The 144,179-nt window shown below is 37.2% G+C and overlaps 1 protein-coding gene and 1 pseudogene across 27 annotated transcripts; one reads left to right on the top strand and one right to left on the bottom strand.

The window, feature by feature from the left end:
• Positions 1-38,843: 38,843 nt before the first annotated feature.
• Positions 38,844-103,506, top strand: LOC126947160 (deleted in azoospermia protein 3-like). 27 transcript variants are annotated; one of them, XM_050777835.1, is made up of 36 exons: positions 38,844-38,866; positions 44,461-44,607; positions 44,889-44,980; positions 45,536-45,587; positions 46,059-46,122; positions 46,211-46,350; positions 47,732-47,803; positions 48,549-48,599; positions 50,160-50,231; positions 57,435-57,581; positions 57,863-57,954; positions 58,510-58,561; positions 59,034-59,097; positions 59,186-59,325; positions 66,867-66,938; positions 67,677-67,727; positions 69,597-69,668; positions 70,405-70,455; positions 72,343-72,414; positions 73,149-73,199; positions 75,338-75,409; positions 76,141-76,191; positions 78,773-78,823; positions 80,636-80,707; positions 81,445-81,495; positions 83,312-83,383; positions 84,128-84,178; positions 86,017-86,088; positions 86,830-86,880; positions 88,695-88,766; positions 89,516-89,566; positions 91,122-91,193; positions 94,313-94,347; positions 95,872-95,943; positions 98,912-99,010; positions 102,578-103,506. In XM_050777835.1, the coding sequence occupies exons 1-35, from the start codon at positions 38,864-38,866 to the stop codon at positions 98,973-98,975; spliced, it is 2,466 nt and encodes an 821-aa protein (XP_050633792.1). In that variant the 5' UTR covers positions 38,844-38,863; the 3' UTR covers positions 98,976-99,010; positions 102,578-103,506. The 27 variants fall into 27 exon arrangements, with proteins under 27 accessions (XP_050633792.1, XP_050633794.1, XP_050633793.1 ...); XM_050777837.1 differs by lacking the exon at positions 78,773-78,823 and adding an exon at positions 77,967-77,999 and having other exon boundaries at positions 80,669-80,707; XM_050777836.1 differs by lacking the exon at positions 78,773-78,823.
• Positions 62,337-62,980, bottom strand: LOC126947112 (B-cell CLL/lymphoma 7 protein family member C-like; annotated as a pseudogene).
• Positions 103,507-144,179: the final 40,673 nt, after the last annotated feature.

Genomic DNA, 144,179 nt, shown 5'->3' with positions numbered 1-144,179 from the left:
CTAACATTGGCATGTTGTTTGTTACCATAGCATAATGTAGACCATCCTGACTGATACTGAATATTAGGAGTTTAGGGGGAGAGACTGAGGGGACTGAGTTTAGATGTAATGTCTCTCTATGGAACAAGAGGAAGGAATGTTTTACTCCATTAATAGAGGTGGAGGAAGAAAAGAAGAGTAGGAACACAGAAGTGAAGCCATGAAGGCAGGGGCCAAAGCTGTGCCATCTGTGGAAGATGGCATATGCTATCTATTTCTAAAACAATCATTATTGAAATAAGATGTTAGCTTATCCTTCACAGCAGATAGTCCATCAGCTTTTCTTGGGCAACAACAGATTATAACGAGAGATTGGTATTACCCAAGAAAACCCAAGGTCATTAAGAAGCTCTTCAAATTTGTAAAATGTTTAATTCTGATGTTAGATCTCATTTGTGAATGTAATTATTTTATTGATGAGGTCTTTCATTTTTATAATGAAAGGGTCGGAGCTCCCTAATTCCATCCCATGCCAGGGCCAGGGAAACACAGCTGCCCCCTTCATGCCCCTGCCAACTCCAAACCCGCAGGCCATTTGTTGGCTTCCATAGATCACAAGAGACACAAAAGCCCAAGTGGCTGAGAGCCTAGAAACTGGAATCAGGATACTGGGTTTGCCTCCTTCCTTGCCATTATCTTGCTGGGTAACTAAGTCAGTGAATTTCACTTTCCCATCTTTAAAATATAGAAACTGCTCTCTACCTATGAAGCATAGGTCTGTTATAAAGAATAAACGAATGACTGTATATAAATTGTCTGTATGTAGTAAGAGCTGCCCATCTAGTACTAAGTTCTCAATAAATGACACAATTACCTCTTTGAAGAATTGCTTTTTATGTGATACAGGATTTATATTTGCTAATGCAGGTAGGCTATACCATTTGTTTATTGTTGCTATGGGTTTTATCATGATATCTTTGTTATGAGGGACTATAGGGAATTAATTAATTGCAGAACCCATGTACTGAAAGTAACAGATCTTCTACTCTGAGTTAGAAATATTGATTGTCATTTTGATAACTCACTTTCCCCAAGTATTACCCTCCAATCCACATATTTCTTATATGGACCCATGTGACCTAGCATCTTCCTAACTGCCACTACCTTATGTCATACATGCTCACTCACATGCTGGGCTCAAGGCACATTGATGTGTCTAATAGTTGGCATTGTTCAAGCAATACCTGCTTCTTCCTAAGTACCTGCTTTGTTCTTCCATATTCTTCCATATTCTTCCTGTTCTATATTCTCTTCCATATTCTATCCTGTTCTTCCATATTCTCTTCCCTTGGCTAGCACCTGCATATCTTTCAGAATGCAGCTTTACTCCTCACTAGGTCTGACCAACACCAGAAACAGGGAAACTCCAAGCAATCAGGGTGCCCGGCCTGTTGCATGATCTGTGAGTCCAAACAGAAGCCCTACTTCCACAGCAGCTGACTAGCTTCTCCTTGAGGTCTTGCCCTTTGTCACCCCAAAATAGCATCCTTGCCCTTCCAGTGCCCCCTCTAGGGGCTTTTGTCTTCAGAGAGGACCACAGAGACTGTCTTACTAACAGTAATTCTCACCACAGCCACTAGTTCCTCTAGTGGACGCAGGAGCTCCTCACTGCTCTGATAAAGAAGTTGGTCACATCCTTTAAGACGGATGCTCCAGAGCAGTGGTCATCCAACTGCAGTCACCTGGAGGGCTTGTTAAAATACAAGTCACTGGGCCACAGCCCTAATTCAGTAAGCCTGCAGTGGGGCTTGGGATTCTGTACTTCTAACAAGTTCCCAGGTGATGCTTATGCTCCTGGCCTGGGATCACACTTCAAGAATGACGGCATTAGGGAAACAAGGCTGGGAAACCTTAGCATAGCACCCAGTTCTTCTGGCTCTTTCAGTTCTCTTAAGGATTTAAGACTGACACAGGCTGCTGTCCCTCTTTTGGCTCATGCTGTGTTCTCCTGTTCTTAACGGCTTTCCTGGAGCCTGTACCATCTGGGTCCTCTTCTGGTTCTCTAATGGTAGGTCCTGTGACCCTCCAGCTCCTGTTTTCTTTTCTCTTCTCCTACTCTCCATGATCAGTCCCTTGGAACCATGTCTGTTTTGCTTACTCTCGTATCCCCAGCATCTAAAACAGTGCCTGGCACAGAGTAAGCATGCAATCAATAAGTCCTAAATTGACCGAATGCCTTCAGAAGTATGTGGTTCTTACATCAGTCAGGAAAGACTAGGTTATGCTGCTAGAAAACAACTCCCAAATCTTAGTAGCTTTGGGAGGCTACTAAGATTTGGCAGGAGGCTCTTCTCCTCATTCCTGCTTCAGGACCCTGTCGGAGATGCCTGCACTATTTGGAACATTGCTGGCCATGACCGCAGATATAACAAGCATATAGAGAAGCTTGCTCTAGCTCCCAAATGCTTCCACCTGAAAAGGACACACACATTTGGCTCATATTTTATACTGAACCTCATCAGCTCTTCTACAAAACTGTTTCAGGAGCCTGCTTGGTAGTCCCCCTGCCTTCAGGCTCTGACCGTCCATGCCACAAAAGAATGGGAAGAGCAGGATTAATCTTCCTACACAAAGGACTTATGTCATCCTCAAAAGTTTCAATGTGTCTCTATTATCTCAAAAATCAAGTGACCTTCAAAGCCCTCCAGTTTCACTCCACTCTATCTTTCTTGCCACTTTTCTCACTTCATTGATTTCGTCAAGCTAAATGAAATGGCTAACAGTTCTCATTATACATTGTCCTAGCTCTGGCTGCTATCACAAAATTCCATAGACTAGGTGGTTTGAACAACAAGCATTTATTTCTCACAGCCTGGAGGCTACAAGTCTGAGATGAGAGGGCCAGCATGGTCAGGTTCTTGGTGAGGACCCTCCTCATGGTCCACAGATGCTCCCTTCTCACTGTATCTTCACACGGTGGAGACAGACTAATTTTGTGTCTTTTCCTTTTCTTATAAGGGCACTAATCCCATCATGAGGGCCCTACGCTCATAACCTGCTCTAAGCCTAATTACTTCCCAAGGTCCACCTCCAAATACTATTGCAATGCTTATTATCACATCAATATATGAATTTTGAGGAGACACAAACATTTAGTCCACAACACACACTGTCCATTCTTTCCAATTCCCAGACCTTACCTTTACCTGGAATATCTCTGAATTCCTTGGGTCAAGGAGTCACATATTTTTCAGATACCAAATCATCAGTGAAGGTTTTCAGTATAAGCCCATCATAAGTAACTTGTCTCTCTTTGTAATGACAATGAGGCTCAATCTGACTCTGTTCTAAGGTACTTGTGTGGCTAATGTTTATATATGTACTACTACCAGAATAAAAGCGGGATTTCTTTGCCTGGTGAGTAACAAAGGACTCTCCACAGAATGCAGGTTTTGATCAATAGGAGTTTTATTACTTTTTGAAAGTAAGGTGTGTACCAGCAGTGTTCTCCAAAGTAGTGTCTCCCAGAGTGAAAGTTTTATGGGGCAATGGAGAGGGGAGAGGGTGCATAATTGTATATATAGAAGGGGTCCTCAGGCCAGGTGAGGCCAAGTCAGGTAGATCACCTGAGGTCAGGTATTCAAGACCAGCCTGGCCAACATGGTAAAACCTCATCTGTACTAAAAGTACAAAAATTAGCCAGGCATGGTGGCAGGCAACTGTCTACTCAGGAAGCTGAGGCAGGAGAATTGCTTGAACCCAGAAGGTGGAGGTTGCATGAGCCAAGATCATGCCACTGCACTCCAGCCTGGGTGATACAGCGAGACTCCATCTCAACAAGAAAAAAAAAAAAGAAGAAAAGAAATGGTCCCCAGTGGCACAGATACTACGAGTCATCATGCCAGCATATAAGTCACACATTATGGTAATGAACTTACAGCTCCACCCTTGGGGGAGATTTCAGCATGGTCATGAGGAAAGTTCACTCAGGTTCATCTATAAGTTGCTGGAGTTGTCAGGAACCAGTTTCAGGCAACCAGATGATTGTATTCCACAAGGTGTTTGGATAAAAACAGGCAGTAGGGTAAGAGGCTGTAAAACAGACTGATTACTCAAGCTGGTTAAATTTCTATAATCCCTAGAGACCCTGCCTGTCTGCTTACAATATGTTACCCTGCAGGAGGTTGTAACTTCCTTCCTGGTAGTGTGAGGCTTCTTTCTCAGTACTGGTCAGTAGTGTTTTGCAGAGTAAGTTGCAGCTCTCTGTAGAGTCCACCACTGCCCCTAGTGTCTGGACCCAGGATTCTGAGAAGTTTGTTGCCCTCTGCACCACTTCTCCTTTTCTCATAGCAGATGACTTCAGAATGCTTTGAGAGATCTCCTTATTTTTTTCTAAAAAGAAGGATATCCATGACCACATCTACTCCCTGGAACTTTTTTCAACCTCTCAGTAAACCTTTCCTGTCAAGCAAGATACAGGTTCCTCTCCTCCTAGCCTGGATCACCCACTGTTTGTCTGCTTTGAATGGATATATTTCCAATTATCTACAGGACTAGGGGGCTAAGGTCCACTGAGTGGGAGCTCATGATGACTGTGGAGACTACTGGCTTTGGTTTGAATCCTAGCTTTCCAATCTAGAGAGGCTGTGATTCTGGGCAAATTCCTTAAGCTTGTTGAATCTCTAACATTCATCCGGATAATGCGGATATAAGGAAGCAAAAAAGAAATTTCTTTTACCCATCATAGGTTCTCCAGCTGAGGCCCTGTGAATTAGAGTGGCAAGAGAGAGAGTAACAAGGAAAAAAAGCCAGTTTATTAACATGTGCATTGGGCATGCATGTGGGAGCCTCCAGTGATAAGTAACCCAAAGGGGTGGTTAGGATTTGGGCTTCTGTATCATCTTAAGCTAGACAAAGGAAAAGGAGTTTGAGGCTTCAGGGCAGGAGAAACAAATATGACAAGGTGACCATGAAAAGTAGGGTAAACAATAGTTGTTTAATAAGGTTTGTAATGCAGATTTAAGTCAGTGCTTTCTCCATTGATAATAATTGTCAAGAGTCCTCCTCTTTTAGATAAGGTAGAAGAAGATAACTTTTTCAAATGGAAATTTCCTTTATAAATGTAAATTTCCCTTACAAGGGAAAAACTTGTGCCCTATTTTTAGAGGTTTTCCTGACTCTGCTGACTTTCAATGCTCAGTAGCTCAAAAACCCATGTGGCAAAGGGGCATATTCTGGGGTGGCATATTCTGGTATCCTTCAAGGATAATCATGCACCTGTCCCTCAGGCAGAATGGGAAAATAAATTAGATGTGCTTCATTTATTGTTTCCTTCAAAGTATATATCAATAAACTGTCACTATTATTCCAGTCTGTTTTGGTCACCCCTTGCTTTGTTCCTCCCCTTCCTGTCCTTTAACTATGGAACTGCCATCCATCCATCTCCTGCACCACAGCTCCATCTCCTCCTCCCCTACCCACATCCTATACCCTTCTCCTCTTGGCCTCCACTGTGTCCTCCTGAGGAAGGAAAGGGGCGGGTGGGGGAACTAGAATGAAATGGACAAGTTCCAGGGAAGCCTCATTTCAGACTCAGTTACTTCAATTTACTGCTTCTTTTGTCTGGAGAGCAGAGGGCTTTCATGTTTGATCTTACAGAGGGTGCTTTTCTGCTCCCCCAGTGCACACCTCATCCAATCATCACTCTTATGCAATGCCAGCTGCCACTAAGCAGCCAAGGTCCCCCAGCAGCTCAGCTCACTCCTGTGTCCCAGCCTGCTCACATTGTGTAGAAGCCCATAGGATTGAAGTGTATTCCTCTCACATGTCCAATGTGGACCAATCAAAACGTTAAGATTTTGCCTTGTTTTATTTCAGTGTACGATATTACAAATTTACTGTTTTCATTTTTCTCTCTGTCTCCCAGGCTTGAGTACAGTAGCATGATCTTGGCTCACTACAACCTCCACCTCCCAGCTTCAATAAATTATCCTGCCTTAGCCTCCAGAATAGCTGGGACTACAGGCGGCCATGACCACACCTAGCTAATTTTTTTTTGTATTTTTAGTAAAAATGGGGTTTTATCTTGTTGGTCAGGCTGGTCTCAAACTCCTGAACTCAAGTGATCCACCAGTCTCATCCTCCCAAAGTGCTGGGGTTACGCTGTGAGCCACCAGGCGTGGGCACCATATTATAGACTTTCTGCTCAAATACTGAACAGCAAAAAGGAAGGTCCCTAGAAAGTCCAAGCAAATATGTTAATGGACATATTTTAACAAATTCCTCATGTTTTTGGTCTGAGTTTAATGTGCTCAGGCTATGGGATCTCAAACAACTTTACCTCTGGGAGCCTGGGTTTCCTTCTCTACAAAAGAGGATAAGCCAGAAATGGTTCTCGGGTTTCTCCTACAGCCAACATTCTGGGAGTCTAGAGGTAGGTACAGATTTTATGAAATCTTCAAACCCAACTTCCCACGGGTGATTTTGGGTCAAGTCAAGACTATGATCCAATACCAAATATGCTAATTCCAGAGTCTCTTGACTCTATGCAGCTGATGTCCCTTGAAAGCACCAGTTATAATCAGTCAAAAATATCCAATAGCAAGGATATTAAGAATAATATCTAACACATGCCAGACAGGGAGCCAAGGCTTTTATCCACTAACCATGAATACTCAGCCCTAGAAAGCACTTTTACACAGGAGTAAGCAGAGGGGTCCATATTCTGCATGGATAGACATACAACCCTCCTTCACCCACACTCTGTAGAGGGCATGCTTTTTAGATCCAACTAACATCATCTGATCATATTGTATATATTGTATATTATATGCATATGTTGGGAATTGCTAATTTATTCTGTTAATATTCTGCTATTTCTGTTTATTAAACATCCATTTTTATTATAGATCCAGGGGGTACATGTGCAGATTTGTTACAAGAGTGTACTGTGTGATGCTATTTGGGCTTCTATAGATCCCCATCTCCAGATAGAGAACATAATACCCAATAGGAAGTTTTCCAGACCTTGCCACTCTTCCTCCCTCCTTTTGTAGTCCTCAGTGTCTATCGTTACCCATCTTTATGTTGATATGTACCCAAGATTTAGCTCCTAGTTATAAGTGAGAACATACAGTGTTTGTGTGTTAACCTGTTCTCAAGCTGCTGATAAAGACATACCCAAGACTGGATAATTTATAAATGAAGGAGACTTAATTGACTCACACTTCAGCATGGCTGGTCAGACCTCAGGAAACTTACAATCATGGCAGAAGGAAGCAAATGTGTCCTTCTTCATATAGAGGCAGGAAGAGAAGTGCTGAGCAAAAGTGGGGGAAACCCCTTATAAAATCATTGGATCTTCTGAGAACTCACTATCGTGAAAACAGCAAGTAATTAAAGTATTTTCCACCGGGTCCCTCCCATGACACATGGAGATTATGGCAACTACAACTCAAGATGAGATTTGGGTGGGGACACAACCAAACCTTATCTATTGGGTTTTGTATTTCTGCATTAATACACTTACGTTGATGGCCTCCAGCTGCATCCATGTTGCTACAAAGGACATAATATAATATTTTAAGGCTGTATAGTATTCCATGGTGTATATGTACCACATTTTCTTCATCCAGTCCTCTATTTATGGATACCTAGGTTGATTCCATGTCTCTGCTACTGTGATAGTGCTACAATGAACATATGAGTGCATGTGTGTTTTAGGTATGATTTATTTTCCTCTGGGTGTATACCCAGTGAAGGGATTGCTGATTAAAATGGTAGCTCCATTTTTAGTTTTTTAAGGAATCCCCAAACTGCTTTCCATAATGGCTGAATTAATTTATATTCCCAACAACAATGTATAACCTTTCCCTTTTCTCTGCAACCTCACCAATATCAGCATTTTTCGACTTTTTCAAAAGAGCCATTCTGATTGGTATGAGACGGTGTCTCATTACGGTTTTTATTTGTGTTACTTTGATGATTAGTGATGTGGAGCAATTTTTCATGTTTTTTTGTCACTCATGTATCTTCTTTTGAGAAGTGTCTGTTCATGTCCTTTGCCCACCTTAAATTAGGTTATTTTTTTTCTTGTTGATTTAAGTTTGTTATATTTATAGATACTAGTCCTTTGTTGGATACATGGTTTGCAGATATTGTCTCCCATTCCATAGCTTGTCTATTTACTCTGTTGATAAGTTTCTTTTGCTGCACAGAAAGTTTTTAGTTTAATTAGGTTCCACCTGTCAATTTTGGTTTTGTTGCAATTGCTTTTGAGGAATCTCTAAGTACTTTCCTAATCCAACAGAGATTTAACTAAGAGTCTGCCACCTTTTAAAGCCTGATAAGAGACATTTGCCATCTATTCTAGATCATAAGAACCTTGATCTCCACAATCTCTTTTTCTGAATCCAGACACTCTTTTCTATTGATTCCAGGTGTTTAGATAATAACGTAACTCTTTCAACCAATTGTCAATCAGAAAATCTTTGAATTCACCTATGAACTGTAAGCCCCTGCTTCCAGTTGCCCTGCTTTTCCAGACAGAACTAGTGCATACCTTACATGTAGTGATTGATGTCTTATGTATTCGTAAAACATATAAAACCAAGCTGTAACCCAACCACCTTGGGTACATGTTCTCAGGACCTCCCAGGATGGTGTCATGTGTCATAGTTCTCACACTTGACTCAGAATTATTATCTCCAAATATTTTATAGAGTTTGACTCTTTTCTTTCTTTCTTTTTTTTTTTTTTTTTTTGAGACAAAGTCTCACTTTGTTACCCAGGCTGGAGAGGCATGATCTCGGCTCACTGCAAGCTCGGCCTCCTGGTTTCACGCGATTCTCCTGCCTCAGCCTCCAGAGTAGCTGGGACTACAGGCACCCACCACGATTATTATCATTATTATTATTATTTGTATTTTTAGTAAAGACAGGGTTTCACTGTGTTAGCCAGGATGGTTTCAATCTCCTGACCTCGTGATCCACACGACTCGGCCTCCCAGAGTGCGGAGATTACAGGCGTGCCACCGCCCCCTACCGAGTTTGACTCTTTTTCACTGATACAAAGGTATGATCTAACAATAATTACCAAGGATGCAAACTCAGCAAGGACTGTCTGTTTAGACTCTTCTTGTTCTCTTGGTGTAGCATTTCTTCCTCCTGGGTATGGGGCAAGACCCCCTAGAATGAGGGTCTTCAAGGAAGAAGAAAGGAGAGGATTTTACTGCTTGCTTGCCGGGAGAGAGATTCTTGTTTCCATGACTCGCATTCTGGAAGAGGAATTCAGCTTTCTTTGACTTACCTTGTGGAGAAAAAGGAGCAAGAGACAGGAGGGCAAGAGAAGGTCAAAGAGATCTTGGTTCTGAGGCCTCGAAAGCTCCTTTAGTTCAAAATATTCAATATGCCAATGTTCCATACTTTTGGGTATTGTGTTCTGAACCCTAACATTATTATTATAAATTAGGCATAACTTTGGGGAACAAACTCTATGTAAAATAAGCAATCTATAGTTCACAGATATTAGAAGATCACATCAATTAATGTGTCTTATTTTAGAATAAGACACTGGACAACCTATACAAAGTACTTGGCTTTGATAGGGTTCAGGATATGCTACTCCAAAACATGGCACCTTGGACTTTTAAAAAACAGCAAAAACAGAAAAGGCACTCTCACTTTTCCCCTGCTCTTCTCCTCTGAAGCAGGTCACAAAACACTCAAGATGTGCCCTTTCTATACCCAGAGGAAAGGAACGTCTGTATGGGTTAAAATATGGGGTTGTGGAGACCAGTGCTCTGATTATGTAGAATAGATGTTACATGTCTCTTAGCAGGGCTTAAAAGATGCTAGATTCTTAGCTAAATCTTTCCGGGATCAAGAAAAGACCTGGAGAAGGGGGGATTTTCTGCAGAATGTAGTTTTTCCCCACAAGAGACAGCTTTGCAGGGCCATTGTTTAAAATATGTCAAAGGAATATATTTTGGGGTTAAATACTTTGATTTATTTCAGTCTCTGCTTTTTGTCATGTGATGCTGTGCTAGAATCATGTTGGAATCATGTATTAATGATGAATGCTGGTTAGCTGTGCCTGAATTCAAAAGGAGTTAGAGGAAGAAGGAGGGTATAATGAGGTACGTCCATGCCCCCTTTCCCATCATGGCCTGGACTAGTTTTTCAGGTTCATTTTAGACAGTTTTTGGCCAAACTGTCTACTCAGTTAGCTGGGCAGCTTAGTATGGTTTTGTTTTGGTTTATGCCTTTGTCCAATCACATTTCTATATGGCTGTCCATTCTTCATCAAATGTAACCATAAAAATAGTTTTCCTCGGTGTTTGGGTCTTCATTTCTGAAGACTCTCATGTCACATAAAACATTGATTAAATACATCTGTTATGCTTTTCTCTTGTTAACCTGTCTTTTGTTATAGGAATGTCTGCCATAACCCTTATGATCAGTAAGCGAAGGTATAACACCTTTTCATCCTATAATAATAGTCGCTAACATTTTTCACCACTTCTCATGTGCCAGACCCCCAACCTAACATATATGTATGGCCACATTCACTACCACAGTCATCCCACAAGACAGAGATGACCGGTGCTCCAATATATAGGGGGAAAAAAGAGGGCTCAGAGAGATTACACAATCTGCCTGAGTTCATAGACCTAGGAAGTATCAGGCCTGGGGTTAGATCACAGGGTTTGTTTGCTTCTAGAATCCATGCTGTTAACCACATAGCAGTTGGAGTTAAAGTGGCTGTATATGTAAAATCTTTGATTTAAAAAATAAGGAGTATTGGGGGCAGAGAGAGCAAAAGGAGCAAATCCATGGATCCAACAGGAAATCCAATAGGACCTAGTTTTTGCATCTGAAATCTTCCCTTAATTCCTCTGGAAACTGAAATTCTCAAGCCACAGGGAAGCAAAAGTATGAAATGTCCAGGAAGCCTTATTCAAGAACTTCACAGGGTAGGGGTGGGAAGCTTTGTGTCTCACCTCACACTTTCCTTTCTTCAAATTCATGTCATCTTTCCTGAACCCATATCATTCAGTCCCAACACTATCCTTTCTCCCTGCTTCAAAAACATCATCTGCCCTGTGGATAATTTTTATTGATACCCTATTCCCTTTGAGACTCTTGACTTACAGTAATGCATATTAAGAATTTATAAGCTTCCTTTCAAGACACCACAGGGACATTGCACAATTTTTTACATATTGCTTTGTCCCACTGGAAGAAAAACATAAGTGTACAATGGAATATAGCGAGTTAAAGGAAAGGTCTAAAGTGATAACAATTGATTTTCTGTGAAGTATTTTCTTAGAATGCCTTTTAGAGAACAGCAGGGGTCCTCCTACTTTCCAAGGTTCTCAGAACCATTTTTTCCTCTTATCTTGCTAGTAAAGGTGTCAAGTCACATGGGAGAGCTGTGGGGTTCAGCCCCAACCTTCATGATCTATTCCAGGAGGACAGCAGTTGTCTGAAACCAGCTCTAACAGCATATACCAGCAGCATTTAGTCAGACAATGTGGACATAATTACTGCCTTCAATCAAGTAGCCGGAGGGGGGGGGGGGGGGGGGGAAACAACCAATCAAAAGCCTTGTAATGTAGCTTCTTTATTAGGACAGGTTTCAGAGATGGCTGCTGCAGGAGAGAAGCCCCCTGGAGGATATAGCTTATGCCAGTAATGATTTCTGGATCGTCTCTTTAACAATTGAAAAGACACTGGGGAGAAATGTGACAAATGACTTTCTTCCTAAGAAAAGCCATTTGTTTTTGAAATTTTTAAGCTGAAGAAGCAATACTTTAGCATTTTCCAATGGACCCTTGAACAACACAGGGGTTAGGAGAGCCCAACTCCCACCCACTTGAAAATTTGTTTATCACATTGTTCTCCCTCAAAGACCTTACTAAGAGCCTACTGTTGACTAGAAGCCTTATTGGTAACAAACACAGTAATTAACACATTTTAATGTTATATGTATCATATAATGTATCCTTATATTAATAATAAATGAGAGAAAATAAAAATGTTAACTAAAAAATCCTAAGAAAAATATATTTACATACTTTTCATTAAGTGGAAGTCAACCATCTTTTTTCTGGTAATCTTCACAATGAGTAGGCAAAGGAGAGAAGGAAGAGGGAGGGTTGGTTTTGCTGCCTCAGTGGTCGCAGAAGTGAAGAGATGGAGGTGGTGGAAGGGGAAGCAGGAGAAGCAGGCACACTCGGTGTAGTTTCACGGAAGCTTATTGTAATTTCTGTCTGACTTTTTTGCTTTTTCATTTCTCTAAAAATGTTTCCATAGAGTACCAATACTTCTACTGTTTGCTTTAGTTTTAGTGCCCATACCATAGAAAGGTCATGTAATAAAAAAAGTTGAAAGCAATCTTGAACAATTGGAACCCTTCTGCCACATTGTCTAAGGTCAATTTGTTTTCTGGCTGGTATGGCTTGGATGTGTGTCCCCACAAAACCTCAGGTTGAATTGTAACCTCCGGTGTTGAAGGTAGAGCCTGGTGAGAGCTGTTTGAGTCATGGGGCAGATCCCTCGTGGCTTGGCACTGTCTTTGTGATAGTGAGTGAGTTCTCATGAGATCCAATCATTTCAAAGCATATGGCACCTCTCGGCCAGCTCTCTCTCTCTCTCACTTGCTCCTGCTTTCACCATGTGACATTCCTGTTCCCTTTTTACATTCTGCCATGATTGTATGCTTTCTAAGGCCTCCCTACCAGCTGACCAGCTCCCAGCACCATGCTTCCTATACAGCCTGCAGAACCATGACCAAACCTCTTTTCTTCATAAATTAACTGGTCTCCAGTATTTCTTTATAGCAATGCAAGAATGGCCTAACACAGAAAACTGGTACGGAGAGTGGGATATTGCTGTATATATATCAGAAAACGTGGAAATCGCTTTGGAACTGGTTAATGAGCAGAGGTTGGAAGAGTTCGTAGGGCTCAGAAACAGAGGGTGAGGGAAAGTTTGGAACATTTTAGAGACTGGTTAAATGGTTGTAAGCAAAATATTCAACCTCCCAGACTCCAGCAGTCTTCCCATTTCAGCCTCTCAAATAGGTGGGACTACAGGCATACACCACCATGCCTGGGTAATTTTTTCTATTTTTTTTATAGAGATGAGGTCTCACTGTGTTTGTGTTGCCATGGCTGGTAGCAAACTCCTGGGTTCAAGCACTTCTCCTGCCTCAGGATCTGAATGTGCTGGAATTACAGACAGGAGCCACTGCACGCATAGGTCCCACCTCTTAATGTGGTAGCATTCGAGATTAAATTTCAACATGAATTTGAAGGGGACACAAACATCCAATCCATAGTGTCTCTGAAGACACAAAGATACAGAGACAAATCTGAACAAACAGGCTTTGCTAAAATCCCTCCAGTTTATTGTGACTTAGGGCATATTCTTGTCCTCCAGTCACATTTCACAGCAACTATCCACGCTTCATCAAGTCTAAGCACAAAAATGCAGAAGTTTACCTGTTTCTTGGGGTATTCATTTTCTTATATAGTTTCCTGTGTCAGGTGGAACTTTAATTAAACAAATGTGTATGCTTTTATCTTGTGAATCTGCCTTTTGTTATAGGGACCTTAGCCATGAATGTAGTGATGGATGAGAAAAAGTTATTTATTTTCCTCTACACATGCTACCAGCGTGGTCCAAGATATCCTCTGCCCACTCTGGATACAGAAGACTTGTTTTAATACAGTAATTTAAACCAGCCTGTCTTACTTTAAAAATCTCTGATAACTCCCTATATTACACTGACTAAAAACCAAAGTCCTGTAAAACTAAATATAATGAGCCTTTCTTCTCCATTACCTCCCAGATCTCATTTCCACACTCATTCTCTCACCCACTCAGCTCAGCCACATGGGCCCTTTGCTGTTCCTTACTTATGCCAGGCACACTCTCGCTTATGGTCCTGTGCCCATGTGGACAATCTTCTTCTAGGTAACCACATCACTCCCTCTCTCCCTTCCTTCAGACCCTGCTCAAAGACCCTTTGCTAAGGGCTGCCTTCTCTGATCAGTTTATTTAATCCTACCCTCTCTCCTCCATCTGTTTCTCACTCTACATTCCTGTTTGTTCCTCTCTTGATCTACTTCTTTCCCATAGCCCTGGAACACTCTTCCACCAGATATCTCACTCCCTCACCTAGCACATGGTACACAGGAAACACTCAAATATAACAAATGAATGAAATATCATTCTGCAAAATGAAGTAGACAAGTTTACAAAATGAAGCAAAATTTTTGATAGCTGAAAATATTTATTGAGCATTCCTTCCAACACAATCCACAGATAACTAATGGGAAATTTTGTACAGTGTTTGTGACTTCATTATGGCAAAATGCAGGACTAGTTCTACACAAATATATGCAATTGATAAAATTCCTCTTCTTTACCTTCCCATTTGGTCTCTCAACACCGTGCCCCCCTCTCTTTTATTTTCTATTCTGTGCATCTCCAACTCCAATTTAGTCCAGTTATCATGAATGCAACAGAACAGTGATGAACATGTGCTTTTATCTTCACCATCCAGTGTTGTAGCCACCAGCCACATGTGACTATTGAGCACTCAAAATGTGCCTAGTGAAACTGAGAAGTCGAATTTTTAATTTTATTTAATTTTAGTTGGTTTACAGTTAAGTAGGCACATGGGGCTGGTGACTGGCTTATTATTAGAAAGTACAGATCCATCCTTAAATAACATTTATAAGCTCTTTAAAGAAAATCATGACTTTTTGCCAACGTGTCCTTACAAACATTTCACAAATCATTATATGGATTAACAAAAAACTAGTTGATACTCCCTCTTAGTTATTCCCTTTACTTATTTGGGAAAGTAGTGTATAAAAAAATTACTTAGAATCAAATTTTAGATCAAATACAAAGTTTTAAGCCCAAGGTGGCCAGTATTGGGAGAAGGGAAATGGCAACAAAGGACACAGATTTCTTCTTCTTTCTTCCTTCACTGCCAAGAACAAAGATGATAATAACATCACTCCGTTGAGCACTGTGCCAGGCACTATGCTAGGATGTTTTATCAATAGTCTGATTAAATTCTTCCAATAACTGTGAGACCCATTGAACCACTCTCACCTGCATTATACAGATGAAGAAACTGAGGTTCTGAGAGCATGGCTTCTCCACACAACTGACTTGAGACACTAACAATTTATGCAATCCCAGGGTCTAAGTAGGGTGCTGAGTCACTTCTCTCCCTCTCCTCCCAGGGCTGATACTCTATCTTTAACTATCTAACTTTAACTATCTTTAAAATAAATCAAAGTAAATAGAGAGCATCTCTATCACCTTTACTGCATTTTTATAAAAGAGTAGGCGGTTTAAAATGAGGAATTAAAGCTGACTTACAAGGCACTTATAATTTAGCTTACTTTTTAAAAAAGTAAGAGCAAGGAAATCAAAAAAGAGTAGACCACTGGGCTCTGGTTTTACAACGTGAACAGTTGTGCCCACTTGCTTTTCTCCCTTCATTATGATTCCATGAGGGGGTACAGATCTTACCCAAGTCTTCATTTTTATTCATTTCTTGGTAAAAATGTGAATATAATAATTCACCCACAGTTAATAGCAATGAAGAATGTCCCACCCTTAAGCATTCTTGCCCCTGCTATGGGCTTTACTTTTCCACCCAGCAGGGGAGTCCCAGCACTTTATAATTACCCATTAATGAAGAACAGAACCCTTTCTCATTTTATTTTGCATTTTATTTCCAGAATAATTTGATGTGTGTGTGTGTGTGTGTGTGTGTGTGTGTGTGTGTGTGTGTAGAGAAGGGAAGGTGTGAGGAATGTAAACAGTGTACATTTATCACAGCTTTAATTTAGACCAGATCTCTCCCAGTCCAATTCGGAATCATACTGTTTATACCAGTGAGCAGTAAACACTAATAAAGATCAACTGCAGGAAGGCAAGGGATGGCATTGTTGCTGGATGTGCCCACTGGTGCAAAAACAAACAAAAAAACCCAATATGTTTATAACTGACCATTTAATTTTGACCAATATATAGAAATCATGATAAAATTTTAGTTCTAAACTGTGTAGTTCTATGAGGTATACTCTTCCAACAATGTAGCTAACCACCTTCCTTCAGACTTACATCTATGGCCATATCCTTGACCTTGTTACCACCAAAACTCATAACAACCTTGAAGAGCCTTGAGGTTTGGTATATGAATGTCTAGCTTATTTCCTCTAATATTTTATATTATATTAAAGGGTGAGCATCACCAATCTAAAAACCAAACTCCGAAAATGCTACAAAATCCAAAACTTTTGAGCAACAACATGATGCCACAAGTGGAAAATATCACATGTGATCTCATGTCATGTGTAAAACTTTATTTCAAGTACAAAAAGTATGTAAAATGTTGTAAAAAATTACCTTCTGACTATGTGTGTAAGGTGAATACAAAACATTAGTGAATTTTTGTGTTTAGACTTGAATCCTAATCCCAAGATATCTTATTACATATAAGTTAATATTCCACAATCCAAAATAAGCCCAAATCCAAAACACTTCTGGTCCCAAGCATTTCAGAAAAGGGATCCTCAACCCACAGTGTTTTCTTGCTGTTATAGCGAATCACCAGAAATTTCGTGGCTTAAACAACACAAATTTTTCTTACAGTCTGTAGATCAGAAGTTTGATGTGGGACTCACAGGGCTAAAATCAAGATGTTGGTAGAGCCATGTTTCTTTCTGTAGGGTCTGGGAATGATCCATTCCCCTGTCTTTTCCAGCCTCAAAAGGCCACTTGTATTCTTTGCTTCATAGCTCTTTTCTTCCAGCTTCAAAACCAGCAATGGCACATTAGGTCCTTCTTACATCATGTCCCTCTGACCTTTATCTATAGTCACCTCTGCCTTCAACTCTCTTCTACCATTCCATTTTCAAAGACCCTGTGATTACATTGAGTCCACTCTGATAATCTTCCTGTTCTAAGGTCTCTTAATTTCATCTGCAATCTTAATTCCCCTTTGCCGTATAAGGTAGCAAACATAATTACATATTCAGAGGACTAGTGCATGGACATCTTTGAGGGGCCATTATTCTCCATACATGTCCCAACTCCAGTAATACTTTCCTCAGGATCTAAAATTCATTGTTCCCACAACTTGAACTCTCCCTCATCCTCTTCATATCTTCATTTCCCTCCTTATCCAGCCTGAATTCCATGGTCAATTATTACAATAATGTCTTTCATAAACCCTTAACTCTTTTATCCCCCTACTCTTGCTTCATTGTTTTTACTTGGCAAAACAGCTGACTCTGCTTACTCCAAACCTGCATCCATGTGGCTAGAAAAATTACCAGAGCAAACCTATCATTACATAGGACTGCAATGCTGCACACCTGGTACATGGCATTTCCCTAGTTCATTCATTCTCCCATTCTCTTACATTGACAGTTTCATACCTTCTCTATCCTCAAACTTCCAGCACCACCTACCCATCCACACTTTCAGCCAATGACTGATTTCACTGAGAAAATAAAAGCAATCAGAAGAGAACTTTCTACAGATTATCTCCATCACGTTTACCTACTCATAAGTGTGCGTTCCCATGTATACTGCTTTTTCTTCTGATACCCCATGAACTATTTCTATCCAAGCCCAGTTCCTCCTCTCTGTCTGAATTCCAGCCTCTCTGCTGGATCATTCCCATTAGCACTAAAACATGCATTATCTCCCTTTTTCTAAAAGAAAACAAGCAAATCCTTCTGTTGACTCCACTGACCTTTCCAGCTAACACTCCATTATTCTCCTAGCCTTCAGAGTAAAAAAACTCCTCAAAAGAGTTACCTATATTTGCTGTCTTCTACTGCTCTCGTTCAATTCTTTCTTAATCTTTTGAAGTCAGGCTTCTGATCCCACCATGCAACCCAGATTGCTCTTATAGGGTCACCAATAACTGCTATGTGGGTAAGTGCAATGATCAGTGTTTAGTCCCAATCTTACTTCACACATTGATTGCTCATTCATCCTTCAAATACTGTCTTCACTTGATTTTCAAGACCTCTTGCTTCTGTTCCTACTTCACTTGCGACTTCTCAGTCTGCCTTTGATGGTTCCTCCTGGGCTGAAGAACCATATTGATCCTCAGTCCTTATGTTCTTGTGAGCTTGTGAGACCATCCGTTCTTTGTGAGATCTTCAATCTTTTGTGGCTTTACATACATTTACATGTTGATGATACTCACATGTCTTTATGCAAAGCTAACAGTTCCCCTAACCCAATACTCATATCCAGCTGTTCATGTAATGGAGGAAAAACTTTCCCGTTACACTCTGAGAGTTCAATACTTGAGTCTATAAAATAAAATGACAGTAGACAAATTAACAGGAGAAAAAGTATACAAAATTATTACATGCATGGAGACATAATATGAGGGAAAAATGAATACCTTCCAAATGGAGTCAGATCTAGAAGCTTATATGCCCTCTTCATAGAAGACATGAAAATGGGGATATAGGAATAGTAAATGATTTTAAATGGGTCATCAGAAGAAATGTCTATGCATGGAGCATTCTTTCCTATGATCCAGTTCAATCTTCCCTGGTTAATAAGATTCCGGGGGAGGGGATTCATGACAACCAAGTTCCTTTTGAAGGATTCATCTTTAGGCAGATAAGGAGGGCTCAGAGAAAGCTTCTGTCTGTATTTGAAGTTCCTGAAGTAATCAGCATACCAAAGTGGCATATTTTGGCATATTCTGAACTCCTTTATTTCCCCTGTCTAAAACTTCTCTAGGAGTTTCAAAGACTAAAACATGAGTTGGTATAGAAAGAAAAGTCAGGTTAGTAGCCGAGTGGAAGGGACACGGGAATCGGTCAATCCAATTAAAGAGCTGTGTCTCATTTCAGGAAGTGGTGTTGCAGATGGGTTCCTGTCAAAATTAGGCCTCTTTATGGTGCACACAAACATGGATTTAATGCGATGCATTTCTATGGAAACAAAAGAAAAACAAAGCTGGTTGTTTGGAGCACTTTGTAAACTAGTTTCAGAGTCTGGAGGGTGTCCAGTTGTGAATATTTCTAGATTTTGGGCTTGAAGCACCTTTTTCCTGGTTTGCAGTTTATATCAGCGGTTCCAGTGAACCTTTGGAGTAGTCCATACTTCAATAGGCACAAATATTGTCCACATATAAGTTGTTGTGGTGAGTTCTCTGAAGTTTATATCAAGTCATCCAACTTTAGCTTGCAGAGCTTCAGGGAAAGGGCAGTTTTAATTTCACAATTTCCATGTCAGACGGGTGGAAGAAAAATTGCAAACATTAGTTTGGAAAGTTGAAGCCAGATATTGGAGGAAATTAGAGGAATTCAGGATCCAGTCCAGTCTGTATGTAAATAAAAAACCCTGAAAAACAATAAGCTAGAATCTAATAACAGATGTACTATCGTTTTCTTCTCTAACATAATTCTTTCTCTCCATAGGACCCTCCTGTTTTTACCAAAGATAATCACAGAAAGATTGCAAATAAGTTTAGTATCACTGAATTTGGCCTGATTATTTATCTACATGCAACAAGAATAATGATTGGCCTACAGGCTCTTTTAAAATCTGTTTTGCTTAAAGGAAATCTTATATTAGACTTTTAAAAAGCTTCTCTAGGCTAGGAAGCCAAGTCAATGACTCACTACAAGATTTGGTCTATAATACCTTTAGACTTGGATTAATTTTTCTCTTCTTTAACTTCCCCAAATATTTTTAAGTTCCTAAACCTACCAGGAGTTGACATTCTTTACTCATCATAAGGCTAGGAACCCTGTAAAACAACCATGTATGCAAGCGACCAATACAGTTTTTACAGTGGGGGAGGCCTTATTGACTTCATAAAGTTAACCTTAGTTCCTTAAAACTGTCTGGTCGTGCATAAAAATATGGCATACTATTAAAGGCCTTGGTACTATAAGCAGTGATCTCAATTGTATCCTCTTACAAAGAGAACAGATTCTTACGAACTTAGGCAAATAACCTTATGCCATAAAATGAGAATACTCATTTTATTTCCAAATTTCCAAATTCTGGAAAGATCAGGTAGGGAGAAAATGTAAATGTTTCAATGCTGTTTACAAAAGTATAATTTACCAAATTGTTGTAAGCTATAGATAAATTAGGAGTTTCAAAAAAGTTTTCTTAAATCTGGAAAATAAAATCTTTTTTAAACCAACAAATTTGAAATCATAAAAATCATTATTGTCCAGGTGCAGTGGCTCATGCCTGTAATCCCAGCACTTTGGAAGGCTGAGGCGGGTGGATCACAAAGTCAGGAGATGGAGACCATCCTGGCTAATGCAGTGAAACCCTGTCTCTACTAAAAATTCAAAAAAAAAAAAAAAAATAGCTGGGCATGGTAGCAGGCACCTGTAGTCCCAGCTACTCAGCAGGCTGAGGCAGCAGAATTGCCTGAACCCGGGCGATGGAGCTTGCAGTGAGCCGAGATCGTACACACACCACTGAACTCCAGCCTGGCGACAGAGCGAGACTCCATCTCGAAGAAAAGAAACAAACAAAAAAAATCCTCATCAGTTCATCCAGCCCCATGGAATTAATTATTGTTCTGCTTAATAAAGCTATCTGTTTCTTCATTAGAATTTTAGAAATTCTTACCTGATACGAATAAAATCATCAGCAATCTGTATTCGATAGCACTTGTCAGAGTCCTTTCCTTAAATCTTCTTCAAGAGGAAGTAATTTTGGACTGTGCCTGACTGCAAATGCTTTTAAGAATAATCAAAGTAAAAGCATAACTCCTTATAGTTTACAAAATATTTTAAATGGCCATAGTTCAGTATATAATGAGAGTTCATTGTAATAATGGCATAACTGACAGGAAAATTTGGTTATTTCTGTAGTATGCAACGTTTTAACATAACCAAAATTGTGACTGATAATATATTGGATTTCAAGGAATTTCATACAATTTTTAGAATACTTATGTTAATAACATACACATAAATATAACTTAAAGAAGTTTAGCATTATTTACTATTTGGCAATGTTTCCCTTATAATTTAACATGTCAAATAAGTCTATTTCAATTTCTCTCTTTTATAGAGTGAAATATGTATCCTTCAAAGATTTTCAGGGGGCCAGCTGGAAAATCTTGACATTAATTCAAAGTCAAAAAGCATAATTTAGAATTTGCTTTGGACAGGTGCATAGACTAACGGAACAGAACAGAGAACTTAGAAATAAAAGCACACCTCTACAACCATCTGATCTTCAACAAACATGACAAAAACAAGCAACGGGGAAAGGGTTTTCTATTTAACAAATGGTCCTGTGATAACTGGATAGCCACATACAGAAAATTGAAACTGGACCCATTTTTTACACCTTATAAAAAAATTAACCCAAGATGGATTAAAGGCTTAAATGTAAAGCCCCAAATTATGAAAACCCTAGAAAAAAATCTAGGCAATAGCATTCAGGACACAGATGTGGTCAAAGATTTTATGATGAAATTGCCAAAAACAAAAGCAATTGCAAGAGAAGTAAAAATTGACAAATGGGATTTATTAAACTAAAGAGCTTCTGCACAGTAAAAGAAACTATCTTCAGAGTGAATAGGCAGAAGAAGGTGGAAGGAGCTGACTTGCTGAGTCTTCTCACGTTCTTCTTTCTCTTGTGCTGATGCTTCCTTTCCTCAAACATAGAACTCCAACTTCTTCAGCTTTTGGACTCTTGGTAACTTACACCAGTGTTTGCCAGGGGCTCTCAGGCCTTCAGCCACAGACCGAAGGTTGCACTGTCAGGTTCCCAACTTTTGAGGTTTGGGGACTCAGTCTGAGCCACTACTGGCTTTCTTGCTCCTCAGCTTGCAGGTGGCCTGTCATGGGACTTCACCTTGTGATTGTGTGAGTCTACTCTCCTTAACAAACTCCCTTTCATGTATACATATATCCTATTAGTTCTGCCCCTCTGGAGAGCCCTAACTAATATACCACCCTCACTCGACTGGACTCTACAGGCAGATATCCAAAAGACTGATATGGTAAGGAGTCTTACCTTTATCAGATGCCAGGGTTTCTCAGCTGCAGCTTCACAGTTAGCAATATTTGGCACCACCTTCACTGCCAGAACTTTAGGGAAGGAAAAACTTTCCCTCTTCTCTCTGAGAGTTAGATAATTGAGTCTATGAAATAAACTGACAGTAGACAAGTAAACAGGAGAAAGGTATGCAAATTTATTGCAGAAAAGTGAATATCCCAAAACACAGTGAGATCTAGAAGCTTCTCACCTGCTCTATGGCTGTCATTCTGCTCCAAGACACCATTATCTGACCTCAGTTATTACAATAACCTTCTAGTTAGACTTCCCTCTTTCCCTCTTGGCCCCAACCCCACCATCTTTTACAATACAGCAGTCAGAGTGATCCTTGTAAAATGTAAGTCAAATCATGTCCCTTGTGTACACAGTGGTTCTCCATTTTCCTCCAGATAAAAGCCAGAGTCCTCAAATGGCACACCAGAACCTGGAGTTTCTGGCCCTACTTATTCCCATATTCTCCCCTTGCTTGCTCCACTCTAGCTACACTGGCCTCTGTGGAGTTTTCTGAACCCACTAGGAATGCCACTCAGAGTTCTGAATTTGGTATTCCCTCTCTCTGGACTACTCCATCATCATTATGTCCATATGATAGTGGATAGAGATGGTCCTCTCTGGACTACCCCTTCATCATGTATAGCTCTATGATTTGCTCCCTTATTAATATCATTTTCTCAAAGAAATATTGGCTTTAAGCCTTTCCATGGCTCTTCCCTAAAGTAAAACCCAAGCTTGGCCTGCAAGTCCTGGAGCAATCTAACTGCTCCTCTTCTCTGAAGGCTCATCTCCCTCCTATCTTCTCCCTGTTTACTAGACCCAGCCACTGCAGCACTCTTAATAACTTTTTGAAGGTACCAAGTTCTTTGCTGTCCCTGCTTGGAACTCTTTTCCATCTACTTCTCACTCACTAGCTCCAACTAATCTTCTAGGTTGCAGAGCCCTAGTCACTTCTTTAGGAATGTCCCTCTTCACTACTGCTGCCATCTATATTTGATCTCTCTCTGTAAAGAGTCTATACTGTTCCTCCATAGAACTTCATGTATAACTTCATATTCTCCTTATGTGATTATTTGTGTAATGAATGTTTCTCCTACTCCACTCACTGTAAGTTCCACAAGGTCAAAAATCTTATCTGTCTGGTTGGTCACCAGATATCCCACACCAGACACATTGCCCAGCTCATAGCACGTATTTACAACTGAATATATCTGATTTTACCATACTTCTTACTTTCGCTAATTTTTCGAAAGGACATTCTTATCTCTTTATGAAAAAATGAAGCATTTGATCCAAGCTAATGATAGATTTTTACTTGGCTAAATGAAACATAATGTACTTTTAGGTTCTCTGGAACTAGAGAGTAGTTAAACAGCAAACGATTTTCATCAGTTTACCATTTATTTCTATAGAAATCACTTTGAAAAAATAGAATAAAAGTATGTTGCAAGTTTTTTGAAAACAAAGCCTGTAACTGTTCCTCTAAGGCTTAGATCCTTAAAAAAGCAAAACAACAACAAAAAAAATCCACTGTGATTCTAAGTCCCACTGAGTCTCTACAGCACTGTCCTCAGTTGATAGCTCCTGGAAGCACTGGCAGGACACATTCTACATTTCTACATGGCAGGTTTACACTGAGATTTTAGTTCAAGCATGCTTTTTGTGGATCTGATTGTCACTCTTCCAAAGGCAGTTACCTCACTAGGGTATTGAGGATCGGGGCCCGGCTAAAGTAGGGATGGCGCTGGAGACTGTTGATACGAAGGGATCATGAAAATGAATAAAGCTGTCCAGGAGACTCAGGAAGATTCAGCCATCTCTAAGGCAGCTATCAGTCTGGATTTAACCATTAGGAGAGAGATATATAATAAAGGATTTATTCAGGGATTTGATCTGTCATAATTATGAGATTTGGTTATAAAGGCTTTGTAAGGATCTGTCTCTAGTGTTAGAGCCTGAAGTTTTCAGCAAGTAGTTGGGAAGGGAATATGGTGATAAAGCCGGGGTTTTTAACCAGAGCCTATTTTGACCCCCAGAATATATTTGGTACTGCTTGGAGACATTCTGGCTTGTCACAATTTGGGTGTAGGCTATGACATGTACTGAGTACAAGCCAGGGAAACTGCTAAATATCCTACAATGAATAGGCCAGTCCCCTACAGTAAAGAATTATCCAACCCAAATGTCAATAATGCTGAGGTTGAGAAACTCTCACGTAAAGTGAGGAACAAACTGGAACCTATGAGTTTAAGCTGCTGCCCAAGAAGATGGACTAGAACCAATGCTTCCTAATGCTTCCAACTTTAACAACACAGGTGTTCTGCAGCAGATGGGGGTGCCTTTTGTCAAAGAGCTAACTGTGCACTTCACTGGAGCCAGAAAAGCCAAAGAAAGATCCAGTGGCAGGTGGAAAAGCTGCCAGCTCAGCTGCTGCTCCACACCAAGGTGAGCCAACAGATAGCGACAAGATGTGTGAGCCACAACCAGCATCTTGTGCCTCTCCGCCAACCACCTCTGCAACCCCCAACTCTGCCCCTTGCACATAAAAGCCACTGCTTCCAGATCCTAAGCCCAATATCTCTTGTGGCTCACCTTAAACATACAGGGAAGAAATTTGTGGAAAATGAAGTTTAGCCTTGCTAAGTTGATACTTCATAAAGGTACCCACAGGTTATGCATAGAGGAGTTACTCTCTATTAGTCGAAGCTCTCCAGAGAAACAGAAGCAATATAAGGTGTGTGTGTGTGTGTAGGGGTGTGTGTGTGTGTGTGTGTGTGTGTGTTTGGAGAGAAAGAGAGAGACAGAGAGAGAGGTGTATTATAGGAAATTGCCTCACATGATTATGAAGGCTATCAAGTCCCAAGATCTGCAATCAGCAAGCTAGAAACCCAGAAAAGCCGATGGTGTAGTTTCTCTCCAAGTCTGAAGGTCTGAGAACCAGCATAGGCAATTGTTAAAGCTTATTTCAAAGTCATCAGGTTCAAGACCCAAAAAGATTCAATGTTTCCATGAGATGAAGGCAGGAAGAGACCAGTGTCCCAGCTTGACGGCAGGCAGAAGAAATTCTCTCTTAATCAGCCTTTTTGTTCTATTGGATGAGACACATCCACATTAGGGAGAGCAACCTGCTTTATTCAATCTTCCTACTCAAATGTTAATCTCACCCAGAGATTTCCTTACAGACATGCCAGAAAAATGTTTCATCAAATATCTGGGGATACTAGGGCACGATCAAATTGACACATAAAATTAACCATAACAGGTTGCTTAAAGCATTTCTTAGGCTGTATTTCAGCAACCTTAAGAAGCTGGAATAATGGTCGCTCTCTTCAGACCTTCTGTAGAATCTTGAGTGTGCTCTGTTATACTATTTATTGACTTTTTTACACTGTCTTTCACCTCATCCAACTATTATCAGACCCACTTTTATTCAGTTTTATATCTTTGGCTCCTAGCTAAGGGCTTGGCACATAGTAGTACCCAATTAATACAAGCTAAATGAGCACGGGCTTTTAACATGGAAAAACCCCAAGCTAAACTGTAAATAATAATTCATTTCAGATGAATTCGGTCCACACAAAAAAATATTTGTTTTAGAATTTATGTTTTTCAGGCTTCTGAGAAGCCTGTTTTTCTAGTTTGCTAATACCAGCAATTTCAAAGACCTCCCCTGGGATATTCCAGCTAGAATGCTTTGTTAAAGTAAAAAAACAAATTGGTCTTTCTCTTGGTAAAAATAAGAGTAAAGCAGAAATAAAAACATTAAGAGCAAGTACTTCAAGTGTAACAGACACTTCAAAATGATTTTTCCCGTTCAAAACATCTGATTAAGCAGCAAAAGAGTAAATTCTAAAATTTGAAATAAGAATTGACAGGAGGAAAAAAAAAAAGAGCAGCAGACAACCCCTGTTTTTAATCTAATCACAACAGATCACTGTGTTCAACTAGAGCAAGAGAAGCTTATAGAGATGAACATTCCCAGGAAAACAAAAATCATTGCTTCCCTGCTTTTTAATTTTTGTTTGTTTCTGTTTTAAGACGGAGTTTTGAACTCCTGACCTCAGATGTCTCGCTTCCCTGCTTTTTATAAATGAAAAAACTAAAACTGTTCAGAACTACATTGGTCACCAAGAAAAAAACATTATCTAAAGGAGTTTAAAGAAAAAAAATCATATTATATATATTACATGGGTTAAAGGATCAAAACTTCCATTTCTAAAAACTTTACGTTTCTATAATATTAATAATTTCTGAAATTATTGTGCACCATGAAACCAGAAGGTCATTTGGCATTCCTGAGGTTCTAGATGGGCTTATTTCAGGACCTATCAGCTAGTACCTTTTACAAAGAAATTACTACCAAGGAGGAATGTTTTCAAATCTGATTTAGAGATGTGCATAGAAAAACACTGCAATCTCTATTAAGATGGCATCTGTCATAAGAAGTACCAGGTGTAAGAGGGAAAAGCCTTGACTATTAAGTCAGTTTCAAAATAATGTGAGATGCCTCTGGTTTTAGGGAAAGAGTTCAAGATCTGGAGTTGGAAAACTTTAATTTAATATTTGGCTTTGCTGCAAGGATGTATTAGTCCATTTTTACATCACTACAAAGACATACCTTAGACTGGGTAATTTATAAATAAAAGAAGTTTAATTGACCCACAGTTCTGCATGGCTAAGTAGGCCTCTGGAAACTTACAATCATGGTAGAAGAGGAAGAGGCCTGTGTTACACAGCAGCACGCAAGAGAGAGAAGAGGGAGTAGAGAAGGGTCAAGAGACCCTTATAAAATGATCAGATTTCATAAGAACTCACTCATCATCATGAGAACAGCATGGGGGAAACTGCCTCCATGAACCCCAATCATATCCTACCTGAACACATAGGGATTAGGGGGATTATGATTCAAGATGAGATATGGATGGGGTCACAGCCAAACCATATCAAAGGAGGAGTGCTATGTACAGAATTATGAGTTCCCAAAATTCTTATGTTGAAGCCTCAATGCCTAATGTAATGGTATTTGAAAGTGGGTCGTTGAGAGATATTCAGATACACACAAGGTCATGAGGATGATACCCTCATGATAGGATTAGTATACTTGCAAGAAGAGACATCAGAGAACTTGTGCACTCTCTCTCTCTCTCTCTCTGACATATAGGAACACAGTAAGAAAGCAGCCATCTGCAACCTGAAAGACAGCCTTCATCAGAACTCTATCATGCTGACATCCTGCTCACAGACTTCCAGCCTTCAGAACCCTGAAAAAATAAATTTATCTTGTGTAAACCACACAGTCTATCGTATTTTGTATGGCAGTCTAAGCTCACTGAAATAGGAAAGCATTAATCTTCTCTGTGCTTCAGTTCCCTGTTTGTAAAATGATAATTATAATGATACCTAAGCTATAGGGGTGCTGAGAAATTCAGTGAAACAATATAATATAGTACTGCAAAGAATAGAACAAATGTAAAGTCTTGTTCCAGGACGACTTGTAGAACAATAATTAATATTTAATAGCACTTACAGTTTATAATATACTTCTCAGCAATTTAATATGAAGACCTAAACAGTTGTGCTAAGTATACAAAACGGTGTGTTTATCTTGTTAGTGAGGAACTGAAAGCCACGATTTGTAAACTAGGTCTTCTGACTCCAAATCAGCAGTATTTCCACTCTGCTCTTAAAAGGAGTTCTGGTCGACTTCAACAAGACACTGACAAATGTCTGCAATGAAGGCTCAGTTGATGACACAGCCCTACATGAACCTAAGACGTTTTCTCAAGAGCTATTGCCCATAGGTAGAAGTACTACAGCATGTCCCTCCATTCAGAGTTCACTTGCTCAGGTGGTAGTGATAATTTTCTGGCACCAGTAAGAAGTGTGGGCACTTAGAATAATAAAGATACTGAAAGAAGATCCTTGAATGACTACAGTCATTCCAAGACATCTGGAAATTTGGCAGGTGAAGCAGAATGTTTTAAAAGGGAAATGTAGAGTATAGCTAATGACAGAGGTTTGTGATCCTAATCTCAGATTTGACATTTATAAATCATGTACTTTTTGGTAAGTTAACTTGAACAAAGCCTCTGTTTCCTTATCTGTATATGAGAATAATAACAATATCTATCATAGGGTTACCTTAATGATTAAATGAGTTGATTCATACAACGTGCTTTGGACAGCTTTTGAGCACACAGTGCTCAATTTATGTGGCATTATGAGGCAAAGGACAGTTGCAAGGAAAAAATAGGTGACAAGACAACAGTGAGGATTCACACCTTTTTCCTGCCTTCTAAAAAGGGAAAAGCCTGTTTCCTTTAGCTTACCACCAGTGTTGGGGCCTGGATTTGCTAGTGAGAACATAGGTGGAGAGAACATATAATTGATACCTTTTGAGGGTAAAAGTGGGAAAAATTCAAATTAGATAACTGTGTGAAACATTTTTAAGTGACCATTTTATTAAATTGATAGTAATGTAGTACTATATATCTAATATAATCTATATATACTATATATAATACATATAATATAATCTATATATACTATATATCTAATATAAACTATATATCTAACATAAATATAGAACTTTAAAATAGTTCAAAAACTATTTTCAAAAATAAATTAATTTCAAAAAATAAAAGTAACATATTCTGCATACATTAAAGCAATATTTAAAACTGCTTTATTTTGATTATCTGAGTATTAAAATATAACCCAAGTAAAATAATTATTTTGGATACATGTTCATGCATTTAAATCTGTTTCTTAACTGTATCTGTCTCTAACACCATCAGTGATATTTCTCAATGCATTTTAATGTGGTCTTATCCTTTACATAAAATAACCTGTAATCTTCTTCATAGGTTTATGTTATGGTCAATAATTTAAAAATTGTTGACCCCCTCAGTGACTTTTTTCTGTATACTACACTATTCTTAATTGAGAAAGTATTCTTTCTGTTGGTGCTGAGGTACCTGGTAAATTCACAGTCAATTCTGTTAAGTGGAAGACAGTCTCAAGTCTAATATTTTAATCCAAATATGTAAGTCTTTCTGCCCAAACATTTTTCACATGTATTGTTTTATTGTCTCCATTCAGGATACCTTTATTTAACAAATGGGTTTACAAGACAAAACTTGTCAAATAAATTATCTCAATTTATTATCACCTTAGATACTAAAAAAATACTGGTCTTAATTTCATTGATTTCTAATAATGAATATAAATTTCTCCATTTAAAAATGGAAGCTAAGAAATAGTCAGAAAGGAGGTCCCTCCTAAGTGTCAATCCCCCTTCCCCTGAATAATTCTCATTGCCCCTCAGATCTCAGCTTTACCATCTTCCCTTCACTCAGCCACCACACATTTCCCTCCTCTCAAACTACTTAAAGCCCATTTTTACTTCTTTCTACTCCAACCTAGTGATGTTCAATTTAATGTTTTCTCTCACTAGATTCCACAAGGGTGGGGACCCCATCTATCATGTTCATGACCATTTCCAGCACAATGCCTGACACAGAGTAAGTCCTCATTAAGATAATAACTGAATGACTGAATGAGCAATTCATTTTAAAGACACATGAATAATCAGATCAATCTGTAAGAACCTAATAAGATCCCATGAAATGTGATTTCAAACCATTTTTTTTTCCTAATCGTAACTTCACATTGCAGAAACTTGGTAGGCCTATTTTGGCCATGTGATCAAAATTAGTATTACCAATAATAAGACATGTTGACACCATGTATCCATTGATGAGATGTGCCAAGAAGACTTCACCACTTCAGTGGTATTCTTGCCAAAAGTCCATAATCTCCATCTGATCCTAAGAAAACACCAGGCAAACCCAAATTGAGGAACATTCTACAAAATAACTAGCCTAGACTCTCCAAAAGTGTCAAGGTCACGAAAGACAAAGAAAAACTGAGGAAATGTCTCCCTGTGGCGAACACTTAGGAGACATAATCACTACATGCAAAGTGGAATCCTCAATTGGATCCGGGACCAGTAAAACAACAGAGAGTAGTGGGAAACTGGAGGAATTTGAAAAATGTCTGCAAATTATTTAATTACATTTTACCAATGCTGATTTGCTGGGTTTGATAATAGTATTATGGTATGTGATATATTATTGGGGAAGCTGCATGAAAGGTAAATGGCAAATCTCTGTACTATGTTTGCAAATTTCCTCTAAGTTTACTTCAAAATAAAAAGTTAAATATTTTTCCTAGTTACTTGTTCAAAGACCAAAAACAAATATTCTCTAAATAGCTACCTTAAACACCACATTTACAGTGTTTCTCTTGCCTGGGTACTTTTTTGTTTCATCATTGTTGATTTATCAAGCCTATCCACTTCTGCCGGATCATCAAGGCCCCCTTCAACCTGTCCACCCGTGGGAGAAGATTCTTACCACTCATCAGCATAGCACCTCAGCATTCTCTTCTTGTCTTTGCACTCTCCAGGTCTCCAAGTGCTGATGTCTTCCTCTCTGCTACTTCTGCCAAAGGTATGATCCTTCTCCATCTTTAACATGGCTCAAAGGTCATCTCTAGAAGGCTTCTGGAATTTTCCCTTCTCAGAGCTGATGATTCCTTCTCCTCTCACGTCTTGGATGATTATGTGCTCCTATGCATGGTTCTGAGATGTGCTGTTAAATCTTCCTTCACATGCATGATGTGATTCCCATTAGGGAATCTTCTGTTGCCCATGACCTCCAAGGGTTTCTTCAGGCCCTAATATTATAACAAGTATTGTCTGTAATAAATAGTTTATAAAATGAGTACCATAATGGCCCAGTGAGGCTAAGTGACTTACACAAGACGCTACTGCATGTGAGTGGTGGGGCCCAGAACATCCAGCTCTCCTGAGTGGCTGTGCAATGCTAAGTACATGTCTCAGGATTTTTTGGGTGGGATGCCATGGGTGTGTGTGTGTGTGTGTGTGTGTGTGTGTGTGTGTGTGTATGCTATAAGCATAAAATACACACCAGATTTCAAAGACTTAGTAGAGAAAAAGAATAAAATATATAAATAATTTTGGTATGACTATATGTTAAAATATTTTCCACAATTCACTTAAATAAAATGCACTGTTAAAATTAATCTGGCCTGCTTCTTTTTCACAGTTTTTAATAGTGATACTAGTAAGTTGGAAGTTACTTTGTGACTCTTTTTACAGTTCTGTTGGACAATGGCTAGACTAGAGGATAGACATTAGGGCCATTCACTAGTGGGGTTATCTTCCTTTCAGACACATAGGATTGCATGTCCCTGTCCACTTTGAAATAAGGTGTGGTCACATAGTTTGCTTTGGCTAATGACATGTAAGTGGAAGAGGCATGCTGCTTCTGGGCAGTGTATGTAGTTTGTAGTTACCCACACACAACACTGTAATGCCCTCCAAGGAAATGGCTGAAGTGAATGTGGAGACAGAACTGCTGTCATGCTGACAGCATGCTGAGGTGCTGACCCACCTGAGATATGCAAACTGAGCTCCTTTTTAAAAATAAGCAATTGAAATTGTGGATTGTAAATTCCTTTAGCCACAGTAACACACTGCCAGGTAAAGCTTTCTGATGTAAATATGTGCAAAGAACTATGCCACAGCAGCATTTCCCAAACTTGCTTGACCATAAAATACTTTGAAAGTGGAATTTATTAACAGGACATTAATGAGAGCCCATGAGGTATAATGCATACTTAGATTAGACTAATGAAGACAGAAAAAATAGTCACAATGATCAGTTTGTTGAGCCAGTGATCAACATTCAATTTGCATGTCTCATTTTTTACAGCACAAAGCAAAAAAGTCATTTTACCTTAAGAATAAACTATGTCAAGAACATTATTTTTACTTTTTAAAATAAATTATGCTTCACCAAAATTTTTCATGAGAATAGTGTTTTGTGACTTTTTAGAAATTATGAGCCTAATATTAGAAATAATTCTGTTTATCAAAGACAGCATTTAGTCTATTCCTAAAGTTCATCTTTACTGTGTTATAATCTGAAAAAAAGAATATTTCTCCCAAGTTATAAAACAATATGATCAATGTACTTTGGGGACTAGTGAAGCAGGCTTCTCCAAAATTCAATTGTTTCATCCTAAATAGCTCACTTTCTTTTTTTTAAGCAAACACATCTGTGATTTTTTGTTTTCATTTTGAAGCATTCATTACTTTTTCTTGTTTAAGGCAGACACAGTTTGTGCACTATCAAGATTTTGCTTTTTAATTAAAATTTTCAGTATGAGATCCACAAGGGTCAAGTTCAGGTACTACAAATATTTTTACATTCAATGAAAACTAAATATTACTAGTTGATATTTACTGAAATATAATATACCACACCTTTTAGTGTGGTTTTCAGTATAATCACAAGTCACGCAACTATCAGTACTAGTTTCAGAATATTTGTATCACCCCCAAAAGAAATCCCATTCCCATTAGTAGTCACTCCCCATTTACCTCTCTCTCCAACTTTTGGCAACCACTAATTTTTCTGTCTCTATGAATTTGCCTTTTCTGGACAGTTCTTATAAATGAAATTATACACGATGAGTCCTTTAGTCCCGGTTTATTTCACTTCACTTGGTGTTTTCAAGTTTCTTCCAAGCTATAGCATGAATCAGTACTTCACTCCTTTTTATTGCTGAATAATATCCCATTGTATGGAGGATATACTATATTTTCTTTATCCATTCATTAGCTGATGGTCATATGGGTTGTTTCCGTTTTTGGCTGTTAGGAAATATGCTGCTATGAGAATTTATAAATATATACAAGTATTTGTGTGAAAATATGTTTTCAGCTTGGGGGAATTGAAGTAAAATTTTAAGACAAAAAAATAAGTTTTAATGCAAAACACTTAGCATAGAGTTGGATAAATGCTGTCCGTGTAACAAAGTGCAGATTAAACATCTTGCCTCTGTATCAGGGGTGGTTTGACTTCCTGGGGAACAGGGAGAACTGGGAGATTTCCAGATGGCTTTGTTTTCATCCAATTTGGTCCAGGCAGGAGCTTTCCCTTCAAGCCATAATCACCACCACCAAGTATGCATGCCCTACTCTGCATTTCAGGGGGGCTGCTGAGCATCCTCACTCATGGTTGAGATACTCGTCACTTGTGCTGGATAACTGATGACAATTGTGCTGACAAGAGTCTATTGGAAGCCCTCTCTGGACTGATACTAGAAGCACAGAAGGCCCATACTTAACTTTTGTAAGCCTTTGGGGACTGGTACCACATTGTGCTGATTCAGCGGGAGCGTACAGTCTCCCGTTTGTATGCTGCACCCGTTTCAAATGGTTCCTCCCAGTTCTTTCCCATATACACTTTTTCATCTCATGAGTTCTGCCTTTAACTACTTCTGTAATTTTTGACATATACCAGTTAAAGACTCAAAGACAACACCTTTATTTTCTTGTCTTCTGTGCCCCTATCGATCTGGTGGAGAGAGTGCCTGGATTGGGGGAAGGAAGACATGAAAGGTCCAGTACCACTTTTCTTAACCTGTTCAGGCTCTTATAATAAAAATATCTGAACCCGAGTGGCTTATAAACAGTATACATTTGTATCTCACAGTTCTGGAGACTGGCAAGTCCAAGATCAGGGTGTTAGCATGGTGAGGTTCTGGTGAGGAACTTTTCTGGGGTGCAGACTGCCAACTTCTTGCTGTATTCTTACATGGTAGAAGGAGTAACTAACCTCTCTCAGTCCTGTTTTCTAAGGGCATCAATCCCATTCACCAAAGCTCTGCCCTCATGAACTAATCATATCCCAAAATTTCCACTTCCTAATATCATCATCTCAGGGACTAGAGTTTCAACATATGAATAGGTGAGGGGTTGAGAAGGCAAAACATTCAGACTACAGTGTTGTTTGGGGCTTAGACTTGTGGTTTGGCTTGTTTAGTTACTTTCTTGAGAAGAAGAGATTTAATACTTAATTTTGTTTCACTATATTACCCCTTTCTTCCTCCACGTAGTTTGCTAATATAGCATAATGGTTGAGAACTCAGACTTTAAAGTCTGACTGTGTTTAAATCACAGCTCTGATACCTACCAACTATGATCTCAGGGAAGTTATACAACCTCTGTGTAGCTCTACTTCCTTCATTGATGTTGTGTATGTTACCTGCCCAAGCTGTAGCTGCAAGAAAGGTTGAGAAAGTAGACTCTTTATTTCTAAGGTGAAGGATTCTCAAATGTAGGGGGGCAAATTGTTTATGACAAGTGCCCCTCTATGGCAATGCTGCTTGACCTTCATTTTGCACATGAGCCATTTGGAGATCTTGTTAAAATGCAGATTCTGATTCAGTAGGTTTGGCATGGAACCTGAGATTTGCCAGTACCCAGGTGATGTGAAGCTGCTGATCTGAGGATCATACTTTGAGTAGCAAGTCTCCATAGCACCAATTTTCAAATTTGGCTGCATATTGGAGTAACTAGAGAAACATTTCCTTAAAAAATTTACTGACTTTTGAACCCTGCACTCAGCCGATTTAATTGGTTTGGGGTGAGGCATGGACATAAAAATTTTTCACAGTTCCCTAGATGATTCTAATGTACTCAGATACCTTTTACTGCATGCTCCAACTTCTTGTCTTTTTTCAAGGTTATTTTAATTTCATTTTTCTGAGACACAGTCTCACTGTGTTACTAAGGCTGGAATGCAGTAGGGGCAATCTTGGCTCACTGCAACCGCCACTTCCCAGGCCCAAATGATCCTATCACCTCAGCCTCCTGAGGATCAGGGATCACAGGTGCACATCACCACACCCAGCTAATTTTTGGTATTTTTGGTAGAGACAGGGTTTTGCCATGTTGCCCATACTGGTCTCAAACTCCTGAATTCAGGTCATCCATCGGCCTCAGCCTCCTAAAGTGTTAGAATTACAAGTGTGAGCAAGCAAGCCAACCTGCAAGGTTACTGCCTTCCTCCAGCTTCCAGAACTTCTATTTTCCCTGCCTTGTTTGGTTTCTCCCCTTGTAATTTGATTATTCTCATTTATTAGGCAGAACAATTTGAAACTCTACTTTTTAGTCCCATGGGCCAAACTTTGGGTATCTAAAGCTCCATACAGTTCTGCAGATCCAGTGTTTCCCAAAACTATGTTACCTGTTGCCCTGGCAGAATGTGGTATGGAGTGATGCATAAACAAATATTGTTTTAAATTCTAAATCATTCTGTATTTATTTTAATGTCATTGTTCAAAGTGTAGCTAAAACGGTACACCTGATCTTGCAAATATTATTGTTTAGGATAAGAAGTTAATTTTAAAAACAGGTAAATAATAATAGAGGCTCAGGGCAGATATAACAAAAATCTTGAAATGATTTGCAAGTGATTGAAATTCAAGGGTGCCTATAAAAGCATAGCCTTCTTTCCAAAGCCATAGGCTTTAGAAGCACAGAAGAACTGGCAGAGGTGTTCAAAGACAACAGCGTTTTTTCTTCTCCCCCAACATATAGGTAGCAATATAAAGATTTATTTCTGAGCTCATATGAATTATGCCACTAATCTTACTCAACACATTGACATGGATACAATTAGTTTTGATCACAATATTTTTTTATTAAGAAATTTCACAAGATTTCGAGACAATAGCACCAACCTTTGAAAAATTCATGATCTAAAGAAAAGTAAATTCTAAGAATCACTTACGAAATATAAATACAAAAAATGTTTGATCCCTTAACCAGCTAATCTTTAACAAGAAAATGGGGTGAAACTGTTCATAATTGTTAAGAACTAATGCACAAATCCAGAAAGTGTTAAAACTCCGAAGCAGGATAAATTTTTTAAAACTCCACACCTATTGACATAATTGGGAAAGTTCAGAACACCAAAGAAAAATTGATCTTAAACAGCAAAAAGACTGACAGCAGTCCTTTTGACTCTCAGTAGCAATAGAGAACTAGAAGATAACAGAGTAAAATGCTCAATATTCTGACAGGGAAAATACTTGTAAACCTAGAATTGTATATTCAGTAGAATTATCATGAAACAAAAGGGCAAAATCAAAATATTTCAGGTGGGAAAAAACCCAAGAGTACCACATCACACTGTCACACAAATCATAAGTAATTTGCTACAGGAACAAGGAAAATGATTCAGAAAGAAGATCTGAGATATGCAGAGAAATGGTAAGCAAAATATTATTACATTTGTGGGTGGGTTTAAAAAACGATGTCTACTTTATATGATGAAAACAGGATAGAGCTAAAGTAGTGAATAACTTATAAACTGAGAGAAGGGAGGGTATGTAGAGCTAAAACATCCTAAAGGCCTTTGTATTATGAGCTTTATATTTTAAGTTTACATTTTAAAATATTAAACACTTAAATGCGCTTAGAGTGCATTACTCCAAATAGTGGGAAAAATAACACACACACAAAAAAACATACACACACACAATCCAAAAGAAGCTTCTTCTCTAAGTCTTATTCTGAGCATATTACCACTATCTTCTAGTTTCTATTGCTACTGAGAAGCTTCTTCTGTAAGTTTTAACTTTATTTTTTGTATGCCATTCTTATTCAAGGTAAGTAGTGTGTATAATTTCTTATTGTGAGCGTATCCTTAAAGAATCATTTTCTCATGAGAATCGCTTTCAGCCTAGGTTGTAGAAGCATTCATCCAAGTTGGTTTTATGTTTGCTTCTGCCAGGAATTCTTGATGCCCCATGTCTAGGATCTCTTCAGGCAGGAGACAGGGTGATGGTGTAGGAGGATCAATTTCTTGGCTTGCGGATTCCAATAATTTGTTATAGATTTAAACCATGAACTTTGATGACATGCAGGTCTAGGGTTTCAAAATTTAATCAGAGTTAAATACGTATTTTCTTCATCCAGAGATGGGACAAGCTTCCTCATATGCTCGTTCATGGGTGATGGAGTAGCATTTTTCCTACTCCATCCTTTTCCTAAGGATTTTAGGGACAATGGCTTTTTGCAGAGTACTCATTTCCAGTTGCCACCTCGAGCCCTTACCTCCTGCTCCTAAACATCCACACCTCAAGTTAGAGAGTAACTACATTTTGCCCACATCTGGGGGGACCAATCTTCCTGGTTTCCTTAGGGACGTTGTAATTTCTCAGTGCTAAAACCTGTAAGTTCTGGGCAAACTAGCATGACTGGTTGCCCTACAACCCAGCCCCGATATCCAGGGTGGAAGAAAAATCAGTTGAACAAGTCATTGCTCTTGTTTTCAGTTTATTTTTGGTACTTGGAATTTCCCTTCTTTTTTTTATGGGTTTAGCTGCCTATTGAATAAAAACTTTTTTTTATCCCGCATTAGTAGGTGATAGTATGAGACACTTCTCACGTTATAGAACTCCACCATTTTGCCAGTTCAAAAAGTAACATTTTAACGCTTTCAGTCAGTACAGAAGTGAAGTCTGAGGATAAAGGTGACAGCCACTTACCCTGTGTGTATAACAAAGGTGCTGCAGTGGTCCCCAAAGTTATGTGATTGGCTCCACCAACTGCCCCACAGCTTGATGCTGCTCTAGGCCCTCGCGCCAACCTTGAGAATGTTTCAGAATTCTCTAGGAAGGCCTAGCATCTTCCTGTAAGGCCTAGATTTTAAAATGTAAAATCCCTGAGCAAAGAGAGATTCTTTTATTCTGTTCACGCCTGCATCTTCAGTACCTTGTAATCATAGGCACTCAGTAACTGTTTCTTGAAAGAATAAACATCCTGGCCGGGCACGGTGGCTCAAGCCTGTAATCCCAGCACTTTGGGAGGCCGAGACGGGCGGATCACGAGCTCAGGAAATCGAGACCATCCTGGCTAACCCGGTGAAACCCCGTCTCTACTAAAAAAAATACAAAAAACTAGCCGGGCGAGGTGGCGGCGCCTGTAGTCCCAGCTACTCGGGAGGCTGAGGCAGGAGAATGGCGGGAACCCGGGAGGTGGAGCTTGCAGTGAGCTGAGATCCGGCCACTGCACTCCAGCCTGGGCGACAGAGCGAGACTCCGTCTCAAAAAAAAAAAAAAAAAAAAAAAAGAATAAACATCCTGAACGTCAAAACTGGCATATTCTTCCATCCAACCCCTTCTATCTCAAACTTGACAGAAAGTAGTCCAAGCTTCTGGCCCGTCTGTCTCCTTCCGTTTTCCAGACTTGCTTCTATTTATTTCCGTAGGCATTTAAAAAGATTTTGGGGTGGGTGTGAAGCTAACAGTGATTGTGCTAACCCTGTGCATTCCAGAAGTCGTTTTGAAACTACTGCCTAGTCCCATTAGATTATCAAAACTATACCACATATTTCAGTATGCATACTTATTTCAAGGAAGTTTTGGAGGTGATGTGTGTGTCTCTCGGTCCATGTGAGGGCGGTGCCTCCCTGGGACCCCAGGCACTGGCCCTGCACCCATGCACGGCGTACCCTGCGTATCGTACACAACCACAGCGTGTGGGACGCCGTCGTCCCCCGCAGGCCCCCACCTAACGCCAGCAGGGGGCGGGGGCGCTGCCACCCATTGGCTGAGGCAGATACCACGCGCCCCGATACCCGGCACTGGAGGCACCTCCCAGAATCCCGCGGCCCACGCCTCAGTCCGCCTGCGCGCCTCAGCCTGGCGGGTCCGCTTTTAGAGGCTCTTTAGCTTTGTCTCCTGCCCTTGATTTAACTTACACCTTCGCCTTTGGCTCCTTTGACTGCTCGAAGCCCCGCAGCCAGTTCCCGCGGACTTCACCAGCAGACCCAGAAGTGGTGGTGAAGCAAGCGTCTGTTCCTCCTTGAGGTCAGGAACTGCTGCCTGCCGCCATCATGGTGAGTTGAGGGAGAGGCCTGAGGGCCAACGCCTGTGGGGTCTTCACCGGTGGGCGAAACCAGGCCCCGCCTCACTCTCAGATTTCCCATTTTGGGGACACCCGCCTAGACGCACTATGAGTCGTGGCCGGCAGGGTGGGAAGAGGCAGCCTCGCAGTGGTGCGGCCTACAGAGAGGCCGGCACGGAAGTGGCGGGACACCGAGCGTGGCGTGATGGTGGGCCCCGGAGAAGCACTGCCTCATAGGCCACTTGCAAGGGCCACAGCCTTGGTGCGGCACCCATTTCCTGCCCTGGGTTCTCTCCTGGTAGCGGTTTGGGGTGCGGGTTCCACCACTCCCACGCGCCCCGACCCCCCGCCAACCTCACTTCCTGCTTTCTCCAGGTGGCTCCGCAAGATGGTGGCGGGCCTCCTGACTGACCTTCTTGAACTGGGAGGGCCAGAACTTCTTCAGGAGTGATTCTCTCCTGCTGCTTGTACGGGGTGGGGTGCGGTGGGGTGCGGTTGGGTTTCGGTTTGTGGGGGCTTTAGCGAGTCATGTGGGGTGTCCTGAAGGCACGTCCGGCTAGCTGAGGGGGTGGGTGGGACGTGCCTCTGGTGGAAGTGGTTCTCTCTTGGTCCTTGTACGGGGTAGGGTGGAGTTTGTGGGGACCTTAGCAAGGCGTGTGGGGTGTCCTACAGGCACGGCCCGGTAGCTGAGGGGTCTGGGCGGGAAGTGCCTCTGGTCCCCTGGTGCCTGCCAGCTGCTGGGTACTTGCTGATGGCGGCTCCCTCCTGCAGTGTCGACAGGCACAAAAGCTCGCCTGATGCCATCTTTGCGGCGTGAGGTCACCTTCAGTAGTTGCCATTGATACTTTTAAAATTTTTAAACTCCAGGCACAATTTTTCCCCTCTGGATAAACCAGGAATCTTTGACAGAATGTCCATGTGGTAGATAATGTTGAGTGTGCATTTCCGTGAGTTTGGTAAATGCCCAGCGTTGGTTGGGAGCCACCGCAGATGCGGCTCTGAATGCGCTAACCAACCACTGAGTCACAAACGCGAATTACTTGCTGTATGTGTGTGTGTCTGCTTTGATAATTCTGTCTCTTCGTTGTTAGAGATAAGAGGAGGAGATTTATACACAGTTTATATTACCAAGTATAAACATTAAAATAAAAATATATAATTAAGCAGCCATTATGTGCAATAAGTGTACTACATGTAGTTATCCGTGCTGATAGAAATGATCACTTTGAGTTATAAGTAATAAATATTTATAATAATACTTTTCGTTTTTAGAAGTAAAGGGAAGAAATCCTAATAGTTTCATCAATTTTTTCTGATTATGAAAGTATGTTTATTCATTTGGAAACAATCACACTAAGAAAATAGTAATCCATCTTAATCCCTTTCACCAGTTTTTGTCTGATTATAATAGTATGTTTACTCATTTGAAAACAGTCACACTAAGAAAATAGTAATCCATCTTAATCCCAACATATATAACCGCAGTTAATTTTTGATACATGAATGGCCTTCCAGCTTATTTTTATGCATGTATTGCTATTGCATATAGATAGGCCAACTTTTAGAAAGGTTACATCATGCTGCTTAATACTGTTTTACAACTTGCATCTTTCAATTAATATGGACGTTATTCTGAAGGTAACTTTAATTTTCCATATATGTTAAAAATTATATTATTTATTTACGAAATTACCTTATGATGAATAGTTTTTCAGTGTTAAAACTGTCACAGGCTGGGCACAGTGGCTCACGCCTCTCATCCCAGCTCTTCAGGAGAATGAGGCGGGCGGACCATTTGAGGTCAGGAGTTCAAGAACAATGATGAAACCCTATTTCTACTAAAAATACAAAAAAATTAGCCAGGCATGGTGAATGCACTTGTAATCCCAGCTACTCAGGAGGCTGAGGCAGCAGAATCATTCGATCCTGAGAAGCAGGTTGCAGTGAACTGAGATAGTGCCACTGCACTCCAGCCTAAGCAATAAAGTGAGACTGTCTCAAAAAAAAAAAAAAAATGCTATGAATATCCTTGTGTAAATATCTTGGCATGCTTGTACTATTAACTCCTTGAGATGAATTACCATCAGTAGCATGGTTGGGTGAAACCGCTTTGCCCTTTTATAACAATATTAAATTATGCTCCACGTTAGTGTAGTAGTATCTCCACATATCAAATTATGATACACCTTTTCCAAGGTACTCTTGGTAAAGCATGTATCAGTATTTTCTCACTGACGGTGTGTAGAGTTATCTCTCTTCCACACCCTTACAGTGAACGGTATTAAGATTTTTTAAACTGTCAACCTAATAGCTGGAAAATATTACATTGTGTTGATGTGCAGTTTTAAAAATCATCAATGAATTTAATCATGTATCATTAGCTTTTTAATTTTCCTTTCTAATTTTCTTTTTCTTACTGATGCATAAAAACTTTATTACTATTCACATTTGTCATACATAGTGGAAAAATATATGTAGTACTAATAAGGAGGTGCCCTGGTGCCCTTAACTTACCCCTATTTTCAATGGAGATGGCTCTAGTATTTCACTTTAAGGTTAATGGTAGGATAATATTAGATTGATAGAAAAGGAGATACCTCTATATTTTACTTAGGTTTTTAAAAAATTTTAAAATGAATGCTGTATTTTATTAAATACTTTCTTAATGGTGAATTAAAGTAACATGTCCTGAGAATGGAGTATTCTTGCTTTGCCAATAAAAACTATATTCTTTATTCCTGGAATTTTGCACTTGTGTTGAGGGGAGGGATGGACCATCTTGATTAGGCCTTGTTACTTATATGCTGTTAGCTTTGTAAAATGCATTGAGAAATACTTTTTTCCTTTTTGAAAATTGAAGAGAAGGTTTAAATTTCTTGATCTCTTCTTCTGTGTTTTCTGTCTTTATTTCAGGTTTCTGGTGTGTGTGCACACCTCTCTCTGACACACAACACATACACCCAAGATATCTATTTCTAAGTTGAAAAAACTCCCAGGGAAACTGAGCCAGATAACATTGGGTATTCTTTTTAAGACTGTTGGGTAAAAATTGAAATTTCACTATGAGTTTACCATGTCGTTGATTTCCAAATTTATTTGTATAGAGTTTGTATGTAGCAGTCTTTTATAATCTGTGGCCACAACCTGTTTTTCAGGTCTCATATATACTTTTGCTGTCTTGCTTTTTCTTGTTTAGTTTTGCCAGGATTGTTTATTGCTTCAATTTCAACCTCGCCACCCACCACTCCCCGAGAATCTACTCTTCGATTTACTTCTGATTTTCACATCATATTTTCTTAAATTTAGCACACTCTATATTTACTCATCTTCTTGTTGCTGTGAATGTAACTTTGATGCCTAGGGAATAAAACTTTGATGACTACAAATGATAGGCTTTTTCAAGGTCAGTTTATATAAATATCAGTTTGCTTACGTGTTCACATAGTAATTGAAGTAGATTATACTGGCAAAGGAGTAGGATGTGCAGTAGTATCCCTGGCCTTCAGCCCATCAGATTCCGGGAATACATCTCAGTTGTGACAGCCCATCTCTAAACATCACTAAATGCTGCTGGGGCTCAAAAATCTTCCCCAGTTGAGAATCAATGCATTTCCCTAACCACTAATAATCTGACATAGTTTTCGGCCAGATCTTACACCTCTAAATTAAAATACATCAAACACTATGGTGCAGAGACAATACTGTAATATAGCTTATCAAAGAAAAACGTATCCGAAGTTCATCCGCAAATCAAGGGGAAATTGAAAAGGAGAAAAAGAAACTACAGAAGTTTCAGAATTCCTTTTGTTTTGTTTTATTCTGTTTGTGATTTCTGAATGAACTGAGAAGGGATTGGTAAATTATTTATAGGGAAGGGAAATCTAATCAAGTCCCCAATAGTTCAGGATAATGCAGCTTAATGTCATCTAGAAAAACAATGATATAAGACATTTTTAGAAAGGAAGAACTTTAGACATAGTTTTTTAAGTTTTTCTTTCACATCATTGTCATGAAATAGCCCTATTAAAGGAAAGAATTAGGAGTTAGTTACAAACCCAAAATAGCAAGTATAAGCACAAAAGAATAGAGAAAAGCAATAAACTCACCTTCAGATGATTTGAGAATTTAGAGATCATCTCTACCAAAGCTGTGTAGAATCAGTAACCTCTAGCATCTTATTAACAAAGCAGGAACTCTACTTTCTTATTAACTTCTGTGACATCACTGTGCTTTACAAAAAGAAGTATAGTTTCTCTTGTCTTTTGTTTTCTTTCAAACAGGTGTATTTTTGCTAGCTTTCTGTTTTGCAGCCTTTTGTACTTACCTTTTGTAGTCAACAGGCACTTCACCAAAGATTTTTAAATTAACGATGTGCCATAGTTTCATGGTGTTTCAATTAGTTCTTAATTAAAATTTCTCCAAAATAAGTCAGCTAAAATAGTAAAGCCAAAAAGAAACTTGAAAAAAATTTACCGAAATTAATTCAAATAACAGGACACTAACTTACATTGGCATACCGCTTTTACCACTTTATACATACAAAGTGAATTCACAGATGTTATCTCATTTCATTCTCAAAGCAGTTTGCCCAGAGATACACAGCTGGCAAGTAAGTGGCTTATAACCACTTACCAGTAAGGAACATAAACCTAGATCTCCTGACTAGATTAATTTTTGTTTCACTATGCTAGATTGTTTCTGCAACATTACTTATGAATACTACTTCAGAAAATTTTACATTAATCTTAGAGTTTACTGTGGAAATAATACAGTTCTAATCAGAATCTAGAAAATTAATGAATTATATGTATGTATTTTTCTATCTGAAAATAAAGATGGTATCATATATATCTGTCAGCCCACTGTGAAAATTAGAATTACCAGTCGGACTGATTTGGTGTTACCCAGGAGAAAAATGTTATTTCAAAAGAAGCTTTGAACACCCTACTATGAGGGAAGAGGATTATAACCCGTTTTTTAGAAGGAGCTGTGACATGTGAACAATACTGTTTGCATGAGCCATTTGTAAAGTAAAGCAGGTATACTAATACAGGGAGTGCTAACATTGTAAAAACTCATGTTAATTATGTTGAAAAAGGCAAAGCAAGACAAATTGGTTTAAAACTTTGAGGCTTATTTTCTTTTTGATGCGGCTTTTTTTTTTTTTTTTTTTTTTTTTAAGGTTTATCCTTAGTATACTCAGTAAAGTGAAAAGTTTATGAATATAGAACAGGGTGATTTTAATAACTATATAAATCTGAACTTTCTAGTTTTGGATTTTTTTTTTAACTAATTCGCAGAGTATTTTCACAAATACTAAATAAGTATTCTTTCACAGCATTGTACAAGACTCGGTGATGAGCAACACTGGGCTTAAGAAAGTACTATATCCTTTGGTTAAATTCCATCCGGATGTACTCTGATTAGTTTAGACCCTGAACCTGAACTTAGCTGCAGTGGTGACTAATTTACAATGAAAATACTTTTTATAAAATATTTTACACTTAAAACACAAAAATTATATTTCACATTATGTATGGGTTTTGCCTGTATATCTAATTATGATGTCTACTTTCCAAATTACAGCCTGCTGCAAATCCTGAGACTCCAAACTCAACCAGCTCCAGAGAAACTAGCACCCAGTCTTCATCTGCTGCAGTTAGCCAAGGCTATGTTTTACCAGAAGGCAGAATCATGCCAAACACTGTTTTTGTTGGTGGAATTGATGATAGGGTATTGTATTCATACCTCATTTTTGCCTTAAAGTGCATTATGAACAATGGGATTTGGGCCCTGTTACAAACTTAATTTTTTTTTTTTCTTTGTACTTCATGGAGGCTTAGAATTGGTTTTACTTTTGACCCATAGGTACTAAAAATATCTTTGACAAAGAGCTACCGGTCATTTAGGTAAAACTGGGGGAGAAATTTTCACCTCATTGTAGTAAAATTGTAGTAAAATGGAAATTTTTGAATGCTGAATTTTTACTCTTGGAATTCAATTCTTTTCCATAGATGGATGCAACTGAGATTAAAAGCTGCTTTGGTAGATATGGTTCAGTGAAAGAAGTGAAGATAATCACAGATCGAACTGGTGTCTCCAAAGGGTGAGTAATTTTATCAAAAATACCTGAACTCTAGTCACCTATAGTGTGTCAAAGAAGACTTCAAAAGTGATACTGTGACACATGTATAAATGAAATTTTTTGCCGTGTTAATTTCTTTCATGTAGGGGATAAAAGGTTATTGCCAACTCTTTTATTTATTCATTTTTCTAATGTTTATTTTTAAATGTCTGCAATTCCTGTTTCATACAAATGAGTTACCAGTTTTGTCAAATAATTGTTTTCTTCATACACTGCACAATGTCTTAAATTTTAACCGTCTTGTCTTAGATAGTAAGTTAATTTCAGGTTCACAGATATGAATTCTTTGTTAATCAATAAAGTTTTCACACTGTCCTAATCTTAGCATATTTTGACATAGTTCCGATTAGGAAAAAGAAGTATTTGTAGAGGATCTGTCATGTACATCTTAACAAGTAGTTATCATGGTATATTATTTATCTTTTGTCATGATCACTGCTGTATATAGAATAGCAGAAGTTCTGAACCATGTACTGCCTGATGGTGATTTTATACTTCATTTATCTGCCTTTATAGCTATGGATTTGTTTCATTTTTTAATGACGTGGATGTCCAGAAGATAGTAGAAGTAAGTAATCTAATAGAAAAATCTATTATTTATTTTATTGATACAACATTTAGTGTTAGTGATATACTAAGTCTTGTGTAAAATTTGGAGAAAGATACACTTTCTGTTCAAAATCCAAACTTAGAGTAGCCACATAACTTGTTAGATCCTGTTTATTTTTGACTGGACACCTAGGTTCATGAACTACAGGCAGGAAGGGTTGTAGAAAGGGTGATGAAAAGTTTTTGATCACCTTTCACTTGATGCCTCTTGACACTGATTAGAGTAGTAAGGATAAGTAAGGTAGCTTCATGATGACAAATTTTAATTTGGTGTGTATCTATATATACTATATAGATATACTATATCTGTATAGAAGATATACGGATCTTCTATAATAATAGAAACTTCAGAAGACTTTACATATTTACCCAAGTCTTGGAAGTCAAGACTTGAAAACTGAGTCTAGCTTTGTTACTGTTTTATTTTCAGTCACAGATCCATATCCAGGGTAAAAAACTGAAGCTGGGCCCTGCAATCAGAAAACAAAATTTGTGTGAGTAGGAAAAGACATTGTTCTTTTTGACACGTGTAGATTTTCAGATAACTAAAAATAGGCTTTTTCCTTTTTGCTTTTTAAAAAGGTGCTTATCGTGTGCAGCCACGTCGTTTGGTATTTAATCCTCCTCCTCCACCGCAGTTTCAGAATGTCTGGAGTAATCCAAATGCTGAAACGTATCTTCAGCCCCGAGTCGCGCTGAATCCTATAACTCAGTACGTTCAGGTGAGAACTGCTTACGTTCCTGTTGTCTTATTTTAGTCATCATTCCTTCTGTGCAATTGTATCTACACTTCCCATAGTAGGTGGCAATAGAATCCCTGTTTGAATACCTTGAGTGATGGGAAATTTATTATTTCTGTTAGAAATTTCTTCTTCTTCTTAATGTTTGTTATATGAGCAAAAAATCTACATACACTGTCAGTCTTTCTATTAGGAATGACCTCTGTAGACACATGAACAAATCTCTTCCTATCTTTTCCTTTTTCACCCCACGTAACTAATTCCTAAAGTATTTGGAAGCAGCTCTCCTCATGTACCTGCCTAGTTCATTTTTCTGTAAGATTAGGAATTCATCTAGCTATTCTTTACTAGAGATGATTTCCAGATGCCTCCTCATGTAAATTGCTGACTTCTGGATATATTCTGGTTCTGGAATGGGTAGATTTCTGATCTGTTTTACTGTTGTCTATAAAACCCATGAATTTCGGGCATCTAATTTCTCTCATCCTGGTTACTTTGATGTTTAAAGTAGGATTTGACATACTCTATCACTTACTGTTGATAAATAATATTTATTTTCTTCTTAGTTCATTTTATATTTGTGTTAGTTAAAAGACATTTTCTTTGATGGAAAATAAAGTAAGAAAATAGTAGTGGAATAGTTCTTCAGTATCTCTCGTTTGTTAACATTTTCCGTGTATTTGAAACGTGTGGGGACCTCTTCTTCTTTTTCCTTCCCTGAACAATGGCTAGAAAAAAAGCCCTACTTGTTTCTGTCATTTACTATGAGCCATTACTGATTCTGAGTGTATTCTTTTGTGCTGCTACCTGTATGTTTTTAATTAGTAAGTATTTATTGAAACAGCAGATATTACAGTGTCTCTTTTCCAGTTGTGGATTATTTACTGCCCTTAGTTTTTTGAAATAAAGTACAGAGAAAGCCATAACATCTGTAGAACAACTACAGTACTACCCTGTATTATTTTCAGATACAAAACAATCTGGAAGTATTTAGCCAAGGAAATAATAAATGTATTAATTTAACTTACGTTGAAATCTGTCTTAGTAGAGCCTTATTACCAATATAAGAAATAACTGCTGGTTGGGCATAAGTACACAGAAGTAAACTTTGAATGGTGAAGTAGTCAGTTATTTTGTAATTTGTCTCTTCCCCCTCCCCACTCACAGGATAGCACTTGACACAGAATATTTTTCTTCCTAAAGTCAGTCATTCATTTAGAATTCTGCATTGTTGTATATAGAAAAACAATTAATATTTTAAAGTTTTTCCTTTTTTTGTTATATTGGGAATGATATTTCTTTTTTATTTTTAAAAAAATGTTTTACCATAGCTAATCATTCTTTCTGTAAACTTTATTTTCAGGCATATCCTTCTTATCCAAATTCACCAGGTCAGGGCATCACTGGATATCAGTTGCCGGTGTATAATTATCAGGTATTTGAAGAGGGAGTAACATGATTTACTTTCAGATATTATTGAGGCCTTTAACTTGTTTATACAAATTGCCTGAATAGTCAGTCATTTTAAACTAGTGAAATGTAGCTTAAATTGAAGAAAACACTTAGGATTGATCAGAATGAAGACCTCTGTATTATTTTGAAGTAATGGAATAACATTTTGACAGGAATACAGTTAGCAGTAACTTTTCTGTAGAACAGATTTTTGAGATTTGATGTCTCCTTCTATACTGCAGCATGTATTTTTTTTTATCTTTGCTATCAAAGAGTTGAAACATCCAGACTGACTTCCTTGAATTTTGTAGAGATACAGAGTGAAATAAAATTATTACTCAAGTCTTAGATCACAGAATTGCAATCAGATTTTTATTTTAGCTTGCTGCTTCATGATAGTAGTTCTCTGGGTCTCTTTTCAGAGATATGACTATATCTATGACCCATTCTTGTATCAATCATAATAAATTCAAAGAACTGGTATCTTTGAGAGTTCCACAATGCTATCTCCAGAAAATTTGGAAAAAAGTTGAGGCTTTATATGTGGAAGTAACAACAAGAACTTCAGGAATTAGTAACCTATAGCACTTCTTTTTTCCATTCTGTTTCTTTTATTATAATAGCAAATGAGCCAGCATGATACATACTTCAATATTGTATATCTGATGTGTTTTTGAAAATGTATAGGAATATTTGAATCATTTTGGTTTCCATTTTGTTTTTTCAAGATGCCACCACAGTGGCCTGTTGGGGAGCCAAGGAATTATGCTGTACCTCTGGTAAAGTCAGTTAGCCAAACATATACTCCCTGTTCTTTCCTGATTTTTTTCCGTGTCATATATGCCTACAAATATTTTTAAATCATTCTTTATATTGATGTGTTATGTTTTGTTACCTTCTTTTTAACGTAATTATAAACTCCCTGGGAGCAATAGTGCCTTTTTCTCTCTCAGGTTTTGTGTGCCTAAGCAATGGCTGGTTCACGTAATGATCAATGTTCAGTTACTTGTTGATAGACTGTATAATCCCAGAAAGATAGTATTAATGTGGCTTTAGAATGAGCACGTATCTGCCTGGAATCTACCTCTGGCTTTACCGTCCTTAAAAAAAAAGTGTTGAAGAGAAACAGAAATGTTTTGCTGTTAATTACTCCTAAATAAGTGTAGGAACAAAAAAGAGTATTACTTCTAAAACACCTGAACCGCTTTCCCCCAATATAATGAGTTCACGAAAATGTTTGATAGCAACTGTCTGTATGTGTCTGCCTGGTTTTTTCCTCTCTAAGGTTAGCAATTCATCCAGCTATTCCTTACTTGGAATGATTTCCAGATGCCTCCTCATATAGATTGCTGGCTTATGAATATATTCTGGTTCTGAATTGGGTAGATTTCTGATGTGCTTACTGTGTCTGTAAATCCCGTGAGTTTCTGGCATCTAATTTCTCTCATCCTGGTTACTTCAATATTTAAAGTAGGATTTGACGCACTCTATCACTTATTGGTGTTAAGTAATATTTATTTTTTTTTAGTTTGTTTTAATTTTGTCTTAGTTTAAAAGACATTTTCTTTGACGGAAAATAAAGTAACAACATAGTAGTGAAGTAGTTCTTCAGTGTCTCTCATTTGTTCACATTTTCCATGTATTTGAAACGTGTAGGGTATACCTCTGCTTCTTTTTCATTATGTGAACAAAGGCTAGAAAAAAAGTCCTACTTGTTTCTAACATTTACTTTGAGCCGTAACTGAATCTGGTTGTATTCATGTATGATGCTACCTATATGTTTTCAAACTGTAAATATTTATTGAAACATAGGAGACATTATACTGTCTCTTTTACAGTTGTGGATTATATACGGTGCTTAGTTTTTCAAAATGAAGTACAGAAAAAACCATAACGTTTGTAGGGGAACTTCATGTTACTCTATAATATTGGCAGATACAAAACTCTTCATAATATTTAACATAGAAATAGCAAATGTATTAATTTAACTGACATTCAAACCTGTTTACATTCAAACCTGTCTTAATAGAGCCCTATCACCAGTGTAAGAAATAACATCGGGGTTGGCATAAGTACACAGTATAAATAAAGTAAACTTGTCTGGTGAAATAGTCACTTATTTTGTCATTTGTCTGTTCCCCCTCCCCACCCAAAGCGTAGCACTTAACAGAATATTTATTTCTTCATAAAATCAGTCACTCATTTAGAATTCTGCAATGCTGTATATAGAAAAATAATGAATGTTTTAAAGTTTTTCGTATTTTTAATATTTGGAATATTTCTAATTAAAAAAATGTTTCTCTGTATTCATTTATTCTTACTGTAATCTTTATTTTCAGGCATATCCTACTTATCCAAATTCACCAGGTCAGGTCATCGCTGGATATCATTTGCCTGTATGTAATTATCAGGTAATTTAAGAGGGAGTAAAATGATTTACTTTCAGATATTGATGCCTTTGTCTATACTAATTGCTTTAATAGTTTGTCATTTTAAACTAGTGAAATGTACCTAAAATTTAAGAAAACCCTTAGAATTTGTCTAGAATGAAGAACTCTGTATTATTTAGAAGTAATTGAGTAATATTTTGAAAGGATTGTACTTTGCAATAACTTTACTGTAGGACAGTTTTTTGAGATTTGGTGTCCCCTTCTGTATTGTAACATATTTTTTTTTTCATATTTACTGCCAAATAGCTGAAACATCCAGACTGACTTTTATCAATTTTTTAGAGAGACAGAGTGAAATAAAATTATTACTCAATTTTTAGAGCACAGAATTCGAATTATGTATTTTTTTAGCTGACTGCTTCACATTAGTAGTTCTCTGGGTATCTTCATAGATATGACTGTATATTGACCCATATTCATATCTGTGGTAATAAGTTCAAAGAGCTAATATGTTTGAGATTTCCACAATACCAACCCCAGAAAATTGGTGAAAAGTTGAGGTTTTACGTATAAAAGTAACAACAAGAATGTCAGGGATTAGAAACCTAAAGTACTCTTTTTTCCGTTTTGTTTCTTGTATTATAATAACAAAGGCTTTGGTATCGGGATGATGTTGGCCTCATAAAATGAGTTAGGGAGGATTCCCTCTTTTTCTGTTGATTGGAATAGTTTCAGAAGGAATGGTACCAACTCCTCCTTGTACCTCTGGTAGAATTCAGCTGTGAATCCATCTGGTCCTGGACTTTTTTTGGTTGGTAGGCTATTAATTATTGCCTCAATTTCAGAGCCTACTATTGGTCTATTCAGGGATTCAACTTCTTCCTGGTTTAGTCTTGGAAGAGTGTAAGTGTCCAGGAAATTATCCATTTCTTCTAGATTTTCCAGTTTATTTGCGTAGAGGTGTTTATAGTATTCTCTGATGGTAGTTTGTATTTCTGTGGGGTCGGTGGTGATATCCTCTTTATCATTTTTTTATTGCATCTATTTGATTCTTCTCTCTTCTTTATTAGTCTTGCTAGTGTTCTGTCAATTTTGTTGATCTTTTCAAAAAACCAACTCCTGGATTCATTGATTTTTTGGAGGGTTTTTTGTGTCTCTATCTCCTTCAGTTCTGCTCTGATCTTAGTTATTTCTTGCCTTCTGCTAGCTTTCGAATGTGTTTGCTCTTGCTTCTCTAGTTCTTTTAATTGCGATGTTAGAGTGTCAATTTTAGATCTTTCCTGCTTTCTCTTGTGGGCATTTAGTGCTATAAATTTCCCTCTACACACTGCTTTAAATGTGTCCCAGAGATTCTGGTATGTTGTATCTTTGTTCTCATTGGTTTCAAAGAACATCTTTATTTCTGCCTTCATTTCGTTATGTACCCAGTAGTCATTCAGGAGCAGGTTGTTCAGTTTCCATGTAGTTGAGTGGTTTTGATTGAGTTTCTTAGTCCTGAGTTCTAGTTTGATTGCACTGTGGTCTGAGAGACAGTTTGTTATAATTTCTATTCTTGTACATTTGCTGAGGAGTGCTTTACTTCCAATTACATGGTCAATTTTGGAGTAAGTACGACGTGGTGCTGAGAAGAATGTATATTCTGTTGATTTGGGGTGGAGAGTTCTATAGATGTCTGTTAGGTCTGCTTGCTGCAGAGATGAGTTCAGTTCCTGGATATCCTTGTTAACTTTCTGTCTCGTTGATCTGTCTAATGTTGACAGTGGAGTGTTGAAGTCTCCCATTATTATTGTATGGGAGTCTAAGTCTCTTTGTAAGTCTCTAACTCACACCAGTTAGAATGGCGATCATTAAAAAGTCAGGAAACAACAGGTGCTGGAGAGGATGTGGAGAAATAGGAACACTTTTACACTGTTGGTGGGATTGTAAACTAGTTCAACCATTATGGAAAACAGTATGGTGATTCCTCAAGGATCTAGAACTAGATGTACCATATGACCCAGCCATCCCATTACTGGGTATATACCCAAAGGATTATAAATTATGCTGTTATAAAGACACATGCACACGTATGTTTATTGCGGCACTATTCACAATAGCAAAAACTTGGAATCAACCCAAATGTCCATCAGTGACAGATTGGATTAAGAAAATGTGGCACATATACACCATGGAATACTATATAGCCATAAAAAAGGATGAGTTTGTGTCCTTTGTAGGGACATAGATGCAGCTGGAAACCATCATTCTTAGCAAACTATCACAAGAACAGAAAACCAAACACCGCATGTTCTCACTTATAGGTGGGAACTGAACAACGAGATCACTTGGACTCGGGAAGGGGAACATCACACACCGGGGCCTATCACGGGGAGGGGGGAGGGGGGAGGGATTGCATTGGGAGTTATACCTGATGTAAATGACGAGTTGATGGGTGCTGACGAGTTGATGGGTGCAGCACACCAACATGGCACAAGTATACATATGCAACAAACCTGCACGTTATGCACATGTACCCTAGAACTTAAAGTATAATAATAATAAATAAATTTTAAAAAAATTAAAAAAAATTTTTTTAAAGTATAAAAAATAAATAAATAAATAACAAAGGAACCAGCATAAGTACTTCAATATTGTGTATCTCATGTGTGTTTGAAAATGTGAAGGAATGTTTGAATGACTTTTGTTTCCTGTCTCTACTAACAATACAAAATAAATTAGCCAGTCGTGTTGACGCACACTTGTAATCCCAACTACTCGGAAGGCTGAGGCAGCAGAATCACTTGATCCTGGGAAGCAGATTGCCGTGAACTGAGATCATGCCACTGCGCTCCAGCCTAGGCAACAAAGGGAGACTCAGTCTAAAAAAATAATAATAATAATGCTATGAATATCTTTGTGTAAATATCTTGGCATGCTTGTACTATTAATTTCTTGAGACTAGTTACTATAAGTGTAATTGCTGGGTGAAAGCGCTTTGCCCCTTTTATAACAATTTTATCACTAATTCTCCTAATTAGTATAGTGGTGAGTATCCCCGCCTATCAAATTATGATAAACTTTTTCCGAGGTACTCTTGGTAAATCATGTCTTAGTATTTTTCTGACTGATGGTGTGTAGAGTGCTCTCTTTTCCACACCCATTCCAAGGAAAGTTACTAGGAATTTTTAAATTTTCAACCTAATAGCTGAAAAATACATTATGTTGATGTGTGCTTTTTTAAATCATCCATGAAGCTGATCATTGATCATTAGCTTTTCAAATTACTTTTTAAATTTTATTTTTCTTCTTGATTCATAAAAAGTTTGTATTAATATTCAGTTTTGTCATACATAGTGGAAAAAATATTTAGTAATAATAAGGAGGTTCCCTGGTGCCCTTACCTTACTCCTGATTTCAAAGGAGTTGACTCTTCTAGTATTTCACTATAAGTTTGATGATAGAGTAGAATTAGATTGATGGAAAATAAAAGTGCTCTATTTCTGTTTTACTTCAGTTTTTAAAAAATTTAAAATGAATAGTGTATTTTATCAAATGCTTTTACAATAATGAATTAAAGTAACATATCCTGTGAATGGAGTATTCTTGCATTCCCAATATAAACTTAACACTCTATATATTGCTGGAATGTTGTGTTTGTGTTGAGGGCAGGGATGGATCATCTGGATGAGGTTTTGTTACTTAGTATGCTTTTAACTTTGTAAAATGCATTGAGAAATACTGTTTTCCTCTTTGAAAATGGAGTTTGCACATAGCTTTCTTTTATTATTTGTGGCCACAATGCATTTTTCAGGTCTCATATAGTTCTGCTTTCTTGGTTTTTCTTGCTTAGTTTTGCTAGGATTATTGCTTGAATTTGATCCTCCCTACCCACAACTTTGCTAGAATCTGCTCTTGAATTTACTTGAAGTTTTAATTCTGATTTTCATATCATATTTTCTTAATTTTAATGTTCTATTTATTTGCTCTTCTTCCTGTTGCTGTGAATGTAACTTTGATGACTACAAATGATAGGCTTTTTCCTGGTCAGTTTATATAAATACTAATTTGCTTACATGTTCACGTAGCAATCGAAATAGATAATACTGGCAAAGGAGCTAACATCCCAGGAGTTTAAATAATGATAAATTATTCCAACTTTTAGCTGTCTTTGTCACTTGGTTGTCCACATATAACAGGGAATATATTTGCTATAAATAGCAATGAGAGTTGTGTATGTGATGGTCTTGAAGCTCACCCCGTTCCCTGTTCCAACATTTCTCATTTCAAAATTCACCAACTCACTTAAAAGTATGATTAAGAAAATTACTTCTTTAATGTAGTTTCTTTTCAGGACGCTATTGATGGTTATGATGGTACTTACTTTAAAATTAAACTTTTGCTTATCTGAAGCAAATTCATTTATATTTTTGTCCATAGTTTGAAATTAATCACAGTTGTCTATTGATACTGGATTTTTATATGTACATTATATAATTATGTATACATACACACACAGTAGGAATTGAACAATCACTGCTAATCAAGGCAGATAAGTATGAAGTACATTGCTTACTTCGATGTAAGTAAAGCCACCTCCTGACTGCTTACTTCGATGTAAGTAAAGCCACCTCCTGACTGAGGACAAGGACATCATGATGACTTCCTTAATTTAAAATGTTATGACACTATTAAAGTGATTCAGTGAATGTATATGTATGATTCCAGTTAAGCAGAGACAGCCAATATGTTAAGATCCAAGCTAAAGTCCAACTTCTCATAATATCAAATGCATTTTTTATTCTTTACCAAACTACCCTTGTTTCAAGCATCTGTTTTACTGTTGTATAGAGTATGAGAATCAGAAGTTATCAGAGATGTTTTCCAACCATTTGTTTTCAAGCACGGAAACTGAATCTGAGGTCATGAAAAGATACACTTTACTGACCGATGAAAATCAGGTTCTTCCTAAACAATAATTTTCCTCTTCAATTCTTGTGGCACTGTCACAAGGTTTCTTAACCCACACCCTTCTAAAATTTGGGACCAAATAATTCCTTATTGTAGGAGGCTGTCTTTACATTGTAGGATGTGCAATAGTATCCCTAGCCTTCAGCCCATCAGATTCCAGGAATACATCTCAGTTGTGACAGCCCATCTCTAAACATCACTAAATGCTGCTGGGGCTCAGAAATCTTCCCCAGTAGAGAATCAGTGCATTTCCCTAACCAGTAATAATCTGACATAGTTTTCTGCCAGATCTTACACCTTTAAATTAAAATACATCCAACATTATGGTGCAGAGACAATAGCTTGTTTATCAAAGAAAAACGTATCCGAAGTTCATCCACAAATCAAGGGGGAATTGCAAAGGAGAAAAAGAAACCACAGGAGTTTCAGAATTCCTTTTGTTTTGTTTTATTCTGTTTGTGATTTCTGAATGAACTGAGAAGGGATTGGTAAATTATTTATAGGGAAGGGAAATCTAATCAAGTCCCCAATAGTTCAGGATAATGCAGCTTAATGTCATCTAGAAAAACAATGATATAAGACATTTTTAGAAAGGAAGAACTTTAGACATAGTTTTTTAAGTTTTTCTTTCACATCATTGTCATGAAATAGCCCTATTAAAGGAAAGAATTAGGAGTTAGTTACAAACCCAAAATAGCAAGTATAAGCACAAAAGAATAGAGAAAAGCAATAAACTCACCTTCAGATGATTTGAGAATTTAGAGATCATCTCTACCAAAGCTGTGTAGAATCAGTAACTTCTAGCATCTTATTAACAAAGCAGGAACTCTACTTTCTTATTAACTTCTGTGACATCACTGTGCTTTACAAAAAGACGTATAGTTTCTCTTGTCTTTTGTTTTCTTTCAAACAAGTATATGTGTAGTAGCTTTCTGTTTTGCAGCCTTTTGTACTTACCTTTTGTAGTCAACAGGCACTTCACCAGTGATTTTTAAATTAACGATGTGTAATATTTTCCTGGTGTTTCATTTAGTTCTTAATTAAAATTTCTCCAAAATAAGTCAGCTAAAATAGTAAAGGCAAAAAGAAACTTGAAAAAAATCTACTGAAAATAAAATCAAATAACAGGACACCAACTTACATAGGCATACCGCTTTTACCACTTTATACGTACAAAATGAATTCACAGATGTTATCTCATTTTGTTCTCGAAGAAATTTGCCCAGAGATACACAGCTGGCAAGTAAGTGGCTTATAAATAACCACTTACCAGTAAGGAACATAAACCTAGATCTCCTGACTAGATTAATTTTTGTTTCACTATGCTAGATTGTTTCTCCGTATGTGTGTGTGTGTGTGTGTGTGTGTGTGTGTATGTATATGTATATATGTATATAACTTATGAATTCTGCTTCAGAAAATTTTACATTAACCTTAGAGTCTACTGTGGAAGGAATAAAGACAGTTCTGATCAGAACCTAGAAAATTAATGAGTTATATGTATGTGATTTTTTTTCTGAAAATAAAGATGGTATCATTTATATCTGTCAGCCCATTGTGAAAATTAGAATTATCAGTCGGACTGATGTGGTGTTACCCAGGAGAAAAATGTTATTTCAAAAGAAGCTTTGAACACCCTACTATGAGGGAAGAGGATTATAACCCGTTTTTTAGAAGGAGCTGTGACATGTGAACAATACTGTTTGCATGAGCCATTTGTAAAGTAAAGCAGGTATACTAATACAGGGAGTGCTAACATTGTAAAAACTCATGTTAATTATGTTGAAAAAGGCAAAGCAAGACAAATTGGTTTAAAACTTTGAGGCTTATTTTCTTTTTGATGCGGCTCTTTTTTTTTTTTTTTTTTTTTAAGGTTTATCCTTAGTATACTCAGTAAAGTGAAAAGTTTATGAATATAGAACAGGGTGATTTTAATAACTATATAAATCTGAACTTTCTAGTTTTGGATTTTTTTTTTAACTAATTCGCAGAGTATTTTCACAAATACTAAATAAGTATTCTTTCACAGCATTGTACAAGACTCGGTGATGAGCAACACTGGGCTTAAGAAAGTACTATATCCTTTGGTTAAATTCCATCCGGATGTACTCTGATTAGTTTAGACCCTGAACCTGAACTTAGCTGCAGTGGTGACTAATTTACAATGAAAATACTTTTTATAAAATATTTTACACTTAAAACACAAAAATTATATTTCACATTATGTATGGGTTTTGCCTGTATATCTAATTATGATGTCTACTTTCCAAATTACAGCCTGCTGCAAATCCTGAGACTCCAAACTCAACCAGCTCCAGAGAAACTAGCACCCAGTCTTCATCTGCTGCAGTTAGCCAAGGCTATGTTTTACCAGAAGGCAGAATCATGCCAAACACTGTTTTTGTTGGTGGAATTGATGATAGGGTATTGTATTCATACCTCATTTTTGCCTTAAAGTGCATTATGAACAATGGGATTTGGGCCCTGTTACAAACTTAATTTTTTTTTTTTCTTTGTACTTCATGGAGGCTTAGAATTGGTTTTACTTTTGACCCATAGGTACTAAAAATATCTTTGACAAAGAGCTACCGGTCATTTAGGTAAAACTGGGGGAGAAATTTTCACCTCATTGTAGTAAAATTGTAGTAAAATGGAAATTTTTGAATGCTGAATTTTTACTCTTGGAATTCAATTCTTTTCCATAGATGGATGCAACTGAGATTAAAAGCTGCTTTGGTAGATATGGTTCAGTGAAAGAAGTGAAGATAATCACAGATCGAACTGGTGTCTCCAAAGGGTGAGTAATTTTATCAAAAATACCTGAACTCTAGTCACCTATAGTGTGTCAAAGAAGACTTCAAAAGTGATACTGTGACACATGTATAAATGAAATTTTTTGCCGTGTTAATTTCTTTCATGTAGGGGATAAAAGGTTATTGCCAACTCTTTTATTTATTCATTTTTCTAATGTTTATTTTTAAATGTCTGCAATTCCTGTTTCATACAAATGAGTTACCAGTTTTGTCAAATAATTGTTTTCTTCATACACTGCACAATGTCTTAAATTTTAACCGTCTTGTCTTAGATAGTAAGTTAATTTCAGGTTCACAGATATGAATTCTTTGTTAATCAATAAAGTTTTCACACTGTCCTAATCTTAGCATATTTTGACATAGTTCCGATTAGGAAAAAGAAGTATTTGTAGAGGATCTGTCATGTACATCTTAACAAGTAGTTATCATGGTATATTATTTATCTTTTGTCATGATCACTGCTGTATATAGAATAGCAGAAGTTCTGAACCATGTACTGCCTGATGGTGATTTTATACTTCATTTATCTGCCTTTATAGCTATGGATTTGTTTCATTTTTTAATGACGTGGATGTCCAGAAGATAGTAGAAGTAAGTAATCTAATAGAAAAAATCTATTATTTATTTTATTGATACAACATTTAGTGTTAGTGATATACTAAGTCTTGTGTAAAATTTGGAGAAAGATACACTTTCTGTTCAAAATCCAAACTTAGAGTAGCCACATAACTTGTTAGATCCTGTTTATTTTTGACTGGACACCTAGGTTCATGAACTACAGGCAGGAAGGGTTGTAGAAAGGGTGATGAAAAGTTTTTGATCACCTTTCACTTGATGCCTCTTGACACTGATTAGAGTAGTAAGGATAAGTAAGGTAGCTTCATGATGACAAATTTTAATTTGGTGTGTATCTATATATACTATATAGATATACTATATCTGTATAGAAGATATACGGATCTTCTATAATAATAGAAACTTCAGAAGACTTTACATATTTACCCAAGTCTTGGAAGTCAAGACTTGAAAACTGAGTCTAGCTTTGTTACTGTTTTATTTTCAGTCACAGATCCATATCCAGGGTAAAAAACTGAAGCTGGGCCCTGCAATCAGAAAACAAAATTTGTGTGAGTAGGAAAAGACATTGTTCTTTTTGACACGTGTAGATTTTCAGATAACTAAAAATAGGCTTTTTCCTTTTTGCTTTTTAAAAAGGTGCTTATCGTGTGCAGCCACGTCGTTTGGTATTTAATCCTCCTCCTCCACCGCAGTTTCAGAATGTCTGGAGTAATCCAAATGCTGAAACGTATCTTCAGCCCCGAGTCGCGCTGAATCCTATAACTCAGTACGTTCAGGTGAGAACTGCTTACGTTCCTGTTGTCTTATTTTAGTCATCATTCCTTCTGTGCAATTGTATCTACACTTCCCATGTTGGAACCGACCTGTCGATTCCCTCCTGGGCAGGGGTCGCCGCGAAGGATCACCGACACGAGATTCACAGCAGAGAGTTATTTATTACTAGCGCGCTAAGGTCCCAAGCTCTAAGTTGGCCCTGGGACTTCGACTGCTTGTTACAGGCTGTTTATATAGGCAAACACAAGTTCAAACACAGCTTATGGCGCGAAATTTAAACAAAGCTTAAGGCGCAAAATCATTGGGTCTAGCTATGGCCTGAGCAAGGTGTCTTATGCTAATTGGTTAGAGCAGGACCTTATGAGAGTTTTTTTCCTGGAGTTGTTGATTCCGGGAACTTTGAGGCAGGGTGGGACCCCCAGAATTGGCAGGGTGGGACCCCATGAGGTTGTTTCCCGGAATTGGCAGGGTGGGACCCTATCAGGGTGGGTCCTTATCGAGGCAGGGTGGGACCCTATCAGGGTGGGTCCTTATCGAGGCAGGGTGGGACCCTATCCAGAGCCACCTGGTGTTAATTTTTTTTATATGAGGCCTAGTTTCTAAGTTTTATGAGGCCTAGTTTCATTCCCTCCTCTTTTTGTGTCAGAGGCTCAATCTTGAGCCTCTTTTTTAGTCCTGAGGGTCTGGTATTGTTGGGTCAGAACCATAGCATGTACTATGTTTAATTTATTTTTAATAAGGGTGAGTAAGTGGTTGAGTATGCATGGCCCGAAAGTCAGGATGAGCGTGAGCAGGATGAGGGGTCTTAAGATGGTGGAGATTAGGGTGCTAAGCCAAGGGGATTGGTTGTACTAATTTTTAAACTAACTTTGTTGAGATTTTTTCTCTTTTTTTTTTTTTGTCTAATCTTTTTTTTAGTTTTGCCATAGAATCTTTAACTATTCTTGAATGATCTGCATAAAAACAACATTGCTCTTTCAGGGCTGCACAGAGCCCGCCCTCTTTCAGAAAGACAATTTCTAGTCCTTGTCGGTTTTGTAATATAATTTCAGACAGAGAAGTCAAGGACTCTTTAAGTTTTGTGATAGATTGTTCTATGGCTCTAAGGTCTTCATCTATGGCTACTTTAAGTTGTTGCAGATGATGGTTACCATGCACTAGGGCTGCTGTCCTGGTCTTAACTTTAGCCGCTACCTTAATTCTTAACATGTCGGCGAGAGTGAGGGAGATTAAGGGCGGGGAAGTGCTTTGAGGAGCTTTTAGTTGGGGCTTCTCCGATATGGAAACCGGGGGCTTCCTAGCTTTTAATAAAACCTGGTTTGGCCTTACTGCAACAGGGGCAGTGTCTGGATTGACTAATAGTCTGATTTGAAGGGGAATTTTAGGCGGGTTGTGCTGGTATAAATAGAGACCTTATATTAACTTTGTCGTTATCTATTTGTTATTAGATTTTGCCGCATCTTCAAACTTGATGCGAACCAGGTTGCAATTTTCCGAATATCGGGTTGTGGTACAGGACTGGACAAAGGACATGGTTATATACTAAGGTTTTGTGGCCTATTTTTACTTTCTATTATTAGTAGTCACACAGGACCAGCTTTTGCAATACAAATGAGTCAGATTTTTATAAGTTTTTTTTATTTGTCCTGTCCTGAATCCGGGACAGGCATAAAACCTGTTCTGGCTGATGGACATCTTTTTAGGCTGTCCTTTTCATTCTTGTCTATCCTGAGGAGTCCTTAATAGGACTCCTGTGGGACCAGTAAACCGGGGGCCTGTGTTTTTTATCTTTTCTGCTATATATATTTTTTTTTAGGTTGAAATAGAGGTCTGGAAACCAAGTCTTTATAGGAGTATTCTCGGAGGTCTTATTTAAGACCTCTTGATTATTAAAATTAATTATCTGTCAGGTCAGGCTAAATGGCCGGTGGGGGTTAGCGTCAAAGACTATACTAGAGACGGCGCAGGGAAGAAGGGCAAACATTAAGCAAGGAGTTAGATACGAGAGAGTCTTATCTTGAGCGGGTCCACGGAGCGTCGGAGTTTCCATGTCTCAAGTGGTGTTGGTCCGGACGTCTCTGGAGCAGCCTTGGCGTGGGATGCGTGGATCTAAGTGGAGATTCCGTCAACCTTTATGGCTGTGGGCGTGGTCAGGAGAACAATGTAGGGTCTTTTCCACCGAGGCTCTAGTCCTTGAGTGCGGTGCCGTCTAATGTAGACAGAGTCTCCCACCTGGAAGGGGTGACTGGTCTGTGGATGTCCTGGTTGGTACAGTTCTGCCAAGGGGCCCAGATTTGGGCCTGTACTGCTTGGAGTCCTTTTAGCCGAGCCTGTAGGTCAGTTTTAGGATCGGAGGGGGAGAAGGAATTAAGCAAGGTTGACAAAGGGGGAGGTCCTCCGTAGCGGATTTCATATGGAGTGAGCCTAAAACGGTTAGGTGTATTTTGGGCCCTTAACAGAGTTAAGGATAGGAGGCGTCTCTAATCTTTTAAACCAGTCTCTAAGGTCAATTTAGTAAGGGTCTCTTTTATTGTTTTATTTATTCTTTTTACCTGTCTTGAGCTCTGGGGTCTATAGGCACAATGTAATTTCCAATTAATCTCCAATATCCTGGCGAGCCCCTGACTTACCTGAGAAACGAAGGCCGGCCCGTTATCTGACTTAATTACCTTGGGAAGTCCGAATCTAGGAAAGATTTTTTCCAAAATTTTTTTGGCTACTATGTGTGCCGTTTCTTGCCGGGTGGGGTAGGCTTTTACCCATCCTGAAAAGGTATCTACAAACATTAGTAAGTACTTATATCCAGCATAGTGAGGTTTTACTTCTGTGAAGTCTATTTCCTAATAGACTCCTGGGCGGTTACCACGAGTTCGTTTCTTTTCTGGCACTTGGGTAGCCCCAGCATTTACCTGCTGACAGACCTTACAGGCAGATGTCACTTGTTTTACGAGGGTACTTGCCTTTGGGATTAGAAAGTCAGTTTTTTTAATCAGTAATTTTAGCTTTCGATTACTCAAGTGTGTCCAGGCATGCATCTGTGGATCATTGCCAGGGCCTCCTTGGTCAGCATTGGGGGTTCGTCAGTGCTGCCAGCAGTTATGCCCCCGGGATTTTTCTTTTGGCCTAGCCGTGGGGGCTGAGCCTCCTCAGGGACCCCTTCTGGGGGTCCGGCAGGTGACACAGGGCGGCTGGGCTGGGGGGTGCCCCCAGGACTGGGCTCGGTGCCTTTTTGCAGGGAACCTTCCGAGTGGAAACTCTGGTTGCTGTTCTCATCATTGAGATCCAGCAGGATGAGAGGGCCACCCCCTCGGGGACTGGCGCCCCTGCCCTGACGTTTCCGGCCATGGGATCTCTTTGCCCCGCCACCTGCCCGCCTTCGCTCCTCCTCCTGGGGGTCCACCACTGGCACTCACTTGAAGATACGAAGGGAAGTGTCGCCCACAGCCACTCATTGCTTCTTCCATCTCCGGACCTTCTCGATGGTCGCCATTACCTTCTTGATGTTATCTTTGGCCCGGCTCCGGGTCTCGGCCCGTACGGTCCAGCCGGCCATGCTGGCGGGGCTGAGGCCGGAGCCGAGCCCGCGGTGGGGCCGCCTCCCGTCCGGCGGGCTCAGGCTTGGCGCCAGGCCCGGGCGCTGCGCTCTCGGCCTGCCGTCCCCCCGGGAGTTGGCTGCGCCCTCTTTCGTCTTTAACGCCTCCGCGAGTCCCCTGTTCTTTGCAGTAGGCACACTGGTCTTTTTCCACTTTTGGCCGCCTTCGCTTCTCTCCCTTTCTCCCTGGTCCTTTCTCTCTCATAACTGCCGCCAGGATTTTTGTTAAATGCTTATCCTTTACTCGGTTCTTACGATCCTCTCGCTCTATCTGTTCCTTCGCTAACCTAGCTTCCCTTTCCTCAGGGGTTTCTTTCTTGGCCAAATTTGTGGGGCGTTTTCCTGCCCCTTTGAGACCCGCCAACAGAGCCTGGCAATAGATTCGGAGACTTTCCCTACCTGGTGCCATTTCATAGTCCTAGTCCGGGCGGGGGAGGGGAAATCCCTCATCTATTTTATTGGGAAGTTGGGTTGGGAGGCCTCCTGGTCCTGGCACATTTTTTTCCGGGCCTCCAAGAGGACCTGCTGCCTTTTTCAGTGGTTAAGAGGACCTGCAGGAGTTGCTGGCAATTATCCTAGGTGGGCTGGTGGGTGAGGAGAATGGATTCTATTAACGAGGTTAGGGCCTGAGGGTCTTGGGAAAAGGAAGGGTTATGGGTCTTCCAGTTATAAAGGTCAGAGGCAGAGAAGGGCCAGTACTGGACCATGACAGTACGGAGGGGAAAAAGGGAGGAGTGTTAAGTGGAAGGGCCTTCTGGGTCCTCAGTCCGCCGCAAGCGGAGACGAGGAGGTGTCGGCGTCGGCGTCCGAGGGGTGAGTTTGGGCGGGGCTGGAGAAGGAGACAGGGTGGAGGGAGGGGCCGAGGGAGAAGTTGGAGAAAGGGTAGGGGCCGAGGCAGTAGAGGAAAGAACTGGGGACAAGACAGGGGGCAAGGGTAAAGCGTAAGGTGGAGGTCCCAGAAGGGAGTTTTGAGGTGGAGGAGGCAGGGGGTCGAGAAGGAGGAGGTCCCTCTGGGGTTCATCTGGGAGGACTGGCTTATGCGGGTCCAGATTCCGATTCTTTGGGGCTTCTAAGGCAAGGAGGGTAGATTGGGATGGGGAAAGGGAATGGAGGAAGGGTTTCACCTAAGAGGGAGGATTTCGGACCAGATCCTCCCAAGTAATTATGTAGGCCACCTGGTCTGGGTGTCCGTATGGCCCAGGATCCATCACTGTTGCTTTAACCTGTAAGATAATTGGGAGGTCAAATGTTCCGTCCCGGGGCCACCTAACATGGAGGGTAGGCCACTCGGACGAGCAGAATTTTCGCCATCGTCCTTTACGGACTTCTATGGAGAGGTTGTGGGCTCGAGCCCAAACGTCAGGGAAGTGAGTCAGGGTCAGAGACAAAGGAGTCGTCAACGTCTGTCCTATTTCGTCCACGTATAACAAGGACAAAACGAAAGTAACAAAAACAAAGACCAGACAAGTAAGGAGAAGCCGCGCAGCCAGAGAGTGGCGCCACAAGATCAAAGAATATTCAGATGGCAGGGGTGGCCTGCCTACAGATTTGAGGAGGCTGACTGAGTCATCAGCCTTCTCCCAGACTACCGCCAGGGCGTCCCCCGGGGCGGAAGTGGGAAGGTGCCGGACACGTCTGTCCCCCTTCCCCACTTAATTCAGAAGGAGTACTCCCCAGAGCTCAGAGTTAGCCGGCAAGACAGACAGAACAAAACGAAAGTACCTGGTAGGTCCGTTCAGTCAGCAGTCCGTGGCCCGGGCCAGATGGGTCTCCGCCAGATGGGTCGGGGGTCCTCGGATGACCCCACTTCCCGGCCCATGCACCAAATGTTGGAACCGAACTGTCGATTCCCTCCTGGGCAGGGGTCGCCGCGAAGGATCACCGACACGAGATTCACAGCAGAGAGTTATTTATTACTAGCGTGCTAGGATCCCAAGCTCTAAGTTGGTCCTGGGACCCCGACTGCTTGTTACAGGCTGTTTATATAGGCAAACACAAGTTCAAACACAGCTTATGGCGCGAAATTTAAACAAAGCTTAAGGCGCAAAATCATTGGGTCTAGCTATGGCCTGAGCAAGGTGTCTTATGCTAATTGGTTAGAGCAGGACCTTATGAGGTTTTTTTCCTGGAGTTGTTGATTCCGGGAACTTTGAGGCAGGGTGGGACCCCCAGAATTGGCAGGGTGGGACCCCATGAGGTTGTTTCCCGGAATTGGCAGGGTGGGACCCTATCAGGGTGGATCCTTATCGAGGCAGGGTGGGACCCTATCCAGAGCCACCTGGTGTTAATTTTTTTTTATATGAGGCCTAGTTTCTAAGTTTTATGAGGCCTAGTTTCACCCATAGTAGGTGGCAATAGAATCCCTGTTTGAATACCTTGAGTGATGGGAAATTTATTATTTCTGTTAGAAATTTCTTCTTCTTAATGTTTGTTATATGAGCAAAAAATCTACATACACTGTCAGTCTTTCTATTAGGAATGACCTCTGTAGACACATGAACAAATCTCTTCCTATCTCTTCCTTTTTCACCCCACGTAACTAATTCCTAAAGTATTTGGAAGCAGCTCTCCTCATGTACCTGCCTAGTTCATTTTTCTGTAAGATTAGGAATTCATCTAGCTATTCTTTACTAGAGATGATTTCCAGATGCCTCCTCATGTAAATTGCTGACTTCTGGATATATTCTGGTTCTGGAATGGGTAGATTTCTGATCTGTTTTACTGTTGTCTATAAAACCCATGAATTTCGGGCATCTAATTTCTCTCATCCTGGTTACTTTGATGTTTAAAGTAGGATTTGACATACTCTATCACTTACTGTTGATAAATAATATTTATTTTCTTAGCTTATTTTATTTATGTGTTAGTTTAAAACATATTTTCTTTGATGAAAAATAAAGTAAGAAAATAGTAGTGGAATTGTTCTTCAGTATCTCTCATTTGTTAACATTTTCCATGTACTTGAAACATGTATGGTGTACCTCTTCTTTTTTCTTCTCTGAACAATGGCTAGAAAAAAGCCCCACTTGTTTCTAATGTTTACTGTGGGCCATTACTGAATCTGGGTGTATTCTTGTATGCTGTTGCCCATATGTTTTCAATCAGAAAGTATGTATTTAAAAATAGAAGATCTGGCTGGGCGCGGTGGCTCAAGCCTGTAATCCCAGCACTTTGGGAGGCCGAGATGGGCGGATCATGAGGTCAGGAGATCGAGACCATCCTGGCTAATACGGTGAAACCCCGTCTCTACTAAAAAATACAAAAAACTAGCCGGGCGAAGTGGCGGGTGCCTGTAGTCCCAGCTACTCGGGAGGCTGAGGCAGGAGAATGGCGTGAACCCGAGAGGAGGAGCCTGCAGTGAGCTGAGATCCGGCCACTGCACTCCAGCCTGGGTGACAGAGCAAGACTGCGTCTCAAAAAAAAAACAAAAAACATAGAAGATCTTACAGTGTCTCTTTTCTAGTTGTGGATTACATACTGCCCTTAGTTTTTTGAAAGAAAGTACAGAGAAGGCCATAGCATCTGTAAAACAACTACAGTATTACCCTGTAATATTGTTGAATACAAAACAGTCTAGAAGTATTTTGACATAGAAATAGTAAATGTGTTAGTTTAACCTACACTGAAATCTGTCTTAATAGAGCCTTATCACCAGTTTAAGAGATAACTTCTGGGTGGGCAGAGGTACACAGTAGGAATAAGGTAAACTCTGCCTGGTGTAATAGGCACTTATGTCATTTGTTCTTCCTCCCCTCCCAAAGGGTAGCTATTGAGAGAGAATGTTTCTTATTAAAGACAGCCATTCATTTAGAATTCTTCATAGTTTATATAGAAAAAGAATTAATATTTTAAAGTTTTTCATATTTTTGTTATATTGGGAATGATATTTCTTTCTAATTAAAAGAATATTTTACCATATTCATTCATGCTTTCTGTGAAATTTATTTTCAGGCATATCCTGCTTATCCACATTCACCATGTCAGGTCATCACTGAATATCAGGTTCCTGTATATTATTATCAGGTAACTGAAGAGGGAGTAAAATGTTTTACTTTCAGATACTGTGTAGGCCTTTAACTTGTTTATACAAATTGCCTGAATATTTTGTCATTTTAAACTCATGAAATGTAAATAAATTTAAGAAAACACTTAGAATTGGTCTAGAATGAAGACCTCTGAGTTATTTTGAAGCCGTGGAATAAATTATGACAGGAATATACGAAGGGATATCATTTCTGTAGTGCAGTTTTTGGAGATTTGGTGTTCGCTTCTGTATTGCAGCATGTATTTATTTTTTCATTCTTGCCATCAAAGAGCTGAAATATCCAGAGTGACTTCCATGGATTTTGTGGAGACACAGAGTGAAATAAAGTTATTACCCAATTCTTAGACCACAGAATTCCAATTATATTTTTATTTTACCTTGCTGCTTCATGATAGTAGTTCTCTGGGTCTCTTTCCATAGATACGACAATATTTATGACTCATTACTGTATCTATCGTAATAAATTCAAAGAACTAGTATCTTTGAGATTTCCACAATGACATCTACAGAAAATTTGGGTAAAATGTGAGGTATTATATGTAGAAATAACAACAAGAACTTCAGGAATTCGAAACCTAAAGTACTTCTGTTTTCTATTGTGTTTTATTATAATAACAATGGTGCCGGCATGATAAGTATCTCAATATTGTGTGTCATGTATTTGAAAATGTATAGGAATATTTGAATAATTTTGGTTTCCTTTTTGTTTTTTCAAGATACCACCACAGTGGCCTATTGGGGAGACCAGGAGTTACGCAATACCTCTGGTAAAGTGAATGAGCCAAAATGATACTCCCTGTTCTTTCTTGATTTTATCCACATCATATATGCCCTACATATGTTTTTAAATCTTTAGGTGGGCAGATCACAAGGTCAGGAGATTGAGACCTTCCTGGCTAACACGGTGAAACGCCATCGTGTCTAAAACACAAACACCAGTTTAGCTGGGCGTTGCAGTGGGCATCTGTAGTTCCAGCTACTTGGGAGGCTGAGGTGGGAGAATGGTGTGAACACAGGAGGCACAGCTTACAGTGAGCCAAGATGGCATGACTGCACTCCAGTCAGGCTGACAGAGTGAGACTCTGTCTCAAAAAAAAAAAAAATCCTTCTTTATATTAATATGTTATTTTTTTTTCTTTGTTTTTAACCCAATTATAATCTCCCATGGGAGCAACAGTGCCTTTTTCTCTTAGCTTTTGGGTGCTTCAGCAATGGCTGGTCCACATAATGATCAGTGTTCAGTTACTTGCTGATAGACTATATAATCCAGGAAAGGTGGTATTAATGTGACTTCAGAATGAGCATGTATCTGCTTGGAATCTGCCTCTGACTTTACTAGCCGAAAAAAACATTTCTTGAAGAGACACAGAAATGTTTTGTTGTTAATTACTCTTAAAAAACAATAGGAACAAATAAAAGGTATTACTTCTAATACATCTGAACTGCTTTGCCCCCATGTAGCTAGTTCCAAAAATATTTGAAAGCAGCTGTCCTTCTGTGTCTGCCTAGTTTATTCTTCTCTGAGGTTAGCAATTCACTTAGCTGTTCTTTACTTGAGATGATTTCCAGATGCCTCCTCATATAGGTTGCTGAATTCTGGATGTATTGTGGTTCTGGAATGGGTAGATTTCCGATGTGTTTTACTGTATCTATAAATCCCATGAGTTTCTGGCCTCTAATTTCTCTCATCCTGGCTACTTTGATATTTAAAGAAGGATTTGACATACTCTATCACTTACTGGTGGTAAATAACATTTATTTTTTTCTTAGTTCATGTTATTTATGTCTTAGTTTAAAAGACATTTTCTTTGATGGAAAATAAGTAACAAAATATAGTGAAATAGTTTTTCAGTGTCTCTTTTGTTGACATTTTCCATATACTTGAATAATGTAGGGGTATACATCTGCTTTTGTTGCCTTCTCTGAACGATGACTAGAAAAAAAGCCCTAGCTGTTGCTAACATTCCGTGTGAGCCATTACTGAATCTGGGTGTATTCATATATGCTGCTACCTATATGTTTTCAATCATTAAGTATTTATTGAAACATAGAAGACATTATACTGTCTCTTTTCCAGTTTTGAATTATATACTGCCCTTAGTTTTTCAAAATGAAGTATAGAAAAAGCTTTAACATCTGTAGGAGAACTTACCTATAATATTGTTACCCTATAATACTGTCAGATCCTGTTTATTTTTGCCTGAACACCTAGGTTCAGTCAAAATAGTGTTACTCTATAATACTGTCAAATACAAAACAGTCTAGAAGTATTTTGACAAAGAAATAGCAAATGTATTAATGTAACTTACACTGAAATCTGTCTTAATAGAGCCTTATCACCAGTATAAGAAATAACTTCTGGTGGGCAGTATGTGTAAGGTAAACTTTGCCTGGTGTAATAGTGACTTCTTATGTCATTTGTTCTCCCTCCCCTCCCAAAGGGTAGCAATTGACAGAGAATGTTTCTTTCTTCTTAAAGACAGTCATTCATTTAGAACTCTTCATTGTTGTATATAGAAAAATAATGAATATTTTAAAGTCGTTCATATTTTTGTTATATTGGAAATGATACTTCTTTCTAATTAAAAGAATATTTTAACGTATTCATTCATTCTTTCTGTGAAATTTATTTTCAGGCATATCCTACTTACCGAAATTCACCATGTCAGGTCATCACTGGATATCAGTTGCCTGTATATAATTATCAGGTAATTGAAGAGGGAGCAAAGTGTTTTACTTTCCGATACTATGTAGGTCTTTAAATTGTTTATACAGATTGCCTGAGTATTTTGTCAGTTTAAAGTAGTGAAATGTACGTAAAATTTAAGAAAACACTTAGAATTGGTCTAGAATGAAGACCTCTGTATGATTTTGAAGCAATGGAATAAATTTTGGCTGGAATATACGAAGCAATATCATTTCTGTAGAACAGTTTTCAGAGATTTGGTGTCCGCTTCTGTATTGCAGCATGTATTTTTTTTTCATCCTTGCCGTTAAAGAGCTGAAACATCCAGACTGACTTCCATGAATTTTGTAGAGATACAGAGTGAAATAAAATTATTACCCAATTCTTAGATCACAGAATTCCAATTATATGTTTATTTTAGCTTGCTGCTTCATGATAGTAGTTCTGTGGGTCTCTTTCCATAGATATAACTATATCTATGATCCATTAGCATATCTATCATACTAGATTCAAGGAACTAGTATCTTTGAGATTTCCACCTCCAGAAATTTGGGTAAAAGGTGAGGTATTATATGTAGAAATAACACCAAACACTTCGGGGATTCGAAACCTGAAGTACTTCTTTTGTCTATTGTGTTTCTTTTATTATAATAACAAAGGAGCCGGTGTAAGTACCTCAATGTTGTGTATATCATCTGTTTTTCCAAATGTATTGGAATATTTGAATAATTTTGGTTTCCTTTCTGTTTTTTTTCAAGATGCCACCACAGTGGCCTGTTGGGGAGCCTTGGAGTTATGCAGTACCTCTGGTAAAGTGAAAGAGCCAAACATATACTCCCTTTTCTTTCTTGATTTTTTCCATGTCATATATGCCCTACAAATATTTTAAATCATTTTTAGGTGGGCAGATCACAAGGTCAGGAGATTGAGACCTTCCTGGCTAACACGGTGAAACCCCGTCTCTACTAAAAATATGAACACAAATTTAGCTGGGCATTGTGGTGGGCACCTGTAGTCCCAGCTACTCAGGAGGCTGAGGCCGGAGAATGGTGTGAACCCAGGAGCCACAGCTTACAGTGAGCCAGGATGGCACCACTGCACTCCAGTCTGGGTGACAGAGTGAGATTCTGTCTCAAAAAAAGAAACAACAACAACAAAAATCCTTCCTTATATTACTGTATTATGTTTTTTTGCTTTGTTTTTAACCCAATTATAAACTCTCATGGGAGCAACAGTGCCTTTTTCTCTCTCTGGGTTTTGGGTGCTTCAGCAATGGCTGGTCCACATAATAATCAGTGTTCAGTTACTTGTTGATAGACTATAAAATCCAGGAAAAGTAATATTAATGTGGCTTTAGAATGAGCATGTATCTGCCTGCCTGGAATCTGCCTCTGACTTTACCAACCATAAAAAAATTTCTTGAAGAGAAACAGAAATGTTTTGTCATTAGTTACTCTTAAAAAAGAATAGGAATTAAAAAAAGTTGTTACTTCTAATACATCTGAACTGCTTTGCCCCCATGTAGCTAGTTCCAAAAATATTTGAAAGCAGCTGTCCTTCTGTGTCTGCCTAGTTTATTCTTCTCTGAGGTTAGCAATTCACCTAGCTGTTCTTTACTTGAGATGATTTCCAGATGCCTCCTCATATAGGTTGCTGAATTCTGGATGTATTGTGGTTCTGGAATGGGTAGATTTCCGATGTGTTTTACTGTATCTATAAATCCCATGAGTTTCTGGCCTCTAATTTCTCTCATCCTGGCTACTTTGATATTTAAAGAAGGATTTGACATACTCTATCACTGGTGGTAAATAACATTTATTTTTTTCTTAGTTCATGTTATTTATGTCTTAGTTTAAAAGACATTTTCTTTGATGGAAAATAAGTAACAAAATATAGTGAAATAGTTTTTCAGTGTCTCTTTTGTTGACATTTTCCATATACTTGAATAATGTAGGGGTATACCTCTGCTTTTGTTGCCTTCTCTGAACGATGACTAGAAAAAAAGCCCTAGCTGTTGCTAACATTCCGTGTGAGCCATTACTGAATCTGGGTGTATTCATATATGCTGCTACCTATATGTTTTCTATCATTAAGTATTTATTGAAACATAGAAGACATTATACTGTCTCTTTTCCAGTTTTGAATTATATACTGCCCTTAGTTTTTCAAAATGAAGTATAGAAAAAGCTTTAACATCTGTAGGAGAACTTACCTATAATATTGTTACCCTATAATATTGTCAGATCCTGTTTATTTTTGCCTGGACACCTAGGTTCAGTCAAAATAGTGTTACCCTATAATACTGTCAAATACAAAACAGTCTAGAAGTATTTTGACAAAGAAATAGCAAATGTATTAATGTAACTTACACTGAAATCTGTCTTAATAGAGCCTTATCACCAGTATAAGAAATAACTTCTGGTGGGCAGTATGTGTAAGGTAAACTTTGCCTGGTGTAATAGTGACTTCTTATGTCATTTGTTCTCCCTCCCCTCCCAAAGGGTAGCAATTGACAGAGAATGTTTCTTTCTTCTTAAAGACAGTCATTCATTTAGAACTCTTCATTGTTGTATATAGAAAAATAATGAATATTTTAAAGTCGTTCATATTTTTGTTATATTGGAAATGATACTTCTTTCTAATTAAAAGAATATTTTAACGTATTCATTCATTCTTTCTGTGAAATTTATTTTCAGGCATATCCTACTTACCGAAATTCACCATGTCAGGTCATCACTGGATATCAGTTGCCTGTATATAATTATCAGGTAATTGAAGAGGGAGCAAAGTGTTTTACTTTCCGATACTATGTAGGTCTTTAAATTGTTTATACAGATTGCCTGAGTATTTTGTCAGTTTAAAGTAGTGAAATGTACGTAAAATTTAAGAAAACACTTAGAATTGGTCTAGAATGAAGACCTCTGTATGATTTTGAAGCAATGGAATAAATTTTGGCTGGAATATACGAAGCAATATCATTTCTGTAGAACAGTTTTCAGAGATTTGGTGTCCGCTTCTGTATTGCAGCATGTATTTTTTTTTCATCCTTGCCGTTAAAGAGCTGAAACATCCAGACTGACTTCCATGAATTTTGTAGAGATACAGAGTGAAATAAAATTATTACCCAATTCTTAGATCACAGAATTCCAATTATATGTTTATTTTAGCTTGCTGCTTCATGATAGTAGTTCTGTGGGTCTCTTTCCATAGATATAACTATATCTATGATCCATTAGCATATCTATCATACTAGATTCAAGGAACTAGTATCTTTGAGATTTCCACCTCCAGAAATTTGGGTAAAAGGTGAGGTATTATATGTAGAAATAACACCAAACACTTCGGGGATTCGAAACCTGAAGTACTTCTTTTGTCTATTGTGTTTCTTTTATTATAATAACAAAGGAGCCGGTGTAAGTACCTCAATGTTGTGTATATCATCTGTTTTTCCAAATGTATTGGAATATTTGAATAATTTTGGTTTCCTTTCTGTTTTTTCAAGATGCCACCACAGTGGCCTGTTGGGGAGCCTTGGAGTTATGCAGTACCTCTGGTAAAGTGAAAGAGCCAAACATATACTCCCTTTTCTTTCTTGATTTTTTCCATGTCATATATGCCCTACAAATATTTTAAATCATTTTTAGGTGGGCAGATCACAAGGTCAGGAGATTGAGACCTTCCTGGCTAACACGGTGAAACCCCGTCTCTACTAAAAATATGAACACAAATTTAGCTGGGCATTGTGGTGGGCACCTGTAGTCCCAGCTACTCAGGAGGCTGAGGCCGGAGAATGGTGTGAACCCAGGAGCCACAGCTTACAGTGAGCCAGGATGGCACCACTGCACTCCAGTCTGGGTGACAGAGTGAGATTCTGTCTCAAAAAAAGAAACAACAGGCCGGGCGCGGTGGCTCAAGCCTGTAATCCCAGCACTTTGGGAGGCCGAGACGGGCGGATCACGAGGTCAGGAGATCGAGACCATCCTGGCGAACACGGTGAAACCCCGTCTCTACTAAAAAATACAAAAAAAAAAAAACTAGCCGGGCGAGGTGGCGGGCGCCTGTAGTCCCAGCTACTCCGGAGGCTGAGGCAGGAGAATGGTGTAAACCCGGGAGGCGGAGCTTGTAGTGAGCTGAGATCCGGCCACTGCACTCCAGCCTGGGCGACAGAGCCAGACTCCATCTCAAAAAAAAAAAAAAAAAAAAGAAACAACAACAACAAAAATCCTTCCTTATATTACTGTATTATGTTTTTTTTGCTTTGTTTTTAACCCAATTATAAACTCTCATGGGAGCAACAGTGCCTTTTTCTCTCTCTGGGTTTTGGGTGCTTCAGCAATGGCTGGTCCACATAATAATCAGTGTTCAGTTACTTGTTGATAGACTATAAAATCCAGGAAAAGTAATATTAATGTGGCTTTAGAATGAGCATGTATCTGCCTGGAATCTGCCTGTGACTTTACCAACCATAAAAAAATTTCTTGAAGAGAAACAGAAATGTTTTGTCATTAGTTACTCTTAAAAAAGAATAGGAATTAAAAAAAGTTGTTACTTCTAATACATCTGAACTGCTTTGCCCCCATGTAGCTAGTTCCAAAAATATTTGAAAGCAGCTGTCCTTCTGTGTCTGCCTAGTTTATTCTTCTCTGAGGTTAGCAATTCACCTAGCTATTCTTTACTTGAGATGATTTCCAGATGCCTCCTAATGTAGGTTACTGAATTCTGGATGTATTGTGGTTCTGGAATGGGTAGATTTCCGATGTGTTTTACTATATCTTTAAATCCCATGAGTTTCTGGCCTCTAATTTCTCTCATCCTGTCTACTTTGATATTTAAAGAAGAATTTGACATACTCTATCACTTACTGGTGATAACTAACATTTATTTTCATCTTAGTTCATTTTACTTATGTCTTAGTTTAAAAGACCTTTTCTTTGATGGAAAATTAGTAACAAAATAGTAGTGAAATAGTTCTTCAGTGTCTCATTTGTTAACATTTTCCATGTACTTGAATAATGTGGGGGTATACCGCTGCTTTTTTTGCCTTCTCTTAATGATGACTAGAAAAAGAGCCCTTGTTGTTGGTAACATTTCGTATGAGCCATTACTGAATCTGGGTGTATTCAAGTATGCTGCTACCTATATGTTTTCATCATTAAGTATTTACTGAAACATAGAAGATATTATACTGTCACTTTTCTAGTTTGGGATTATATACTTGCCTTAGTTTTTCAAAATGAAGTACTGAAAAAGCCATACATCTGTAAGAGAACTTCATATTATTACCCTATAATGTTGTCAAATACAAAACAGTCTAGAAGTATTTTGACAAAGGAATAGCAAATGTATTAATTTAACTTACATTGAAATCTGTCTTAATAGAGCCTTATCACCAGTATAAGAAATAACTTCTGGGTGGGCAGAGGTACACACTATGAATAAGGTAAACTTTGCCTGGTGTAATAGTGACTTCTTATGTCATTTGTTTTCCCACCCCTCCCAAAGGGTAGCAATTGACAGAGAATGTTTCTTTCTTCTTAAAGACAGTCATTCCTTTAGAAATCTTCCTAGTCGTATATAGAAAAATAATATTTAAAGTCGTTCATATTTTTGTTATAGGGGAATGATACTTCTTTCTAATTAAAAGAATATTTTACCGTATTCATTCATTCTTTCTGTGAAATTTATTTTCAGGCATATCCTACTTACCGAAATTCACCATGTCAGGTCATCACTGGATATCAGTTGCCTGTATATAATTACCAGGTAACTGAAGAGGGAGCAAAATTTTTTACTTTCACATACTATGTAGTCCTTTAATTTGTACAGATTGCCTGAATATTTTGTCATTTTAAACTAGTGAAATGTACATAATTTTAAGAAAACACTTAGTATTGCTCTGGAATGAAGAGCTCTGTATTATTTTGAAACAATGGAATGTATTTTGACAGGAATATATGAAGCAGTATCATTTCTGTAGAACATTTTTCGGAGGTTTGGTGTCTGCTTCTGTATTGCAGCATGTAGTTTTTTTTTCATCTTTGCCGTCAAAGAGCTGAAACATCCAAACTGACTTTCATGAATTTTATAGAGTGAAATAAAATTATTTCCCAATTCTTAGATCACAGAATTCCAATTATATTTTAATTTTAGCTTGCTGCTTCATGGTAGTAGTTCTCTGGCTCTCTTTTCATGGATATGACTATATTTGTGACCCATTACCCTATCTATCATACTAAATTCAAAGAACGAGTATCTTTGAGATTTCCACAATGACATCTCCAGAAAATTTCAGTAAAAGGTGAGGTATTATATGTAGAAAAAACAAGAACTTCGGGGATTTGAAACCTAAAATACTTCTTTTGTCTATTGTGTTTCTTTTATTGTGATAGCTGAGGATCCGGCATGATAAGTACCTCAATATGGTGTGTATCATGTGTTTTTGAAAATGTATAGGAATATTTGAATAATTTTGGTTTCCTCCTTGTTTTTTCAAGATGCCACCACAGTGGCCTGTTGGGGAGCCCAGGAGTTACGCAGTACCTCTGGTAAAGTGAATGAGCCAAACATATACTCCCTTTTCTTTCTTGATTTTTTCCACATCATACATGCCCTACATATGTTTTTAAATCTTTTAGATGGGCAGATCACAAGGTCAGGAGATTGAGACCTTCCTGACTAGCACAGTGAAACGCTATCTCTTCTAAAAATACAAATACCAATTTAGCTGAGCATTGTAGGGGACATCTGTAGTCCCAGCTACTTGGGAGGCTGAGGTAGGAGAATCGTGTAAATCCAGAAGGCACAGCTTACAATGAGCCAGGATGGCATGTCTGCACTCCAGTCTGGTTGACAGAGGGTGACTTTGTCTCAAAAAAAAAAAAATTCTTCTTTATATTAATGTGTTATGTTTTGTTTCTTTGTTTTTAACCCAATTATAATCTTCCACGGGAGCGACAGTGCCTTTTTCTCTCTCTGGCTTTTGGGTGCTTAAGCAATGGCTGGTCCACATACTGATCAGCGTTCAGTAACTTTTCGATAGACTATATAATCCAGGAAATGTAGTATTATTGTGGCATTAGAATGAGCATGGTGCCTGGAATCTGCCTCTGACTTTACCAGCCATAAAGTAGAGAAACAGAAATGTTTTGTTGTTAATTACTCTTAAAAAAGAATAGGAACAAAAAAAGAAGTATTACTTCTAATACATCTGTACCGTTTTGCCCCCATGTAGCTAGTTCCAAAAATACTTGAAAGCAGCTGTCCTTATGTGTGTGCCTAGTTTATTCTTCTGTGAGGTTAGCAATTCACCTAGCTATTCTTTTACTTGAGATGATTTCCAGATTCCTCCTCATATAGGTTGCTGAATTCTGGATGTATTGTGGTTCTGGAATGGGTAGATTTCCGATGTGTTTTACTGTATCTATAAATCCCATGAGTTTCTGGCCTCTAATTTCTCTCATCCTGGCCACTTTGATATTTGAAGAAGGATTTGACATACTCTATCACTTACTGGTGGTAAATAACATTTATTTTCTTCTTAGTTTATTTTATTAATGTCTTAGTTTAAAAGACATTTTCTTTGATGGAAAATAAGTAACAAAATATAGTGAAATAGTGTCTCATTTGTTGACATTTTCCATATACTTGAATAATGTAGGGGTATACCTTTGCTTTTGTTGCCTTCTCTGAACGGTGACTAGAAAAAATCCCTACTTGTTGCTAACATTCCATGTGAGCTATTACTGAATCTGGGTGTATTCAAGTATGCTGCTACCTATATGTTTTTAATCATTAAGTATTTATTGAAACATAGAAGACATTATACTGTCTCTTTTCCAATTTTGGATTATATACTGCCCTTAGTTTTTCAAAATGAAGCACAGTAAAAGCCATAACATCTGTAGGAGAACTTCATATTATCCTATAATATTGTCAAATACAAAACAATCTAGAAGTGTTTTGACAAAGAAATAGCAAATGTATTAATATAACGTACATTGAAATCTGTCTTAATAGAGCCTTATCACCAGTATAAGAAATAACTTCTGGGTAGGCAGTATGTATAAGGTAAACTTTGCTGGGTGTAATAGTGACTTCTTATGTCATTTGTTCTCTCTCCCCTCCCAAATGGCAGCAATTGACAGAGAATGTTTCTTCTTAAAGACAGTCATTCATTTAGAAGTCTTCATTGTTATATATAGAAAAATAATGAATATTTTAAAGTTGTTCATATTTTTGTTATATTGGGAATGATATTTCTTTCTAATTAAATGAGTGTTTTACCATATTCATTCATTCTTTCTGTGAAATTTAGTTTCAGTCATATCCTACTTACCGAAATTCACCATGTCAGGTCATCACTGGATATCAGTTGCCTGTATGTAATTATCAGGTAACTGAAGAGGGAGCAAAATGTTTTACTTTCCGATACTATGTAGGCCTTTAACTTGTTTATACGAATTGCCTGAGTATTTTGTCAGTTTAAAGTAATGAAATGTACGTAAAATTTAAGAAAACACTTAGAATTAGTCTAGAATGAAGACCTCTGTATGATTTTGGAGCAATAGAATAAATTTTGACTGGAATGTATGAGGCAATATCATTTCTGTAGTACAGTTTTCGGAGACTTGGTGCCGCTGCTGTATTGCAGCATGTATTTTTTTTTTCTTCTTGCCGTCAAAGAGCTGAAACATCCAGACTGACTTCCATAAATTTTGTAGATCTACAGAGTGAAATAAAATTATTACCCAATTCTTAGATCACAGAATTCCAACTATATTTTTATTTTAGCTTGCTGCTTTATGATAATAGTTCTCTGGCTCTCTTTTCATGGATATGACTATATTTGTGACCCATTACCCTATCTATCGTAATAAATTCAAAGAACTAGTATCTTTGAGATTTCCACCTCCAGAAAATTTGGGTAAAAGATGACATATTATATGTAGAAATAACAACAAGAATTTCGGGGATTTGAAACTTAAAGCACTTCTTTTGTCTATTGTGTTTCTTTTATTATAATAACAAAGGAGCCAGCATAAGTACCTCAATGTTGTGTGTATCATTTGTTTTTCCAAATGTATTGGAATATTTGAATAATTTTGGTTTCCTTTCTTTATTTTCAAGATGCCACCACAGTGGCTTGTTGGGGAGCCCAGGAGTTATGCAGTACCTCTGGTAAAGTGAATGAGCCAGACATACACTCCCTGTTCTTCCTTGATTTTTTCCATGTCCTGTATGCCTTACAAATATTTTTAAATCATACTTTAGGTGGGCAGATCGCAAGGTCAGTAGATCGAGACCTTCCTGGCTAACACGGTGAAACCCTGTCTCTACTAAAAATATGAACACAAATTTAGCTGGGCATTGTGGTGGGCACCTGTAGTCCCAGCTACTTGGGAGGCTGAGGACAGAGAATGGTTTGGACCCAGGGGGCATAGCTTACAGTGAGCCAAGATGGCACCACTGCACTCCAGTCTGGGTGACATAGTGAGACTCTGTCTCAAGAAACAAGAAGAACAAAATCTTTCATTATATTACTGTATTATGTTTTGTTACTTTGTTTTTAACCCAATTATAAACTCCCATGGGATCAATAGTGCCTTTTTGTCTCTCTGGGTTTTGGGTGCTTCAGCAATGGCTGGTCCACATAATGATCAGTGTTCAGTTACTTGTTGATAGACTATGTAATCCAGGAAAGGTAGTATTAATGTGGCTTTAGAATGAGCATGTATCTGCCTGGAATCTGCCTCTGACTCTACCAGCCGTAAAAGAAATTTCTTGAAGAGAAACAGAAATGTTTTGTCATTAGTTACTCTTAATAAAGAATAGGAACAAAAAAAAAAGTTACTACTTCTAATACATCTGAACTGCTTTTCCCCCATGTAGGTAGTTCCAAAAATATTTGAAAGCAGCTGTCCTTATGTGTGTGCCTAGTTTATTCTTCTCTGAGGTCAGCAATTCACCTAGCTATTCTTTACTTGAGATGATTTCCAGATGCCTCCTAATGTAGGTTACTGAATTCTGGATATATTGTGGATCAGGAATGGGTGGATTTCTGATGTGTTTTACTATATCTATAAATCTTATGAGTTTCTGGCATCTAATTTCACTCATCCTGGCACTTTGATATTTAAAGAATGATTTGACATACTCTATCACTTACTGGTGATAAATAACATTTATTTTCATCTTAGTTCATTTTACTTATTGTCTTTGTTTAAAAGACATTTGCTTTGATGAAAAATAAGTAACAAAATAGTAATGAAATAGTTCCTCAGTGTCTCACTTGTCGACATTTTTCATTTACTTGAATAATGTAGGGGTATACCTCTGCTTTATTCGCCTTCTGTGAACAATGACTAGAAAAAAAGCCCTACTTGTTGCTCACATTATGTATGAGCCATTAATGAATCTGGGTGTATTCATGTATGCTGCTACCTATATGTTGTCAATCATTAGTATTTATTGAAACATAGAAGACATTATCCTGTCACTTTCCAGTTTTGGATTATATACTGCGCTTAGTTTTTCAAAATGAAGTCCAGAAAAAGCCATAACATCTGTAGGAGAACTTCATATTACCCTATAATATTGTCAAATACAAAACAGTCTAGAAGTATTTTGAGAAAGAAATAGCAAATATATTAATTTAACTTATACTGAAATCTGTGTTAATAGAGCCTTTTCAGCAGTATAAGAAATAACTTCTGAGTGGGCAGTATGTATAAGTTAAACTTTGCCTGGTGTAATAGTCACCTCTTATGTCATTTGTTCTCCCTCCCCTCTGAAAGGGTAGCAATTGACAGGGAATATTTCTTTTCTTCTTAAAGACAGTAATTCATTTAGAACACTTCATTGTTGTATGTAGAAAAATAATTAATATTTTAAAGTTGTTCATATTTTTGTTATATTGGGAATGATATTTCTTTCTAATTAAAAGAATGTTTTACCATATTCGTTCATTCATTCTGTGAAATTTATTTTCAGGCATATCCTATTTACCGAAATTCACTGTGTCAGGTCATCACTGGATATCAGTTGCCTGTATATAATTATCAGGTAACTGAAGAGGGAGCGAAAGGTTTTACTTTGTGATACTATGTAGGCCTTTAAATTGTTTATACGAATTGCCTGAATATTTTGTCAGTTTAAAGTAGTGAATGTACGTAAAATTTAAGAAAACACTTAGAATTGGTCTAGAATGAAGACCTCTGTATGATTTTGAAGCAATGGAATAAATTTTGACTGGAATATACGAAGCAATATCATTTCTACAGAGCAGTTTTTGGAGATTTGGTGTCCGCTTCTCTATGGCATTATGTACTTTTTTATTTTATCATTGCCATCAAAGAGCTGTAACATCCAGACTGACTTCCCATGAATTTTGTAGAGATACAGAGTGAAATAAAAGTATTACCCCATTCTTAGATCACAGAATTCCAATTATATTTTTATTTTAGCTTGCTGTTTCATGATAGTAGTTCTGTGGGTCTCTTTCCATAGATATACCTATATCTATGATCCATTACCATATCTACCTTACTAAATTCAAGGAACTAGTATCTTTGAGATTTCCACCTCCAGAAAATTTGGCTAAAAGGTGACTTATCGTGTGTAGAAATAATAACAAGAACTTCGGGGATTCGAAACCTAAAGTACTTCTTTTGTCTATTTTGTTTCTTTTATTATAATAACAAAGGAGCCAGCATAAGTACCTCAATATTGTATATATCATCTGTTTTTCCAAATGTATTGGAATATTTGAATAATTTTGGTTTCCTTTCTTTATTTTCAAGATGCCACCACAGTGGCTTGTTGGGGAGCCCAGGAGTTATGCAGTACCTCTGGTAAAGTGAAAGAGCCAAACATTTACTCCCTGTTCTTTCTTGATTTTTTCCATGTCATATATGCCTACAGATATTTTTAAATCATTCTTTAGGTGGGCAGATCACAAGGTCAGGAGATCAAGACCTTCCTGGCTAACACGGTGAAACCCCGTCTCTACTAAAAATACGAACACAAATTTAGCTGGGCATTGTGGTGGGCACCTGTAGTCCCAGCTACTCGGGAGGCTGAGACCAGAGAATGGTGTGAACCCAGGAGGCATAGCTTATAGGGAGCCAAGATGGCACCACTGCACTCCAGTCTGGGTTGCAGAGTGAGACTCTTCTCAAAAAAAGAAAAAAAAAATTCTTCATTATTTTTTGTGTTATGCTTTGTTACTTTTGTTTTTAACCCAGTTATAAACTCCCAGGGAACAACAGTGCCTTTTTGCCTCTCTGGCTTTTGAGTGCTTCAGCAATGGCTGGTCCACATAATGATCAGTGTTCAGTTACTTGTTGATAGACTATGTAATACAGGAAAGGTAATATTAATGTGGCTTTAGAATGAGCATGTATCTGCCTGGAATCTGCCTCTGACTTTACCAGCTGTAAAAAAAAAATTTCTTGGAGAAACAGAAATGTTTTGTTGTTAATTACTCTTAAATAAGAATAGGAACAATAAAAAGAGTATTAGTTCTAAAACATCTGTACTGCTTTGCACCCATGTAGCTAGTTCCAAAAATACTTGAAAGCAGCTGTCCTTATTTGTCTGCTTAGTCTATTCTTCTCTGAGTTTACAGTTCACCTAGCTATTCTTTACTTGAGATGATTTCCAGATGCCTCCTCATATCGGTTACTGAATTCTGGATATATTGTGGTTCTGGATTGGGTAGATTTCTGATGTGTTTTACTGTATCTATAAATCCCATGAGTTTCTGGCATTTAATTTCTCTCATCCTGGCTACTTTGAAATTTAAAGAAGGGTTTGACATACTCTCTCACTTACTGGAGGTAAATAACGTTTAGTTTCTTCTCAGTTCATTTTATTCATGTCTTAGTTTAAAAGACATTTTCTTTGATGGAAAATAAGTAACAAAATAGTAGTGAAATAGTTCTTCAGTGTCTCATTTGTTGACATTTTCCGTGTACTTGAATAATGTAGGGGTATACCTCTGCTTTTGTTGCCTTCTCTGAATGATGGCTAGAAAAAAAGCCCTACTTGTTGCCCACATTCCGTGTGAGCCATTAATGAATCTAGGTGTATTCAAGTATGCTGCTACCTATATGTTTTCAATCATTAAGTATTTATTGAAGCATGAAGGACATTATACTGTCTCTTTTCAGTTTTGGATTATATACTGCCCTTAGTTTTTCCAAGTGAAATACAGAAAAAGCCATAATGTCTGTAGGAGAACTTCATATTGTCCTATAATATTGTCAAATACAAAACAGTCTAGAAGTATTTTGACAAAGAAGTAGCAAATGTATTAATTTAAGTTACATTTAAATTGTCTTAATAGAGCCTTATCACCAGTGTAAGAAATAACTTCTGGGTGGGCAAAGGTGGTACACTGTATGAATAAGGTAAACTTTACCTGGTGTAGTAGTCACTTCTTACGTCAATTGTTCTCCCTCCCCTCAGAAAGGGTAGCAATTGACAGAGAATGTTTCTTTCTTCTTAAAGACAGTCATTCATTTAGAATTCTTCATAGTTGCGTGTAGAAAAATAATTAATATTTTTTAATTGTTCATATTTTTGTTATAGGGGAATGATACTTCTTTCTAATTAAAAGAATGTTTTACCATATTCATTCATTCTTTCTGTGAAATTTATTTTCAGGCATATCCCATTTACCGAAATTCACCATGTCAGGTCATCACTGGATATCACTTTCCTGTATATTATTATCCGGTAATTGAAGAGAGACTAAAATCTTTTACTTTCAGATTCTATGTAGGCCTTTAAATTGTTTATACAAATTGCCTGAATATTTTGTCATTTTAAACTAGTGAAATGTACATAAATTTAAGAAAATGCTTAGAATTGGTCTTAAATGAAGACTTCTGTATTATTTTGAAGCAATGCAATGAATTTTGACATAAATATACAAAGCAATATAATTCTGTAGAACAGTTTTCGGGGATTTGGTGTCCACTTCTGTACTGCGGCATTTATTTTTTTTTTCATCTTTGCCATCAGAGAGCTGAAACATCCAGAGTGACTTCCATGAATTTTGTAGAGATATAGAGTGAAATAAAATTATTACCCAATTCTTAGATCACAGAATTCCAATTATATTTTAACTTTAGCTTGCTGCTTCATGATAGTATTTCTCTGGGTCTCTTTTCATAGATATGACTATATCTATGACCCATTACCATATCTATTGTAATAAATTGAAAGAACTAGTGTCTTTGAGATTTACATGATGCCATGTCCAGAAAATTTAGGTAAAATGTGAGGTATTATATGTAGAAATAACAACAAGAACTTCGGGGATTCGAAACCTAAAGTACTTTTTTTTCTATTGTGTTCCTTTTATTATGATAACAAATGATCTGGCATGATAAGTATCTCAATATTGTGTATCTCATGTGTTTTTGAAAATGTATAGGAATATTTGTGTAATTTTGGTTTCTTTTCTATTTTTTCAAGATACCACCACAGTGGCCTGTTGGGCAGCCCAGGAGTTATGCAGTACCTCTGGTAAAGTGAATGAGCCAGACATACACTCCCTGTTCTTCTTGATTTTTTTTCCGTGTCGTATATGCCCTACAAATGTTTTTAAATCATTTTTGGGCAGATCACAAGGTCAGGAGATCGAGACCTTCCTGGCTAACACTTGAATCCCCATCTCTATTAAAAATACAAACACCAATTAAGTGCTTGTGGTCATAGGCCCCTGTAGTCCCAGCTACTCCGGAGGCTGAGGTGTGAGAATGGTGTGAACCCGGGAGGCACAGCTTATAGGGACCCAAGATGGCACCACTGCACTCCAGTCTGGTTGCAAGTGAGACTCTGTCTCAAAAAAAAAAAAATCCTTCTTTATATTAATGTGTTATGTTTTGTTACTTTGTTTTTAACCCAATTATAAACTCCCATTAGAGCAACAGTGCCTTTTTCTCTCTCTGGGTTTTGGGTTCTTCAGCAATGGCTGGTCCATATAATGATCAGAGTTCAGTTACTTGTTGATAGACTATATAATCCAAGAAAGGTAATATTAATATGCCTTTAGAATGAGCATGTATCTGCCTGGGATTTGCCTCTAACTTTACCAGCCGTAAAAAAAAATTGTTGTAGTGAAACAGAAATATTTTGTTGTTAATTACTCTTAAATAAGAATAGGAACAACAAAATAAGAGTATTACCTCTAAAACATCTGAACTGCCTTGCCCCCATGTAGCCTGTTCCAAAAATATTTGAAAGCAGGTGTCCTTGTTCGTCTGCCTAGTTTATTCTTTCTGAGGTTACAGTTCATCTGGGTATTCTATACTTGAAATGATTTCCAGATACATCCTCATATAGATTGCTGAATTCTGGATATATACTGGTTCTGGAATGGGTAGATTTCTGATGTGTTTTGCCGTACCTATAAAGCCCATGAGTTTCTGGCATCTAATTTCTCTCATCCTGGCTACTGTGATATTTAAAGAAGGATTTGCCTTCTTTATATAGTTGATGGACTATATTATCCAAGAAAGTATCTATCACTTACTGGTGATAAATAACATTTATTTTCTTCTTAGTTCTTTTTATGTAGGTCTTAGTTTAAAAGACATTTTCTTTGATGGAAAATAAGTAACAAAAGAGTGGTGAAATAGTTCCTCAGTATTCATTTGTTGACATTTTCCATGTACTTGAATAATGTAAGGGTATACCTTTGCTTTTGTTGCCTTCTCTGAACGATGACTAGAAAAAAAGCCCTACTTGTTGCTCACATTCCATGTGAGCCATTACTGATTCTAGGTGTATTGTTGTATGCTGCTACCTGTATGATTTCAATCAATAAGTATTTATTGAAATGCAGAAGACATTGTACTGTCTCTTATCTGTTTTGGATTATATACTGACGTTAGTTTTTCAAAATGAAGTACAGAAAATGCCATAACATCTGTAGGAGAACTTCATATTACCCTATAATATTGTCAAATACAAAACAGTCTAGAAGTATTTTGACAAAGAAATAGCAAATGTATTAATTTAATTTACATTGAAATCTGTCTTAATAGCGCCTTATCACCAGTATAAGAAATAACTTCTGGGTGGGCAGAGGTACACACTATGAATAAGGTAAACTTTGCCTGGTATAGTAGTCACTTCTTTTGTCATTCATTCTCCTTCTCCCAAAGGGTAGCTATTGACCAAGAATGTTTCTTTCTTCTTAACAACAGTCATTCATTTAGAATTCTTCATAGTTGTGTATAGAGAAATAATTAATATTTTAAAGTTGTTCATATTTTTGTTGTATTGGGAATGATATTTCTTTCTGATTAAAAGAATGTTTTACCATATTCATTCATTCTTTCTGTGAAATTTATTTTCAGGCATATCCTACTTACCGAAATTCACCATGTCAGGTCATCACTGGATATCACTTTCCTGTATATTATTATGCGGTAATTGAAGAGAGACTAAAGTCTTTTACTTTCAGATACTATGTAGGCCTTTAAATTGTTTATACAAATTGCCTGAATATTTTGTCATTTTAACTAGTGAAATGTACATAAATTTAAGAAAACACTTAGAATTGGTCTTCAATGAAGACTTCTGTATTATTTTGAAGCAATGCAATAAATTTTGACATAAATACACGAAGCAATATCATTTCTGTAGAACATTTTTGGAGACTTAGTGTCCGCTTCTGTACTGCAGCATGTATTTTTTTTTCATCCTTGCTATCAAAGAGTTGAAACATCCAAGGTGACTTCCATGAATTTTGTAGAGATATAGAGTGAAATAAAATTATTACCCAATTCTTAGATCATAGAATTCCAATTATATATTTATTTTAGCTTGCTGCTTCGTGATAGTAGTTCCCTGGGTCTCTTTTCGTAGATATGACTATATCCATGTCCCATTTCCATATCTATTGTAATAAATTGAAAGAACTAGTATCTCTGAGATTTCCATAATGACATCTCCAGAAAACTTAGGTAAAGGGTGAGGTATTATATGTAGAAATAACAAGAACTTCGGGGATTCGAAACCCTAAAGTACTTCTTTTTTGTATTGTGTTCCTTTTATTATGATAACAAATGATCTGGCATGATAAGTACCTCAATATTGTGTATCTCATGCGTTTTTGAAAATGTATAGGAATGTTTAAATAATTTTGGTTTCCTTTTTGTTTTATCAAGATGCCACCACAGTGGCCTGTTGGGGAGCCCAGGAATTACACTGTACCTCTGGTAAGGTGAATTAGTCAGACATATATTCCCTATTCCTTCTTGGTTTTTTTCCATGTCATATGTGCCCTACCAGTGTTTTTAAATCATTAGTTGGGCAGATCACAAGTTCAGGAGATCGAGACCTTCCTGGCTAACCCTGTGAATCCCCATCTGTACTGAAAATACAAACACCAATTTAGGTGGGAGTGGTGGTGGGGACCTGTAGTCCCAGCTACTCCAGAGGCTGACGTGGGAGAATGGTGTGAACCCAGGAGGCACAGCTTACAGTGAGCCAAGATGGCACTACTGCACTCCAGTCTGGGTGATAGAGTGAGAATCTGTCTTAAAAAAAAAAAAAAAAAAAATCCTTCTTTATATTAATGTGTTATGTTTTGTTACTTTTTTTTTAACCCAATTATAAACTCCCATGGGAGCAACAGTGCCTTTTTCTCTCTCTGAGTTTTGGATGCTTCAGCAATGGCTGGTCCACATAATGATCAGTGTTCAGTTACTTGTTGATGGACTATATAATCCAAGAAAGATAGTATTAATGTGGCTTTAGAATGAGCATGTATCTTCCTGGGATCTCCCTCTGACTTTATGAGCCATAAAAAAAAAATTTGTTGAACTGAAACAGAAATATTTTGTTATTAATTACTCTTATATAAGAATAGGAACAAAAAATAAGAGTATTACCTCTAAAACATCTGAACTGCTTTCCTCCCATGTAGCTAATTCCAAAAATATTTGGAAGCAGCTATCCTTACGCGTCTGCCTAGTTTATTCTTCTCTGAGTTTACAGTTCACCTAGCTATTCTTTACTTGAGATGATTTCCAGATGCCTCCTCATATAGGTTGCTGAATTCTGGATATATTGTGGTTCTGGAATGAGTAGATTTCTGATGTGTTTTACTGTATCTATAAAGCCCATGAGTTTCTGGCATCTAATTTCTCTCATCCTGGCTACTTTGATATTTAAAGAAGGGTTTGACATACTCTATCACTTACTGGCGGTAAATAACGTTTAGTTTCTTCTTAGTTCATTTTATTATGTCTTAGTTTAAAAGACATTTTCTTTGATGGAAAATAAGTAACAAAATAGTAGTGAAATAGTTCTTCAGTGTCTTATGTGTTGACATTTTCCATGTAATGGAATAATGTAGGGGTATACCTCTGCTTTTTTTTGCCTTCTCTGAACGATGACTAGAAAAAAAGCCCTACTTGTTGCTCACATTCTGTGTGAGCCATTAATGAATCTAGGTGTATTCAAGTATGCTGCTACCTATATGTTTTCAATCAGTAAGTATTTATTGAAACATAGAAGACATTATACTGTCTCTTTTCACTTTTGGATTATATACTGCCCTTAGTTTTTCAAAATGAAATACAGAAAATGCCATAACATCTGTAGAAGAACTTCATATTGTCCTATAATATTGTCAAATACAAAACAGTCTAGAAGTATTTTGACAAAGAAGTAGCAAACATATTAATTTAAGTTACATTGAAATTGTCTTAATAGAGCCTTATCACCAGTATAAGAAATAACTTCTGAGTGGGTTGAGGTACACGCTATGAATAAGGTAAACTTTACCTGGTGTAGTAGTCACTTCTGTGTCATTTGTTCTCCCTCTCTCCCAAAGGGTGGCAATTGACAGAGAATGTTTCTTTCTTCTTAACGACATTCATTCATTTAGAATTCTTCATAGTTGTTAATAGAAAAATAATTAATATTTTAAAGTTCATATTTTTGTTATATTGGAAATGATATTTATTTCTAATTAAAAGAATGTTTTACCATATTCATTCTTTCTTTCTGTGAAATTTATTTTCAGGCATATCCTACTTACCGAAATTCATCATGGCAGGTCATCACTGGACATCACTTGCCTGTATATAATTATCAGGTAACTAACTGAAGAGAGTGCAAAATGTTTTAGTTTCAGATACTATGTAGGCCTTCAAGTTGTTTATACAAATTGCGTGAATATTTTGTCATTTTAAACTAGTGAAATGTACTTGAAATTTAAGAAAACACTTTGAATAAGTGTAATGAAGACCTCTGTATTATTTAGAAGTGAGGAAATAATATTTTGACAGGAATATACTTGGCAATAACTTTTCGTAAAACAGTTTTCTGAGATTTGGTGTTCCACTCTTTATTTCAGCATGTATTTTTTCATCTTTTCTGTCAAAGGGCTGAAATATCCAGACTGATTTTCTTCAATTTTTTAGGGAGATACAGTGAAATCAAGTTTATTACCTAATTCTTGTAGCACATAATTCTAATCATATTTTTATTTTAGCTTTTTGCTTCATGATAGTAGTTCTCTGGGTCTCTTTTCAACGATACAAATATATCTGTGACATACAATCATATATGTGGCAATAAATTCAAAGAACTCATATCTTTGAGAGTTCCATAATGTTGTCTCCAGAAAATTTGGAAAAACCACGAGGTTTTATTTATAGAAGTGACAACAAGGATGTCAGGATTAGACATCTAAAGTACTTCTTTTTTCCATTCTGTTTCTTTTCTTATAATAACAAAGGAGCCATCACGATAAGTACTTAAATATTAGGTATCTGATGTGTTTTTGAAAATGTGTAGGAATATTTGAATAACTTTGGTTTCCTTTTTTTTTTTTTTTTTAAGATTCCACTACGTTGGCCTGTTGGGGAGCAAAGGAGTTATGTTGTACCTCTGGTAAAGCAAATTAGTGAAATGTATACTTCCTCTTCTTTTTTGATTTTTTTCCATGTCACATATGCCTATTAATTTTTTTAAATAGTTCTTTATATTAATGTGTTACAATTTTAACCCAACTGTAAACTCCCATGGGAGCAACAGTGCCTTATTCTCTCAGGATTTTGTGTGCTTAAGCAATGGCTTATCCACATAATGATAAGTGTTCAGTTACTTGTTGATAGACTGTATAATCAAAGAAAGGTAGACCTAATGTGCCTTTATCAAAGAAAGGTAGTATTAATTTGGCTTTAGAATAACATGTATCTGATTAGAATCTGCATCTGGATTTACCAACCATAAAAAATTTGATAAAGAAATTTGCAATGTTTTTCTGTTAATTACTCTTAAATAAGGATTAAAAAGTGTATTACCTCTGTAACAACCGCGTTGCTTTTCCCCATATAACTAGTTCCTAAAGTATTTGAAAGCAGCTCTCCTTATGGTCTGCCTACTTTATTCTTCTCTAAGTTTAGCAATTCATCTAGCTATTCTTTATGTGAAATGATTTCCAGATGCTTCCTAATGTAAATTGCTGACTTCTGGATATATTCTGGTTCTGGAATGGGTAGATTTCTGCTATGGTTTAACATATCTATAAATCCCATGATTTTCTGGCATCTAATTTCTCTGATCCCTCTTACTTTGCTATTTAAAGAAGGATTTAACATACTCTTATCACTTATTGGTGATAAATAATGTTTATTTTTTTCTTAGTTCATTTTATTTATGTCCTAGTTTAGAAGACATTTTCTGTGATGGAAAATAAAGTAACACAATAGTAGTGAAATAGTTCTTAGTGTGTCTCACTTGTTGACAGTTCACGTACTTGAAACGTGTAGGGTATACCTCTTCTTCTTTTTCCTTCTCTGAACAATGGCTAGAAAAGAGGCCCTACTTGTTTCTAACATTTACTATGAGCCATTTTTGAATCTGGATGTATTCATGTGTGCTGCTACCTATATGTTTTCAAACAGTAAGTATTTATTGAAACATAGAAGACATTATACTGTCTCTTTTCCAGTATTAGATTGTATACTGCACTTAGTTTTTCGAAATGAAGTACAGAAAAAGCTGTAACATCTCTAGAACTACATATTACCCTATAATATTGTCAAATACAAAACAGTCTAGAAGTATTTTTACAGGCAAATAGCAAATGTATTAATTTAACTTAAACTGAAATCTGTCTTATTGCAGCCTTATCATCAGTGTAAGAAATAATTTCTGAGTAGACATAAGGACACAGTATAAGTAAAGCAAACTTACCCTGGTGAAATACTCAATTCTTTTGTCATTTGACTGTTCCCCCTCCACACCCAAGGGTAGAACTTGACAGAAAATATTTCTTTCTTCATCAGTCAGTCATTTACAATTCTGCATTGTTGTACATAGAAAAATAATTAGAATTTCAAGTTTTTCATATTTTTGTTATGTTGGGATTGATATTTCTTTCTAATTAAAAAAAAAATGATTTACCATGTTAATTCATTCTTTCTGTGTAATTGATTTTCAGGCATATCCTACTTATCCAGATCCACCAGTTCAGGTCATCACTGGACATCAGTTGCCTGTATATAATTATCAGGTAACGTAAGAGGGAGTAAAATGATTTGCTTTCAGATATTATTGAGGCCTTTAACTTGTTTATACAAATTGCCTGAATAGTTGGTCATTTTAAACTAGTGAAGTGTGCATAAAATTTAAGAAACACTTGGCATTAGTCTGGAATGAAGACCTCTGTATTATTTAGAAGTAATGGAGTAATGTTTTGACAGGAATATACTTGGCAATAACTTTTCTGTAGAACTGTTTTCTGAGATTTGGTGTCCCCTTCTTTATATCAGAATGTGGTTTTCATCATTACTGTCAAATAGCTGGATGAAATATCCATACTGACTTTCATGAATTTTTTAGGGAGATAGAGTGAAATGAAATTACCACCCGCTTTTTGGAGCACAGCATTCCAATTATATTTTTATTTTAGTTGGCTGTTTCATGATGGTAGTTCTCTGGATCTCTTTTTATAGATATGACTATCTATGACCCATAATTATATCTATGGTAATTAACAGAAAGAACTAGTATCTTTGAGATTTCCACAGCGCCAACTCCAGAAAATTGGGAAAAATGGGAGGTTTCATGTATGTGAGTTACAAGAACGTCAGGGACTAGAAACACAAAGTATTTAACGTTTTTCGATTCTGTTACTTCTTTTAAAAAAAGGAGATAGCAGAATAAGTACTTCAATATTGTATGTCTCATGTGTTTTGAAAATGTGTAGGAATAATTTAATAGTTTTGGTTTCTTTTTTTTTTAAGATGCCACCACAGTGGCCTGTTGGGGAGCAAAGGGGTTATGTTGTACTTGAAGTTAAGTGAATTAGCCAAACATACACTCCCTGTTCATTCTTGCTTTTTTTCTGTGTCATATATGCCTATAAATATTTTTAAGTGGTTCTTCATATTATTGTTTTATTTTATTTTATTTTTTTACTTTCTTGTTAACCCAATTATAAACTCTAGAGGGAGCAACAGTGCCTTTTTCTCTCAGGTTTTTGTGTAGTTAAGCAATGGCTGGTCCACATGATGATAGACTATATAATCTAAGAAAGGTAGTAGTAATGTGGCTTGAGAATTAATATGTATCCCTCTAGAATCTCCCTCTGGCTTTACCAGCAATAAAAAATTTCTTGAAGAGAAACAGAAATGTTTTGCTGTTAATTACTCTTAAATAAGAGTGGGAATAAACAAGAGTATTACCTCTAAATCACCTGAGCTGCTTTCCCTCCATATAACCAGTTCCTAAAGTGAATAAAAGCAGCTCTCCTTTTGTGTCTGCCTACTTTATTCTTCTCTAAGGTTAGCAAGTCATGTAGATATCCTTTATTTTAAGTGATTTCCAGATGCCTCCTCATATAAATTGCTGACTTCTGGGTATATTCTGCTTCTGGAATGGGTAGACTTCTCATGTGGTTTAGTATATATCTGTAAATCCTATAAGTTTCTGGCATCTAATTTCTCTGATCCTGGTTACATTGATACTTAAAGTAGGATTTGACATACTCTGTCACTTATTGGTGATAAATAACGTTTATATTCTTCTTAGTTCATTTTATATATGTCTTAGTTTAAAAGATATTTTCTTTGATGGAAAATACAGTAACAGAATAGTAGTGAAATAGTTCTTCAGTGTCTCTTATTTGTTGACGTTTTCCATGTACTTGAAACGTGTAGGGTATACCTCTGTTGCTTTTTTGTTCTGTGAACGAAGGCTAGAAAAAAAATCCCTACTTGTTTCTAACATTTACTGTGAGCTATTATTGAATCTGGGTGTATTCATGTATGCTACTACCTACATATTTTCAAACAAGAAGTATTTATTGAAACATACAAGATACTGTACTATGTCTACTCTGGTTATGGATTATATACTGCACTTAGTTTTTTGAAATGAAGTACAGAAAAAGCTATAACATCTGTAAAACTACATATTACCCTATAATGTCTAATATAAAACAGTCTAGAAGTATCTTTACAGGGAAATAGCAAATGTATTTATCTAACTTACATTGAAATCTGTCTTAATGGAGCATTATTGCCAGTGAAAGAAATAACTTCTGGGTGTGAATTAGTACACAGTATAAATAAACTTGGCCTGGTGAAATAGTCACTACTTTGTCATTTGTTCCCCCACCCAAAATGTAGCACTTAACAGAGAATATTTTTCTTCATAAAGTCAGTCATTCCTTTAGAATTCTGCATTATTGTATATAGAAAAACAATATTTTAAAGTTTTTCATGTTGTGATATTGGCAATGATATTTCTAATTTTAAAAAAATGGTTTATCGTATTCATTCTTTCTATAAACTTTATTTTCAGGCATTTCCTACTTATCCAAATTCACCAGTTCAGTCACCACTGGATATCAGTTGCCTGTGTATAATTATCAAGTAATGTAGGAGAGAGTAAAGTGATTTGCTTTCAGATATTGTTGAGGCCTTTAACTTGTTTATACAAATTTCCTGAATAGTTTGTCATTTTAAACTCATGAAATATACCTATAATTTAGGAAAATATTTAGAATTAGTCTAGAATGAAGACCTCTGTATTACTTAGCCGTAATGGAGTATTTTGACAGAAATATACTTGGCAATAACTTTTCTGTAGAACAGTTTTTTGAGATTTGGTGTCCTTCTATATTTCAGCATGTAGTTTTCACCTTTCCTGTCGAATAGCTGAATGAAACATCCAGCCCGACTTTCATGAATTTTTTAGGGATATAGAGTGAATAAAATTATTACCCAATTCTTAGAGCACAGAATTCAAATTATATTTATTTTCATTTTAGCAGGCTGCTAAAATGCTAAAACAATGATAGTTGTTCTCTGGTTCTCTTTTCATAGATATGACTGTATCTGTGACCAATAATCATATCCATTATAATAAATTCAAAAAACTAACATATTTGAGATTTCCACAATGCCAAAATCCAAAAAATTGAGGAAATAGGTTTTATATGTGGAAGTAGCAACAGAAGTGTCAGGGATTAAAACCATAAAGTATTTCTTTTTTCCATTCTGTTTCTTTTATTATAATAATAATAAAGGAGTCAGCATAAGTACCTCAATATTATGTATCTCATGTGTTTTTGAAAATGTGTAGGAATATTTGAATAATTTTGGTTTCCTTTTTTTTGTTTTTAAGATGCCACCACAGTGGCCTGTTGGAGATCAAAGGAGGTAAGTTTGTCCTCTGGTAAAGTGAAGTAGTCTACCGTGTACTTCCTGTTGTTTCTTGATTATTTTCCATAACATATATGCCTATAAATATTTTAAGTGGTTCTTCATATTAATGTTTTGTTGCTTTCTTTTTAACCCAATTATAATCTCCCAGGGACACCACAGTGCCTTTTTCTCTCTCGGGTTTTAGTGTGCTTAAGCAGTGGCTGTCCACATAGTAAGTGTTCAGTTACTTGTTGATAGAGTGAGTAATCTAAGAAAGGTAGTATTAATGTTACTTTAGAATGAGCATCTGCCTAGAATCTGCCTCTGGCTTTACCAGCCGCAAAAAAAAAAAAAAAAAATTGAAGAGAAATGGAAATGTTTTGCTGTTAATTATTCTTAAATAAGAATACAAATAAAAAGGAGTATTACCTCTAAAACACCCAAGCTTCTTTCCCCACTTATAACTAGTTGCAAAAATATTTGAAAGCAGCTGTTCTTACGTTTCTGCCTAGTTTATTGTTCTCTAAGGTTAGCAGTTCATCTAGCTCTTCTTTACTTGCAGTGATTTCCAGATGACTGCTCATGTAAACTGCTGGATAAATTCTGGTTCTGAAATATGTAGATTTCTGATGTGTTTTACTATACATATAAATCCTGTGAATTTTTGGCATCTGATTTCTCTGATCCTGGTAATTTTGATAATTAAAGTAAGGTTTGACTGGTGATAAATAATGTTTATTTTCTTCTTAGTTCATTTTATTTATGTCTTTGTTTAAAAGACATTTTCTTTGATGGAAAATAAAGTAACAAAATAGTAGTGAAATAGTTCTTCAGTGTCTCTCATTTGTTGGCATTTTTCATGTACTTGAAACATGTAGGGTATACCTCCTCTTCTTTTTCCTTCTCTAAACAATGGCTAGGAAAACAGCCCTCCTTGTTTCTGACATTCACAGTGAGCCAATACATGGTGAATCTGGGTGTATTCATGTATGCTGCTACCTATATGTTTTCAAACAATAAGTATTTATTGAAATATGTAAGACGTTGTACTGCCTCTTCTCCAGTTTTGGATTATATACTCCCCTTAGTTTTTCAAAATGAGGTACAAAAAAAACCATAATATCTGTAGGAGAACTACATATTAACCTATAATACTGTCAAACACAAAACTGTCTGGAAGTATATTGACAAATAAATAGCAAATCTACCTTAATGGAACCTTATCACCAGTGTAAGAAATAACTTTTGGGTGGGAATAAGTACACAGTAAGGTAAACTTTGCCTGGTGAAATAGTCGCTACTTTGTAATTTGTCTGTTCCCCCGCGCCACCCAGCGCCACCCAACGGGACTTAGCACTTGACAGAGAATGTTTCTTTTTTCCTAAAGTCATTCATTTAGAATTCTGCATTGTTGTATATAGAAAAGTAAGAAATATTTTCAAGTTTTTCATTTTTTTTATATTGGGAATAATATTTCTTTCTAATTTGAAAAAAATGTTTTACCATATTAATTCATTCTTTCTGTAAACTTACTTTTAGGCGTATCCTACTTATCCAGGTTCACCAGGTCAGATCATCACTGGATATCAGTTGCCTGTATATAATCATCAGGTAATTGAAGAGGGAATAAAATGTTTTACTTTCAGATATTATTGAGGCCTTTAACTTGTTTATACAAATTGCCTGGATAGTCATTTTAATCTAGAGGAATGTACCTAAAATTTAAGAAAATACTTAGAATTGGTCTGTAGTGAAGACCTCTGTATTATTTAGAAGTAATGGAATAACATCTTGACAGGAATATACTTAGCAATGACTTTTCTGTAGAACAGTTTTCTGAGATTTGGTGTCCCCATCTGTATTTCAGCATCTATTTTTTTGTGTGTTTGCTATCAAATAGCTGAAATATCCAAACTGAGTTTCATAATTCTTTTTTAGGGAGATAGAGTGAAATAAAATTATTACCCCATTCTTAGAGCACAGAATTACAGTTTTTTATTATTTTAACTGGCTGCTTGAGGATAATAGTTCTCTGGGCCTCTTTTCATAGATATGACTGTATCTGTGACCCATAATCATGTCTATAGTAATAAATAATAAATTGGAAGAACTAGTATCTTTGAGATTTCCACAATGCCAACTCCAGAAAATTGGGAAAGCGGTGAGGTTTTATATATAGAAGTAACAACAAAAACATGAGGGAATAGAAACAAAGTACTTCTTTTTCCTACTCTTCGCCTCTTTCATTTTAATAACAAAGGAGCCAACATGATAAGTGCTTCAATATTGTATATCTCATGTGTTTTTGAAAACGTGTAGGAATATATGAATAATTTTGTTTTCCTTTTTTTTTTTTAAGATGCCATCACAGTGGCCTGTTGAATAGCAAAAGGGGTTATTGAGTAAAGTGAATTAGTGAAACATACTTCATCTTTCTTGAATTTTTTTTCTATTTCATATATGCCTATAGATATTTTTAAATGGTGCCTTATATTAATGTTTTACATTTTGTTACCTTGTTTTTAACCCAGTTGTAAACTCCCATAGAGCAACAGTGCCTTTTTCTCTCTCAGATTTTTGTGTGCTGAAACAATGGCTGGTCCACATATCTGATAAGTGTTCAGTTACTTGTTGATAGATGGTATAATCCAGGAATAGTAGTGTTAATGTGGTTTTAGAATTGGCATGTATCTGCCTAGAATATGCCTCTGGCTTTACCAGCCATAAAAAATTTGTTGAAGAGAAACAGAAATGTTTTGCTGCTAATTACTCATAAGAATAGTAATGAAACCAAAAGTATTACCTCTAACACACCAGAGCTGCTGTCTTGCATCACAATTGGATATTTGAAGGGTATAATAAGTGCTAAAATTCTCAAACACTCCCTTACTGCATTCGTTTCTTATAGTCCTTCTAGTTCTGATTATGTTGATTTCTGGAAGACATTTTAAAACAAAAGGCTGCCTTAATGTATTTCAACTTTTCATTTAAAACAAGATTTCTGAAGTAATACAATTGAATTTCAACACAGCCTACATTGAAACTTTTGATACCAGCTCACCTTTTTGAAGAATAAATAAGTGGCTTTTAAAAGTTTCATGTATCTGTTTAATTATATTTCATTATTTTAAATATAGGCTTATTCAGCTCTTTATTATCACTGTAGTAAAGTTGATACAGGAGGTGATGTTGTGCCAAATGAATGCTTAATTCATGAAACTACTACACCCTCTGGAAATGGCCCACAAAAGGGAAACATCTAATTTTGTTTTTCTTAAATATATAGTTTATATTTTTTTCTAGCTTTAATAATTTTTTTTGAGAAGCAAACATTTTTGTCCAAATTTAAAGATGTTAGCCATAAATCATGGAGCTTAAATAATAGACTTATTCAGAAGTTAATGTAAAGGTTGCTGAAATTTCGGATACCCCAACTTTTCAATATATACATAAAGTTTCTGATTCAGCAGTCCTTTCCTATATTTCAGTTCCACTAATTTTGAAAAACCATTCTTTAATAAATACGGTATTAATATGATTTTGCAGAATGCTATGGGAGGGCTTCCTCTAGAATTCTGCTCCTCAAAAGAAGAATTAGTATGAATTATGTTTCCCTTTTCTTTTACAACAATTTTCATCTTAAGCAGTGGAAAATATTTATGGCATGCTCTCCATAACGTGTGGCAGAAGTTCCCAACAGGGAAGTCAGTAGTAATTATTCAAATATTGAAAAGACAGGGTTGTTTTTTCATTTTATCATTACTGCAAATTTCTGTAATAACAATACTGTCACTCTTGCATCACGTAAGTTCTGTTAAATAGGTGAGAGTGTGGAAGTAGTTGATGTGCTGGTAATATGTATAATACTGAAGAAGTCCCAATGGAATATAAATTCCTTGATTTGATACCTGATTTAAAAATGCAAATAAATATTAAAACATAATGTTACAGTATAATTGTCAGGTTTTGTCCTGAGTATTTTTTCTTGAAACATTGGAGTTCAATTAGGGATTTAAAAAATTGGGCTTTTTAAACCAGTATTCTATCACTAAAGTTCTAAAGTAATTCTTTGATTTGTCAGAAAACTACACACTGAGTGATGTGTGGTAACAACTGTGAATCTCATTTTTATGAATGTCTTTCTTTTTTTTTTTTTTTGAGATGGAGTCTCACAGTGTTGCCCAGGCTGAAAGTGCAGTGGTGTGATATCAGATCACTGCGACTTCTGTCTCCTGGGTTCAAGCAGTTCTCCCTGCCTCAGCCTCCTGAGTAGATGGTATTACGGATGTCCGCCACCACACCCAGCTAATTTTTAGTAGAGATGGGGTTTAGTAGAGACAGGGTTTTGCCATGTTGGCCAGGCTGGTCTTGAACTCCTGATCTCAAGTGGTCAGTCCGCCTCGACCTCACAAAGTTCTGGGATTACAGGCATGAGCCACTGCTCAGAGCCTCTTTTAGCTTTTTTTTTTTTTTTGCATTTCTTTAGAAATAAACTAATATGTTCATTAAACCATCAAAAAAATAAAAGTGAGTGAAAGAAAGAGTTATCTTTATATTACTGAAAACTTCTATGTTTCAGAAATCTGTGGACCGAAGCATACAAACGGTGGTATCTTGTCTGTTTAATCAAGAGAACAGACTGATAAATTCTGTTGTTACTCAGGATGACTACTTCAAGGTATGAAAGGAGCAGTATGCATAATTTAAAAGCACCTGTTAGCCTTAAACTGTTTTCCTGTGGTGTATGTATTTTGAGATTTCTTAGAGCATTTAATTGAACTGTTGGCATTTGACTGTAACCCAGAGTGGGTTTTACCTGGAGTGCATTTTCTGCTGCCGAACCTTGATACAGTGTAGTGACATTTAGGGAAGAATCTTGCAGCAGAAATTTGTGACTGCAAGGGTTTACTAGAGAAGAGGGTTAATTGACTGCCTTGACCAAATAGTAAAAGAAAATTTTAGATACAGAAAGTAGATCTTGTCCAGGTGCAGCCTGTAATCCCAGCACTTTTGGGGGCTGAGGTGGATGGATTGCTTGAGCTCAGGAGTTCAAGACCACCCTGGGTAACATGGCAAACCCTATCTCTACAAAAAATACAAAAATTAGCCAGTTGTGATGGTACATGCCTGTAGTCCCAACTACTCCAGAGGAGGCTGAGATAGGAGGATCGCTTGAGCCTGGGAAGTTGAGGCTGCATTGAGCCATGATCGTGCCATTGTACTCCAGCCTGGGCAACAGAGTGAGAGACCTTGTCTCAAAAAAAAAAAAAAAAAAAAAAAAAAGATGAAGAAGAAGTAGAACTTAATGCATACATATTTAACTAAAGAAAAGAAATGGTTTACTCAGACGATACACCTGAACAGTGTGAAGGGATAAAGTGAAGCAGTAAAAAGTTGAGTAAAAAGAAGTATAGGTTGATTCAGAGTTGGTGAATTGGAAGAGAATGTGGCTAGTTGAATTCCAGAAAGATCTGATTTCTGATCCCACTTTCTATGTTGAGTAGATAAATCTTATTAAATCTCCAGTTTTTACAACTGTAAAATGAGAAGGTACAGTACTAAAGGTTTCTGGGTACTTGTAGTTCTAAGTCTATGAATATGAAAAGGAACTAACTTGGTCAGTCCAATGGGAAAGAAATATTCTGGTTAATAAAGGGAAGGTGTTTTTTAAATAATAGATTTATTGAAATAATATGAGAAATACAATTTACCTAAAGTGTGCCCTTCACTGTTTTTTCATATATTTGAAGTTGTGCAGCCATGACCACAATCATTTTCAGAATATTTAAATCACCCCAAAAATCACACGCCTACCTTAGCAGTCACCTGCCATTTTCCTGGAACTCGTGTATCCCTAGGCAACCACTAATTTACTTTCTTTCTGTAAGGATTATCCTCTCCTGGACATTCATGTATATGGAATCATATATAATGTGGCCTTTTGTGACTGGATTTTTTCACTCAGCATAATGTTTTCACGGTTCATCAATATTCTAGCATGTATCAGAACTTCACTTTTTTATTTATAGATACTTCCTCATTCTGTTCATTCATCTGTTAAAGACATTTGGATTATTTCCACTTTTTAGCTGTTATAAATAATGCTGTGAACATTCATGTACAAGTTACTGTGTGGATGGATGTTCTTATTTCTCTTGCATATACACTTGGGAATGGAATTGCTAAGTCATGTTTAACCTTTAGTGGAACTGCCAGATTTGTCAAAACTGGCTACACAGTTGACATACAAAAGGAAATGTTTAACCATTACTTTGTGCCTTAAAACAGAACTAGCTTTTTTTTTCCCCCCATCTGTGACTGGATATAGGATGAAGCTCAGCCTTTTTAAAGGGTTATATTATTGATCTCCTGTATAATGTAGAAGAGTAGAGCCATATGGCAGCATTAAGTTCTTAACATCATTGCAACAGGGAGTAAACATATTTAAAGTTGACGTTGGTTCTCTTGTTGCTTCATTCTACAATTTAGAAAAGAAAGAACTGGAATTGTACATCAGCTTACCTTGCCCAAAGTTCTAATGATTACATTGGTGTCTACAGTAGTACTTAAATGATTTTCAAAGCAGAAGATAATCTTTTTTTTTTTTTTTTTTTTTGAGTTGACCTTGTTTGGTCACCTTGGCTGGAGTGCAGTGTCGCAATCACGGCTTACTACAACCTCAATCTCCTTCACTCAAGGGATCCTTCTGCCTCAGCCTCCAAAATAGTTAGGACTATAGACATGCACCACCACACTTGGCTAGTTAATTTTTTTTTTTTTTTTTTTCCTTTTTTTTTTTTTGAGACAGCACCATCTCAGCTCACTGCAAGCTCCGCCTCCTGGGTTCATGCCATTCTCCTGCCGGCACCTTCCCAGTAGCTGGGACTACAGGCACATGACAGCACACCTGGCTAATTTTTTTGTATTTTTATTAGAGACAGGGTTTCACCTTGTTAGCCAGGATGGTCTCGATCTCCTGACCTTGTAATCCTCCTGCCTCGGCCTCCCAAAGTGCTGGGATTACAGGCATGAGCCACCACGCCCAGCCAAAAGATTTTTTTTTTTTATTTAAAAGAGAGAGCATCTTACCGTATTTCCCTGGCTTGTCGTGAACTCCAGGGCTCAAGTGATCCTTCTGCCTCAGCCTCCCAAAATGCTGGAATTACAGGTGTGAGCCACCATGCCCAGTCCAGAAAATATTTTTAAACTTGAGTTCTCACCCGGTGTTAGACAGAAGACTCCCTTTAAAACTTCAGAGTTTTCTGCTTATTTGGGAGAGGAATCAGAAGTTGGCATCCTGCAGTTGTCTGACATCTAGACCTACTTTGATTGACTACATGTTGTTGTATTGAATTAGAATGCCTGAGGTATTTTTGAATGTACTTACAATTTCCGTAACTAATTTCACTCTTCGTTGTCTTAATTCTCTATCCCCTTCACAATCTTGTTTCCTACATGACCTCTGAAAATAAATGTTGGTGACCAGTTTTCTAGATTTTAACCTAAATAGTGTATCACTGTTTTGTCAGATGAGGTAACTTCCAGAAACCACTTTTATTTATATGACAGTGAAACTGAAGTCTTAGAAAAAGGGCACAGTTAGCTTTATAGAAAAGGAAATACTATTATATTATTACTTGTTCGCTCATTCCCATTCCTCTGTGTAAGGCATCTCACTTCTCTCTGCACTGTAGGGAACATAGAATGAAAAGAAAGTTTTGCATGTATTTTAAATTTTTATCTTCATTTCTAAATATGATATACCTTTATAGGTTAATGATATGTCTTAAAATGCCAAAAACGTACATATTTTAACCTAAAAACATGAAATTTCAGATTGGAGAGCTGTTTGCAAGCTGTGGTTCCTATTAGATGCAGTTCAGTTAGTGAAAACAGTATTCTTTACAATTTCATTTTCTACAGCTGTCTTTGGGACATTACTGCAAAATTATTAACTAAGAAGTAAAAAAAAAAAATGACATTGAGTCTAAGTCCTGTTATTCCTGAGTTTACTGGGATTTATTATTGATTTCTTTTTTAACTAAACTGTTTAATAAAATTAGCCATCTTGGTACATTTATTATCCCAGTGTTCAAAAATCCTTCTCAAAAAGAATCATCTTTTTATCTCATTATTTGTAATGTTTAAACCCAAAACAAATGGTTTAAGTTTTGACAATTTTCAGATCCATGGTAGTCATCAGAAATTTTCGGTAAAATAAAATTACTATTTCTATGTTTTCCAGGTTAAAAGAGTGCATCACTTTAGAAGAAGCTGGGCAGTATTTAAATCTGTTTGATCTTCTCAGCTATCCAGTTTCATGGGAAGTTGCTGGTTTTGAATATTAAGCTGAAAGTTTTCCACTATTACAGAAATTCTGAATTTTGGTAAATCACACTGAAACTTCCTGTATAAGTTGTATTATTCAACTCTAGTTTAATCTTACATTGAAACTGTTCTTCATTAGATGTTTGTTTAGAACCTGGTTCTGTGTTGAATATATTGCAGAAAGTAAAAATAATTGAGACTGAAAGTAAATTAAGATTTATCTGCAAGGATTTTTAAAAAGTTGAAATTTGCATTTTAAGTGTTAAAAAGGAAATACTGATTTTCAAAAAAAAAAAGTTTTTAAAACCGAATTTGAAAGACAAGAATTTTGATAGTCTGAATACAAGCATTTCATTTCTGCGAGTACCTGTGAACAGTACAGTATTTACAATATTGAGTTTTGCATTTATGATTTATCTAGAAATTTACCACAAAAGCAAAATTTTTTAAATGGTATTTTTAATTAGTGGCACTCAATATGTAGTTAGCTTTATTGAAGTTTTCTTATCTAAACCCAGTAAAACAGACTCCAAGCAAACAGTCCAATCAGTGAGTCATACATATGTTTATTAAAAATATTTTATCTTTTATCTAGAATCTACATATACGTATCTAATTTGATTGAGATAGTAATTAAGATAACTAAAATTCTGGGCCCAATTTTTTAAAGAATCCAAGACAAACTAAACTTTACTAACAAACTAAACTCTTTCTCAAGGAGTTACCATTCTTTTTTGTAAAAACATTGTTCTTTGAAATGCTAAACTTAATGACTATGTCTAATTGTGCAAAAACTGGTATTAAAGAATGCTGTAACTTCTTTATGTCACTCAAAGGTTAATCAGAGTATGCAAAAGGAATTGTTTTTATAAAAACATTGAAGTATTAGTTATTTGCTATAGATTTTTATTTTTGTTTTTTAACCTGTTATATTTCCTTTTGTAAAGTAAAATATGTCCAGAAGAGTCAAAGTAGGTAGTTTTAATATTTCTAAACCACGAAAGTTGTTTAGTTATATATAACTATAACTGTATATGAAGTTGTTTAGTAAGTATATCTTAAGAACGTGCTAGAATTCTTAACTGAGTAAGTTAACATTGTTTCTAGATTAGCAGGTGTCCTCATTTTACATTGTGACACACAGCTGGAGCCCCAGAGCTCTTTTGCTATACCCACAGTCTTGTTTTCCCCACCTCTTTTACTAGTCTTTTAGGAGGTTTGCTCTTAGAACTGGTGATCTAAAGAATGAAAGTAGCTGTATGAGCAGTTCAAGGGCCAAGCCCTGGAATGGTAGCCATGGGATATAATACCTTTCTAAGGGAAACAATTGTGTCTTCATCATTTTATCTGCCATGGACATGAGTTTAAAGTGGCTTTCTGGCCTTTCAATGGCTTCATCCCTAAAACATGGAGACTCTAAATTAATGTAGTTACTATGGGCCATATTACTAGTGCCCACTGGGGTCTATTTTTTCTCAAAATTTTCATTCTGAATCTGAAGGAAAGAGTCTTTTAACTTTAGAATTCCCAAGAGGGCTTTATTACACCTGAGAAATTGAAAGCACCATTTGTCCATTAAAAAATTATCTGTAGCTTTTTTAGTGCTTTGACATTCTGACATATATCATTCTGTGATTAAGTCTCCAGATTTCTATAAATGATACCTATATTCTAAAGAGCTAGTTGTAATTATTCCAATATGACCTTAAGGAAAAGTTAGGGAATAAATGTTTGCCTTTGTTGGAGTGAAGTATTTAAAAGAGTAAGATAAAAGTGATAAAGTCCTGAACCTTTCAAAATGGAAAATTAATTCTAAACTTAAAAATATGTTTCTGTTACCTATTGCTGATACTGTCTTTGCATAAATGAATAAAAATAAATTTTTTTCTTCAAAAGTGTTTTTTGAAGATTTCTGATGTAATAATCAGAAATGGTGGGGAGTTGGGTGGGAACTGTAACAGGGTTTAGATTTGTGTAACAAGGTTTAGATTCTTAAAATGCAAAAGGGTAAAGTTCAGTTTACTAATCTGGCAGAGTTAGCTTATAAAAGCAAATTTAGGTACAAAGATAAATTTAAGAGGTTCATCAATAGCAGTGTGAAGTAGGAGTGTTGACACATACATCTGACTCTGCTGTCTCATGGCTATTGTCCCCCTCATTTTGGACCCTATGAAACATGCTGTGTTTTTGTACACTTTGGACCTAGTCTCTACATAATTTATTTTGGGGTACCATATTTGCCTAATAAGGCTGAAATGTTTTATATTGCATATACTTCACGTGGATACAATCAAAAAAATCAATACCACCTCTTACAACTCTAGTTTTAGTACTCAGTTCTGTAAGTGAGTCCAGTGGAGAGGAAACTCTCCTCAGACACTCCTGTATTTCATTAGTTCATAAGCTTACTGATTCATAACCATAAATATGACTCCAAAGTGCTGCAAGGTACCAACCAGTGCTTTCTGCATAAACAAAGGTTAAACTGTGAAGTTTAGTGTCCAAGAATTATGAATTTAGGCTAAAAATTCATAATTCTTTTATGTGAATATGTGTATATATGTATACATATGTGTGTCTGTATATGCATGTATCTATGGTTACATATGTAATAACCATTATCCAGAATATTTGATTCTAGCTGATCAAGCTGAATAAGTTTATAGTAATTTCAGACCCCAAAACCAGACTACATATGGGTTAAGATAGTTGCTTTACACCAGTTTTATTATCTCAAGCATGTTTGTATAGTTTAGTATTAAATTATTAACACAAAATCAAGTCTTTGGAATTGAAAAATACAATTCAGCACTTTTTCGTAAAATTCAAGTTACAGCAAAATCAAGCAACTCTAAAAAGGTTGGTCACCTCTGTAAGTGTATTCTACATGTTGGTTTTTTCTTTTTCTAAAATCAGATTACCTTTAATTCAAAATAACTTCAAAATTGATAGTAACTGTCTTGCAAGGAAGTCATTGACTTTTAAAAATAAATACTCCACAGCACTTCCCTCTCATGATAAAGCACCTCTAGCCCCTTGTCACTAAAATTTTCTTGGCCTTAAACATAAACTAATAAAAATGGGTTGCCACATTGCTTAATCACCTTGCCTGCATTCATTACTGTTAATTGAGGGTAATTAGGGAACAGGAATGATAACACAGCATGCCACTCTGCTTTCACAAAGATGGCAATAGAGAAGATGGAGAAACATATGGGAGAGAAAAGGAGCAGTATTTTCCATTGACCAAGTCTTGCAAATGGGGCCAGCTGTTGAGTATGATCATTTGGAATTCCTAGATGAGGATTGTTACTGGATATATTTTGGTAACTGTAATATATCACTTCCCAGCGTTATTTGTAGTATGTCTCTGTATGTAACTGATGGTTGTGAGCAATTCCTCACCACTTATCAAAGACAGAATTTTCCATCTGTAAACAGTACATTTTGTAGTAGAAAACAATAGACATAAGTTCAAACCATAAATGGGTGTTTTTGAATGTTCGTGAAATATTCAATCTGCATAGCAAAGAAATGATAGGTAATTCTACATTGCGTTTAGAGTTAAAAACATCTGTCCAATATGGCTGTAGCTGTGGGCCAGTCCCAAAAAAATGAAAAAAAAATTGTCTCTTGATACAGAAATTGAAACTTAACAGTGTACAATTAAATTCTATGGTAGCTTATATTTTACATTTTAACTGGTCTGAAACAAAATTATCTAGTTAAGTCTGTAGTTCATTTTTCCAAGACAAGGCTTTGTATCTTATGTACACCTTCATTAAGGCCGCATGCCAGGAATATGCATTTTTCCACATGTAAAACTTCCAGATACCAGTTCACTAAGTATTTAACAATAGAACAAATGCTTGCATGACTGGGATATTCAGGTCATACACAGTCTTTATAAATGTGAAGCGATAGTAACATTTTAAGCACTTCGGAAAGTTGGAGGTTTTATAATCCTTAATTAGCTCTTTTTATGGAAAAATGTAGCAAAATTACACTAAGGTTCTAATTATATCTATTGTATTTACCCAAAATAAAATGGATAGAGACACCCTCTCTTCTGGCTCAATCTTAGATGAAACTCTACTGTAGAATAAAGGCAGTTGATACTGATACAACCAGTCCAGCTGTTTAAATGGACATGTTTCCTCTCCCCTTTTACATTTGTTTAAAATTTTTTATGTGACTCTTCCCGCCTCCACAACCTCCATAAGTCTGACTGGGCCAATAAGAATGGAGAGAGGTAATTTAAAAGGCAGAGGACATTTTCTCTTTGTTTTTGGTCTCTCTATGCTGATCCGCTACGTAGTGTTGGAGCAGCATCACTGTGTGAGTAAAATCTGAACAGTGTTTAAGCAGTAAACCTGCTATATGAGAAAAGCTTGACCTTGCATTTTTTTTTTCCTGGACATAACTTGGTTGCTGCTCATTCTAGTTGGTGATGTGTCTTCTTTCTTTGACAAACCCATATGCTCACCATCCAATGTTGTGTCCATGATTATATCAGCACAGTATTTCATAGGGCAGGTTTCCTCGATACCAATTTTACAGGGAAATTAAGCAGCATCAGAACTATCATCAGGGGTGTTTTTCAGAGAGGTCAAATTCTGGGCCCCATTCTCAGATGCTCCTATTTTAATGCTCTGTATGGGCCCTGCATTTTTAACATGTGCCCCAGGTGATTCTGACCACTGTAACACATACTTTGAGAAATATGGCCTCAATTGGGGAGCTCTCATATCATCTCAAGCTACCCCTGAATTTAGGATAGAAACAGCCCTGTCAGGTCCATTATGACTTTCGTAAAGGATTTCATTGGCTTAATTTATCGAATTCATCTTTCCCTGCCTAGCTTGTGCCTGGAAATGCAAGCTGTCCACAAGCAAGAGTGACTCATGAATGGGCTAAACCAGATTGAATAAAAAGGCTGAAAACCAAGACTTGTGGCCAGAAATCAGTGACAGGAGGGAGTGACTACAGAGGCAAAGCTGGATTCCAAGGCCAAGAGCAGGGAAGCCAAGGGTGAGAGACTAGGCTCGAGTGGGAGGGGTGGAGTGGATATCATGGGATTAGACACTCCTTGCCTCCTGGAGTGAAGAACTGTGCCTTTAACCCATTTGACAGATTTTACAAACAGTATTACCAATGGTTTTTAGAAAAGTATGGCCTGTCATTGCTCCTTTTCCTGCTGTGGAATTAACTAATACCTCTTACATCTTTAATCGAGAATGATAACAAATCAGTATCAAAAATATGTTGAGATCAAGTTCCAGAGACAGCCTTAGCATCTGATATCCATATTCTTTTTGTATATATGTGTGTTTTAAAAATTATAAAAGTATTTATATAAAGAATAATACCCAAGTTAACTTGAGAAATAGAACATTTAATTAATTAAAACAAGGTGCCCTCCCTGATCACACCTTCTTCCTCCCCAAGAAGAAGAAACCACTAAATTGAATTTTGGTTTAATCATCTGCTGAATAAAGTGTTTCTTTTCACATGATTTTGAACTTTAAAGGAACATATACTGAAACTTTTTTTTTTTTTTTAAATGAAGTCTCGCTGTGTCACCCAGGCTGAAGTGCAGTGACGTGATCTCAGCTCACTGCGAGCTCCACCTCCCAGGTTCATGCCATTCTCCTGCCTCAGCCTCCCAAGTAGCTGGGACTACAGGCTTATGCCACCATGCCTGAATAATTTTTGTATTTTTAGTAGGGATAGGGTTTCACGAATGTTCGCCAACATGGTCTCAATCTCCTGACCTTGTGATCCACCCTCCTTGGTCTCCCAAAGTGCTGAGATTACAGGCATGAGCCACCACGCCAGGCCAACATTTTTTTTTCTTTTTTTCTTTTTGGCACATTGTTAGACTCATGCGTGCTGACTGGGAGATTGTATTTATTTTCACTGCTTTTTAGTTGAGATTGTATTTATTTTCACTGCTTTTTAGTTGTATCAGTTGAAAATTTTATGGTTTATTATTTCCCTTGCTTGGAGGGACAGTTGGATTTTCTGTTTCATTTTAAAATTTTAAATGTTTAAATTGTATTGATTGGTTGATTGCTGTTACAAACCATGCTACTACAAACATTCTTAAATGCCTCTGATCACTTAGATACTATAATGTCATAAAAAACAGTGAACTTTACATCCTAGCCCCAAATACTTCCTGAGTAAGCTTGGACACGTTTCTCACTGACCCTCTGTTTCCTCCTTTGTAAAACAACAGTACTAATATCTACTGTATAATGTTACTGTGAGATTAAATTAGGCAACACATCAATGCAGTTAGCTTCCTATCCACCAGTCTACCCCCCTGCCTCCCTCTGAAACCCACCTAAATTTTATCTAGCCTTTACATTTCAGTAACTAGAACTTCACAAGTGGTCTGTGTACAGAGCAGCCATAGTTTGGTGAATGACTGTATCCTGAAATGTAGTCTTTTGTGTATGTTCTTTGGTAATAGGAAGTAGCTCATTATGCTAGGCTCTTTGGGATATGTTCTAGAATGATTCCCTTTTTCCAAGAGGACCTTGAATGAGTAGAACACTAATAAATGAGTGAATAATTGTACATAGTCCAGCATTCCCTGAGTATAATTTCTATTTTTCCTTCATGAAATGCTGGAGGTGGCAGGGAGGATTTCATATCCCATTCTTACTACATTAGCCTACTCTGATATTTGCATAGGATTTTAGGGTTTTCAGAGCTACTTCATATTCATGATTTTTTTTTAATTATACTTTTAAGTTCTAGGGTACATGTGCACAACATGCAGGTTTGTTACATGCATATACATGTGCCATGTTGGTGTGCTGCACCCATTAACTTGTCATTTACATTAGGTATATCTCCTAATGATATACTTCTCCACTGCCCCCACCTCAAAATAGGCCCTGGTGTGTGATGTTCCCCTTCCTATGTCCAAGTGATCTCATTTTTTAATTCCCACCTATTAGTGCAGTGTTTGGTTTTTTTGTCATTGCAATAGTTTGCTCAGAATGATGGTTTCCAGCTTCATCCATGTTCCTACAAAAGACATGAACTCATCCTTTTTTATGGCTGCATAGTATTCCATGGTGTATATGTGCCACATTTTCTTAATCCAGTCTGTCACTGATGGACATTTGGGTTGATTCCAAGTCTTTGCTATTGTGAATAGTGCCGCAATAAACATACGTGTGCATGTGTCTTTATAGCAGCATGATTTATAATCCTTTGGGTATATACCCAGTAATGGGATGGCTGGGTCATATGGTACATCTAGTTCTAGATCCTTGAGGAATTGCCACACTTTTTTCCACAATGGTTGAGCTAGTTTCCAGTCCCAACAACAGTGTAAAAGTGCTCTTATTTCTCCACATCCTCTCCGGCACCTATTGTTTCCTGACTTTTTAATGATGGCCACTCTAACTGGTGTGAGATGGTATCTCATTGTGGTTTTGATTTGCATTTCTCTGATGGCCACTGATAATGAACATTTTTTCATGTGTCTGTTGGCTGCATAAATGTCTTCTTTTGAGAAGTGTCTGCTCATATACTTTGCCCACTTTTTGATGAGGTTATTTGTTTTTATCTTGTAAATTTGTTTGAGTTCTGTGTAGATTCTGGATATTACCCGTTTGTCAGATGAGTAGATTGCAAAAATTTTCTCTCATTCTGGAGGTTGCCTGTTCACTCTGATGGTAGTTTCTTTTGCTCTGCAGAAGCTCTTTGTTTTAATTAGATTCCATTTGTCAATTTTGGCTTTTGTTGCCATTGCTTTTGGTGCCATTGTTATGAAGTCCTTGCCCATTCCTATGTCCTAACTGGTATTGCTTAGGTTTTCTTTGAGGGTTTTCATTCATCTTGAATTGTTTTCTGTATAAGGTGTAAGGAAAGGATTCAGTTTCAGCTTCCTACGTATGGCTAGCCAGTTTTCCCTCCACCATTTATTAAATAAAGAAATCTTTCCCTATTTCTTATTTTTGTCAGGTTTGTCAAAGATCAGATGATTGGACATGTGTGGAATTATTTCTGAGGGCTCTGTTCTCTATGTATTGGTACCAGTACCATGCTGTTTTGCTTTCTGTAGCCTTGTAGTATAGTTTGAAGTCAATTAGCGTGATGCCTCCAGGTTTGTTCTTTTGGCTTAGGATTGACTTGGCAATTTGGGCTCTTTTTTGGTTCCATATGAACTTTATTTTTTTTCCAATTCTGTAAAGAAAGTCATTGGTAGCTTGATGGGGGTGGCATTGAATCTGTAAATTACCTTGGGCAGTATGGCCATTTTCACGATATTGATTCTTCCTGTCCATGAGCATGGAATGTTCTTCCATTTGTTTGTGTCCTCTTTTATTTCATTGAGCAGTGGTTTGTAGGTTCTCCTTGAAGAGGTACTTTACATCCCTTGTTAAGATGATTCCTAGGTATTTTATTCTCTTTGAAGCAATTGCGAATGGGAGTTCACTCATGATTTGGCTCTCTCTCTTTGTCTGTTATTGGTGTATAAGAATGCTTGTTATTTTTTGCACATTGATTTTGTATCCTGAGACTTTGCTGAAGTTGCTTATCAGCTTAAGGAGATTTTGGCCTGAGATGATGGAATTTTCTAGATATACAATCATGTCATCTGCAAACAGGGACAGTTTGACTTCCTCTTTTCCTAATTGAATACCCTTTATTTCTTTCTCCTGCCTGATTGCCTGGCCAGAACTTCCAACAGTATGTTGAATAGCAGTGGTGAGAGAGGACATTCCTGTCTTGTGCTACTTTTCAAAGGGAATGCTTCCAGTTTTTGCCCATTCAGTATGATATTGGCTATGGGTTTGTCATATATATGATTTCATTTGGTCTTCATCAGCTCCTTTGAAGGTACTAGGCTTGTCTAGGTTTAGGTGTAATTTTCTTAACTTTATACACCCTGAGATTCAGATAAATGAGAAACAGACTTTACATCTGGGCCATTGCTCTTTATACTATCTCATAGATAGCAGACTCTACAAATCGAAGTACAGAAATTTTTTTACTGATACATAGTAATTATACATATTTATGGGATGCATGTGACAATTTGATACTTCCGTACAATGTGTGGCGATCAAAACAGAGTAATTGGGATATCCATCACCTCAAACATTTATCATTGTTTGTGTGGGGAGCATTCCTAATTTTCTACCTATTTGGAACTGCACAATACATTATTGTTAATTATTGTCACCCTACTGTGCCATAAAACACTAGAACTTACTCCTTCTAACTATATTTTTGTATCCAGTAAACAGCCTCCCTTAATCCCCAGCCCCAGCCCCAACACTCACTCTCCCAACACTCACTCTCCATAGCCTCAGTTAATTACCATTCTACTCTTTACCTCCATGAGATAAATTATTCTGGCTCTCACATATGAGTGAGAATAAAAGCATTTGTCTTTCTGTGCCTGGTTCATTTCATTTAACATAACATCCTTGGTTCCATCCATGTTTTTGCAAATGACAGGATGCCGTCCTTTTTAATAGCTCAGTAGTACTCCATTGTGTAGATGTATCACATTTTCTTTATCCAATCATCTGTTAAAGGATACTTAGGTTGGTTCCAAATCTTGGATATTGTGAATAGTACTGCAATGAACATGAGAGTGCAGAGATCACTCCAATATGCCGTGCTGTTTTGGTTACTGTTGCTTTGCAGTTTGAAATTCACTAGTGTGATGCCTTCAGCTTTATTCTTTTTGCTCAGGATTGCTTTCACTACTTGGGAGTCTTTAGTGGTTTCATAGAATTTTAGGATTTTTTTTTCCTAATTTCTATGAAGATGTCTTTGGCATTTCATGGGGGACTGCAAGAAATCTGTAGATAACTTTTGGCAGAATGGTAATTTTAACAATATTAGTTCTTCCTATCCATGAACATGGGGTGTCTTTCTACTTCTTTGTGTCCTATTTATTTCATAAGTTTTTAAATAATTTTCCTTCTGGAGGTCTTTTACCTCATTAATTAAAATTATTCCTGGATACTTTGTTTTAGTTTTTGTACCTATTATAAATGGGATTGCTTTCTTGATTATTTTTTCCTGCTGGCTTGTTGTTGGTACACAGAAATTCTACTGGTTTTCATATATTAATTGTGTGTACTGCAAATTTACTGCATTCATTTCACTTCTAAAAGTTTTTTGGTGGTGATTTTAGGGTTTTATATACATGTATGATAATGTCGTCTACAAACAGGGTCAATTTGAATTCTTCCTTTCCAATATGGATGCTCTTTACTTTTTTATCTTGCCCAATTGTGACTAGGGCTTTGGGTACTATGCTGAATAAAAGTTGTGAAAGTGGGTATCATTGTCTATTCCAGATCTTAGAGGAAAAGTTTTGAAACTTTCCCTGTTCAGTATAATGTTATATATGGCCTTTATTGTGTTCAGATGTGTTCCTTTTACATCTGACTTATGGAGAGTTTTTATCATGAAACCCTATTGCATTTTATCGAATTTTTTTCTGTATCTATTGAAATGATCAAATAGTTTTTGTTCTTCACTCTGTCAATGTGATGCATTGTATTTAAGTTGGTTTGCTTTGTTGAACCATCCTGTCATTTTGTTAATTATTTTCTGGTTGTTTTGTATAACCTTTGTTGATTTTTTCTGTCTTAATGTTTCTTGTTGCCATTTAGTATTTTCTTATAGTGATGAAGTTGGATTCTTTTTCCTTTCTCCATTGTATATCTGCTCTACCAAGATGAATCCCTTGCATCCCTGGGATAACTCCCACTTGGTCATGGGGAATGATCTTTTTAATGTGCTGTTAGTTTTAGTTTGTTCATATTTGGTTGAGGTTTTTTGTGTTTATGTTCATCAGAGATACTGTTGTTTAGTTTTCTTTCTTTGTTGTGTCCTTGTCTGGATTTGTTATCAGAGTAATGCTGACCTCAAAGAATGAACTTTGTAGAATTCTCACTTCTTCAATTTTCTGAAAGAGTGTGAGAATAATTGCTATTATTTATTTAAACCTGTGGTATAATTCAGCATTGAAGCCCACAGTTCCTCAGTTCTTTGATGGGCGGCTTTTTATTGCAGATTCAGTCTTGTTACTGATAATTGGTCTGTTCAGTTGTCTGTTTCTTATTGGTTCAATCTTTATGTGTTCAGGGATTTATCTGTTTCTTTCTGCTAGGTTTTCCAATTTTTTGGTGTATGGTTGTTCAGAATAATAGCTAATGATCCTTTATCTTTCTGTAGTAGGAGTTATGTCTCCTATTTCATTTCTGATTTTATTTATTTGGACCATTTTCTCTTTTATTCTTGGTTTTTGTAGCTAACCGTTTGCCAATTTTGTTTATCTTTTCACAAAACCAACATTATCTTTTGTTGATCTTTTGTATTTTTGTCATATCTATTTTATTTCTGCTCTGATCTTTATTATTTTTTTTTCTACTAATTTTGGTCCTGGTTTGCTCTTACTTTTCTAGTTCCTTGAGATGCATCGTTAGGTTTTCAATTTTCTTTTCACTTTTCAGATAGAAGTATTTATAAGTTTCCTTCTTAATATGGCTTTTGTTGTATCTCATGGGTTTTCAAATGTTGCTGTTTTCATTTGTTTCCAGATATTTTTGAATTCTTAATTTTTTCATTGATCTACTTTTCATTAAGGAGCGTGTTGTTTAATTTCCACGTATTTGTGTAATTTCAAAAGTTACTCTTGTTACTGATTTCTGGTTTTATTCCACTGTGGTAGGAGAAGATGCTTATGACGATTTCAGTTCATTTAAATTTGTTGAAACTTATTTTGTGGATGAACATGTGGTCTCTTCTCAAGAACGTTCCATGTACTGAATGTACTGATGAAAAGAATGCGTATTCTGCAGGTGTTGGATGAAACGTTCCAGAAATATCTTTTAGGTCTGTGTGGTCTCAGATTCATTTCCTATTTAATGTTTCTTTATTAATTTATGTGTATATATCTGTCCAAGGCAGAGAAAGAGTGTTGAAGTCCCCAACTATTACTATATTGAAGTCTCTCTCTGCCTTTAGATTTAATAACATTTGGTTTCTATGTATCTGGGTGCTCTGATGTTGGGTGAATATATATTCACAATTGTTATATCCTCTGGCTCAATTGGAACCTTTGTCATTACTTAATGACGTTTTTGGTCTCTTTTCACAGTTTTTGACTTTAAGTTTGTTTCATTTGATATGTATAGCTACTCCAACTCACTTTTGGTTTTTGTTCACAAGGAATATCTTTTTCTATTCCTTCACTTCCAGTCTATATAATCACACAAGTATCCTTACAGGTGAAGTCAGTTACTTGTAGGCAGCATACAGTTGGGTCATTTTTGTTTTTTTTCAATCCATTCTGCTAGCCTAAGTCTTTTATGTGAGGAATTTAATCTGTTTAAATTCAAGGTATTATTGATAGGTGAGGACTTACTCCTGTCATTTTGTTAATTATTTTCTGGTTGTATTGTATATCCTTTTTTCATTTATTTCTGTCTTCTTGTTTATCATTGCAGTTTGGTAGTTTTCTATGGTGGTAAGTTTTGATTATTTTTCCTTTCTTTGTATATCTGCTCTACCAGTGATCTTTATACTTGTATGTGTCTTTATAGTAGTGATTATCATCTTTTTACTTCCAGATATAGGACTTCCTTGAGCATTTCTTGTAAGGCCAGTCTAGTAGTGATGAATTTCCTCAGTTTTTGCTTGCCTTAGAAAGACTTGATTTCTGCCTCATTTATGAAAGATTGCTTTGCTGGGAATAGTATTCTTGACTGATTTTTTTTTTAGTACTTTGAATTATATCATCTCATTTTCTCCTGGCCTGTAAGATTTCTGAAGAGAAATCCACTGCGAGTCTAATGGAGACTCCCTTATATGTGACTTATGCTTTTATCTTGCTTTTGTACAGGGAGACATTCATGTGCATCTGAGTTTTAATGTGCCAGTTGAGAAGGGTATAGTGACTGCGTTTCAAGACAGGTGCAGTGGTGTGACCTCATGTAGCTTCTTTGGCTGCATTCAATGTCAGCAGTAGCTGTGGGTACCTCAGTTGTCTAGGCCATAAAAGTTTGTGGTAGTCTTGGTGGCATAGGTTGTTAATATCCTCTGTGTCAAAGGTATTGGGGGGTTTCTTCATTCTCATTTTCCACACATTGGGGAGATTTAGGCTAGAGTATCCCTTTAGGAGACAGATCTGACATGGCCTGTAAGTAGCTATAGCTGGGTTCCAGGTTTAGGTGCTCTGAATGGTGCTAGCATCCTAGGCTGAAGGTCTCATGAACTTTTTGCGGCACTTGGGTCTTGGGGTGTTTATTTGTTCTCTGTGGTGAGGCTGAATGCAAGTTGCCCTAAGAGCCAGGATCTGTGACTCTGAGGTCCTCTCTAGAAGCTTGGGTCCAAGGATTTGGGTTGTAGCTGTGATTCTATCCCTAGTAGTCAGGGAATAGCACTGGACCAGCTCTGGGGAAGAAGTGTTGCTCTGGATGTTTGGGCCTAGGTAGCAGGGTAGTGCTGCAATTCACTAACCCAAGCCAATAGGGATCAATGGCAACGTTGAGCAGGTTGGGGCTGTGGAGGCAGCTCCTCCTCCTCCTCTAGACATTGTGATGGTGGAGTCAGCAGTATTCAGACTCTCTGAGGCCAGGTGTAGCAGTAGCAAGTACCCTGAATAGTGGAGCACAGCTGTCCTTTGGGCCCTGTTAGGCAGAAAATAATAGCACCATGGTGATTTTACTTCCCAGAAAGAGGGGTGTCTCAGAGCTCAAGCTCTAAGTGTCTAGTCCAGCTCTCCAGGTACTTAGGAAAGTAGAGTTGTTTGGCCTGTAAGCCACATTGTCTCATTTCATCCACTGTTTTGTTTCTCTGGGATGCAGGGTACTACAGCAGTTTAGCCATGAGATATACAGCTGCTCAGCTTGGCCAGGGCACTGATTCCCCACTTGGCCCAGACACCATTTTCTGGGATATGGGGCACTGCTAAAACTTAGGCACAGGGAGGCATGACTGCTCAAAGTATCTAAGGTATTGTTTTCTAGGAGGCAGAGTACTGTTTCATATCTGGCCTGAGGGGTCAGGGAAAGAGTAGGTGGATCAGCTCCACTTGGCCCCACTAGGAAGGGTGTAACAGCTGCTTACAGCTCACCTTGGGGATGTTCAGTCACTAGTCTGGGGTTGTTTTGGTGGCAGTTTAGCCTCAGGGATGAAGGGGACCTGTGCCTACTTGCACCCTGTGCAAGCCATAGGTCTAGCTGCAAGATGGTGTAGCACAGTAACCATATGGGCCACAGAGGGGAAAGTAGTGTTAACTGCATCTCTGGAGAGCACACAGCTTTGTGGGCTCTAGACAGTTCCTTCAACTGGGCTTAGATACTGCCTGTGATGACTGCAGGGCACCTCTGCCATAGTGAGGTCTATGCGTGTCCAAGGTGGTATTGGGGGTTGCTGGGGTTCACTTGCTTACCTCCTCACTGTGTGGAGAAATTCCTCTTTGTTCCCAGCTTATCTCAATTTGGGGAGGGAGTGGTGAAGGCCTGACATTTCCTCCGTTCTCTTTGTGGCTATTCTGTTTCTGTGCTTATCAGGTTCCTGCTCTTCTCTGATTTTGTCTGGAACTCTCCTTCAGTTATTCTTATTAAAAAGTAGGGTCTTTTTTAGTCATTCTTGTTTCTGATGGAAACAAGCACTAGGGGCTTCTAGTCAGCCTTGCTCTTAATTAATCAAAGAGATAGAAGTATTTTTACTGAGCTTTATAAAAGCTATAACTAGGACTATAATGTGAAATTTGAGGACAACTTAAAATTTGAGGGAGAAAAAAATTCACTTAGAATAGGTTGAGCTAAAATTTACCATATGTCAGGCTCTCTACAAAATTTTGTTAAGTAACTCACCTCATTTAATCCTTACAACATCCTAGTGAAGTTAGATATTGTTTTTATTTTTTATGTATGAGAACACAAATACTTATAAAATATCTTACCTAATGTCACAGAGCTAATTAGCTACAAAGTCAGGCATCTGACTGCAGAGCCCCCCAGTTTAACTACCACCCTAAATTATTCTGTCACTTAAACTTCAATCCCATCTTACTCCATGCTGTTTTCTTAGAATGCAGTGGTTTACACAGAACAGATGTGATATGTTTAGAATATGGAGAACCTTTTTAAAAAATAATATGTTGAGGTGAAATTAAAATAATAAAATTAACCATTTTAAAGTAGTACTAAGTACATGCATAATGTCATACAAACAGGACCTTTATCTAGTTCTAAAATGTTTTCATCATGCCAAAGTAAAAATACTGTTAAGTAATTTTTCCCCATCCCACTACACCTGAAATCCCTGGAAACAACCAATGTGCTCCCTTAGGTTTTCTGGATATTTCATATAAATGGAATCATACAGTATGTGACCTTTTGTCTGCTTTCACTTAGTATATTTTGTTCACTTAGCATACATTGTAGCATGTATCAAACACTTCATTCCTTTTTATGGTTGAATAATATTCCATTCTATGAATATACCACATTATGTTTATCCATTCTCCCTGCTGGAAATTTGGACTGTTTCCACCTTTGGTTATTATAAATAGTGTTGCTATAAACATGTGTGCATGTATACTTATTTGAGTCCCTATTTTCTTTTTTTTATACTTTTATTTTAGTTTTGGGTGCACATGTGAAGGTATGTTGCATAGATAAGCTCATGTCATGGGGTGTGTGTTGTACAGATTGTTGCATCAGCCTGGAATTAAGCTCAATACCCAACAGTTACCTTTTCTGCTCCTCTCTCTTCTCTCAAGGTCTCCCCAGTGCCTATTGTTTCCTTCTTCGTATTCAAAAGTTCTCATCACTGATGGACATTTGGGTTGATTCCAAGTCTTTGCTATTGTGAATAGTGCCGCAATAAACATACGTGTGCATGTGTCTTTATAGCAGCATGATTTATAATCTTTTGGGTATGTACCCAGTAATGGGATGGCTGGGTCATATGGTACATCTAGTTCTAGATCCTTGAGGAATCGCCATACTGTTTTCCATAATGGTTGAACTACTTTACAATCCCACCATGGAATACTATGCAGCCATAAAAAAGGATGAGTTTGTGTCCTTTGTAGGGACATGGATGCAGCTGGAAACCATCATTCTTAGCAAACTATCACAAGAACAGAAAACCAAACACCGCATGTTCTCACTCATAGGTGGGAACTGAACAATGAGATCACTTGGACTTGGGAAGGGGAACATCACACACCGGGGCCTATCATGGGGAGGGGGGAGGGGGGAGGGATTGCACTGGGAGTTATACCTGATGTAAATGATGAGTTGATGGGTGCTGACGAGTTGATGGGTGCAGCACAGCAACATGGCACAAGTATACATATGTAACAAACCTGCACGTTATGCACATGTACCCTAGAACTTAAAGTATAAAAAAAAAAAAAAAAAAGTTCTCCTCATTTAGCTCCCACTGATAAGTGAGAGAACATGCAGTATTTGGTTTTCTTTTCCTGCACTAGTTTGCTGAGAATAATGGCCTCCAGACAGTTCCATCCACATTCCTGCAAAAGACATCATCTTGTTCTTTTTTTATCGCTACATAGTATTTGATAGTGTATATATACCACATTTGCTTTATCCAATTTGCCATTGATGGACATTTAGATTGATTTCTTGTTTTTGCTGTTGTGAATATTGCTGAAGTGAACATTTGTGTGCATTTTTCTTTATGGTAGAATTATTTATATTTCTTTGGGTATTTACCCAGTAATAGCATTGTTGGGTCAAATGGTGGTTCTGCTTTTAGCTCTTTGAGGAATTGCCATACTGCTTTTCGTAAGGGTTGAACGAATTTACACTCCCACCATTGGAGTATAAGCGTTCCCTTTTCTCCACAATCTCACCAGCATCTATTATTTTTTGTTGAATTCTTATTTTTAATTCTCCTCAGTGTATACACAGAGATGAACTTAAGGGTCATATGGTAATTCTCTGTTTAATCATTTGAGAGATTTCCAAACTCTTTTCCACAGCAGTTTAACCATATTACATTAAAATCAGCAATGTTCAAGTTCTAATTTCTCACCAGCACTTGTTATTTTCCATTTTTAAAAAAGTATACCCATCGTAGAGGCTGTGAAGTGATACTTAATTGTGGCTTTTATTTGCATTTCCCTAATGAATAATATTATTGACCACTTGTAAAACATATTTGTTTGCCATTTGTATATATTCTTTATAGAAATATCTATTCAGTCTTTTGCTCATTTTTAAATTGGGTTGTTAGGTTTGTTATAGTTGTTGAAAGTTGTTTATATATATGCTCTCAATACTGGATCTTTATCAAAAATATGATTCAAAAATATTTTCACCCATTTTGTAGACTGGATTTTTACTTTTTTGGTAATGTCCTTCCTTTGATGCATAAAATTTTAAAATTTTGACAAAATATAATTTATTGATTTTTGCTTTTCATGCTTTTGGTGTCATGTGTAATAATCTGTTGCCAAATCCACTTTCATGAATATTTACAGCTATGTTTTCTTCTAAGGGGTACAGTTTTAGCTTTATATTATATTTAGGTTATTGATTCATCTTGAGTTAACTTTTTATATAGTAGGGTCTCGACTTCCTTCTTTTGCATTTGGATATTCAGTTGTCCCAGCACCATTAAAGACAATTGTTTCCCCCACTAAAAGGTCTTGGTATCTTTTTGTTTGTTGAATAAGTGATTGAAATCACTAACTTAATCCAAAGAATCAGTGAGAACAGAAGTGCTGGGACTCCGCTGCATGTTTTCTTGATATGTCTGTCATCCAAACAGATTCTTCTCATGTTCAAAGAAGGCCCATCCCAGGTGTCCTCCTGTCCACTGGCTGCTTCTCCTATTAGTAACAAACTCTAAAACCTAGGAAGACACCAGATTCTTCTCCCTAGCCCAGACCCACAAAATGATTCTCTATTGTTAGCAAAGATACAAATTGATTAACGTGGGTCTCACTCAGGCCCATTCACAGCCTTGTTGGTTTCACTTTTTCTTCCTTCCCTCCCTCCTTTTAATTGTGACAGCTTCGTTGCAGCATAATTGCTGTATATAAACTGCAGATATTTAGATTGTACAACTTGCTGAGTTTTGACATATGTATACAACTGTGAAACCATCAAACAATGAAGATAATTTCTTGTAATTCATTCACCACCTCACCCTCAACTAATGATGTTTTCTGTCACTATAAATTAGTTCAAGCTTTCTAGAAGTTTATATGAATAGAATCATACAGTATAAACTCTTTGATCTGTGACTTTTTTCATTCAATCTTTAGATTCATCCATATTGTTGCATATATCAGTTTCTACCTTTTTATTGCTGAGTAGTATTTCATAATAAGGATTTTCCACAATTTGTGTTTCCATTCTTCTACTGATGGGCATTTGGGCTATTTCAAGTTTGGGGCTATTGCAAATAAAGTTACTATTAACATTAGTGTATAAGTCTTTGTGTAGATGTATGCTTTTATTTATTTTGGGCAAACACCCAGGAATTGAACATCAAGGTCCTATGTTAGGTGCATTTTAAGTTTTTAAAGAAATTTTCACACCATTTTCTGGAAACACACAAGAATAAATTAACATATTCTTATCTCTTGTCATCTTTGTGCTACTACAATATTTGGAGATTCTTTTAAAAATAAATGTGTGCATCTATGTCACCTATATCTTTGATTGCCTGGAGTAGATTTATTTGTCATTTTTTGCACCTTCGGTTCCTAAAACAGTCCTTTGCATAGGAGGATGATTAATCAGCTTTGGATGAATGAATGTCAGATAATGGCTTATCTGAACATACATGATTTTGAACCAAAATGAATGATAGGACAAAATTGGAGAGGATGAGAGGAATAGAATAGGTAAATAAAATAACACTGTCTTTTAAAATTATGCATGTAATTCATGATGGAAAAAATCCAAAAATAAGTAGCTTAAAGAAGGAAATGAACATCATCCATGATCCTTCATGTCACTCTTTAAAAATTTATTTTGTTATTTTATTTTCTCCTGATATTCTCTTAAATTAAGGCCACTGGTTCTTACCCCTTCCTACACATCAGACAACTCAGAGAGCTCTTTTAAATAGGTCTAATGTCTGGATTCCATTAGAGATTCTAATTTAATTGGTCTGAGGTGGAGTCTCAGTGTCAGTAGTTTTTTTTTGTATCCTTCCTTCCAAGGTAGTGATTTATGTACAACAAAATGCATTTAAGTGTACAGTGCAATGAATTTTGATAAGTATCCTCCCTATAAACACCATTCTAATCAAGTATAGAATATTTCTATCATCCTCAAATACCATACATTTAATCCCAGGCAACCCCTGATCTGGTACTATAGATTAATGGTGATTATTTGATAATTTCATATAAACGGAATCTAACAGTCTGGCTTCTTTCACTCAGCATGTTTATGAGAGTCATCTTATTGTTACATATATCCTTAGTTTATTCTTTTTTACTACTGATTAGTATTTCGTTGTATGGAGGTACCACATTTTGTTTAACCATTTACCTGTTGATGGGTATCTGGGCTGTTTCCATGTATTGACTTATGAATAGAGTTTCCATGTACATTCTTGTAGGTCTTTTGTGTGGAGATATGTTTTCATTTCTCTTGCGTAAATGCATAGAAGTGGAATTGCTGGGTCATACCGTAAGTATCTGTTTAACTTTATAAGAAATTTCCAAATCTTTTTTTTTTCCCCCAAGACAGTGTCACTCTGTCTCCCAGACTGAAGTGCAGTGGCGCGATCTTGGTTCACTGCAAGTTCCGCCTCCTGGGTTTACGCTATTCTCTTGCCTCAGCCTCCTGAGTAGCTGGGACTACAGGCACCCACCACCATGCCTGGCTAATTTTTTGTGTTTTTAGTAGAGATGGGGTTTCACTGTGTTAGCCAGGGTGATCTTGATCTCCTTAGCTCGTGATCCACCCACCTTGGCCTCCCAAAGTACTGGGATTACAGGCGTGAGCCACCACGCCCGGCGTGGGTGTCCTTAGCAGTTTCTAAAAGCTCCCCTAGAAATGTGTCCTTTTCTGTATATAATACGTATAATACATCAGTAAAAAGTGAAGAAAAAATAACTCTCTAAATGATTCTAACGTGTGGTCAAGGTTGAGAACCACTGAGCAAGACTAGACAGACAAGTCCCAAGTTTGTAAATCATGACATATTTTCATTTGCATATTATTTTTTTCCTTACCCATTCATTTATTCAAAAAGAACTATACTAGCTCTTTACTAAGTGTTGGCAATATAGAGATGCTACAACAATATTTCTGCCCTCAAGAAGCCAACAAGTTTGTTTTTTCTCTCAAGAAAATTTCACCTGTGTGACCACAGTCATTTCAGACAGTTTAGTTTTTAATTGATATTTCTCTGTATTTTGCAGCCCTGGCCTTGAGTCGGCCCTGATGAGAGGGAAAAAATAACAGGATCATTCATGGTACTTGAGATGTCGCTTTATTGATTTTGCTCTTTTCCTTTCCTGCTTCCTGTCTCCCGTATTTGCTTTCATGTATAATTCAACTTTGGGGACAGTGTCTTTAAATGAAGTCACCATATGAGCCATACCAATAAAAATAAAACAAAAATAATTTGCTTCTGGTATTTGCACATTGGTGACAGCACTCCATAGAGGCCATGACTAATTTCTAATTTTATTTTTCTCCTTTGTTTCTTTGACATAGGAAATCTTCAATAAACAGCATATTCCAATAAAAATAAGAAAAGCTAGCATAACATTATAAAATCCTCCCCAGAAGCCCATTAAAAAATATAGTAGATGGGTAAAAAATAATATGGCCTATAAACCCAACAAAACTCACATGTAAATTTATGTAGTCAAACTAAAATCTTATTTGCTATGAAATGTACACTTTATAAAAAAGACTTTGAAATGGTACAATAATGTTTACCTCCCCAGAATTGTTAGAAATAAGTATATAATAATATCTGTGCAGAATTTTAAAAAATATTCTAAGATATAAGGACACAAAGACATTCAGAGTTATACAATGGACGTCGGAGAATCAAAAGGAGAGAAGGTGGGTGAGGCATGAGGACTGAAAAACTACGTATTGTGTACGATATACACTACTCAGGTGATGGGTCCACTAAAGTTTCAGACTTCACCACTATACAATTCATCTATGTACCAAAAGCCACTCGAACCCCTTAAGCTATTGAAATAACAAAAACAAAAATAAAATTTGAATACATTCTATTAAAAGGATGTGAGTCTTCTGTCCATTTTTAATTAATAGCAATGTTGCCATGTGTTTTATCATCTGTTGTCGGTTTTATTTTATGCTGATTATTTCCACCAGTCGTAACAATTGGGAAATAGACAAAAAGTTGGTTATATTTATTTCCTAGATAATCAATAACAAATTTCAGAGGAATCTAATGAGACACAGTTACAGGTTCACAGGAGAAGAAAAGCTACAGCAGTGTGGAGCATGGATGGCTAAACTCTTGATATCTGGATGGGGTCAAAAGGACAGATGTGGCCCAGAGTTCAGATCTTTTGGGATGGTCAAAGGATCCTGCCTCGTCCCTGGCTGCTCTCTTCTAAGTTTTTAGCCTCCGCGTTTCTCCATTCCTCCACAGATCCCTGGCCTCTTTGGAGCTGCCTGGACAGGATCTCTCTTGGCCTCTGGCAAACTACTGGCTGGATTGTGGGTGGAAATTCCTGTTACCCTTAGTTGAGTTCACACAAGCTCTAATTTTACTTGAGTCAATTAAACAAAACCAAACTACATAAAGAGATACAAAAGTCCAGAAATAGATGAGGGTTCCATGCTGTGGGCATTCTAATCATGTGAATCAAGAACCTTTACAGAGTTCATGTCTGGACCCAGCCAATCCACTTTTAGGAAGTTATCCTAAAGTAACATACTGGACATGAGTTGAAATATGTATATACAACCTATTCATCAAAAAAATTGGAACAAGGTAAATATGTTCTAATAGAGGAATAATTAAAATAGAGTATTTTCATACCATTTAATACTCAGCTTTGAAGCAGGGCTGGCAAACATTCCTGGAAAAGAGTAGATAGTAAGTATTGTAGATTTGTGGATGGCTTCTGTCAGAAATAATCAGTTCTGCCATAGTAGCGCAGAAACAGCCATAGGTAGTACATAAAAGAATCAGCACGTTCATGTTCCAATAGAACTTTGTTTACAAAAAAAAAAAAAAAAGATGGATTTGGCTTATGAGCCTTAATTTTCAGACCCCTTGTTTAAAGAGAGGATATGGATTTATATTTACTGACACACAGAACTCACTGTAATATAATATTGGGTAAAAATAAAAGATATTAGTATAGCATTTATGATATGATGTCACATGCAAAATGAAGATTTGTTATGTATAAATATCAGTGCAGGAGTGTCTAGAAGGATGTTCAGCAAATATTAATGAAAGTATTATCACTAGATGGAAGAATCTGAGATGATTGTTTTCCTTTTATATATATATATATATTCATTACTAGAAAAAAAATTTTTGTTTAATAATTCATACTCTTTGACAAAGTACTTCCATAGTTGCTGTTGGGGTTGCCACACAGCTGTGAAGCCTGTGCAGTTACACAATTCCAGGAGATGCCATCACATGAACTACTATGTGAAGGGTGCCACCAGAGTTGTGTGACGAGGGAGTCTTCCCACCTTCCATTCTCTGTTCAACTCTGTCCAATTAATTCAACAAGCATTTGTTTGGCATCTACTACACTAGACATTGTTTAAGACAGAAGCATCAGGAAACAAAGCATACAAAAATGTTTGCCCTTGTAGTGCTTGTGTTCTAGTCAAGGAAAAAGACGATAAGGAGAATAAGGAGTGACACATATGGAAGGTTAGGAAGTAGTACCAGAGCAAGGTGGCAAGGGAGATTCAGATGGCTTCAGCAGAGTGGGATTTCCATTTTAAATAGAATGGTCACAGCAGGCCTTACTCAGAAAGTTATAAATAAGCAAAGACTTGAAAGAGGTCAAGTAGGAAATCATACTGATACCTTGGGGAAGAGCATTGCAGACAGTGGGGACAGCCAGTGCAAAGGGTCTGAGGAAAAAGCATGCCTAGCAATCTTGAGGAACAGCAAGGTTGTCTGTGTGGCAGAGGTGGAATGAGGGAGGAACACAGTGGCAGGAGTGAGGACAGATTGGTAATGAGTGGCCAGATCACAAATGCCCTCAGAGATCATAATGAGGACATTGGATTTCACTCAATGAGTTCAGAGCCACTGAAGTATTTTTGAGTAGAGCAGTTGGCTGTATCCCCACTGAAATCTCATCTTGAAGTGTAGCTTCCATAATCCCCATGTGTCGGGAGAGGGACCTGGTGGAAGGTAATTGAATCATGGGGGCAGGTTGTTCCTATGCTATTCTCATGATGGTAAATGAGTTTCATGAGATACGATGGTTTTATAAAGGGCAGTTCCCGTGAACATACTGTCTTGCCTAACACCATGTAAGAAATACCTTTGCTACTCCTTCACCTTCTGCCATGATTGTGAGGCCACCCCAGCCAGGTGGAACTGAGTCCGTTAAACCTCTTTTTCTTTTTCTTTTTCTTAATAAATTACCCAGTCTTTATTAGCATTATGAGAACAGACTAATACAAGTGGCAAGATTTGATTTATGTATTTAAAGAGTCACTCTAGATACTAATTTGAGAACAAACTGTTAGGGTTTTAGAGTAGAGGTAGCCCTTGACAGTGTTTTGCAATTTCGTTTTTTCTTACCTGTCTCCCCCACTGGCCTGTAGATTCCTGAAGGTCAAGCAGCCCAGTTTTTGGTAGAGGGAATAGCCAGTGGGAAGAAGACTATCAGTGCAAATATTTACAACCCTCATTTTACAGAAGAGAACATTGGAACTTAGGGAGGTTTAAGGGATGGCCGAGGGTCAGAACATGGTCAGCACCAGAAGCAAGGCCTTTTAGTTATAAGGTCAAGGTTCCTTGCACACTGGTACAAGAGGCAGCACCTACAAGATAAGGTGGAGGTGAATGAACATAGGTGGCTTGCGTTAGATTCTGCAGACTTTCATTATGGGCCAACCCATATAAATGATAATAGCTGACATCACTTTAAAATAAGATGCAGTGTCTCATGAGCTCTACTACATGCTGCTGCTTAGGAAAGGGAATGTTGAAAAATAGTACTGAGTTTATAAAAATAGCATTTAGAATATAATTCTCATGTGTTTAATACATGAATGCTCAAGAAAGATGTTCACCAAATGTTAGCAATGCTTGTTTCTTGATGGTACGATTTCAGAGAGTTTTAAATAATCTTGTTTATTCTTTTCTGAATTTAGTTCCTTTTTTTTTCTTTTTGCAATGACAATGTGAAAACAAAAGACATAAAATAAAAAAAGTTTTTATGTTAGAAAGATACCATTAAGCTAACATTTACGTGCTCTTTGCAGTTCCACAGCACCTGTAGAACCACAATTTCTTTGTAAATTCTTCCAGGGCAGAGACTGTGTTTTATTCATTCTTGTATGCCCAGCATGGGGAACCAGCTACAAAACAGGTGTTCAGTGGGCTTATGGAACAAATGCAACATGATTTTGTGAACTGTAGCTTATATCATCTTCAGTAGACACCTAGGGGCCTCATGAATGACATGAACACAGTTTCTAGCCAAAGGGAATTTCATTTATTTTTCCAGTTGGAGTTGTCATGGCACCCAGAGGACCAGGGATCCTGGTAATAAAGTTTTAAAAAGCTTAAGTGATACATTTGTAAATTTGTGATACCTGGTCTCAGGTCTTATTTCAGCAATACACAAAAATTGGGCATTTTGAATAGAAGTGTTTTAGTGAATAATCAGTGATGTGGCAACTTATTCTGATAATATTTCAATCTAGCTTTTTGGTTTTAATGGCAGTTGCTATTGCTATTGGGCCATATCATTCCCAGGAAAGCCTTCTTTTAAAATCAGTACAGGTTGAGCATCCCTAATTCAAAAATTCCAAATCCAACAATGCCCCTGAATCTGAGTGTTTGAGTTGCTAACATGATATAGTGAAAGTTTACTTTCAGATGATTCAGTGTACACAGTTTCATACACAAAATTATTTAAAATGTTGTATAAAATTACCTTCAGATTATGTGTCTAAGGTATATATGAAACATAAATGAATTTCATGTTTAGACTTGGGTTTCATTCCCAGATATGCCATTATGTATATGTAAATATTTTTTAAAATGCCAAATCCAAAACACTTCTGGTTTCAAGCATTTTAGAGGAGGGATTTTCAACGTCTACCTAGAGATCAATTTGTTTGATGTGGTCAATTGCCTGTTATTCAAACTTCTCAAAAAGTGCTGGGTTTTCCTCCATACCACCTGTTTAGGTTTTGAATCATTTAGAAAAAAATGAGTGACTGTCTTTGTCATTGATTAAAAATTAATAGCCTTAAATTATTTCCATTCCTATTTTATTACTAAGTATTGCTCAAAACAAGTTTTAATAGTAAGAAGGAAAGTTGTCACCCATTAGTTTAGGCACAATCTTTCAATCTCCTTTACTCAGCATTAGACTCTAAACATTCTCACAATGGTTTTTTAAATACTTGTGTAGCATTTGAACTTGTAGATGACCACACTGTACAAAACCATTGCACAATTAGCATACATTCACATTAGTGCTTTTAAATGATTTTTAATTGAACAAGGAAATTTTACATATTTGGCTCTATTTCTTCTCTAACTACAAACAAAATCTTCACTGACTTTTCCTTCTGTCTTACTCTTAATTGTTAAACTCATCTGACCATTTTTATTTTTATTTAATTGGTGAAGATTGTAATATTCAAGGTGTACAATGTAATTATTTGATATACATATATTAGGCCAGTGCAGTTAGCTTGTACCAACCTAATACATTGTATAATGATTACTACAATCAAATTAATATATACATTATCACATATATACTTAGATTCTCAGAAATTGCTCATTTATGACTGAAAGTTTCTGCCCTTAGGTCAAAATCTACCCATTTCCCCCACCCTCATTCTTTGGCAACTGCCATTGTACTCTATGTTTTGATGACTTCAAGTCTCTCTTAGATTCTGCATATAATATCCTGTTGACCCTTGAATAACATGAAGTTGGAGCACTGACCACTTCACAGTCACAACTCAGCACATAACTTTCTCTTAAGACATGGGGTCTCATTATGTTGCCCAGATTGGCCTTGAATTACTGGGTTTTAGGGATCCTCTTACCTCAGGCTCCTGAGTAGTTGGGACTACAGGTGTGTGCCACTGTGGCCAGCTCTTGCATAAACTTTTGAATCCCTGAAAAATTAACTACTAATAGCCTACTATTGACCAGAAGCCTTACCAATAGCAAACAGTTGATTAACGTGTATTTTATATGTTACATGCATTATATGCTGTATACTTACACTAAAGTAAACTATAGAAAAGACAATGTTTTTAAGAAAATCATAAGGAAAAGAAAATATATTTACTATTTTTTAAGTCAAAGTGGAGAGACCTTCATCCTCCTTGTCTTCCTGTTGGGTAAACTGAAGAAGAGAAGAAAGAGGAGGATTGGTCTTGCTGTCTCAGGTGTGGCAGAAACAGAAGAATATTCACATATAAATGTACCTCTACTGTTCAAATTTACGTTGTTCTTTTAGTTTATGTGTTTGTTTTTATGCCAGTACCATGCTGTTTAGATTAATATAGCCTTGTAACATAGTTTGAAATCAGGAAATGTGATGCCTCCAGCTTTGCTCTTGTTTCTAAAGATTGCTTCTGTTATTCAAGGTTTTTTGTGGTTCCATATGAATTTTATTTTTTATTTATTTATTTTTTTTTACAACATCCTTTCAGCTGTATTTTTTTATTATTATTATACTTTAAGTTCTAGGGTACCTGCACACAATGTGCAGTTTTGTTACATATGTATACATGTGCCATGTTGGTGTGCTGTACCCATTAACTCATCATTTACATTAGGTATATCTCCTAATGATATCCCTCCCCCCATCCCCTCCCCACAATAGGCCCCAGTGTATGATGTTTCCCTTCCTGGGTCCAAGTGATCTCATTGCTCAATTCCCACCTATGAGTGAGAATATGAGGTATTTGGTTTCCTGTTCTTGTGATAGTTTGCAGAGAATGATGGTTTCGAGCTGCATCCATGTCCCTGCAAAGGACACAAACTCATCCTTTTTTATGGCTGCATAGTGTTCCATGGTGTATATGTGCCACATTTTCTTAATCCACTCAGTCACTGATGGACATTTGGCTTGATTCCAAGTCTTTGTTGTTGTGAATAGTGCTGCAATAAACATACGTGTGCATGTGTCTTTATAGCAGCATGATTTATAATCCTTTGGGTATATACCCAGTAATGGGATGGCTGGGTTAAATGGTATTTCTAGTTCTAGATCCTTGAGGAATCGCCACACTGTTTTCCATAATGGTTGAACTAGTTTACAGTCCCAACAACAGTGTAAAAGTGCTCCTATTTCTCCACATCCACTCCAGCACCTGTTGTTTCCTGATTTTTTTAATGATGGCCATTCTAACTGGTGTGAGATGGTATCTCATTATGGTTTTGATTTGCATTTCTCTGATGGCCAGTGATGATGAGCATTTTTTTCATGTGCCTGTTGGCTGTATAAATGTCTTCTTTTGAGAAGTGTCTGTTCATGTCCTTTGCCCACTTTTTGATGGGGTTGTTTGTTTTTGTCTTGTAAATTTGTTTGAGTTCTTTGTAGGTTCTGGATATTAGCCCTCTGTCAGATGAGTAGATTGCAAAAATGTTCTCCCATTCTGTAGATTGCCTGTTCACTCTGATGGTAATTTCTTTTGCTGTGCAGAAGCTCTTTAATTTAATTAGATCCCATTTGTCAATTTTGGCTTTTGTTGCTGTTGCTTTTGGTGTTTTAGACATGAAGTCCTTGCCCATGCCTATGTCCTGAATGGTATTACCTAGGCTTTCTTCTGGGGTTTTTATGATTTTAGGTCTAATAGTTAAGTCTCCAATCCATCTTGAATTAATTTTCATATAAGGAGTAAGGAAAGATCCAGTTTCAGCTTTCTACTTATGGCTAGCCAATTTTCCCAGCACTATTTATTAAACAGGGAATCCTTTCCCCATTTCTTGTTTTGTCAAGAATGGGCAGTATGGCCATTTTCATAATATTGATTCTTCGTATCCATGAGCATCAAAGATCAGATGGCTGTAGATGTGTGGTATTATTTCTGAGGGCTCTGTTCTGTTCCATAGGTCTATATCTTTGTTTTGGTACCAGTACCATGCTGTTTTGGTTACTGTAGCCTTGTAGTATAGTTTGAAGTCAGGTAGCATGATGCCTCCAGCTTTGCTCTTTTGGCTTAGGATTGTCTTGGCAATGCGGCCTCTGTTTTGATTCCACATGAACTTTAAAGCAGTTTTTTCCAATTCTGTGAAGAAAGTCATTGGTAGCTCAATGGGGATGGCATTGAATCTATACATCACTTTGGGCAGTATGGCCATTTTCATAATATTGATTTTTCGTATCCATGAGCATGCTGTATTCTTCCATTTGTTGGTGTTCTCTTTTATTTCACTGAGCAGTGGTTTGTAGTTCTCCTTGAAGAGGTCCTTTACATCCCTTGTAAGTTGGATTCCTAGGTATTTTATTCTCTTTGGAGCTATTGTGAATTTGGAGTTCATTCATGATTTGGCTCTCTGTTTGTCTGTTACTGGCGTACAAGAATGCTTTTGATTTTTGCATGTTGATTTTGTATCCTGAGACTTTGCTGAGGTTGCTTATCAGCTTATGGAGATTTTGGGCTGAGACAATGGGGTTTTCTAAATATACAATAATGTCATCTGCAAACAGGGACAATTTGACTTCTTCTTTTCCTAACCGAATACCCTTTATTTCTTTCTCTTGCCTGATTGCCCTAGCCAGAACTTCCAACACTATGTGGAATAGGAGTGGTTAGAGAGGGCATCCCTGTCTTCTGCCAGTTTTCGAAGGAAATGCTTCCAATTTTTGCCCATTGATTATGATATTGGCAGTGGGTTTGTCATAACTAGTTCTTATTATTTTGAGGTATGTTCCATCAATACTGAATTTATTGATCGTTTTTAGCATGAAGGGCTGTTGAATTTTGTCAAAAGCCTTTTCTGCATCTATGGAGATAATCATGTGGTTTTTGTCTTTGGTTCTGTTTATATGCTGGATTACGTTTACTGATTTGCGTATGTTAAACCAGCCTTACATCCCAGGGATGAAGGCCAGTTGATCATGGTGGATAAGCTTTTTGATGTGCTACTGCATTAGGTTTGCTAGTCTTTTATTGAGGATTATTGCATCGGTGTCCATCAGGGATATTGGTCTAAAATTCTCTTTTTTTGTTGTGTCTCTACCAGGCTTTGGTATCAGGATGACGTTTGCCTCATAAAATGAGTTAGGGAGGATTCCCTCTTTTTCTATTAATTGGAGTAGTTTCAGAAGGAATGGTACCAGCTCTTCCTTTTACCTCTGGTAGAATTTGACTGTAAATCCGTCTGGTTCTGGACTTTTTTTGTTGGTAGGCTATTAATTTTTGCCTCAATTTCAGAGTCTGCTATTGGTCTATTCAGGAATTCAACTTCTTCCTGGTTTAGTCTTGAGAGAGTGTAAGTGTCCAGGAAATTATCGATTTCTTCTAGGTTTTCTAGTTTATTTGCATAGAGGTGTTTATAGTATTCTCTGATGATAGTTTGTATTTCTGTGGGGTCGGTGGTGATATCCCCTTTATCATTTTTTATTGAGTCTATTTGATTCTTCTCTCTTTTCTTCTTTATTAGTCTTGCTAGTGGTCTATCAATTTTGTTGATCTTTTCAAAAAACCAGCTCCTGGATTCATTGATTTTTGGAGGGTTTTTTGTGTCTCTATCTCCTTCAGTTCTGCTCTGATCTTAGTTATTTCTTGCCTTCTGCTAGCTTTTGAATGTGTTTGCTCTTGCTTCTCTAGTTCCTTTAATTGTCATGTTAGAGTGTCAATTTTAGATCTTTCCAGCTTTCTCTTGTGGTCATTTAGTGCTATAAATTTCCCTCTAAACACTGCTTTAAATGTGTTCCAGAGATTCTGCTATGTTGTATCTTTGTTCTCATTGGTTTCAAAGAACATCTTTATTTCTGCCTTCATTTTGTTATGTACCCAGTAGTCATTCAGGAGCAGGTTGTTCAATTTCCATGTAGTTGAGAAGTTTGGATTGAGTTTCTTAGTCCTGAGTTCTAGTTTGATTGCACTGTGGTCTGAGAGACAGTTTGTTTTAATTTCTGTTCTTGTACATTTGCTGAGGAGTGCTTTACTTCCAACTATGTGGTCAATTTTGGAAAAAAAAATGTGATGTGGTGCTGAGAAGAATGTATATTCTGTTGATTTGGGGTGGAGAGTTCTGTAGATGTCTGTTAGGTCTGCTTGGTGCAGAGTTGACTTCAATTCCTGGATATCCTTGTTAACTTTCTGTCTCATTGATCTGTCTAATGTTGACAGCAGGGTATTAAAGTCTCCTCTTATTATTGTATGGGAGTCTAAGTCTCTTTGTAAGTCTCTAAGGACTTGCTTTATGAATCTGGGTACTCCCGTATCGGGTGCGTATATATTTAGGATAGTTAGCTCTTACTGATGAATTGATCCCTTTACCATTATGTAATGGCCTTCTTTGTCTCTTTTGATCTTTGATGATTTCAAGTCTGTTTTATCAGAGACTAGGATTGCAACCCCTGCTTTTTTTGTTTTCCATTTGCTTAGTAGATCTTCCACCGTCCCTTTATTTTGAGCCTATGTGTGTCTCTGCATGTGAGATGGGTCTCCTGAATACAACAAACTGATGGGGTCTTGACTCTTTCTCCAATTTGCCATTCTGTGTCCTTTGATTGGACCATTTAGTCCATTTACATTTAAAGCTAATATTGTTATGTGTGAATTTGATCCTGTCATTATGATATTAGCTGGTTATTTTGCTCGTTAATTGATACACTTTCTTCCTAGCATGGACTTTACGTTTTGTCATGTTTTTGCAATGGCTGGTATCAGTTGTTCCTTTCCATGTTTAGTGCTTCCTTCAGGATCTCTTTTAGGGCAGGCCTGGTGGTGACAAAATCTCTGAGCATTTGTTTATCTGTAAAGCATTTTATTTCTCCTTCACTTATGAAACTTAGTTTGGCTGGATATGACATTCTGGGTTGAAAATTCTTTTCTTTAAGAATGTTGAATATTGGCCCCCACTCTCTTCTGGCTTGGAGAGTTTCTGCCGAGAGATCTGCTGTTAGTCTGATGCGCTTCCCTTTGTGGGTAACCTGACCTTTCTCTCTAGCTGCCCTTAACATTTTTTCCTTCATTTCAGCTTTGGTGAATCTGACAATTATGTGTCTTGGAGTTGCTCTTCTTGAGGAGTATCTTTGTGGCGTTCTCTGTATTTCCTGAATTTGAATGTTGGCCTGCCTTACTAGGTTGGGGAAGTTCTACTAGACGGTATCCTGCAGAGTGTTTTCCAACTTGGTTCCATTTTCCCCATCACTTTTAGGCACCCCATTCAGATGTAGATTTGGTCTTTTCACATACTCCCGTATTTCTTGGAGGTTTTGTTCGTTTCTTTTTACTCTTTTTTCTCTACATTTCTCTTCTCCCTTCATTTCATTCATTTGATCTTCAATCACTGATAATCTTTCTTCCAGTTGATCGAGTCAGTTACTGAAGCTTGTGCATTTGTCACATAGTTCTCATGTCATGGTTTTCATCTCTATCAGTTATTTTAAGGTCTTCTTCTGCATTGATTATTCTAGTTATCCATTCATCCATTCTTTTTTCAAGGTTTTTAGTTTCTTTGCGCTGGTTACGTAGTCCCTTCTTTTTTTTTTTTTTTTTTTTTTTTTTTTTTTGAGACGGAGTCTCGCTCTGTCGCCCAGGCTGTAGTGCAGTGGCCGGATCTCGGCTCACTGCAAGCTCCGCCTCCCAGGTTCACGCCATTCTCCTGCCTCAGCCTCCCGAGTAGCTGGGACTACAGGCGCCCGCCACCGCGCCCGGCTAGTTTTTTGTATTTTTTAGTAGAGACGGGGTTTCACCGTGTCAGCCAGGATGGTCTCGATCTCCTGACCTCGTGATCCGCCCGCCTCGGCCTCCCAAAGTGCTGGGATTACAGGCTTGAGCCACCGCGCCCGGCCATCCCTTCTTTAGCTCTGAGAAATTTGATCGACTGAAGCCTTCTTCTCTTAACTCATCAGTCATTCTTCATTCAGCTTTGTTCCATTGCTGGTGATGAGCTGCGTTCCTTTAGAGGATGAGATGCGCTCTAATTTTTTGAATTTCCAGCTTTTCTGCATTGCTTTTTTCCCATCTTTGTGGTTTTATCTGCCTTTGGTCTTTGATGATGGTGATGTACTGATGGGGTTTTGGTATGGGTGTCCTTTCTGTTTGTTAGTTTTCCTTCTAACAGTCAGGACCCTCAACTGCAGGTCTGTTGGAGTTTGCTTGAGGTCCACTCCAGACCCTGTTTGCCTGGGTATCAGCAGCGGAGGCTGCAGAAGTTAGAATATTGGTGAACAGCAAGTGTTGCTGTCTGATTCTTGCTCTGGATGCTTCATCTAAGGGTGTACCCAGCCGTGTGACACATCCCACTAGGAGCTGTAGTAGTCTGCACCTTAGTTGAAAGTGCAGAAATCACCCATCTTCTGTGTCACTCACACTAAGAGCTGGAGGCTGGAGCTGTTCCTATTCGACCATCTTGGGCGCCACTCCCATATGAATTTTAGAATCATTTTTTCTCTATCTGTGAAGAATGCAGTCATTAGAATGTTGATAGAGAATGCATTGAACCTATAGATCACCTTGGGTCATATGGACATTTTAATAATATTCATTCTGATATAAGAACATGTGATATCTTTCTTTTTATTTGTGTCATCTTCAATTTATTTTCTCAGTGTTTTATAGTTGTCAATATATTGATATTTAAACTTCTTGATTAAATTTATTCCTAAGTATTTTTATTGTGTTTGTAAGAAGGATTATTTTCTTTCTTTCTTTTTCAGATAGTTTGTTGTTGGTGTATAGAAATGCAATTCCTTTTTTTTGGGTGATTTTGGTATCCTGCAGCTTTGCTGAATTCATTTTTTAGGTCTAACAGTTTTTTGGTGGAGTTTCTATATACAAGGTCATGTCACCTACAGAGACAATTTTACCGCTCGCTTTCTGTTTGGAACACCTTGTATTTCTTTTTCTTTTTCTTGCCTAACTGCTCTAGGTAGCACATCTAGTACTATGCATGATAGAAGTGGTGAGTTTGGACACCCTTGTTCCTGATCATAGAGGAAAAGTTTTCTGTTTTTTACCACTGAGTATGATATTGGCTGTGGGCTTGTCAAATATGGTCTTTATTATGTTGAGGAACATTCCTACTATAACTAATTTGTGGAGAATTTTAACAGCATTTTGAAGTATAAGTGACATAAAATAAACCGCAAATATATCTAGTGTATGGTTTGATAAGCTTTGACATATGTATGTCCCCATGAAGCCAGTCAATATAGTGAACAATATACATCACCCCAAAAGGTACCCTTGTGCCAGTTTGTAATCTCTCCTTGTCTCTCTCTGTGTACCCTCTTCTCAGGCAAACACTAATCTCCTTTCTATGATATAGATTAGTTTTAATTTTCTAGAGGCTAATAAAAATGTAATAATACAGTAAGTACTTGTTTGGGTCTGGCTTATTTTACTCAGCATAATTACTTTAACATTCATTCATATTGTCACATGTATCCATAGACCTTTCTTTTTATTGCTGAATAGTATTCATTATATGAATATACCAAAGTTTCTTTATCTGTTTACCTGTTAAGGTCCTTTGGGTTGTTTCCAATTTGGGACTTTTACAAATAAAGCTGCTATAAACATTTATATATGAGTCTTTTTACGATATGCTTTTAGTTCTCTTCGACAAATAAATACAAGTGCTGGATCATATTGCAGGTATACATTTGACTCTTTAAGAAGTAGCCACATTGTTTTCAATTTTTTGTTTCCAACAGTATATGAGTTCCAATTCCTCCACCTCCTTGACAACATGTGGTGTTGTCAATCTTTTTAAATTTAGCTATTGTTGTAGGCATATAGTGCCTTTCATTTGCATTTTCCTAACGACTAATGATTTTGAACGTGTTTTCATGTGGTTATTTCCCATCTTTGTGGAAGTGTCTGTTCAAATCTTTTGCCCATTGTTTCATTGTTTTTCTACCTGAGTTTTGAGGGTTCTTTATAACTCTGGATGAAGGCTCTTATTAGACAAATATTTTCTCCCAGTCTGGCTTGTTTTCACATTTTCTTAATAGTGCCATCTGAAGAACAGAAGTTTTAAATTTTGATGAAATCCAGTTTATCAGTTTGTTCTTTTATGGATAATGCTTTTGGTGTCATAGTTAAGAAATCTTTGCCCAATGCAAAGTCACAAAGATTTTCTTCTAGAAACGTTATAGTTTTTGGTTTCTAACTAAGGCCTGTGACGCATTTTTCATTTCATTTTTATGTATAGTGTGAAGTATGAATTTTGCCTATGGTAACCAATTATTCTAGCACCATTTGTTGAAAATACTATCCTTTCTCAACTTAATTGTATTTGCACATTTGTATACAGACACACACATACACACACAGAGTCCATATATGTATAGGTCACTTTCTGGGCTCTCTATATTTTTAGTGATATCCCTTATCTATTGTGATGTCAGCACCCACTATTTTGGTTACTGTAGCTTAATAATAAGTCTTGAAGTGAGATACTGTTAATCCATTTAGTTCTTCTTTTCCCAAGTTGTTTCATCTACTATAAGTCTTTTTTATTTCCATATTAATCTTAGAATCATCATGTCAATTTCTAAAAGTGTCTGTTATGGTTTTGATTGGATTTCATTGAATCCATAATTTGGAGATATTGGCATATTAACAATAATGAGTCTTTCAATCCATGGTATATCTCTCCATTTATATAGGTCTTTAATTTCTCTTGGCAATGTATTATGGTTTATAGTGTACAAGTCTTTCATATCTTATGTCAGATTTATCCCTAAGTATTTTATATTTTTATGTTATTCAAAATATTTTTAAAATTTCAACTTCTGATTGTTCTTTTCTAGTCTGTAGAAACACAATTGATTTTTATATTGATATTTTATCGTAAAACATTAGCTAATATCAAATTATTACTTCTAACTATTTTGTGGTATCTATTAGATTTTCTACATAGACGGTCATGTTGACTATATATAAAGACAGTTTCATTTCTTCCATTCTGGATGCATTTTTTTTAAATGTCTGATTATATGTTCCAGAATCTCCAGCACAAGGTTGAACACAACTGGTGAGAGCAGACATCCTTGTCTTAGTCCTGATTACAGAGGAAATGCATTCAGTCTTTCATCATTAAGTATGTTGTTAGCTATAGATTTTTCATAGATGCTGTATTATTCAGGGGTCTCCAGAGGGACAGAACTATTAGGATAGATGTATATATGAAAGAGAGTTTATTAAGGGGTATTGACTCACATGATGACGAGGTGAAGTCCCATGATAGGCCGTCTACAAGCTGACAAGCAAGAAAGCCAGTCTGAGCCCCAAAACCTCAAAAGTAGGGAAGCCAACAGTGCAGCCGTTAGTCTGTGGCTGAAAGCCTGAGAGCCTTTGGCAAACCACTGATGTTAAGTCCGAGATTCCAAAAGCTGAAAAACCCAGAGTCCAATGTTTGAAAGCAAGAAACATCCAGCGTAGGAGAAAGATGAAAACCGGAAGACTCAACAAGTCTAGTTCTTCCATGTTCTTCTGCCTGCTTTATTCTAGCTGTGCTGGCAGCTGATTAGATTGTGCCCACCCAGAATGAGGGCCGGTCTGCCTCTCCCAGTCTACTGACTCAAATGTTAATCTCCTTTGGCAACATCCTCACTGACTATAGGGTCCAGCCCCGTAGGGTCAGTGGGTTTTCTCCCCATGTGTGGAGATGAGAGATTGTAGGAATAAAGACACAAGACAAAGAGTTAACAGAAAAGACAACTGGGCCCCTGGGACCACTACCACCAAGACACGGAGACCGGTAGTGGCCCTAAATGCCTGGCTGCGCTGTTATTTATTGGACACAAGGCAAAATATGAAGGGTAAGGAGTGTGAGTCATCTCCAAAGATTGACAAGGTCACGTGAGTCACGTGTCCACTGGACAGGGGGCCCTTCCCCGCCTGGCAGCTGAGGCAAAGAGAAAGAGAGGAGAGAGAGAGAGACAGCTTATGCCATTATTTCTGCATATCAGAGACTTTTAGTACTTTCACTAATTTGCTACTGTTATGTAAAAGGCAGAGCTAGGTGTACAGGATGGAACATGAAAGCAGAGTAGAAGTGTGATCACTGAAGCACAGCATCAAAGGGAGACGCTTAGGCCTATGGATAATTGTGGGCAGGCCTGACTGATGTCAGACCCTCCACAAGGGATGGAGAAATAGAGTCTTCTCTGAACTACTGTGGGGAAAGGTAGGCTTCCTTTCCCAATCTGCTAAATAGTGGGTGTTTTTCCTTGACACTGATGCTACTGCTAGACCAAGGTCCACTTGGCAATGGGAGTCTTCCCAGATACTGGCATTACCGCTAGACCAAGGAGTCCTCCAGTGGACCTGCCCGGGCATAACAGAAGGCTCACACTCTCATCTTCTGGTCACTTCTCACTGTGTTCCCTCAGCTCCTATCTCTGTATGGCCTGGTTTTTCCTAAGTTATAATTGTAGAACAAGGATTATTATAATATTGGAGTAAAGAGTTATTGCTATAAATGATTAATGATATTCATATATAATCATATCTATTATCAATATATAGTATGACTATTCTTATTTTATATATTTTATTATACAGGAACAGCTCGTGCCCTTGATCTCTTGCCTCAGCACCTGGGTGGCTTGCCAACTCACACTGACACACCAAGGAAAAACACTTTACATCCTTCAATTCAATCAAGTTAACACTCAGTATTAACTATCAGAGATGCCCTTTATCAGTTTGAGGAAATGCTTTTCTAGGCTTCATTTGCTGGAAGTTTTTTGTTTATTTGTTTGTTGTTGTTTTTCTGAATCAGAGTCTCACTCTGTTGCCCAGGCTAGAGTGCAGTGGCTGGATCTCTGCTCACTGCAAGCTCTGTCCCCTGGGTTTACGTCATTCTCCAGTAGCTGGGACTACAGACGCCTGCCACCACACCCAACTAATTTTTTGTATATTTAGTAGAGACGGGATTTCACTGTGTTAGCCAGGATGGTCTCGATCTTCTGACCTCGTGATCCACCCGCCTCGGCCTCCCAAAGTGCTAGGATTACAGGCGTGAGCCACCATGCACAGCCTGAAAGTTTTTATTTAATAATATGTGTTACATTTTTGCCACCTGTTTCTTCTGTGTCTTTTGAGATGATCATATAATTTTTCTCTTTGCTAACATAGAGAATTGTATTATTTTCAGTGTAAAATCATCCTGAATTTCTGGGAAGGAAAATCCCAATTTATCTTGATACTTCATTCTTTTTACATATTTTGAATTCAACTTGCTAAAATTTTCATTTTTTTCTTCTATATTCAGGAAGGATCTTGGCCTATAGTTGTTTTATGTTATATCTTTGTAAAGTTTTTGTATCATGGTAATTCTGCTCTCTTACAAGTATTCTCACCTCATAAATTCTCTGGGATAGTGTCTATAGAATTGGTATTATTTCTTCACTAAATGTTTGGTAGAATTCACTGGCAAAGCTATCTGGGTCTTGAATTTTCTTTATGGGAAGATTTCTAACTACAAATTGAAATTTTAAAAATTTATTTTCATTTATATATTTATGTATTTTCTGAGGTGAAGTCTCTCTCTGTCACCTGGGCTGGAGCCCAGTAGTGCAATCTTGGCTCACTTTAACCTCCATCTCCTGGGTTCAAGCGATACTCCTGCCTCAGTCTCCCTTGTAGCTGGGATTACATGTGTGTGCCAGCATGCCTAGCTAATTTTTTTGAATTTTTAGTAGAGACAGGGTTTTGCCATGTTAGTTAGGCTGGTCTCAAACTCCTGACCTCGTGTGATCTGCTCATTTCAACCTCTCAAAATGTTGGGATTACAGGCGTGAGCCACTGTGCACACTATATTGAATTTTTCTAAAACATATAAGCTATTGAATGTTTATTTGTGACTGAGCTTTGACATTTTATGTGTTTTAGGAAATGTGTTAATTTCATTTCCATTGTGAAATTTATAGGCATAAATTTTTTAAATGATATTCCTTTTTATCTTTTTAATATCTTAGAATCTAGTGATATCCTTTTTCTCATTCCTAATATGAAAATTTTTTCTCTCTTTTTTACTAATCAGTGTATCTCAAGATTTATCCATTTTCTTTTTCTTTTTTTTTCTCTCTGAGATAGAGATTCACTCTTGTTGCCCAAGCTGTAGTGCAATGAAGTTATCTCGGCTCAATGGGGCAACCTCCTCCACCTCTCAGGTTCAGATTATTCTCCTGCCTCAGCATCCTGAGTAGCTGGGATTACAGATGTGTGCTCCCACATCCAGCTAAGTTTTGCATTTTTCAGTAGAGATGGTGTTTCACCATATTGGTCAGGCTTATCTCAAGCTCCTGACCTCAGGTGATCCACCTGCCCCAGCCTTCCAAACTGCTGAGATTACAGGCATGAGTCACTGCGCCCTGCCCTGTTTTATTTTTCTTGTCAAGGTAACAGCTTTGTTTTTGTTGATTTTCTGTATTGTTTTTCTGTCTTATATTTTATTGATTTCTCTTTTGATCTTTATTATCTCCTACTGTTCGCTTCCTTTGAGTTTAATGTTTACTCTTGTTTTTATTATTTATTTCTTGAGATGGATCCTGAGGTCATTGCCATGAGTCATTTCTTTTTTTGTAAAATAGTTATTTAGTGCTTTACAGTTCCATTAGTGGCATCCCAGAGATTCTGATGTGCTGTATTTTCATTTTCATTCAGTTAAGAATATTTTGGAATTTCCCTTTTGATTTCTTCTTTGAACTATGAGTTATTTAGAAGCATGTTATGTAGTTTCCAGATATTTGGGTATTTTTCAGTTATCCCTAACTGATTTCTAATTTGATTTCATTGTGTCAAAGAACATATTTGTATGACTTGAATCTTTTTACATATTCTGGGAATTGTTTTATGGCTCAGAATACAGTTAGTCTTAATAAATGGCCCATGTGTACTTGAAAATAATATGTATTCTTCTGCCATTGGATGGAGTGTTGTGAAAATATCCATTAGGAGTTGTTTGATAGTATTGTTCATATCTGTTATATCCTTGCTGATTTTCTGTCCACTTGTTCAATTAATTATTGAGAAAGGATTATTGACATTCCCAACTACAATTATGGATGTGTTTATTTCTCCTTGCAATCTATCAGTTTTTGCCCTCATGTATTTCGAAACACTTAGGATTGTCACATTTTCATTAATTGACCAATTTGTCATTGTGAAATGACTCAGGAGGTGGCACGTGCCTGTAGTTACAGCTACTCAGGAGGCTGAAGCGGGAGAATCACTGGAACCGTAGATGCGGAGGTTGTTGCAGTGAACTGAGATCACCCACTGCACCCTCCCGGATGACAGAGCAATACTCTGTCTCAAAAAAAAAAAAAAAAAAAAAAAAAAAAAGAAGAAGAAGAAGAAGAAGAAGAATGGAGAAAAGCATGTCATGTTCAGGAACCCCCAAAAAGGTGGCCTCAGTAGAGGCAGCCAAGAAAGACCTCTGCCAGGGACCCCCTGATCCAGGGACCTCTGCATGAAAGTATCTGGGCTGGGAATGCAGGTATGTGTAAGAACATGAGTGTGGGGGGAATGAGTCTTTGCTACAACTCTCCCAGGGGACTGTAGAGCTCAGACTGTGCACTGAGGCTGGGTGGACAGGACCCATGGAACAAAACCCGTGGTAAGGCCTTTGTAATGGCTGAAAACTCACACAACTCTCACACACAGTTGGGTTTTGGCTCTCAGGGAACTGCTTAGCCACTCCAGCTTCCTCTTGACTAGTGTCATCAATGGCATACCCTTGTCAAAACTCAGACTATTTGGCCAGGCCCCGTGACTCACACCTGTCATCCCGGCACTTTGGGAGACCAAGGCAGGTGGATCACCTGAGTCCAGGAGTTTGAGAACAGCCTGGCCTTAAGAAAAAAAAATCACTTTTAACCTATTTGTGTCTATATATTTTTAAATGCATCTCTTGCAGGCAGCACAAAGTTGTCTTGCATTTTTAATCCAATCTGACAGAGTCTGCCTTTTAATGGGGCTGTTTGAACTATTCTTATTTACACTTTTAATCTGTAATGGCTAACTTTCACTCTGTCACATTGGCATTGGTTTCTTGTTTGTTTCACCTGTTCTTTGTTCCTTTTTTCCTCCCTGTCTTTTTTTTAGATTAATTGGTTTAATTTAGATTAACTGGATTGATTTGAATTAGTTAAGTACTTTTATGATCTATTTTCATCTTCTTTATAGACTTATTAGCTTTAACTCTTTTATTATTTTAATGGTAGCATATATCTTCTCTTATCACAATATGCTTTTGAGTGATACTATACCTCTTCATGTGTTGTATGACATACTTAAATTAGTATACTTCTATTTCTCCTCACCAGCCTTTATGTTAATGTTTTTATGTTTTCCAATTTATATAGGTGATACCCCCTATAATACATGGTTATTTGTGTTTAAATAGCCAATTCTCTCTTATTTGGTAATTTTTACTGTGATAAAATATACATAACATAAAATTTACCATTTTAACTGTTAGCTGTGGTGAACCCATACAAGACTGCAGCAACTTCAATTCTTACCTCCTTCAGAAGAAAGAATTCAACCAAAGGGGAATAAGGCAGAGGGAGAAACTGAGGCAAGTGTAAGGGCAGGAGTGAATATTTATTAAGAAGTTTTAGAGCAAGAATTAAAGGAAGTGAAGTACACTTGGAAGGGGGCCGAGCAGGCGACTTGAGAGATCAAGTGCAATATTTGGCCTTTAACTTGGGTTTTCATATGTTGGCCTGCTTCCAGGGGGATTGTGCCCTTCTCTCCTGATCCTTCCCTTGGGATGGCCTGCCAGCACTTAGGAGGGGCCACATGTGCAGCGTGTTTACTGAAGTTGTGTGCAAGCTGCCTTGAAATGTTTTTCCCTTACCGGTTGAGTATTCCCAGAGGAAGATCATAAACCAGTTAATTCCACCATTTTGCCTCTTAGTCTGCATGCTTGAGTTCACTTACCCAAACCCTGAGATATTATCATGAAGCTGTTGATCATCAGTTTCAGGTGTTTTCTATCTCCTGGGAGATTGCCTTTCCCTGGCACTAGCTGCAACCAATTATTACTTTAGAGACAGTTTAACAACCACCTGACCATCATCTTGTGGTCACCTGATATTCCTGGTGAAGAGGACCCTCTCCTTCCCTTCTCATGTC

The sequence above is a fragment of the Macaca thibetana genome, chromosome Y, assembly GCF_024542745.1.
Source record: "Macaca thibetana thibetana isolate TM-01 chromosome Y, ASM2454274v1, whole genome shotgun sequence".
NCBI classification, from domain to species: domain Eukaryota; kingdom Metazoa; phylum Chordata; class Mammalia; order Primates; family Cercopithecidae; genus Macaca; species Macaca thibetana.
Note: the sequence above shows the minus strand (reverse complement) of the source record. Positions and strands in the feature narration are given on the sequence as shown.

Excerpts from the sequence above, each read along its gene's own strand:
- LOC126947160 (XM_050777835.1), top strand. Across the intron at positions 67,728-69,596 it reads GGAGTTACGCAATACCTCTG|GCATATCCTACTTACCGAAA; the intron begins GTAAAGTGAATG and ends ATTTATTTTCAG. Across the intron at positions 83,384-84,127 it reads TTCCTGTATATTATTATCCG|ATACCACCACAGTGGCCTGT; the intron begins GTAATTGAAGAG and ends TATTTTTTCAAG.